The 127,817-nt window shown below is 43.4% G+C and overlaps 5 protein-coding genes across 15 annotated transcripts; 1 reads left to right on the forward strand and 4 right to left on the reverse strand.

Annotated features, from left to right (window-relative positions):
* Positions 1-9,685: 9,685 nt before the first annotated feature.
* sst6.1 (somatostatin family member 6.1) lies at positions 9,686-10,992 on the reverse strand. Its single transcript, XM_040194323.2, has 2 exons — positions 10,617-10,992; positions 9,686-10,145 (listed from the first exon to the last, which is right to left on the reverse strand). Exons 1-2 carry the CDS (start codon positions 10,719-10,721, stop codon positions 9,918-9,920), a joined length of 333 nt encoding a protein of 110 aa, XP_040050257.1. The 5' UTR covers positions 10,722-10,992; the 3' UTR covers positions 9,686-9,917.
* A 2,561-nt stretch (positions 10,993-13,553) lies between these two features.
* Positions 13,554-16,853, reverse strand: srm (spermidine synthase). The gene is made up of 8 exons (XM_040193687.2): positions 16,510-16,853; positions 15,873-15,993; positions 15,706-15,798; positions 15,438-15,591; positions 15,265-15,348; positions 14,882-15,027; positions 14,608-14,730; positions 13,554-14,501 (listed from the first exon to the last, which is right to left on the reverse strand). Exons 1-8 carry the CDS (start codon positions 16,638-16,640, stop codon positions 14,484-14,486), a joined length of 870 nt encoding a protein of 289 aa, XP_040049621.2. The 5' UTR covers positions 16,641-16,853; the 3' UTR covers positions 13,554-14,483.
* A 1,338-nt stretch (positions 16,854-18,191) lies between these two features.
* exosc10 (exosome component 10) lies at positions 18,192-27,257 on the reverse strand. Its single transcript, XM_040193686.2, has 25 exons — positions 26,768-27,257; positions 26,101-26,237; positions 25,716-25,839; positions 25,522-25,626; positions 25,221-25,380; positions 25,022-25,130; positions 24,862-24,937; positions 24,657-24,767; positions 24,402-24,545; positions 23,121-23,311; positions 22,859-23,015; positions 22,322-22,470; positions 22,116-22,166; positions 21,902-22,013; positions 21,744-21,791; positions 21,578-21,662; positions 21,384-21,493; positions 21,203-21,289; positions 21,040-21,108; positions 20,533-20,650; positions 20,384-20,457; positions 18,840-19,020; positions 18,681-18,745; positions 18,526-18,602; positions 18,192-18,425 (listed from the first exon to the last, which is right to left on the reverse strand). The coding sequence occupies exons 1-25, from the start codon at positions 26,915-26,917 to the stop codon at positions 18,395-18,397; spliced, it is 2,721 nt and encodes a 906-aa protein (XP_040049620.2). The 5' UTR covers positions 26,918-27,257; the 3' UTR covers positions 18,192-18,394.
* Positions 27,258-28,141: 884 nt separating this feature from the next.
* On the reverse strand, positions 28,142-60,837 carry cntn3a.2 (contactin 3a, tandem duplicate 2). 2 transcript variants are annotated; one of them, XM_078083567.1, is made up of 24 exons: positions 60,637-60,837; positions 60,363-60,447; positions 57,650-57,787; positions 56,958-57,093; positions 53,949-54,124; positions 52,428-52,523; positions 52,093-52,296; positions 51,186-51,288; positions 50,695-50,879; positions 46,904-47,040; positions 45,745-45,874; positions 45,082-45,232; positions 44,718-44,845; positions 43,275-43,444; positions 41,871-41,988; positions 37,747-37,905; positions 36,525-36,674; positions 36,331-36,401; positions 35,466-35,700; positions 34,915-35,024; positions 33,264-33,450; positions 32,999-33,111; positions 32,728-32,896; positions 28,142-31,740 (listed from the first exon to the last, which is right to left on the reverse strand). In XM_078083567.1, the coding sequence occupies exons 3-24, from the start codon at positions 57,702-57,704 to the stop codon at positions 31,643-31,645; spliced, it is 3,081 nt and encodes a 1,026-aa protein (XP_077939693.1). In that variant the 5' UTR covers positions 57,705-57,787; positions 60,363-60,447; positions 60,637-60,837; the 3' UTR covers positions 28,142-31,642. The 2 variants fall into 2 exon arrangements, with proteins under 2 accessions (XP_077939693.1, XP_077939701.1); XM_078083575.1 differs by lacking the exons at positions 56,958-57,093; positions 57,650-57,787; positions 60,363-60,447; positions 60,637-60,837 and adding an exon at positions 56,080-56,165.
* Positions 60,838-74,126: 13,289 nt separating this feature from the next.
* Positions 74,127-113,481, forward strand: chl1a (cell adhesion molecule L1-like a). Of its 10 annotated transcripts, none has more exons than XM_078083582.1 (30): positions 74,127-74,278; positions 88,367-88,543; positions 89,153-89,261; positions 89,363-89,541; positions 89,680-89,802; positions 90,983-91,153; positions 91,342-91,383; positions 91,595-91,706; positions 91,809-91,990; positions 92,093-92,227; positions 92,590-92,733; positions 93,835-93,946; positions 94,408-94,571; positions 94,806-94,971; positions 95,447-95,574; positions 95,723-95,827; positions 96,745-96,942; positions 97,319-97,389; positions 97,491-97,713; positions 98,604-98,719; positions 99,217-99,421; positions 99,935-100,057; positions 101,724-101,909; positions 106,751-106,789; positions 107,159-107,221; positions 107,636-107,749; positions 108,055-108,216; positions 108,569-108,754; positions 109,726-109,798; positions 112,973-113,481. In XM_078083582.1, the coding sequence occupies exons 2-30, from the start codon at positions 88,462-88,464 to the stop codon at positions 113,184-113,186; spliced, it is 3,927 nt and encodes a 1,308-aa protein (XP_077939708.1). In that variant the 5' UTR covers positions 74,127-74,278; positions 88,367-88,461; the 3' UTR covers positions 113,187-113,481. The 10 variants fall into 10 exon arrangements, with proteins under 10 accessions (XP_077939708.1, XP_077939733.1, XP_077939735.1 ...); XM_078083580.1 differs by lacking the exon at positions 74,127-74,278 and adding an exon at positions 86,265-86,448; XM_078083584.1 differs by lacking the exon at positions 74,127-74,278 and adding an exon at positions 86,265-86,448 and having other exon boundaries at positions 108,569-108,700.
* The last annotated feature ends 14,336 nt before the right edge of the window (positions 113,482-127,817 follow it).

The raw sequence follows: 127,817 nt of genomic DNA on the forward strand, positions 1-127,817 counted from the left end.
GAGACTTAAATCAAAATAGCATGACAAAGTTTATTTGCAATAAGAGTCTTCTGTCCTGCAGTTTGACGTGCACGGACCTATTTCAGGCAGTTTAACAACAACATGAAAAAAGGCGTTTAATACGAAATGCGCTCAAATTATATAGTCTCTAAGAACATGTTTTATTGGTTATTAAGATAGAGGCGGCTCCTGCTTAGAACCCTCGGAGAGCCCCATTGGAGCACAGGGACGTCCATCCCTCCAGGCTCTCGGATCATCACGCCTCCCGTTGTTCATGAGTTCTTCATATCAGGATGTTTGCAAGATGAGTGCATGATGATTTGCATATGAGTGATTGGCGCAGTTCTAGGTATGGACATGTTATTCTTAGAATGGGGAACAGGTGGTTCCTGTTGAATTGCATTGGACCCAAACAGTGGTGCATCTTTTTTCGACATGTTCGTGTGCTGGTGTTGTGACTTGAAATATATGTTGTTCGTGCAATCCGGCCTTTAAGCGGCCTTCTCCCATTATTACTATGCATTTATAGTTCAAGTGTAATTTCATTCTAGCGTGAGCGTGCATGTTTACTGTATATTTTAATACTCAACAGCTTCAAGTTGACTTTAGAATTTATGTTTGAGTTGCTTGAGGACATATACTGGTAGATGTTAAATAGATTACAAATAAAAGCAGGTGAGAAAATCAAGTGCAAGGAATAAAAAAATACTTTTAGAATAATATTGTGCTGTTCACTTTACCTTCTTCATTGGGAGACAATTAGGGGCAGCGACAGTGGCTGTTTGTCAACATTGCAACAGCCGCGGACAGCAGTTTACGGGATTTTAATGTGATTTGAGGCCATTTTCTGATTTGCAGCCGCGAGCCTCTCACTCAAATAAAACTCACTGCGGTAGATGAAATGCGTTGTACAAGATTGCTGTTCCATGGTCCACTTTCAAAGAACTGTCCCCAAAATCCCTCGCCTGACGGCCCTGTCACTTCAACCCTCAGTGCTCCTCTTCGCAGCTTTGGCGGATAAGGGCTGTTTTTTGTCGGTAGATATCTGCTTTTCTACTCAAAATCCGTAGAATAACGTGCTGATAAGTGTGCTGAATTTCCCTTTACAAGAGATTTCCCCCAAAGAATTCAATTGACTGAGTGTGTTTTTTGTTGTTTTATATTCTTTGTTATCTGAATGTGAATAGGTTTATGCAGCCATGTCCTGTGTTACTTCAAGAGCTTTTATGTGACCTGAGGCAATCCTGAATCCTGAATCCCCTCCTCAAAGCACAGAATTTATTACGAAAGGTTCCGGCTTGCATGTGAATATTGGCACGAATATTGTATGTGTGTGTCATGAACAAAGCTGATCTACAGGACTGAACTCAGTGGTGGGTTTGTGCATGTACCATAGATAATAAAACACGCACACACACACACACACACACACACACAAGGGCGAGCCCGTTTAATTTCAGCATGATCAAACCTTGAAGGTCCGTGTGCGCGAGACAGGCGCTGTCCTCACGGAGCTGTTTCACCAGCCTGCTGTACCGTGCAGTAATGAAGTACTTCCTCATGGAAGTCAGTCAGTCATCAAATGAAGAATAGGCCACCTGATATCAATTGAAAAGGAGAAAGGAAAGTGGTTGTTCGGTTATATGGAGAGTCAACAAAATATAAAGGTGCAGGAAGAGAGTGCGCTTCTGATAAAGGCAAATAAGATGCTGGAGGACGGTAAAATGTGAACGTGTCTCACATTTTGTTCCTTATCGCGCACGATTTATACATCCCTCCAACGCACTGTGATTAGAAAAAAAGACACTTTATGAGTGTTACTACATCCTTCTACCATCCTCATTCTCATCCTCTTCGTTCTTCCCATCGGCTGCAATCGCAGTAGTCTCAAACACCCACATGCTGTTAGCTGTAATTAAGGACTTGAATAACTGGGGATGTGTCACTTTAGCTGAACACCGAGAAACAATGTAGACTTAATCCACTGTAATTTGCTCTTCCGCTGTAGCTCTGCAGACGCGATAGGATTTAGGCTTCCACGGCACAAATAAACTGCAAATAAAAGACAGTTTAGAAGCACCACAGGACAAGATGTCTCTTATTATCAGATACTTATTCACCGATTGTCACTGTCTCAACATTCAATGCAGAAATGTAAAATGTTACTGGCAGGAGCGTAAACATTTAATTGGCAGAACAAGAGAAAAAGGGTTGTGAATGTTGCAGCTTCTTGCCGTTCCGGGGACTCACCGCGTTTATGCCTCCGGGCCAGATGTTCACGAGCCAAAGAAACAGAATTGATTGAATGCCGTCAATATATGTGAACCTTTCTCTTTGTTCTGTGGGGAGCAGCAGGTTCGGTCTAATGCTTCTATTAACACTGCCATTGTTATTGCTTATTGTGCGTGGGCACAGAGAATACATTGAATGGCAAAAAAACAACAAAAACACCTGGAAATGTCCGCCTAAAAACCTTAGTTTTCCCAAGGCAAAGTTTCAGAGAAAAGGATTAAAGTAAACATTTTAAATAAATGCAGAGAAAGGATGCTGTTGGTGTTGTGCTCACGTCTTGGTTGAGAGAGAAGAATTGGGCTGAGAATCATCCGACATTTTGAAAAAACGGTTGTAAAAATGGCCAATTTTAACAAACATAAAAAGGAATCCGGATTGAACAAATTTTACAACTATACTTGACTGTCAAACTCAATTGACTGAATGCAGTCAATGTATATTGTTATTTAAGTATAACTAAACAAAGTTAATTGTACTTATTAATAATAGCTGGTTAATGCCGCATATCTTAAAACAACGTATTAACTTTTCAGTAAATTAGATAATTTTGTTGTCATTCAAGTATTTGCCCTACGAAGTGTTTTCCCCACAGACCCAAACCCGAACCCTAACTCCTGCCCCAATACACCTGAATTTGTTCGGAAATATTGGGTGCAAAATGAATCACGTTTAATAGATACGTTTTTAAAGATTAATGCAATAATATATCACTGATATTTACAACACAGCTTCCCAAAAGCCCAAAAAGACGCACATGTTCAGAGTATGATTTACTGCGTATCCTGGTAACCAACATCCTCAGATGCTAATGAAAAGGATTCACGTCGAGCCTTTTTCTGCTGGATTACATTCCTGACGTCAGGCCTATTGCTCTTCAGATTCAGGCCTGCATGGCTCTTTTTCACAAATAACAAATACGGTCATTTACTTGCTAATTCAAACAGACCCCAGCTTTAGCAATTCTGTGGACCGCCATAAGGCGGTAAGGCATTCGGTGACGTCGGTGGGACCAAGCGATGATGAGAAATGGCACACAGGTGCTGCTCTCGCCCCTGAATCCTTTCCTTTATTAGAGTGCCTGATGGCTTTTTCCTAAACCATGTTTCAAACAGCTCTCTTTTACAAAACCACTGAATTATAATTTAAAGCTAGGACAGAATTTGTACCTCGCTCACCCACCATCATTTTTGCAAGTTAAAAATAAGCTTTCAAAAGAAACGCATCTACTCCATGTTTTGGGTAATAAGCAGTGAATATTTATTTTAATAACACATCCACTCATTGTTAACACACACGTGTCACTGATATGAAACTATAAACTAGTGCTGACAGGCCATGATTAAATAACTACAGTGCAGATCCCAATGGTGGGTTAATTCGTGTATAATTGATTAAACATTTTTGGGTCTGTTAGGCTCGAGAAAAATGATGCTCCGCCTGAACAACACACATGGATTTCCGATATGAGTAATTGCACGACTGTCGTTGGCAGCAGCGAGGTTTCACGCGCTATTAGTAACCCATCACTGTCACTCGTAATACTGTGGTAACATTTAAGATGTAAGGGTTTTTTTTTTGTGTAGGTGTGTGTCTGTATATCGACACACGGGAATGTCGTGTTGTTAGAGCATCTGCAATCAGGTGTATTGCCACCCCACAAGGGCCCAATTGTCCTGAAAACGGTCTTAAGCAGCGCTACTTGCTGAGAGAAAATAACATTACTTGAGATCCCCATCTGCTGCTGTGGCAACCGATCTCTAACAGGTGCAGAGGCTGGGCAAAACCAGTAGTGTTCTGGGAGCTAATCAAGGTATTGTTGCCCTTGTGATTAGAGACCTATAGTGAGCAGATCCTGCAGAATACTGGAGAGCTTAAACAAGACATCCAAAATCATCTTCTGGCACTTTTCTTTCTCTCGGCAGTCTAATGACACTATCGACACGAAACCCTGATAGAGGTTTACTGACTATAACACAGACGCCCTCGGTGAAAGAAAATGATAAGCAGAAGAAGCTATGTTACTTGAAAGTTGTTTGCTTCAAAGTACAACATCCACGCAGCTTCCTTCATCATAACATCAACACAGCCTCAGTCCCTGGGTAAGTTTGGCATGAAAACCTTGAAAAACCAATCATCTAGTTGGAAGACACATTGTTACGGCAGGAGTCACAACAGATGGATCAGAGGAGTGATGAGATTAGTCGTCAGTGTAGAGAGTCATTCTGCTGGTCAACCAAGCACAAAACAATTCATGTTTACATGTTTTGCGCCGCCGCCAGAAGTACAACCCCATCGCACCAGTGCCTCTGCTCCACCGCGCATTCAATAGTCTTCTCTCGCATTGCTCGACGTGACTCAAAATGAATGGCTTTTGGTGTGAAATATTTTGAGGAAATTATTAAAACGTGGAAACTACTGTTTCTGTGCATTATTGTACGTCTGGAATTGCAAATCCTACGGCGACAGTGTTCTAGAAACGGGCTCCTTTGTGGTATACGTGTGAAACTGGCCTTCCATGAAACGACTGAATACAGTATATCCCGCTAAGCAGTTTTAGGTGATGGCCCATCAACATGGTTATCGCACACTGGTCTAACAGGAGGTTGGAAAGTGTTCTCATGTTCAGTATGAAGCATTATGCTTCACAAATGAACACTTTTTCTTAGATTCATAAATTGGTAGATGCAATGTTAATATAGAATAGAATGGAATAGAAGTACTTTATTGATCCCCGGGGGGAAATTCAAGATCCAGGTAGCTCCTGACAATATACAAACATAATATACACATGCACATATTGTACAGTACTTGTGACCATTCACAAGATGTTTGGTGGGGGGTAGGAGGGGGGGGGGGGGCAGCTTCCCGGCTTTAGTGGTAAGTTAGAAAGGGTCAAATATACCATATAGTATGTTGATGAGTTTACATTAGCACAACTAAAACCGTAGAACTGTTGGAAACGACGTCCTGCTCAGGATTAATAGTAATGAATTGTATGATCCTCAGTTCTTTCACCCAGCATTATTATCAGGTCAAATATTTAATTTGCTTTGTGACCACAGGCCTGCCATAGCCATACCTAGAATAAGAAATGAACAATACACCTGCTTCTAAACATGTTTACTCAGAGTGTAGCGTGCTGACGTTTGCATTGAGCTCAAAACACCACTGTGGTGGTGAAGTGGAGCTCTAGACCCGACATGGTCATTGGGGATTATTTAGTCAAACGGCTAAACGTTTTTTTGTCTCATTTATTGTGTCAACTGATAGTCCTAATTAGACTGCAGAGGAGTAAAAACACCTCAGGAGGCCGTCGTCGTCATCGAGTCTGATAAATGGAACTTGCGGTTTGCATCCATACAGCACTTGAAGGTCTTCGGTGACCAAACCTTTGAAACCACGTCCTTTTTGTGTTTTCCGACCACAGGCCTGCCCCTGTCTTCCAAAGCAGTGGCATTCAGAATGAATAAGGTCACTTCAGTGGCCGGCGTGCTGCACCCCTTTCCCCCGTGCTGGTGACAGCTCATTTTCGGAGCCACGGCTTTAGCGCTGAAAGAGCAGAGGGCCCTGTAATGAGGAGCTTTTAGCGCTGGCACTGGGCGGCCGGGTAAAGCCATCAGGCATCATTAAACCCTGCTGGGAAAAAAAAACAATCTCTCTATTCCCGCCGGAGCTCCCAAACTCTCTTTGAGAGAGATACATGAGAGGACGCTTTGGCGTGTGTGTGTTTTGCGCGCTGGAATGCTTTGCTCGGACGCAGCGGGGCATCGTTAAGTGGCTACGGACTCCCTACTCACGATGATGATGATGTCGCTCTTTATGGTTTGAAAAAGGATAATTCATTTAATCCGAGACAGCTTGAATTTAAATGTGTCTGTTGACACCTACATGCTGTAATTTCTGATACAAAATAAAACAAGAGGGCAACTGATTAAAAACAGGTTTTATACTACTACCCGAAAAAGGTACTAACGATCCTTCAACAAGCAAAACAGCTCCATTATTCTCGCTCGGCATGTCCTCGCCCGAGAACGTTTTTTTAAAATGGGTAACTTATATATTTATTTTACATAACAATGCCCCAGCTAGTGCACAGTATTGTGTTCTGTGGATACAACATCTGAGATGTCATATCCAAACAAATGGAGCCCGGCAAACAGAGATGAATAAGCTGCTGCAGGCGTCACTGTGTCCGGAGTCACCGGCTTAATGAAGAACAAGTACGTGTTCGCAGACATAACAGAAGCAAAACATGCACGCTCACTCTACAACGTAGGAAATACGTTTTGTAATGGGCTGTAAGAATGCGGCTGTGTTGTTTTATTGAGTCAAAATGCCACACGGACACGGGACACGTGCTTTTAGCAACGCGTCAGATGCACCGAGCTCAATGTGTAAAACATTCTTTTGAAAATAGGATTAAAGTTCCTTTTTATGTAAATCCATTTATTTCAGCACAACTCTTTGTTGACAGATTATGCAGTGAAGTGAGCCGCCACACAAGCTGCCTGTTAGCGCCTTTCCCTCAGAAGCACGGGCGGCGCACTGGGTGCTAATTTGGCCTATCTTGCCGATTGAGGCCATCTTAGCGAGCCGTTTGATGTTAACCGTTGCTAAAGTCTCACCTGTGGGGGATGAAAACAAGTTCTGACACAGCGGTGAGACGCAGAGACAAACACCACCACGGTGCAGCATTCGGTTGAGGCCGGCGCAGCTCACAGTGAAGGTAAAACGTAACCGATTCTTTTCATACCACACCATATTGATTTGACAGTGTTGACATGAAAATGTTATTTCATGGAATCATTTTTCTTTACTTGTAAAGGTCCAGCAGTCTTTTTCTTTCTAAATTTGGGGTTGTATATATATTCATAGCTGGAATTACACCCAATCACACCACATACAGTCACATCCCCTACAGTTTGAAAGCCATTATGGAACCGTGCTGGGTCCCTTTGAAGTAGTTTTTTCCTCACATGAGTACCAGCAACAAAACTAAAAGTCTTTGTTATCCCTAAATGCCGGCACATATGAAGTCACATTCACGTTTGAATTACACAGTTAGGCCCGAGGACTCCGTTCCCTCCTCCTTCAGATCAAAAGGAAAGCCAATAAAATCCTTTACTCGCAGGCATCGGCTTTGATGTCGCTCGCCGCGCGCTCATTTGAGCCCGGGGTCATGGAGTCAGAAGTGGACAGCACCTCTACTGGCATCAAATTGTTTTTGTATCTCGAACCCCGAAACGACTGATTGGAATGGAAGGCCGCCTTTTTTAAGGAGAGGAACATGCATCTTTTTTTTTTCGTCCAATGATTGCGTATTTGTTCCAACACAGTCCAGTGAGTCTCCCACAAGCTGCAAGCCTGAATAGAGGTGCTTCTCACTGCATACAAGAATGAAAGATGCGGTGCGATGAACTGTAATCAAGTAAGCCCACAAGAGCCTTCGCCTATTCAGCCTCGTTGGATGGAGCCTTTGCCAAAACCATGTAATTACATTGCTTTGAAATTTTGTTGAACTGTAACTCAGCACCAAATGGGCCTTTCAGAGGATGATGCAGCCTTGTTCAACGAAAACACGACATCACGGTTCATTCAAGAGCTTTTTTTTTTCCCCACCGTCAAAACAAAATAAATCTTGCTTCGATGTTCCACTGGTAATTTAATCATTGCTGTGAACGTGTGTTAACACTTTGCTGTCTTTGCACCTGTGAGACGAGCATACCTATCAAACATTTTCACCCATTCATCCTGTTTCAATAAGCAAATGAGACACCGTGCTCGAGTTGAGCACAAAGTGACTGGAAAACGACCCCGAGCTTTGCCTCCACTCTGCCAGTGTGGGATTTGTAGCGACGGTGGAAGTTATTTAAGAATTCTTGCAATTTGACTATTGGCCAGTGCCAAACATCCATCTGCAGAGCGAGCAGCTGGCAGTAAACCTCAGCTGCTCGTTGACGTCTCCACCAGCACCAGTTACCTCTCAGGTATTACAACATCGAGCACAATGACAAGAATAATCTCTGAGCTGAGGTGACTATCTGCTGTTTGCACTGAGACACAATCTGGATTCAATTCTGTTTGTTAGTTGAAAGGGTTGTTGTAATCCAACAGTTCAAATTAATGCAAAGATTTGCTCTCTTGTCTTTTGCTCGGTGTGTTGTGACAGTATGTGGACATAAATTCACAACTATACAAATAACGGTACCTGTTTCATCTGACACAAACAGCCGGATATTTCACCTGCATGTAATTCCATTAATAAGGACCGTTGGCCCGGGCTTGAAAGTCAATTTTTGAGGACAGCACCTACGCGACTTCCTACCGCGGTGAGGTGAAAAAAGACGCACAAATCCAGGCGGTCGTAATTTTGAAAAGGGCTACGACACGGAAGCCTTTGTAATTACCGTGTGACTGATTGAGGGCAGAGCGACCTGCAGGTCTCTGCGTCTTGTTAGCAGCAAGAATCCAATACCGGGGTTGATCACACGTGAGGAACACTTGATCATCTCAAAATGCAACAGCCGCCGTTTCTCTGCTTTCACAGTCAAATTGTGAGGTCAGATTCTCATCAACGACGCTGAATGTTTCAAAGCTTTGAGCGAACAGACGGGAAGCTTGTGATTTATTTACCTTACCGTTTTATTGACATATATAACGACTGGTGATAAGTCACTGTAACGTCTCCCTCAACTTGTGACTAGGAATTAATAAGGACCATTGTTTGGACATGTGAGTTCTTTCCCATCGCAGACTCTCAACACTAAGTTTCTTTTTTTTTACATCTTTATTTATGTTTAAATAACGGCGGGGTTTTCTTATTAAGTAGGTCATTTTCTCATCGGATGTTTTCGTATTATTTGGGCTTTATATTTTGACGGGATAACACAGAGTTACAGAAGAAAAAAGTGTCAACATTCAGCGTATGTGGCCCACTCTACCTGCCTCAGTGAATCTATGGGTTTTATTTATAAATCATTTGTATGCTTTTAATTCTAGGATGTAATTGTAAAAAGTTTTATTGGACTTTTGGTTTCTAAATTGTGATTTTACCTTTTTTTCTTACCTCTTTTCCCTTTATTGGTTATATGGTTTGAATAGCATTTTCATCACATAAGAAAGATAGTTATGCCGGAACCAAGTAGCCTACAAAGCACAATAAGTAAGATTTCAATATTACGAGCAGCAGTAAAAACAATGTAAAATCGGGCTCCATTTAGGAGTGCACCTAGTTTCTTTTTACCAAATATATTCCACAATTTTAGTGTAGTAAAGGTTCTCGAACCTAAATAAAGATACAGCCACCATTTAGCAAGATTCAGACTTTGCATTTATATTGTTGAAGCAGGTGGAAAATATGACCTTTTCTTTTTTGAATAATTTACAAAAGTACTTACGTTATCCATGCTTTATTATTGACCCTTACATAAACGGCAACATACATAAATACATAGATTGTATACATAAAAAGATACATAAATAATTCATATTTAAACACGTCGTGTCACATTGTGCCACGTCGTGCCAGTGAAGTCCACCGATGTCGGACAGGCGCAGATGAGATGCACAGCTGAGGTTCTACTACAGTTCATGAGGAGCTGGCGGGGTCGGAGGGCAGAGAACTGTTAGCAAGAGGTGAAAGTTTTCCAGAAGAAGTTTTTACAGGGCGCTTTGCGGTCGCGCTGAGGCAGTGATAGCCGGTTGTACACCGCCCTCTCCTCCAGACGGGACTCCAGCGGCTCCTCGAAATCCACGGGTGCCGCTTCCCCCGGCAGCATGTTGGCGTCCGCGGCTCCGTCTAACAAGCCGGACACCAGCTTCAGGATCAGCTCCTTGCGCTCTTTGCTCAGCTCCTGTCCACAAATCAGACACGTGTGAGGATGTGAGTAAACATATTGTAATTAATAACGGGAAGATGTGACATCTTAATAACTCCGAAGGCACCGTATGATTTACTTTTCACATTTAGGACGGCAGGAATAAAAGTGGAGAATTAAAGACTATAATTGAGTTGAAATGTAATATACTTTTTAATGCAAATTAGGAATATCACGGGATATGCAGTACGAGTACAGGTTGTAAAGTCCTCTGAGACTAATTTGTGATTTTACATTTTTGCACAAAAAATAAATTGAATTGAAACATTTCACAAGCAATATTTAATTTAATATCATTCTTTTCAAAGTTCAAGTTCTTATAACAATATTACAATAACACTAATTATACAAATTCTACCCCAGGAAAAACAGAAAAAAAACCCGACACTGACAATCACAGGGAAAATCTCCCATGAACATATGACAGATAAAAAAAAATCAGCTCACCCTGTTCACGTTGATGGAGCTCCTATCCTCCATGGGAAGCACGGCGGCTGCTCGGACGCTGAACAGAACCCCCATGAGAGTTGCCAACACCACCAGGAGCTGCATGCTGTGACAGGAGTCAGGAGTCAGGAGACAGTTACAGCCACAGGAGCAGGAGGTTGACGGAGATCGGAGTGTGTGAGGGAGAGAGGGTGGCTGAGTTGCTGCTCTGGAGGAAGAGAGAGTTGAAGAGTCTGAGCAGCTCAGGGATCCTCGAGGAGGCTGGTGGAGAAAAGGGCAGTTGGTCTCGAAATTTGGAATCCACTGATGTTTCTTCCGCTCCTTACCTCCAAAGTCCCTCACCCTTTTATATGCCTCTACCACCGCGTGCCACTGACGTACAGGCTGGTGGGTGTATGATGGAGGGGGGGGGGGTGGAGGGCGCTCGAGGGGGGCCGGGGGAGGGGGGTGTTTGTGAGGGTGTAAGAGGAGGGGAGATGAAGTGTTCAGGACAGAATAAATGGAACCGTTGAGCACTTAACCTTTTTGACAAATTGAGAACATCTGCTCAGGGGCGAAGACGTCACCGGGGCTGGAGACACGTTTTAACACCAACACGTAACTAATGTAGTGGCCATCGTGATGGACAATCCCAAGGAAGACCTTTTTTTTCGGACAGGCAGGCAGACAAGTCCTCAATTTATAAACTGCGTGATGCACTATGAGCGTCTTTAACACTCGAGAACACATTGGTCACATTTCCCTGAAGCGGCAATCAAAATGTCAAACACAAACTGACCACAGCGCTGACTCCTCTTCGCCGTGCCGGTGTTTCGCTCGGAACTTCTGCCAGCGTCTGATTGCTGTCACAGGGCCTCTCTGTGCCTCTCTGACAGCTTCAGATTACAATCGAGCGGTCGGACGCTGAGCGCGGCTGCAGGAAGTGCCTTCAGGAGATGCTCACCACCCGTCTAATGGAGGAAACACAGCTGTTGAAAGGAAGAAGACATTCTAACTCTGGCTATTTAGTGCGACGGTTGATCTTGGTCTCTACATGAACATGGTGGATGAAATGTGATTGGCTTTTAGTTGGTGTCTAAAGAATAAACACTAAACGTGGCCTTTGAGGGTCAGGGTGCTACAGGCAGATTTTGGGGAAAAGACTGATGAGTGATTTTTACCAAAATACAAAGTATTTCATGACTAGTAATACAAAAACTCTCATTCTGTAAGTAACTATGACTGTGAGGAAACTGCACTTCCGAGTCGAATGTGTGATAGAGTTGAGTTTAATTGTGACAAATTGCTTCAGGCTACCCGTGCGTAATTAAAATCAGTAAATTACCTCTTTTCTAGGCAAAGTTAATATTCTTTGGACCTGATGCGATTTATATAAAATTAGCTATAATCTTAATGGATGACAAGTTGCAGTGTGGCAACAAATGATTACGTTTAATACACATTTGTCTGACACGTAAGTTGCAGCTTACATAGAGACTCATTTATTTTTAAATATTGTATGTAGTTAAATTTAATCTAATAATTAGGTTTAGTTCACATCTACGAAGGGAAACAATTTGTGTAAGCTACTCCAATACTACTTGGAAACCCAATTATACTGTAGTATACGAGCTCAACTCACCAAAACTGATTATGGAGAGTTGATTACAGCATAAAACATCTCGTCGAGAGAAAAAAAATAGTTTAATGTGTTTGAGAAGCTCTTCTCCAGGATATATTGTTGAAATAGCAAAAATAACTAGATTTGCTGTTGTGATGTCTTCAGATGTTGCTACCGGCAGGCAGCGTACGTACAACACACACATTCCAGAAGGCCTTGGTTGATGTGTTCAAATGGATTTGTCTTGCATTCAAAACAGTGTTGGAGGCATTTTCTTCATACACTGCGGATTCTGAAAAAAATGCCCCGCAGCCGATCCAAAGATTAACGGATTGTAGAAACGGCTACATTGGCAATCCGGTGCGTTTGAAGAATCTGCAACAAATTGGCTCCTTAAAAATATGAGAGTCTTCACACAGTGAAACGTGTCAGCGGGACAACAGGTTCGGGTGTTCCCAGGTCTCATTGTGCACGGAAGCTTCTATCTGCTGCACGTTTGGCCTCCCGCAACACCTCAACAGCTCTCTGAGAGGCATCACAAAGGAAGGCTGACTCAAAATGCATTTGAGGATTATGTGTTGCGGTTTCTATCAAACATGTAAATCTGGTTATGTGCTTTTGTGTCTTAACTGCACTGAGAGTTTAAAAAGACGGGTGGAACATGGAGTCTGAAAAGTTCTGTTACTGCAGTGCAGATATTATCATTAAAAAAATGGACGTTGAGTTAAATATTTATGGGCACTAACTTGATTGTGTTAATGGAAGACAGTGGATAACTGTTTAATTTCCTATATTACAGGAGAAGACTGGAGAACACAAACCTCCTTCACTACGTCCCCGCAACGCACTACAAAGGCAGTATGATGATAATATACTGTACTGAGGCAGGTTGGTCACTTTTTAATAGAAAACCAGTGAGGCCGGATGTATTACACAATCACTGCAGTTGATGCAACTGAAAGCAACAGCTGCATCTCACAGCCAAGGAAACGACTGATGTGAGTAGAAGAGGACTCAGGGTTTTCCTTTAATATTCAGAGGAAACCTCACCTACAATGTTGGATTCGCTCAATCTGCATTTGATAAATCCGAACAACATAATATCAACCCACTCCATTATCCTTCTAGAATGTGAACCAACTTACAGATACGATTAAAGGACGACATCTAGTGTTTGAATACTGGTATTGCATTTAGACATCAATGGCGCTAAAACTCCTGAAGCCAAACTGAAACAAGTACAGAATAATTGTCATGTATTGCTTTTAAGATATTGCACGCAGAAAAGAATGAACATGGCTGATCAAACTAGATGGTGGACAAATACACGAGTCGAATAACCTTCCTATGTTACCAATTTATTACCGTATTACAAAAAATAAATCAGAAATTCATTGCCTGGATATTTCTCAAGCGATTCCATGTGGACTTCATTAATACGGGAACGTGAAAGTGTTAGACTATCATTTCAGCACACAGGCTTACACTACAAGCCTTCCTTATACTGCAAATACACACATGCATAACGAATTCACCTCAAGATTAACTTCTTCGCATTGCAAAACTCAAATGCTGTATCAAATCCCGCCCAAATTTTTTATTTTTGATGGTCAGAGCTAAGCAAATTCATTCACTCTTAACATTGATAAAAGGGACATTTTTCTCTACTGACAGCGTTCTTCTAGGCCACTATGTGCATGGCACGCTTTACAAGACCCCCCCAACCAACCAACAAAACAATTTTAGGCACTATAGGGTTTTAGTGTGGAGGACACATTAATGCGAGTATGTGCTTACAGCATTTGGCGACTGTGTTTTCCTATGACCATAAACTGATATTTAACATCACAAATAAAAGTACAACAATGTACTTTGTGGTAAGCAAATTCATTACATAATGTGTGGATGCAGTGAACCCGATACAGTGCAGTTTCATATTACAACGCTCTTCTCACTCAGCCCAGTCCATTAAATTGCCTTTCACATAATGCAGATAGCGACATAACGACAGGAGAAAAATCTTCATCAGTAAAATAATAAAAACACCAAGAGCGTGTGAGATGAAAGGAAACAAACAAACACTTCTCACTGTATAACTCAGGAAGTTTCCACACACTGATGATTGTTGTTGTTGTTGTTGTTGTTGTTATGCGCCCTCAGCTGTACGGAGGCTTCTCTCTTCAGTGGTGTTGAACTGTGTTGAGCAGGTGAAGAGGAATCTGGTCTGAGGGCCAGGTGAAGGATTAACAGGGTCCGTTTTTTGCTGGTTATGCTTCATTGAGTACCTGCCAATGGTCGAGAAGACACTTAGCACAAGGAAGCTTTTTTTATTTTATTTTTTTTAAATAAATTGCAGATATTGATCATGTAAATTATTGCAACAACATTTACCTTCTTTGCAAACTCAGGTAGGATGAATGATGCTTTGTGAATTTCTGGGTTGTAATATTTAAGGTTCATAGATTTCCTTTCTTCTTTTGACAGCTCTCTCATTGGCTCCAAGAAATTTGTTTCCTAAATCAAAAAAAAGTGAGGGGCATCTCAGGTCACAGACATCAACTATCATCAAGAAACGGCAGACAAGCACATTTGAAAAGGCAGTGACATCCACAGGCAATCTGACAACAAGCATGGAAGAGGTGGATGGCAAATGATTGGCACTTACAGGATTTTTACTACAGAGCATGAATCCAATTTGGCCACTGGGATAAGTGGGGATGGTGCTGTAGGCATAGTCTACCACAGGGAATAGGGTCTTGCAGAAGGTTCGCATCTCCTTTATCAGCTCCAAATGGAGCCATTGACACTCTCCTGTGAAATTGACACAAGAGCAGAAGAAAGGGCATGTTCATTTCCTGGCTGCCTTTTTTAAACATTGTTCCATCTACAGGTAGTTGCAGGTCAGACGATATAAATGGGCAGCATAACAGCTCCAAGTTAACAGCCACAGGTAATAACCAGGTTTATTTTTGTGGACTTGAAACTGGGATGTAGCATGACTCAGCCTGTCCTAAACAAAACATGAAAAAGTATGAAGTATAGAGTTACCCTGGGAACATAGAATTCCACCGTTTCTCAACGCGGTCTTCATCAGCTGATAGTAAGACTCCTTGAACAAACTCTCAGCAGGTCCTGAAACAAAATTCAGAACTCAGAAATTGACTCCCTCCTATAAGGGTTGGCAAAGGAAGGTGTTGAAACACTTCCAAAGCAGCGCTTACCAACAGGGTCTGAGGAATCGGTTATAATGATGTCAAAGGCATCCTGATTCTTCTTCATGAATTCAAAGCCGTCTCCAATGTGGAGGATGAGCTTGGGACTGTAAAACCCACTGGCCATCCCTGGGAGGAACTTCTTTGATGCATTAATGACTTCCTGCACAGAAGACAGCATCACTACGGATACGATACGGAAATCGCAATAAAACGCATGCACCCGCCCCCCCGCTAGAGAGAAGCAAAGGATCCTTGTCAGTGTCGTTGCGCCTACCTCGTCTATCTCACACAGAACAACCGACTCCACCAGGGAACTCTTCACGACTTCCCTCAGCACGCCGCCATCTCCACCGCCAATGATCAGCACCTGCGAACGAGGGGAAACAAGCAGGATGAGCAGCAATCCTACAACAATCCCGAACAATAACTCAAGGGCTATACCTTCTTGGGGGATGGGTGGCTGCACAGGGGGAGGTTTGCGATCATCTCCTGGTAGGCGAACTCGTCTCTCTCGGTGCACTGGATCACCCCATCCAGCACCAGGACGTTCCCGTAGGTTTTACTGGAGAAGACGTCACAGTGAAGCACGAGATGCACATTTGAACGTTGAAATTAGACTGAGCCGAATACACAACGCTTTAATAAATTAAACAAGATGAAGCATGTTACGCTATTTGAATATTCAGTGTATATATTTTTTTAATAGTTGTAATATTAAATGCGAATAAAGTTTGATTGAACCGCAGCGCGTGACTGCGGGCGTTCTTGTGAGCGGGTTGCTGCCGAGACTAGCCGGTCAGTGACGGGAATGCTTAAGGTGTTCTCCGTTGAATTAAACTGTTATCCCAACGCCGTGGCCTCTTTCTCGGGTTTAATTCCGGGCACCGCTGTTTTATTGGTTTTGTGAGCGAAACCGTGTTGAGAGACAAAAAGGGGCAACAACTCACGGGGTAAGCTAACGTCACCGGCGGAGGAAACTTCTCAAGAGAGTCCCACGAGCGTCAGGTCGCTCATTCATTGCCGGTGGGGCGCTAGGAGCTAGCAACGTTAGCCAAGTTTAGTAGCTCAAAGTACCCACCTCTTGAAGACCATGATGTCTTGAAAATCGGATTTCTTCTGGTAGAGAACCTCCTCCACCTGGAGGCTCAGCGCCTGCCCTGGCCACAGCGCGCACGACTCCGTAAACCACCCGTCCTTTATGTGCTCCATGGCTGTTCTCTAAGGGCCACGATTTACAGTTAACACTACAGTGTTTGAAAGAGTGGCAATGTGATCAAGTGTCACTTCATTGTCGTCTGACTAAAGATGACGCGTCGTTCAATGGCGAATGGGGTGACGCCGACGTCAGTGACGTACCGTTATGTGAGCCAATGGCTGTGCGAGGACGAGACGGTTCGCGCAATGTTCGTTTGACTTCTCATCATTGGCAACGCCCATCGTAGGCCTTTATATATATATCCATGACCGTAGATATGACGCCCATAGGCTGAACCATTGCGCATGCGCGCAGCCGAAAACAAGGTAGGTCGAACATTTTAAAGCGAGGCCGCCTGCAAAGTTTTTCATACTTTTTACACCCTCCAAGGTTAAGAGGCCTTAGTTTTTTTATGTTACTGTAAAATCTAAGTAATCTAATCGTGTCCAAGCAAATAAGTAAATCTAATAGGCCTACTGTAATTTTTGGACCATTTTGTAATAAAATAATTGAATGTTGTTCCCTGAATCTTTGTGTGTGGTATCACATTTAGTGGTGTCAACTTTTCAAGTCTGAGATTCAGAAGCTACAGCTTTGTCAACCAACAACTTATGCTTTTCAGTTGCACAGCAACAACTTTTCTTTAAATCGTTAATTATCTTCAGAGGCACTGCATAAACATGTATGCAAGTCATGTATTACAGCCCTATTTGCAAATCTGGATGAGCTACTGTAGATTAAATAAATTGGTTCAATGTATGAAGACATTCAGAGATTCATGAAAAGGATAAGTAAACAAAAGTGTACAATTGTTTTACCCTGCAACTGTATGCTCCCAAAACATCTGCATAATAATTACATGCAATACATCACACATACATCATCTCTGCCTTTTAATGAGTCTGGATTAGCGCTGCTTAAAGCCCTGCATTTCAAGCCTCAGCTAACGTTTGTTTGCCGAGTGGTTGACATCAGCCGTGTGGTGCTCGCCACGTTTCCCAGAGTGAAGGTCTCGGTGCTGAATTACTGCCAGCGGGTGTCCAGTTACCCTCAGCGGCGTGAAGGGATGTCTCAGCAGCACATGAGACCACTTCCTTTGCTACCAACTGTAACCGACCCTCCACAAGTTATTACAGGGAAAGTCGTTTTGAAGCTTGAGATGTAGTTATGCACAATGGAATTAATAGGCCAATATGAACATTCAAGTCTGACAGGAACATTTTAACCTCATTATTGATACTAATGTATAAGGAATTGTGGAATGCAAAAACGATATGAAATAGACATTTCTTTGGAAAATGTTTTTTGTTGTTGTGGGATAATAGACTAACTGCACATGACTCCTTTGACAGGTCTGGGCCACTTGTAAATAGGGGCTCTACCTAAAATGAGGCATGTTCTCCTAAATCAATTTGTAAGAGTGGCTCTTCTACAATGTACAAACATAGTTCTGGACCAGACCAGAATAAACCAGAGGACATATTGCTCTGGTGTTGAAAGACCATGCATATGGTGACATTGATGATGATACTTTGACACGGATACCAATAATGTAGACAATTACCTTTCCATCTAAAATCACCTTTATGAAGAAGTCTGCGTTTCCACATATTTACAGGTTAAACCGCTCCACAGAAGAAAATACTCTTTGAAATTCATAAAATACAGAAATACTGAATTACTTAAAGAGGAAAAAAAATGGAACATTGTTTCTGCAGGATGGAAAAACACTTAAAAAAAAAAAAAAAAAGACAAAAATAACAGGAGTTTATCTTTTGGGCCATTTATTCCGGGATCCTCTGTAGAGAAGAAAAAGAGGAAATGATCAACAAACAGAGACTTCTGAATTGTTGAAGTTTCTCTTAGTCAAAGAAGCTACCGTATATTGGACACAATTACCTGTTGGATTTTCCTTCGAGGTACGACATACTTCGGTTTCCAGCTCCAGAATTGGATTTTTGTCCTTTGGCGGTTTTCTGGTGAAAGATTTAAACTCGTCAAGCATTATTAAAATACATATTGTTTGATGAACAGATATTATTACATTTAATTACCTTTTTTTTAGAACCATGGCCTTGCCGATTGGGATCAAAGTGTGTGTTGTCCTTTGGTTTGGTACCTGTAACAACAAAGCAGGTGCAGAGTCAAACTCATTTCATAATAGAAAACTTGCCACACTTTACTAAATGTAAAGTAAGGAACATGATTCATACCAGCAAAGACTTTGAAGTTTGACTGGCTGTAGTCGAAGGGAGTGAAGCTGGCTTCAGGAGACGGTTCCTCCTCCTCTGGGTCCTTTGCAGATTTTGTCAGCTTCTTACTCGGTTTGGGAGTTGACTCTCCAATCTCACTGGCAACCCGCTCTCTTTTCTTTACGCTGCCTTTGGCAGATTCCTAGTCAAATGGAATTGCATTATATTCTGCACAATACTTACAATGACCATTCAAATACTCTGTACTCTTAAAAAAGGTTTGCATTTACTTAAATAAGATATGACTACTGTATAATTGTTTCCAGCAGCAAGACGCTTGGTAGGTTGGTTTTCGTTGTGCCAAAACTTTAACAACTTTCTCTTTTTGATGTTTCAGGATTCTGGGGTTTATGATTCAATCAAGAACCACTCAACTGGAATATTAACATGGATTTATAAAGATAAACATTGAAATCTTTTGCCACTTTCTTTAACATACGTGGCAAAATATAGGTTTTTGTAACCCACGCAAAAAATATCATATTCTAAAGGCCTATTCTAAACATCATAATGACTCCTTGGGATCATTTCTGATTTATTTATCTAAAAGGCTTTTTAACTTTTATTTGATGCAACTGCTCATAAACACAACTGGCAAAAGAGAAAACCGGTTATATTTGAACCAGATGTCCTCTTTGGACACGTTTCTTTCCACTGAAATTAGACAACAACACCGCTAACAAAGCATCGTCTGTGAGCCGACCGAGCCAACATTTGTCCGCGGTTGGCAGGTTAAGACGTGTTATCTCAAATCCCGCTGCCACCCGCTCACCGTAACGCACCCCACCGACATTTTTCATTTGAAGCCGCCATTTCAGCCCAAAAACCAACGTTTCACTCAATAGATTGCCGTAATGCATGTGGTTACTGTGGGGTTCCATCGCCATGGGTCTGAGAGGAGACATTTCTCTTCACTCCTCCTTTACAACTGGGAGGTGAAGAACCAAGCATTTTGTTTGACTGAGCGTTAAAAAAAATAAAATAAAAAAAAACACACTGTGGCAAGAGCACATAGAAGCACCCAAACAGCAGGGTGCAGAGCAATAGCTCCGGCAGGAAGTAGGCTTTTGAGCACAAAAAGGCTAATGTTGTTTCCCAGGAGAGAAGAAAAGCGTTAGAGGAGTGCGGGGCGTGTCTCTAATGCTGCAATCCCACGCTTTTCTTTCTCCCTCCCCCAGGCACTTAATGTGACAGATATAAATATTAAAAAGCCACCGACGTGAGCTGCAGACTAGACTGGCAGCAGCGGTTCACTCGCTCGTGAGTCACCGTATTGCTGTGAGGAAATATCAGCCACATCTTCCGAAAATGGGGGGCACTGCAGAAGGTTAGACCGCCTGTTGAAGCACCATCTCCAGTATGCCGTGCCGGGCTCCTGGGTGTATATAACACTCGTTTTTCACGGACGTGTTCTTGCTCAACAGGGACATCGACAGTGAAGTTGACAGAGTGCAAAGTAGTGGGACGGAGGAAATGGGAGATACAGAAAGGGGCAAATGACTTACCGCCGCTTGCTGGCGAACGGTGGCAACGTTCTGGAGAGATTCCTGGTAGCTCTCCTTAGTCGCTTTTCTTTTCTCTGGGGAAAACAACAATACAATGAGGGACGCAGCACACAAACAGCATACATTTAGAGCAAGTTTGACTTCCTAACCTTTCACTTTCTTTGCGTGTTCCTTTGCTTCTTCCCTGGCTTTCCTCTTGGCCTCCTGCTTGGTCTCCAGCTCCTTCTGTTGCTGTTCCATACTCTGCAGTTTCCATCTTTTACTGATCTGTTACCGTGAGATTGGTGGTTATTGTATCATAGCAGTCGCCCTGTTCCATAGTTACCAACCATGTTTATGAACAACAAATGCAAACGCTCTTTAAACATTTAAAAACCAAGACTAAAAGTGGCCTCTGGGGATGGTTCACATGGTAGCACATTGTATCACGCTCCTCATTCGTGGCCCAGCGCTAATACTGCTCTCAAGATTGTTTGTTGTTGAAAGAAACTGTGAAATTGTGTCAAGACATTAAAATTTGCCTGAAATAAAACAGATAGGTAAACCCCAAATGATGTATTCACTACTACTTTATACTACTTTAAACCAACACGTTTGCCAAAAGTCCTGAACAATCAAACATAGTGGTTAAGTAGCTGCATGGAGCCTTTGATTACCTCAAATATTTTCGAAGATGGGTCGAACTTCGCAGCCTTGCTGATGTGAAAACCTCTTGAGGGCAAGTACTGAAATTACATGGAAAAAAGTTGAACGCTGCCTGTCCGGTGAAATAAAGAGGCCATGCAAACATTGCGGCAGATGAATCACGTAATATCTTACCATCCTGAAAGGGTTTTCAAAAGACTCAACGATACGTCTTGCTTTCATTTGCGCCACAGACACGGACTCCTGCTCCTCCTTTGTCTCCTGCTCGTGTGAAAAGAACGCAGAGTTCTCACATTTGATACAAAGCACTACAAAACGAGCGTCTGAATAAAGTAAACCAGAAGTTGTTCTTTACCTCAAACTGTGTGATTTTAGCCTTGGCAACGAGACCACTTATATTCTGTTCACCAATGTCCATTCTGTCTTCATCCTCAGAGAACAGCATCCCTTGTTTGACTGGCATTTCTGGAAATATATGCGGTCGTTTGCTTCCAGGCCTAATGGGCTTTCATATTGAAATCAAAAACACAACGTGCGTATGAAGCCTACCATCGGTAGAACCGGGGTGTAGATCACTCTCTGAGACCTCGGAGACCCTGGATGTATCATGAGGACCAAACAACGTGACCTCTGTCTGAAAAGTTATACAAAATCTCATGAATTAAATATCGGTCATGGTTCCTTCAAACGTTTCATTTATCGGTTTATAACCAACCTTTTTTAAGGGTGCAAGTCCTTTAGTCTTCGGAGCCATAACCTCTGCCTGTATGATGTTTAGAAGACATTGAAAAGTTTGATCGATGCAGGTTCCATCCGTTGCTCAACATTGAAAGTACGCCACAAGAAACGTCGCTGCCTCTCGTGTTTACTTACCTTCAGGAGAGGCATTTCCCTGGCTTGCTGCACCAGCAAATGGAGCTCATTGACACACTGCCTCACCAGGGGGGGTACAGGGTTACAGCAGGCAATGATGCCCTGAGGCTCCCTGAGTTCATAAAAACAAAAGGCTGTGTTGTACGTTGAATGATAACAGTAAACACACCTCTTAAGTGAGAAAACAAAACCACAAATGAATCAACATTTCTACCTCGGCAGCTCCTCGGATATCTTGATCATCATATGCGTGGGCATGGTGAATCTAAACACACAAACAACGGGTCAAGACGGACGTCTAGAAATTCTTAAAAGACGGGATATTGTCTCAAAAAAACTGGCTGGGCACAAACTATAAATAGGAAAACAGCTCGAGCGGATTTCCAGAAGAGCGAGTCGGTCCATTTGCAAAGAGCCTACCCGGTACTTTCATCCTCCTGCCTGGCCAGCTTGTCCCTCCAGGCAAACAGCAGTCTGAAGGCCGTGAGCTGCTGGGTGTTGAGAGACCGTTTCTGCCTTCTCTGCAGCTCAAAATAGGAATCCTCTGTGAATATAGGTTTCACATATTTCTGGAAGGGGAGGGAAGGCACAATGACAAATGTTAGATATGACGGGAATACAGAAACCATGACACTAACAACACCAGCAGTCTTGAGGGCAAATCACTGGCGAATTATCGCCACCTAAACCAGATTGTTGTCGTTATTTAAAATAAGGAGTCGTTTCCGTCTTGGATCACATTTGTTTGGTCTGCGGAGTGTTAACGCATCCTCTCACAGACGCGCCAACACAGCCAATCAGATATCAGTCAATATCACAGCCACCGAGGAGTTTATTGTTTTCAATGGACCACATTCACCATCTGCACTGATTGGACATCCATTCAATCAGGTGCAGAATGTTTCCACTAAGTGTTGATTTAATACTGATGCTTTTTAAAGTGAGACGTGTGCTCACCTTCAGAGAAATGTCTCTGCTCTTGTTCCAGACGCTCTGCAGCAGACCCGGCTTCCCGTAGTTTGAGTCCAACAGCTGCGCCCTCACACAGTCGTAGATGTAGGGAAGGTAGTGGGTGTCCGTCCGGGCGTACTGCACCATCTCATCTGGCAAGGGACTACAAGGCCAAGTGATAAGACAATAACAAGATCTTCCCGATTCCAGATCAAAAGGAACTCCTGTGTTAAACCTAAACCATGACCAAGATGAAGCATCTTCGTACCGAATCCTCCAGTCAGCCAGCTGGTAGCGTTTGTCCGACTCCACACCGCAGTAGTGTTTGAGCAGATGGTCCAGGGAATGTCTGCCCAGGTTCAGGGCTCGACTGGCCTGATGCGTATCAAAGAGGTTGACGACATACAGGCCCAAGTCCTTCTGGAGCCACTCAATGTCCGAGTCGGCGCCGTGAAAGATCTGAAAACAGGAGAGAGAGCGCACACATACTCAGCGGAAACTTCTCTGGAGACGTACCAACTTATTGAGAAAGAACCAAAAGCTGTGGGGGTGGGAAGACGCCAATGGGACATTTTTCCGTTTGGATTATTTTCAAGGATCTCTCTGCGATTCAAGCCCACGCAACACACTTTTCACAGGTATCCTACAGCGTGTGTCACAGTGGCTCCCAAACACACACACGCACGCCACATGACACCAACCACCAACCTCATCAAACTTTGGGCTTCACGAACAAAATATTCCAACACTGACAGAGTTTCTTCCCCAGGTAGAAGATTCGACAGTTCATACGGTGAGCTGGGGCATTATTCATTTCATCTGCTTGGTGAGAAACATTCCCCCCAGGCCATTTTAAGGCTAGTAACAACCAGAAATATGTCTCACATCTCCACTACATTGTGAAACTAGGGTGTGCAAAGGCTCTGGCGCGGAGAATACAGTTCAACACAATATTGTCTGAACACAGAAATGATCCTCTGTTGGGAACGTTTGACCGTAGTCAATATTAGTCAGGCGACAGGAAGCCGGTGCTCTCACACAGCGGCACGGTGGGTTCTGGGGCCTCTGATAATCAAGATGTTTGTGCGTGAATGTTTATAATCTTGTGGTGCCAAAGATAATTGTCTAAATCAAGGTCAAAGTCAAGGTTGCTTTCCATCACTTCCCCTCCGTTAGTTTATGATTATCTTCCAACTATATATTCCCGCTCCGAAGAGGTAGTCATCCATGGCTGTGTTAATTCTTTCTCCTGCTTGCAAGTATTATTTAATAAATGTCCTGTTAAAGGATTCTACAGTGGTGTTGTACAGTTCCAACATCCTTATACATCCACATAGTCCAGAGTAACAGATATTCAACGGCCAAACTCTTTCTCTTGCTTTCGCCATACTTCACTTTGTTGTTGTGGAATATTGACATATAAAATTCCATTAAAAAACAAAAACAAATGCACAGCGGTTTCCCATTGTGGAAACCTAATAGAGTTGTAATATCGTTCTTCCTTTCCCATTCTGGTGATAGACCGGGACACTGGAATAAATTCCATTACCTTGACAATTGCCGGGTCAGTAAATGCCTCGTTGAAGATGTACAGCTCGCTGCGGAGCTCCAGGGTGTCGATGATGAAGTCCTCCTCTCTGGTGGAGATCTGCATCAGGGAGGTGAGGCCGAGGAAGCTCCTGTAGGAGTGGTGCTGCAACGGAGTAAATAAACGGAATAAAACGCCTACATAAAAGAACCTCCATGCTTTTTGTAATCTATTAACCGCATAATTTAATCCAAGCCACCTTTTCTAATCTCTTACCTCAAGGTCCACTGCAAATTCTGACTCTTTGCAGAGCTTCTCATTCAGAGCCACCAGATCCTCCAGTGTTTCCACAAAGGAGCACTTGGTCTCAGCTATCGGCTTGTACTTCTAAAAGAGTCCACGAGCAACGGATTTAGTAGATGATGAAACAGCATTGAGAGGATCACGTGGTTCAAAGGGTAAAAGTAGCACCATTACTAACCTGCGGTTCTGGCTTGGACAGAAGATGTTCTGCTACAGTAAAATGATCCAGTTCGTATTGGTAGGGGTGTGCAAACCTACGTGGATCAGTCACGAGTTAAGACGGACACAAAATAGAGAAAACGGCCAAATGTTATTGTGACAGGAGAGACTAGTCTCACATGTCTTCAACGTGTTCCTGGGTTCTCTGCTGGTGAATGAAGTCAGCCAGCGCAGCGGGGACATCGAGGTCCTCCGGTCTCTCTTTACGGATTTGTTTGTCTGTGAAGTCTTAAGATTGGAGAGCAGGTGAACAGATATTTTACAAATGGGACATGAGCTCATGGAAACCGTGGACGTGAGGAAGAGCCTTCGACTTACAAGAAGGAAGAGGTTTTATCGCATTGGGCTTGATGAAGATTTTGGGAATAAATGGTGTGTTGCTGTTGTCGACTTTCTCCTTGAATTTCAGCTGAGGCCTCGCGACGTTCTTGGCATGGAGCAGTCGGAACGTCTCAGAGCGACTTCCGGCTCTTGAACCCTGCTCAATAAAAGCACACAAATGGTGCGTTCAGCCGGAGTGAATATTCATCTTCGGGGCTTTAACGCCAGGACCGAGTAGTGCGGCTTAAACCGCGATACAGAATCTGCAGCATAAGAGCGGAGAGGTTCATTTTCAAACCTTGCGATTCCAGCTGGAAACTACAATCTTGGGAGCCTGGAAGCCCGCAGGCAGGACGGGCTGCTGGGTCCTGTTGACCCCGTCGGCTTCATCAAGGAGAATCCCCTGGAAACCAGAAACGGGAGCGCGGTTGTTTTGAAAAGAGACCCGTTCGATGTGCACGTTTGTGAAAGACCGAAGCCGCGTGGCCATACCACTCTTTCGAGGATGACGTCGTTCGAGTCCACGACCAAGTCAAGCCTCTCCTCCAGGTCCGTCAGCTTGTTGCGGTCTTTCAGGTCGGATCTGCAGCCGTGGTGCTGCATTATCTGACTCATGCTGAAACAGGGACACAGTTGAGAGAACTTGAATGGGTTTGCACATGTAAAAGGCTCAGTCGGGCTTATTGTCAGTGCGGACAAAGTGTCTCCCAGCTGGTACGGCAAAAAGGATTTGATGTCATTGGTTTGACAAAGGTGATCAATAAGTGACAGCCCTAGACAGTGCGCAGTCACGTAAGTGTGCAGCAATCCAGGGCCATTTAACAGCAATAGATCACAACTACCAACTTCAGAGACGGGTAAAAACTTCTGTACTCACCAACGCAGGAGCTTGTCCCCTTGACTTTCACAGAACTCCCGGAATCCCGGGAAGCTGCAGTAGAAGTCGTAGTCGTCTCCAGCCTGAGGCAAGCTGGCAGATGCTTTGGTGGCAGATAACACGGCGCCCAGTCCATACTGCAGGGGAGAGACGGGAGGTTAGACAGCAGTCACGTGACAGGACAAGGAAACACGCCATGTCCGTTTTAACGGCTCATTTAAAGGGATTCGAGAAGTAACGTTAGCTTGTTCCTAAGCACTGAACCGTGGCAGATTTATTTGACATTAATAGTATTTTTTGAGATGGCAAAAGTTGTTATTTTACTAGAATGACAGAAAATAACTTATTATGGCCTTTTGCATTTGTTTGTCTTCGTTATTTTTAAATAAAAGCAACGTTAGCTAGCTAAAGTTAAGTGAAATAGAGCCCTGCACTCAGATCAGTCCGCAGCGTCTTTCAACTTTCACTTTTGGACAAGACATATCTAAACGAGACTCCGCTTTTACTATAAACCCAGTAAACCACAAATCCCATCTTTCATCAACAAATAGCGGTGCACGTCCTCCACCACCGTAGATAATATCACGTATGTGACGTCAGCCTCCAGCCAGCACGCACACGCACGTTGCCCCCCTGAAAGCTGCGGTCGGGGTTTTAATTCACTTACTTTGACGAAAGCATCCGCGTCTCTAAAGCCGGGAAACAGCTCTTCTTTCTCCTCCTCGCCGTCGGGATTAGAGTTTGAGTCCTTCGGGCCACTGTCGGTGGCCTCATCAGCCTTAGGAGAGTCCATCGTGTTTGCTCGCGCTGTGTACATGCGTGCCGCAGGAAGCAGCTCCGGCCCTTATTGGTTTTAATAAAGGAGAAAGAGGCGTCGCCCCCTGGCGGCGCGGAGGGGACGGGCCGCTAGGGGGCGACGCACTATTTGTTCTGCAATTCGGTGCGAAAAAACAACAACAGACAAAAACGTCTGCGTGTGTAGCTGAAACCATGTGTGATGTTCACGACGTTAATTTTAACACGTGTGCAACGTTTTAGGTTGCCTTTGTTTCGATGTTGTGTTAATTAGTACCACTCAGATTGAGATCCATCTTGTCCTGTCTCGACCTGCATGGCCAGCCTGTAGTCCTCCATGCTCTGGTACTCTTCTTCAGTCCAGTGTCAGTGCGTTGCCTCCTTTATATTACCGTATCCCACCCCAGTGCTGCACCAGGATGCTCGCACCACGAGGGGGCAGTGTTGACATTTGCGCTGCATTTGTGTGCTTCAGTACACTAATCATGCCTGAGCCAATATCTCAACGGGAGCTGTCTAACTCATATCAGAATATCTGCACTTTGCAGTTCAACCATGAATAGCATCTCCTCCGCGTCTTTACCCTGGTGTTGTTATTCAGCGGTCAATAGCATGTGAAGAGCCATTGCCTTGGTATTGACACCGCAGCTCATTATGGATGGTTTGTGGTGTGTGGGGAAAACCTCGCTTTTCTTCGCTTCCTCTTCCTATTGATCTTTTTGCAGGGTCCTCTCTTTCATATTATTTTAAAAGCATACGTGCTACAGGCTTAATCAATATTTCAGAGTAGCCTCCACGTCGCTCCCTTCTTTTAGAGGAAGGAGTCTTAACTTGAGCAGAGAAATCGTTTAAAGAAAAAGAGAAAAAATGAAGCAGAGTTCTTTGCAGAAGCTACTTAACGAATCCAGCTTCTTTCACATAGTGTTCTTTTTTTAATAGATGGATTCAAAACCTTGATTTCCTTTATTTAAGCCTTAATTCTCTGTAATGCTATTTCTTGCTATACATTAAACAATACGTATATGCGGCACAAACCTTTTCAAATGTGTTCTTTATCCACTGTCTAAGGCATTGCTGCAGCCATTCACTCTCATTTAAATGCCTTTTCATAATATTATGCATTTTATAGCTTTGATGGTGCCTCAAGGCGCCACTCAAATTCGTCCTGCAGTTAAAGACACTAAAACTGCTGATGCTGAAAATGACACCGTGCCACACATAATTCAAAGAAATCCAAGCGAAGATCCTCAGTGGATTGTTTTTATTAACTCCCTTCGTTTAGAAAACACAAATGCACCAAACAATATCGTACATGCACAGCTTCAGCATATCGAGATCAGCTGATGTCTTTTCAATGTGAAAACGTTACGGCCACGATCTCACGGAGATCACCCAGACATCAAAATACTGAGGAGTCGCGACAGACAGGCCAAGCGTCACCCAGAGCTCTAATTGTGTTTCTTCATCCGTCTTTATGGAAGTACGTGGGGTTTTTTTTGGAGGGGGGTAACTAATTTGTTTCCTTTTGTGATACTGGGAGTAGCAAGAATATTGCAAAGTTGTATTGGTATAACAAGCACAAGCAGATTGTTATACTGATGTCTCCCACTGTGCACTGGTATACTACCTTGTAACAGGTAGTGGTTGTGTCATTGCAACAAAAGGCTGTGTGTGATAGCAACTTGCTCTGCTGGTGGATTGTTCAGATTCTGGGTTTAACAGAGAATTTGCAATTGGAAGTAGGACACCACAGTTTGGTCTCCCGGTTGGGAGCATTGTTTCTAATCAATACAACAAAGCACATACAGTACAGTTCACTGTCTGAAGTCAAGAGAGATCTCTTTGCACCGGCTCGGATTCGTTATTTTAAAGCAACACTTGACCTTTGTGCAGAATGTTTTGTTGAAACAAAATACATTTAAAAATGAAGAACCATTCAAATAAGAGAAATAAAAGTCAAACTGAAACCTCTCCACGGTACCGATACGCCACAAAAACAAAGAGGTTGCCGATGCTTCCATGTACCCCAGACACAAGTTCAAAAACGGAGTACTGTTGACCTTTTTTCAGTTCATGTCATCAATAATTCAGCCAGAAAGATGCATTTCCTGTGCAAACATGTGTTGAGCTTAACAATAACATTCTGTGATGAATGGACGAACACGGATAAACCCCCACATAAGACCACCAAAACAACCAACACTGAAGTGAATGAAGCCTTTTGTCTTGTGACACATGTAACACAAACTTGTACCAGACATGTCCTTGGATTCTGCAACGTTGCTTCTAACTTGTTTCTTTACACCTGCCGTCCACGATAATTTGACAGAGACACAGGCATTTCCGCTCCTCCCCTGGGTGAAACTCTTCCTCCATACTGACCTTGTGTTCTGCGATTTGAATGTCCACCATTCTTCAGCTGCCCGAAGCGCTGAACCACGGTCAAATACATTAAATTAGTTTAAACTATTTTCTTCCCCTAAACAGAAAAATGGTCATCTGGAAAAGACACCGTAGGGTAATTTAATAACCCTGGACACACACACACACCTTGAATCTTCCGGGTGTCATCTTGATGGGATTGTCCTGATTTAGTTCTCCCTAAATCTTGATACATTAGACTTGTGTGGGTGTCATTAGTACCATTACTCCTATGCCCTTTTCCCACAGAAGACCTTCAGGCCTGCTCTAATTCATTAAAATGTTTTAATGTCTGCTAAATCACGGCAAATATCAGGCTCTCCATTCTTCAAGTCAGACCATTAAATAGCCCCTCGTGTAGTGTGCTGACAGATTAGTGGTATATCTGCTCCTGCCACTCAGGGGCTATCAAAACGTAAGGGGAAGCAGGTCTGAATACCTGAGCAGCGGGGTTTGGCCGTAATATATAACTGAACAATGACAACACATACCACATTGAAAAAGCCAATACGACTGACAAGAAAGGACAGATTCACGAAGTATGACCATACATGGTGCCAAATGATGTCTAAGCTGGTGACTAGATTTCAATTATCAGACTGGCACAATTGGCAGAACTTTAAACCCCCTTCGCCTCGACGGCAATGGCTGATTATGCACGTTATGCACTGGCATGACGACTTGTGTGTCGTCCAGATGGATGAAGAATAGGGCTCCTAAAAAAAACGATTATTTATCATTTTAGTCAGTCTACAAAATGTGAGAAAATGAACAAAAATGCACATCACAATGAATATTCTGAATTCCTGATAAGCTGTCAGATGTCCATTTAAGTCTGGAAACAGGACTGTATGACCCTTCAGACATGGGTGTTTGTTTGCTGGTATGAATGAATGCACCGGTATTCAATTAATTTGACAAAATAATACTTACTTGAGTTTAATTTAACATTCTCAAATCCCTCTAACCAGATCTCAGTTTTCATCAGCACTTAGCGTTTACTCAGTTGTGTGCTGAGATTATTTTGCGAACCTATAGTTCCAGGGTTCAAGAGTGCTCAGGTATGATTGACGTTTGATTCTATTGATTCAAGATGTGAGTGCAATCAGTGAAAGTATTCTTTAAAGTACTGGTTAAAGGATATGCATTATGCCATAAGGCAAAAGTGTCAGAAATCCAGCTGTTATAGCCGGGGGTAAAATGCAATAACTGTTGCAATATGGGGATGTTTTCGTTAAAAAACACAGAAATCCGTTATACAAGTAACTGAATTTACATTTTGATGACATACAACAGTTTGTTGGCATGTGGCCCTGGTATAAAGTGGCATAACACCCAGCGAGTTGGATACGCCGGAGCCAAATGGATTGCAATCAAACACGCAGTCATTGGTTTGTTGGGCATTTTGTTCCTTGACAAATGACCAAAATGACTTGTTGTTGATTATTTTCCCTTGAATGATTGATTGTTTCAGCATTAGTGTTGCAGGAAATACACTGGCATTTGAATACCTATCCCAATACTGCTGTATACAGTCAGATGTAATGTTTGCCGATCCCATCCATCAATCAGCGGGGGGGGGGGGGGGGGGGGGGGCAGCGAGCTGCTCTGAGCCATTGAAAACCTCTCGGTACGCGCGCGGCTCTCCACAAACCAACGGCCAACACTGGCCCTGTGAGCTGTTTTAATGAGTTGCATCTAGGACAACTTGAATGGAGCGGGTTAATAAGAAGAAGACGGCGGCAGAACATTCTGGAGCGCAGACTGACCGGTGTGTCGACGAGTGGCGGCGTTACAAGAATCTCCAAAGGCACGGGGCTAATAAACATGCTCCTTCTCACCAATGCAGACGTGGAGAGCAAAAGTGAAGATATTCAAAAATACAAAATACACCTTCCCATCACGGCCCTCCGCAAAGTTAGTGAGACCTTCGACGAAAAGAAACTGTGAAGAATAAGATGTCGAGGGAACCAGCTGTCTCTAGCAACAACAAGAAGGCTGATGGATGGAAGTAAGGCATCTGTATCAATCTAGAGTCAAACACAAAAACAGAATGAAATGGAGCATTGTTGCGACCTGCAAAAATGTCAGACCTGTGTAAAGAAAAAGCTCAAGCGTTTACTGTTAATCAAGTGCCTGACCTCGCGCTTCGCTCTTGTGCCACCTCACACACCGCAATCTAACACTGCAAAATAGTATAAAGCCCCCCCCTCCCAAAAAAAAACAATATAGAGGAAAAAAACAACAACTCAGCAACGTTCACAAATTTGAGAGAAAAAACGAAACAATAAGAAGGCTGAAAAACGGAGCAGAGTTCGTCGCGGTGTCACGACGTTGACCTGAACGTTGACATTACGAGGGAAAAGAGCAGGGAGAAGGAGGAGATGTGCGCGCTGTGGGCTCTGGACCCGCGGGCGCTCATACCTGCAACACAGAAAAACAAAAGAACACTGATGAGAAACCTGCTGGAGGAAGCGAATGGTATTTCCTATTCGAGGTTTGAACTCTGGGCCATGTAGCAGCCACAGCTGAAAACAGACATGCATTAAATTTGGTCATTTGATACTTGCTACTCAAATGGCCAAATCGTAAATCATACATACTGATGTTTCACTGGGGAAGTTAAAATGGGGTAAAACGCTTCCATGTCCTGGCTTTAAAGACGTAGTTTGCTCTAATCACTACTTTCCCGTGTATAACTTAAGTGATTCAATTAGCTCCCATGTTTCACGGAATATTTGCCCGCAATGACATCTATATCAAAACCTTTCCTGGATAAAATATATTATTCATGCAAAAGAAATCTCCCGAACCACTTCTAATGTTCCAGAGCTACTGGATTTTATAAGCATAGCACTCGGTTTTTGCTCGCTAATGCATTTTGCCCACACCTTCTTCTTTGCAGTACACAAAGAGTCTCTGGGTAAAAAAAGTAAGCCTATTTTTCAAATTAAATTTAAAAGAAAAGCCAGTGGGAATTCAACCTCTCTCAACTGCTATTTTCAGAGATTCAACACAGAATATCAACAATGCAAATTAGCATTTAGAGCTGAAGAGAAGCCCCCCCTGGAGTCCCGCAGGACAGTAATAGCATCTAGTAAATGAGGAAGTCAACCTTTGAGAGGGAGATGGATTGTGCTGCATATTTTGGCAAAATATGAGCCTGGACGAGCCCAGCGAGGGAGGCCGGGGACACGAGTAATGGGGAGTCAACAGAGAACAAACTGTCCATGTCGGGTTCAAAAAGTGATAAGTGAATTAATTTACAGCGGGTAAAAAAAATATATATATATATATATATATTTATACACTGTTGTAAGTTTTGAGCGACTGAGGTCCCGGTCAAGCCGTACGTCGAAAGTGACGCCGTGCTGCTGTGATTCTCACCACGACTGTGAACAACAAGCTTACTTAGCTGGTGGATCCGTATGGGGTCCGAGGCCGGGCCGAGCCCCCCTTCGCTCAGCGTCTGGATGTGGATGATGTAGTCGTCATCTTCCTCGCCGAGGGTCAGCTCGGCAGTGGAATTGGCTGTTGTGAGTTTGTTTACCTCTTTGTGCCTCTGTCTCCTGTATGACAGCTGAACAGGGAGAGGAGGGTGGGGGGGGGGGGGCACAAGTGAGGTCCATGCTTTCACTCATAACGGGAAAAAACATGTTACTTATGTGTGAGTAGAACTCACTTGGTAGCCTGTAACCTCCGATTCTGATTCCGTTGCCACCACAGGTTCCCAGTAGAGGGACAGCTCAGAGCCGATTAGGGTCCATTCGACGTTCAGCGGCGGTTGGGATGGCGCTGCGGGATTTAGAAATAGCTTTTGTTGTCTACGCGTCAGCGAAAAAACACACGACTGTCACTTTGTAGCACAATAGCATATTTCTCTCGCGACATCAGAGGACATGGTTTCCACCATCCCACCGTGTGAAGTCTTGGCTGCTGCAACTCACGTGGCTTTTTGCTGGTGACGTTGATGGCGGGGAGGAAGGGGCCGGTGCCCGCGGTGTTGAAGGCGCTGACCGTTAGGAAATACTGCGTGTTCCCCGCCAGGCCGCTCACCGTGACTGAGGTTTGGTTCCAAGGCACCCTCACCTTCCCCATGGTCTCTGGTTTAGTGTCGTCCTCCCAGTACGCCACCTGTTGAAGACAGAGAGGGCCGTCCGGGATTTTAACTCGCTGCGTTGTTTCGGGTTGTGGAAAGAAGCCGCATCTGATGACTTGGGAGGAGGGTGGTGTTGTTAAAGGTTTGACTACATCCTCTTTGGAGTTTCCAGCAGGACATTTAATTTGACATTACAAAAGCCTTTGTGAATGGACTTTTGTAACACCTTGTTGAATGTCTCACTATGATCAGAGACGACTGAGAGAAAGTGACAAGAGCGAGCAAATTGTCTTTCTGTAGATTCTATAGAGTGAAGAAATTATTTAATACAAGGAAATACAAAAATAGATTCTATTTTAACTTACAATATTGATCGTATTTTGTCCAATCAGCACATTATATCATATAAGGCGCCACTCAAAAGCTTCATTTACTCGAGATGTAGGGCTAGTTTGGCATGTTTTGCTTTATGACTGCAACAATTAATCAACTATTAATATTAACAGTTTGATTTCTTTGTCACTCCACTGATGGATCTATTGCGTAATTGTTGCCGTGCTACATTAATCAGTTTTCCGTAATACAGAATTGATTCATATATATTTTTAATTATTTAATATTATTATTATAATATTATTATAATTATTATAATTATTATAATTATTTAATTTTATGTTATGTTTTATATCATGAAATAATTGAATCTGAATTTAAATAATACACATCAGATACCAACTAAAGTTACCTTCTAATAAATAAAGTGTTTTTTATAACCTCGAAATGGAAGATATATCCTCCATCTCCCGACTCGTCCTGCTTTTAGCCATCAATATTCATTCAATTCATATCAGTATGTTAGCTCACCGGAGTAGCTCAGATGTGAAATGAAAAAAAAGAAAAGAATAAAAACAACATCTTAAAATAAAGCCCTTTCATCACCCTGATGATTCAAGGATGCAGGTGAGGCAATCAGGCTGTCCCAGTTTTTGAAGATACAATTGAATGGAATTGTTTTGGGTTTAAAATGTAATTTATTATTCCTATTCTATTTAGTGAACAATGAAAAGACTCCACTCCCCGGGTGGTGCTTTGTTAGACTCTGAAAAGCAAACAAAAGAAGGTAGCTTTTTGTATAATTATACAGCTTTTGGGTGTGAGGGCTTTTCTTACAGCGGGTATATTCTGTGACAAGGTCTGATATTTCAGCCCAGACTCAGATCTTAAGCTCTGTATCGCGATAGCCGTAACCCATAACTGATAGACACTTGAAAAGCAATGCGGATAGGACAATTCCTTTTGCTCTTTCCGTTCTTTTCTGTCAGGCTGTTACAAAGAACTGTGTCATTTTGGCTTCAACGGCCAATTGAAAAATCCATTTCCATGGCAACGCAGAGTTTGGAAGCGATGGCATAAAGGTAAAACAGAGGTGATGACAAGCAATGTAATTATGTTGTATGTGTGTGATTTATATTTCCATTTAAAAAAGGGGTAAAATGTACCTCATAGCCCAGAACCCTTTCCGGGGAGAAGGAGAGAGGCTGCCAATTCACCTCAATCTCAGAGGCTGAGACACTTCTGGCCCAAACTCCCGCTGGCATCCCGCTCGGCTCTGAAAACCGACAACAAGAGACTGAGCATCGCTGCCTTCTTCCAACAGAAACAAGCAGGACGAATCTCTCGAAACGATGCCTGTGCCGCATTCCAGTTGATCTCTACTTAGATGATTCACAACACGCACACAGGTGACGCTGGTAAACGGCGCGGCGGCACACCAGCACGACTGACCCTCCTCTCAGAGGGTGCTCAGATCTAAATGCCAACCGGGGGTTCGGTTCAGAATAGGCATTGAAAAGAGCGGTAATATTTGAGGACTGTTTGCCTGGAAACGGGTTGGCCGCTTCCTCTCTCCTTTCTTACGTGTAGCAGGATTTGGTTTCCCACAAAGTCTCTTCATCTATTTGGAACTTTCAGGCCAGTCAATGCAAAGAAAAGCCATCGTCGTGCTCTTTGTCCTCTTCAAAAACCCAGCAAGCTTTTTAGCTTAACTCACCCGTCTCTGCAGAGTAGATGGTGACCACGGGGCTGAACGGGCCCTGTCCTTTGCTGTTGTAAGTGCCAACCTTGACGTGAAACGGAGAGAAGGGCGCGATGCTGTCGTTGCGGTACACGTAACGCGACGCACCGGGGGCGGAGGTGGCCACGTGAGTCCAGCTAACTTCTCCGAAGGCGCGGAAAGCAATGATGTAGCCGAAGCTCTCGCCATTCTGTAGTTCTTCGGGGACAGGCTGAGAGTGAAACACAAAACTATAGTGATATTAAAACATATACAAGCCACTCACGTTCGTACCGCCGCTGGGCCGACACTATCAGCGCCCACTCTCACCGTGCCAAAAGAACCGCGTGACCCGCAAATTGCTTTTGTGACCCACCTGACGAAAGGAAATGAGCATTAAAATGCCATTTGAAAAAAATCTAATCTCATTACAGAATGTCTGTGCAGCTTTCAGAACTCCAAGTTATTTCTGCACTTAATAAATGAGAAAACTCCAATAATGAGATAGCTTTAGCCAACAAATGACTTGCTTATTATCCACACTATTGTATTATTTTACTAGTAGTCTACTAGATTTGAGCATTGCAGATGTTGCTGAACAGTGATTCACCACAAGACCCGTTAATGACAATAATAGTCAGATTAAATGTTCTGCTTGTGTATACATTGTTTCTGCCTTACATGCAGACACTTTAACTATGATATTACAACCACCGCGGAGCGAGACTTCGATTGCTATCGAAATTTATGACACCCGCAAGCCGAAGAGAGCAGGAAATATTAAGCACCTCACTCAAGGATAGAAAAAGATTAATTGCAGGCACTTTGTGTAACAGACTAGAGCATAAGACTGATGGCTTACCTCCCATGTGATGACCAGTTCCGCTCTGCTCCCGCCTCCTCCACCCGTGTCACCCGGTGCTGCATCGGGAACTACACAACACAGACCTCCATGTGAGACATACTTGAGGTGGTATTTCGCTCCTCAGACCTTTTCTGATTTGATAAGGATTCAATTATTTGATGGTAAAGATAACGTAATTGTAGTTAGTGTACCTGCATCCTCCGTCCTGGTCTTGACCGACACGGGGCTTGGTTCTCCAACCCCGACACTGTTTTTGGCCAAAACCCTAAACTCATACTCCACCCAGGCGTTAAGGTCCACTACAGTGGCTGTCAGCGTGTTCCCATCGATTAACTCTGGGACTGAAATAAAAGGGAAACGATAAGCGTAGAAATAGCTGAATGTGTGAAACCAAACAAGAGTTCCACAAAATCTATATACAATTACAAAATCTATAAACAAATAGGTGACAAAGGTATTGTATTGGCCAACTCCTGAGAGAAATGCCTTACTCTTTATGTGCTGAATCCCCCCCTCTGCTAGTTTCTACATTCTCTGCTGATATAACCTGACGCTGAAAGTGAAGTAAAAACGTGCTTATTTAGCCGGGGTTGTAGTTCAGTCTGCAGAAGGTCAGTCAGGAAGACACTCCTTATAGTCTCTTTTCATTCAGAATCTCTCAGTTTGTCCGTCTTCCCTAAGCCAATGACATCGTTGCAGTCAGACTTGAGAAATGTTCCGCCCTCAGCTGCTGTCAGCTGTCACTGCAGCTAAAATCCTGTGTGATTCTGCTCCACCCCGAAACTCAATCACAGCCTTTCTCCTCATTCATCCTCGGACTGCAACGACTCTATTCACCGTCACCACCACTGCCTGGAAACCAGGGGGGGGGGTTCTACCTTATCGGACCTCAGCATCACCACCCCTCCATCATCCTACCTCGGGACGGGGTCCAATCAGCAAAGACTTTGTACTGATCAAATTGGATGCAAATGTAATAAAATATTGTTAAATTGTTGGCTGTTTACTGAAGTCTATCAAACATTGTTAATGGTTTGGATATGAACGTTATAAGACATAAAGATATATGTGTTGTTTCATGCTGTTTCATGGGGGAGGGAGCTTTTCAACACTACGCAAAGGACAACGAATGAAAGCAAACCGTTTAAGTTACAGTATTTTGTTTCATCCCTTTCGTTTGGTAGACGCTTTTGCAACGTGTGCATTCAACCTCCATAGCAACCAGAGGTCAAGAAGGCATCCACACAGACTCGGCTTGAGCAGATAAAAGGATTTTGGTCCCCTGAGCCTTTGTCCAGCCTCGCCTCTGAGGGCGGAAGAGAAGTAGGGGAACGGCTCCGTCGGGGGCTCTGAATTATCTGAGCAGCATCACGTGTGGGGTAACAGGAAAGCTCACATACAAGCGTTGCCCACCTGTATTAACCCTCTGCCAGCCCACGGTGAAGGGGGTCCTAGTCTGGATGAGGTAATGTGTGATCGGGCTGCCGTTGTCTCTGCCGGGACTCCAGGCCAGCTGGGCCGTGCTGTCCGTCACCTCCTCCACCGTCACGGAGTCTGGAGGACTCGGGGGGCCTGGTTCAATCGCAGGAAGAGACACGGTGAGGCACTTGCACATGCAGAGGCACACACAGGGCTGCAGAATGCGGACGCAAACGTGTGCACTCACAGACACTATGAGGGAAACATAAACAGAAAATACATTTGCATAAAATATCTTTATATTGTGAAATCAACACAAACCAGAGATAACCGTTATTTTGAAGTTATGAGTAGTAGTTTATGACCTTCATATGGAATTAAAAGTTAATTTTGAGATTAATCCTCCAGTATGCAACAAGCCCGTGTTCCTTGCCTTTCGTGATCCTTGATCAATGAAACAGCAGATGTAAGTAGATGCAAAGAGTCAAATTAAAAGTTAAAAGATGAAAAAGGCCTCATAGCCCTGAAGCACCAGAGTTTTATCATTTATTTTCATTATCCCACCAATTAAGCGGCGTGATGTTTTACTTTGGCCTCATCTTGTGTTTTCTCTTCTAATGAACGTGTCAGCTCATCAGGAATAATAGACCACTAGAGAGCTTTGAGACCGACCGCAGAATAATAACGCCCCTAGCTCTGCTCACCCTCCTCACCGCTTCCGAAGTGCTTTCCGATCTGAGGCAAAATATTCAAATTATCAAAGCGTTAAATGATTATTTTAATAGAATCAATGGATTATGCCGCATGTACTTGCCAAATCTATAAATGCATGTATGCTAAACAAGTAACTGCTGAACCACATTTGATTTTTGTTCACAGAAGCGTTGAACATGCAGCATACATTTGGCCTTACAGCCCCGGCTGTGGAGATATTGATCTTTGTAAAAACTCATTAGAAGCTCCTGATTAAAAAAAAAACCTTTAATACGGTGGCTTCAATGATACATATAAATGGGGCACACAATCAAGGATCAATTTCCTATCCTCTTAATTATATTTCTTTGGCTAAAGGCAAGAGGGTGCTGCCAGTGTCTTGAGGGTGTTCAAATAATCTGTTATTAATATGGACAGACTGTCTCAGCTTTTGTTATGAACTTGGCACACGGCAAATAAACAATTGGTTTTATTGTGAATACTTACAGACACGGTGCATCAATTCAAACCTGGACTGAATAATAACCATATTGGTAATATACAACTTCAGAATCGCCAGATGTGAATCGGAATAATAGCACATGTTATGAAAGTGATGAAAGAAAACGTCGAAACGCGACTAAATGACACACATTACCGACTGTCTTCCAGGAAGACAATGATGATGCAACTGTCAAACAAGCACAAGTGCTCAACAAGTGGTCAGAATGCTAATGAATCTGTACAACATGACCTTCTCCTTAACCACCACCACCCGGCGGAGTGTTTGTGAGGCCTCGTTGAGTGGCATCTAAAGCATTTTCCACTGCCAACATGAAATACAAGCATCCAGATGATCACTCAAGAGTCGCCGTGTCAGGAGCGATTATCATTGACCTTCACTGATGCGAGACGAGTGGAGCGAGACAGGATCGCAGAGAGCACCGGGCAACTAAACTACTGAGCTGCTTCCACCGGCGGATATATGACATGATTGCAATAATTCATCTATTGCCAAGAAAAGCAATAGTCAGCATTTGGCATTCAATTCTATATATGTTACTCGCTTTAATTTAAAGTGCTATCACATTGACATTCTCATTACGAGCATCAAGTGAGTCCGTTATTATTAACATTGGTGTTTAAACATTCAAATTGCATTTTTTTTTAGGCCACGGAGCGAGTAGTGTTTTCTCCAAATGTGGAAAGTTTTGGTTCAATGTGTCATGGTTTTGAGCTATCTGTCTCTGAGATGTCTGCCGCCAGCACAAAATAGATGAGGGATAATGGATTTTTTAAAATGTGGCCACCAGCTTTGAGAAAAAAAAAAGAAATCATCAGCAAACATCTTTGTTTCATTGCCCATATTGCTTTGCAGAATCCACACAAAACAGGACTATTTTCTGGAAGAAAGTAGTTGCAATTGGGTAATTCTAATCCACTACATGTAAAATGGAATTTGGGTGCTTTTCCCCTCGACTGCATTTATAGTTATTACTCCTTCCCGGAATAAGAGATGATGTAAGAAATATAAAGACAAATACATTTCTCATCTGTCCGTGAGGTTTATCAGTTCCTAAAGTACGAGCCCGATGTTCAGTAAAAAGCAAAAATGTAACGACAAATTAATAACAAAACATAATACAGTAAATATCTACTAGATATTTTTTTAATTCTTTTCCAGTCCTTCAATAATTTCATGAATTTTGTTTTCTGCATGAATCCTTTTACTTTTGATAAATACATACACATACATAAAATATCTTTACTTAGGTTAGACATTTTGTGCATGACTCTCACTTGTGACGGATTATTTATACGTTGTTATCTTTGTAAACTGAGTGAACAAAGCTTGTATCTTCTGCTCGTCCACACACCGCAAGAACTTAATTGGCGTTGAACGTTATTTGAAAGCGTTATTTGCGTCGTGATCATATGGGTAGTGATGGTTTTTCCAGCGGGATACTTGACATACGACCACTGTCGGCTTGTTAGAAGTCAGCCGCTGTGATCAAGCAACTCCACCCGTCGCCCTCCGTGACTGGTTTTCTATCCAGCTTCACGCTTTGTCGCCCAACATTTGGAGAAGCTCGATCCAAACAATGAGACATCCATGACAGCTGCCGGGAGCAGGAAGTGTAAATAATGCACAATCTGAATCACAGACAAGTTTCTCAAGAAAACATACAAGGCCAATCCATTTCCTTTTTGATATTGCTTCTGCTTGAAAAACAGCCTTATTTCCACTTAGTCCTCAAAGAATTGCAAAAGAGTGCTTATTAATGGCATTTGCCTTGGAGATCGTTAACAAGCCAAGCTGAATCACTGGTGGGTATTCTTACAAGATAAAAATATGGATCCAACAATTTCAAATCCTGACACCAATATCATCCTTCACCTCATTTGACATTTAACGCATTTGCGTTATGTCAATTTGTTGGCCCACTTGACGTATTGATGAAGGCCAGATACCTGCCTTCCCTGCACACCACGTAAACGTGTCTCCCCCAGAAACACAAAACAAAAGTTGTTCCATTTTGTTCTGCCCAATGTAGCTTTTGACACGGTGTCTCTGGGGAGGTATACATACTGCATGAGTGAGCTCAGACACGCATAAACATCCCCCTGTCTAGTACATTGCCACAATATTGAACAATTGGTTATTAGAAAGAGAGCAAATACACTGTTGTCAAGTTATCTTCCACAAACGTCCGCGAATGCATTATAGAAGAAAAGCAAGCCTCTTCTGTTTGATGTAATAAAGTGACTGTTAGTAGAAGGAAGCAGGACATAAAAACTGGAACGACATCCGCAACACAATCATTTTCACGAGTACATGGCCGTACTGCATTAACTGACAGGGACAAAACCCATTAGACTAGTCACTATTATATAACAGCATTCTTTATAGTGTTATTAAGGCATATTCATATAACATCCCCCCCCAAATATATATATATACACATATATATAAGGCCAAGCATCTCTGTTTATCATATATATATATATATATATATATATGATAAACTGAGCTGTTTGTTAACCCTCACAGCGGACAGCCAATCAATGTTGTTATTGAGGGGTTGTTTGCCACTTCCACTTCATAGCTATTACATGTCTAGTGTCCTTGAGCAAGACACTGAACCCCAAGTTGCTCCCGAAGGACAAGCCAGCGCCTCGCATAGCAGCTCTGTCCCTCAAGTGAGGAAAGCGTTTTTTGTCCGTTAAGGTGGACAAGCGGAAAGTAAGTGCGCTCACATTACCATCTACTGTTTATAGTTGAGTGTAGATTTTATAATTTCCCCCTTTTGGTACGCTTTACCTGCCATTTGCTCTTTTTTTCTAAAGAGAGAAACCCTCAAACAATCCTGGCGGTTTGCCGTGTTTTAATTAGTGCCCGCGGAGCCGAGAGGAGGTTTTCTTACCTTTGACAATCAATACAGCCACGGCTGACAGGCTCTCCACGTCCGTGTCCACCACACAGATATATTTGCCGGCATGGTAAAGCTGAATGTTCCTGATCATCAGATCTCCTGCTGTTCTCTAACGAAAAGCAAATAAAGCTTTACGCAGCATGAAAGATAACAGACGTTTTGACAGCTTATTAAAGAAAGTATAGGGGGCTTATATAAGGAGCAGCAAATAGCGGGGCCAAAACAGCGATCGCGGATCCTGCAGATATTTAACGACTTAGCAGAAGAAAAAGGGAATTTTTAACAAAAAAGATACTTTTGCATTTCTCGTCAGTTCTTTAAGTCAAAGCCATAAAGGTAAAGCTAACGATAAAATCCTGATTTTGCCACAACATTTCAGTCACATACTCACATTCTTGTGATAAGCTTGAATGAAAAGGACCAAGGCCAAAATGTGATGCAGAAAATGTTTGACGAGGCCATTGCCATTTATCTTGAATTTTACAAAGGTCGTCATCATGCCCTTCAATAGCTGTTGTGAGAAACTACACAAATAAGCCATTACTGTTTAGTTCAACTGGGTTTTGCTCGACTGCAGAGGAAAAAAAAACGACCCTCTGGATTCTCATCTGCGAGGACCCCCGTAAGCAGCAAATGGTGAGTTAGTGGTGAAATCATTCCCTGGGTGTTGGCAGGAAAATGTGGCACGAGAGCCAACGTGGTTTAATTATGGAAATTACATTTCCTTGAAGCAGAAAAGTTAAGTTGATAATCTCTTTGGACTGGGGACATTTGTGGGGAAGTCTCCTTTCAGATAGGAACATTGTCAGTCAAACACACCCATGAAGAATGCTTAATCTAAAGGGTGAGAGGGTGTTCCCAAAGTGTTTTGTCATTTGAGGCTCTGCCAAGACACCGCTGATGATGTGTATCTGTGTGTCTGTTATGAGGAGCTGTGAGGCAAGTAGGATTTAAGAATAATTCATGAATCAGATTTTAAAAAATAGATTATTTCCAACGGCTGAGAGGTGAACTCAGAAAGATGACGTATAGTCACAATGCTTGAGGAGCGAGTGCATTACCTACATGACGGAGTCTACGTGGGAAGTGTACTTTCTAACGGCATAGCTGTGTTTCTATTCACTAAAGTAGAATGGAAAGCTTAGAGGGCGCTAAATGATCTAATAGTCGAAGAGCTTTTCACATTTGCACAGCTTAATATGGCTCCGTGTACACTTTGGCATTGGGAAAAAAGTGGCATCACACCTCTTGCTGCAAAACTAGCCACCGTAAATCTGATCATGATATCAAACCACAAGCTGTCCCCTTTTATCTAACGGCAGGGATGAAGTGAAGCGAGATGGGGAGAGGTGCCAACTGCCCATTCACACGTTCTGAAGAAGTACGACCGCTTACCCCGCCCACTAGCTCAAAGTGACCGTCTCCCTTGGCGATGAGCTGTCCGTTGAAGGCCCAGGAGAAAGAAATGTCAAGGACGGGGTCACTGGTGACCTGACAGGGTAGCACGATGCTCTCGCCCACGATGATCTCCATATCCACCGGCCCCTGGGTGATTCCGGTTGGATCTGCCCCAGAGAAGAAGAAAAAAACATGGTGAGAGGGAGTGATTTCTGCCTGCCAATTCCTCACACAGAACGTGAGACAGTTCTCCGCACGATGAAACAAGATGAGCAGTGTGTTGTTGATTTTCTGAAATAGAGGCTCAATAGTGAGACACTTAGGAGAACATGCTCTATAATACACTAAGTCACAGGCAGGGTATTATCTATATAAAGGAAGGTCTCATGAAAGTCTTAGTTTAATAATGTGATAACAAGCAGCCTGCCACTGCTAAAATGGCCCTAATACTCCAGGCTGACACAGCTTGAATAATCTTCTGAAATCCTGATAGCAATTACAATACACGGCAGATCAGATAAACCTCATGTAATGGGCTGCTCTGTGCATCCACGAACCAAAATGAAGGGGGCGCCGCCACGGAGTCTACAATGGCAACCGTTGAACTAAGTCTGTCGTGCTTCAAAAGTCAAGATAATGAATCCGCTAGAATCAAATAAAGAAGGTGCCGCACAAAGGAAGAGGATTTGCACGTCTAACCTCACATGGAATGCAGAGGGATTTGAGAATCACATGTGAAAAGAGTTCTTAGGCGGGTGGTTATCAATGTCTGGGTCTCACCGCATGATGCTGACAACATTATGGCCGCGACAAAATATCACAGCCTTTAAAAAAAAAAAAAAAATAACGGGCCTCGTCAGTTACAGTGGCGGACAATAGCGTCCTGCACATTAATAAAACCAATAAGAAAACACTCTGCTATCACTCTCCTGGAAACGCGCGCTTGACAATAACAGCATCTCCGTAACAACTGCTCACTGGCGCTTTCATTGCCTCCACTCAAGGCACTTTCATTTGTTGCACTAAATTGGTTGTTTCAAATGCTTTGAGGAAAACAATGATAGAGTGTTTTCTCCAACACCGTCCGAGTGCATTACGGACGCCGCAGCAGAATGCGGCCACACAAAACAACTCAAAAGATTTTTACTGAAAGACAATGAACAAATGAATGAATGAAACAAAATTGTTACAGGAAAAAAAAAAAGATCATCTAGGACTCCCACTGAATTATGCAGTCTCTCAAGGACAGATAATTCCGCACTTTTGACATGCTCCTCCGAGCAAAACCTGAAGTTTGTTTATGTTTCGAGCCACCGGTTATTGACTGGAGTTCTCATGGTACAGTGGCTCCCTGCTGCATTAATCCATACCGAGCATCACGTTCTCCTCATTCAGTGGGAAGCACAAGCATTTATTCTGCTGTTGCACAGCCGAGCTTACCGGTAACGAGGAGCCTTCCAGTTGTACTCGACATGCCAAATCTGTTCCTAGCGAAGCACGTATAGCTGCCTGCATCCGACTTGCTCACATTGGCAAGTCTCAATGTTCCATCTGGGGAAAGTGTGATCCTGTAGGAGCGCACAAACAGAGAGAGCAGCTTGCAACACTACTTCCAACAACAATTTTATTTTGTATTATTAAAATACTCACTCTTGAGCAGTTTGTGTAAGTGAATACAAATCAATTAGACCAATACCAAAAGGGCGCAGGTGGGAAAAAAACACTGAACGGGACACATTGGTGTACTTTAAAACAGCGTCACTGAAGTGTGCTCACAAACACATGCAGCAACTTCGGTCCTCACCTGTCACTTGTTTGGATGGGCAGGTTTCCTTTCTTCCATAGAATGCTGGCGGTCGGGTAGGCCTGGGGTTTACACTCCAAAGTCACGGTAGTTCCTGCCTTGGCTTTGAGCAAAGCTCTGAGGACGTTCCCTGTGAAGTCTGGAGGAGAGGCTGTGTGGAAACAGTAAACTGTCTTTACAGGGCTGCAGCAATAATCACAAGGCCTTTGATGGAGGCTTCAGTTGGATCTGCGGATATCATCAAATCGTGGAGTAATGGAGAGAGGTTTTTTAAACATGGGTGATGGGAGAAACAAGTAAATACAGAAATCGAATCACCACGGGGGGGATGTTCAATGTAGTAAAGGGATTAATGTGGACAGTTTATTTGTACAAAAAAATATTGTATCTTTTAATTTGTATTACTAGTGGGTTTTACAGTTTAACTGGGAATTCTGTATCAACCCCCCCCCATCCTCCCCATCCCCACCATAACTGAAAGGTAAATCAGGATATCATGAAGGGAAAAATAATGTATAAATGTGTTTGGCCTTACAAAACCATCTTTGCTGACCCCATTATCCGCAAATCCAGATAACCTTTCAGAATGACAGTAAAATGACCTTTAAGATTCTTTGACAACAATGATTGGGGAATTTGAGGGAGAGATAAATGCCATCCTACCTAAAACCATTAGTTCAGCAGCAAAGTATATGACGCCGTGTTTATTCTCAGCCACGCACTGGTACATGCCGGCGTCGGAGAGGGTCAGCGCCGACACTGACAGGACTCCGTCCTCTACACGGATTCTGTCCTGTGAAGAAAAGGATGAAAGAAAGCAATTATTGCGCAAGACTCACGGGTAGCTTTCCCCTCTGGAAATTCAATAAGCGGTGAATTGGGTTAGAGGCAATGTCAATGGGCGCAGATCAAATAAGGGTTTTGTCGCAGCGAATGAAGCGTCTTTGTTTTTGTTTGGTTAGCGTGTTCCCTCCATCCTGTAAACCAGTACCTACAGTTTGTAATGATATTCTTTAGTGACAACCGAGCATGTAAGATTTGTGTTTGTGTGGCTAAATGAAGGGACCTGCTACAAAAGCAATTTATTTTCCCATATGCATGCATCATTAGACATTATTGATGGAATAGATGTTGTTTTAGGTGCTGCGTGTAAGGTTCTTGGTAAACAAATCACAGTCCAATCCTGTTTTATTTCTGTTTTGCGTGTGAGGATTAATCTCTCCCTTTGAATGAAAGAATATGCGTTGACACAACACTATGCTTATCATAGGACACATGCTGTAAATGTGAATCTGAAACCATGAAAACTAAACCGCTTTTGGACCTGCAAAAGTAAGCGGATCATAGTCTAAATCCTGAAAACTGTATTCTTAAAATCAAATGAAACATTTAAGAAAAAAATGAAACCAATCAAGTCCTGCCAAACGTTATGTATTCCCCTGGTGGTCGGGGGTAACTTCACAGCAGACTGAAACCCATCGTCCATAAATCTGGAAGAGCTAAAACATGCACCATGAATAATGAAAAATAACCACCGACTCCATTTAGTCGAAATGGAGCAATCTCCCAGGGACTACACTGATCCACTGCCTAAGACTGTGTAATCTGCCAAGGTAGAGCACAATAATAGACCGTCACAGCCACGTCTCATCACCGGCACACCTCACACCCCCCCCGCTCCTCTCAAGCTGCACTGCATTTGGAAAAAAACGGCCTCGTGTTTGACGCCAGGCTCTTTAAAGCGAAAAGGACGAGCCGAGGCTGACGATTGAGTCATTAACACGAAACACTGATAGGTGGCGGAAGACGAGCAGTAATTCACCTCCGAGAGCAGCTGCTGGCCGTTCTTCAGCCATGTGTAGGAGGGTTTGGGCTTGCCGTTGGCTCGGCATTCCCAGTACAGTCTCTCCTCTATGGCCAGGGCTGTGTCCTTCATGGCCTGCATCCACTGAGGCTTGGCTGAGGGAACACAAGACATACTCCAGTGAAATATCCGACGACAACCAGGGGAAAGAATTTGAATGAGCAGAATTAGCTCGCCGAAATATTCCTCCCATCCCAAACTGTTCAAAAGGACAGCGTGCGTGGATTGACAGCTCAAATAGGTGGAAATCACAAAGCTCGGGAAGAGCGCGGTTTGTCTTTAAGAGGAGAGAGGAGTGATTGTGGGGTATCACTCAGTTTCATCACTTGAAGGTGCCGGCAGCCTGTGGCAGCTGCGGATCAGCACGAAACACTGCGCCACAGAGCATAAAAGCGCCCACTCACCCCGACCTGTCACCTCGGCTCTGTGTGTAAAAGAGATCACCGCGGTCGGTTTCCCCGTCCCGGGCGTGTGCGCGCTCCCTTGCTTCTTACCTCTTACATATTTACAGCTTTTCAGGAATTTCCATGGGGAGAGTGTGTTGTGCTCATAATAAGCACAGTTCACTTCACAGGCATTTTACGTACTGTCAATTCCAATTTTCACAGGTGTCATTTTCCCTGAAAGCTGAAAGTAAGCCTGTCAAGGTTGCGGGTGGGAGGCAGGACTCAGACGCAGAGTTCAACAGGAACACAGAGGACTTTAATAGTCAATGGTCCAAAATCCAAGGGGCAAAAACACTCAGGCATGAAACTATGGGCATCCAAGACAAAGACAGGACATGCGTGGCTAAAGACAATGACGCGACAAGTGACACAGGAGACACATGGCTTAAATACACAAGGGAGGTGCAGGTGATTGGACACAGGTGGAAACTATTAGACGATCACAGGGGATGACGGGACAAGGCAGGAAGTGAAGTTACCCGGGGACACGAGTGGCAGAAAACTACAAAATACAACAGGAAGTGAAACCACACCGTGACAGTACCCCCCCCTCAAGGACCGACTTCCAGGCGGCTCACACTAGAGCAAAACAAGGGGTGGGGGGGCAGGGAAACCAGAGACGTTGGTCGGACCACCCGGGAAACTCTGGCGGGCGGCCCGGCGGGTGGCCAGACGAGCGGGGGGCCTCTGGGGGTCGGCCCGGCGGGCGGTCAAGCCGGCTCCGGAGCGGCGACTGCAGGGCATGGAACGTCTCTAGAATGGCAGGCTCGGGGACACGGGAAACCTCAGGGGTCGGCGGCGGCAGCTCGGGGACACGGAACACCTCCGCGGTTGTCGCCGTCGGCTCGGGGACACGGAACACCTCCGCGGTTGTCGCCGTCGGCTCGGGGACACGGAACACCTCCGCGGTTGTCGCCGTCGGCTCGGGGACACGGAACACCTCCGCGGTTGTAGTCGGCTCCAGGACACGGAACACCTCCGTAGTCGGCTCCAGCTCGGGGACACGGAACACCTCCGTAGTCGGCTCCAGCTCGGGGACACGGAACACCTCCGTAGTCGGCTCCAGCTCGGGGACACGGAACACCTCCGTAGTCGGCTCCAGCTCGGGGACACGGAACACCTCCGTAGTCGGCTCCAGCTCGGGGACACGGAACACCTCCGTAGTCGGCTCCAGCTCGGGGACACGGAACACCTCCGCAGTCGGCGGCGGCTCAGCCCCCCCCATAACCCACCCCATAGCCCCCCCCTCAAGGGCCGGATCCCAGACGGCCCTCAAATCACCAACGGGAGGGTGGGAGAGGACCATGGGATGGGAGGGAGGGAGCCTGAGTCTCGGAGCGGGGACTGGGGGCGTCGGGGTCATGAGTCTCTGAGCGGGGACTGGGGGCGTCGGGGTCATGAGTCTCTGAGCGGGGACTGGGGGCGTCGGGGCCATGAGTCTCGGAGCGGGGACTGGGGGCGTCGGGGCCATGAGTCTCGGAGCGGGGACTGGGGGCGTCGGGGCCATGAGTCTCGGAGCGGGGACTGGGGGCGTCGGGGCCATGAGTCTCGGAGCGGGGACTGGGGGCGTCGGGGCCATGAGTCTCGGAGCGGGGACTGGGGGCGTCGGGGCCATGAGTCTCGGAGCGGGGACTGGGGGCGTCGGGGCCATGAGTCTCGGAGCGGGGACTGGGGGCGTCGGGGCCATGAGTCTCGGAGCGGGGACTGGGGGCGTCGGGGCCATGAGTCTCGGAGCGGGGACTGGGGGCGTCGGGGCCATGAGTCTCGGAGCGGGGACTGGGGGCGTCGGGGCCATGAGTCTCGGAGCGGGGACTGGGGGCGTCGGGGTCATGGCTGAGAGTCTCGGAGCGGGGACTGGCCGAGTCGGGGGCATGGAACGTGGGGCCGGTACTGGTCGGGTCGGGGGCATGGAACGTGGCGCCGGAACTGGTCGGGGGCATGGAACGTGGCGCCGGAACTGGTCGGGTCGGGGGCATGGAACGTGGCGCCGGAACTGGTCGGGTCGGGGGCATGGAACGTGGCGCCGGAACTGGTCGGGTCGGGGGCATGGAACGTGGCGCCGGAACTGGTCGGGTTGGGGGCATGGAACGTGGTGCTGGTACCGGGGGCATGGATCGTGGCGCTGGCTCGGGGGTCGGGGGCATGAATCGTGGCACTGGCTCGGGGGTCGGGGGCATGGATCGTGGCACTGGCTCGGGGGTCGGGGGCATGGATCGTGGCACTGGCTCGGGGGTCGGGGGCATGGATCGTGGCACTGGCTCGGGGGTCATGGGCTTGGGTCGGGAGGCCGGGACGGGAATCTGCTGCGGCCCAGCGCGGGACATCTTGCGCTGCGACCGAGCGGGGTCGGAACGTCGCTGCGGCCCAGCGCTGGACATTGTGCGCTGCGACCGAGCGGGGTCGGGAAGTCGCTGCGGCCCAGCGCTGGACATTGTGCGCTGCGGCCGAGCGTGGGGAGCATAGGTGGCCTGTAGTCGGACCGCAAGGTCCATTACCCGCTCCCAGTGCGAATCGCCGCCAGACGACCACGAAATGGCCGCCTCCTCTGGGGACCATGTGGTGGGCGGCGGATGGTGACCCAGATGCCTACTGAGGGCTCCAGATGGGGAGACGGAGTAGTACAAGTACCCAGCTGGAACCCCCGGGAGGACCGTTCCCCCACTACGGGCAGCCCGCTGGAGACTCCGTGGACCGCCCATTGCCAGACGGGTTCCCCTGAACTCGTCCAAGGGAAAAAACTCTGCTGAGTCCTTTCTTGGTCGCGTCATTCTGTCAAGGTTGCGGGTGGGAGGCAGGACTCAGACGCAGAGTTCAACAGGAACACAGAGGACTTTAATAGTCAATGGTCCAAAATCCAAGGGGCAAAAACACTCAGGCATGAAACTATGGGCATCCAAGACAAAGACAGGACATGCGTGGCTAAAGACAATGACGCGACAAGTGACACAGGAGACACATGGCTTAAATACACAAGGGAGGTGCAGGTGATTGGACACAGGTGGAAACTATTAGACGATCACAGGGGATGACGGGACAAGGCAGGAAGTGAAGTTACCCGGGGACACGAGTGGCAGAAAACTACAAAATACAACAGGAAGTGAAACCACACCGTGACAAAGCCAAGAAATAAAACTACTGCCGTAAAAATTAAAAGCAACACCGCGTATTATCCGCGACAAATTGCTGTTATCATGTTAACGAATAACAGCTTCAACCTCTTCAACCAATTCCTAAATGTCACAAACGCACAAGTGGATGGAACATAATTTGTCTTAGCGAGCCAAACCCCAAAAGTCCCAGTACCGTAGAATGCCAGTCGACCAGTGGCTATGTTCTTGCCCATCTTGTTCTCAGCCACACACTCGTATCCTCCGGTGTCCTCCTGCTGGAAGCTGGGGATCTCTAGCACCGCGTTCGAGTACTTCATTTTGACTTTGCTGGGGAAGGGAACGCCGTTAGCCCTCTTCCAGGTGATTTCTGGGACGGGGCTGGAGGAGACACGAGGAGAGAAACCTCAGCAGAGGCTCTGATTCAAGTTCCTTTCAAGCTCAGATTGTAGGTGTCTGTGATAATTCGGCTGTAACAAAATTGAATGAGCTCAACAGCATTCCTCTCCCCGTATTTTCGCCTGGTGATAAATGGTTTGGAATTAACCCGACAGAAGAAAACACGATTTTCTGACCAATCATGTCTTGTCCAGTTTCTCAGAAATATAATTGCCATGGAAACCTTACTCCACCCAAACCCAGAGGTTTGCAGAAGATTGAAAACATGCTTTAAGGAATTCATCTTACTTCCCGAGGGCGAAACACTCCAGCGTAACTGTTGATCCTTTTGCAGCGGGCACATTGTCTGGGAAATTAACTTCTATTTTCGGCTCGTATTCACCCATCACACCTATGAAGAGCAAGCACAAGAACTTGCTCAGTTTTCCATTATTCATGACTTACAAACAATATGGCTTGCATTACGGCCAAACAACAGCAGTGTAAAAAACAACAGGGGGGAAATAAAAGGCACACGAGCAAACATGCTCTCATGGGTGTGCTCAAAGTAGTACATCACTTAAATGTGCACTCACGAGAGTGCGTGAAATACCAACACGGAATAATTTAAATCCCTTCTCGGTGGAATAGATAGAGTGGAATTTGAAAATTCCGTTTTTTACTTGGCTGTTTATCTTTTAATTCAAACCTTGAGTGGGCCGGTGTTTTATAGTTTGCATCAGTGTTGAAGACGGCCAGGGCCGGCATCCGGAAACCGAGCAATGAGATTTAAATCTATTCAGGAACATGTACAGTACACTGAGTGAAAACTAACCGCTTGAGCCACCAGAACACTCAATGTAATGGTCCAGTGACGTACGGCTCATGTTTAATTCACTCAAAGGCAATCTTTATTCACTCCTTCTATGAAGGCGTAACAGAGAACAGAACAACAGAGCGCAGACGGGCCGGCTTGAGAATTCAAGTGAAAGCAAAGGGGAAAAGCTTTTAAAGGAAATGCGAATCATAGGAAAGCTAAGTCAGCAAAGAAGAGATTTGGGTGCTTTGTTTGCTGGCCTACATGCAGAAGCAACTATTTACTTTCACGCGTGACTCAACGGCAGCGAGGGCGCTCGCGCAAAGTGCGTCGATGAAGGAAAGGTCCTCCGTACACGGTCGGAAAAGGCACAGGTGTCGCATCGGAGCTGTGTCTCACCGTCTGTCCTGAGGATCAGAGACGTGGGCGAACTCTGAACTTTGCCCTTTGTCACGCTGTTCATCACGACGCAGGTGTAGTTGCCCACGTCGGAGGCCTCCACCTTGGCGATGTACAGGTTTCCCGTCTGCTGGGAGACGAAACGCCGATTGTCTTGTTGAACAAAGTAGGGGTACTCGTTGAAGACCCATGCATACGTAAGGTCTGGGAGACAAAACGGGGACACAAGGGAATAGAATACGACGCAACGTTCAGATATGATTATAAAGATTACAATTTAATCTGCACCAGAATTGCAAAGAACAGCTCGGATGGAGATTAAGATGGATGTTTACCTCCCGAGGAAGTGGGCGTTCCACAAAGAAGCACCACTCCTTGTCCCTCGCGGACTGACACTGCGCTTCTGGTGTGGACTTTGAAGTGATCCAAGTCTTAGGGGAAACAAAAATGAAAAAAAGAAGATCACCGCAGGATCTCACATGTCAAGAGTGGAAGCAGAGCTGAGCAAAAGCTTTCAGCAAGACACTGGCACGAGCCCACGAGGAGATTGTCATGAGAATTGCACTTTGGCAAATGCCTGGGAGAGAGGGAGAGACGCACAGGGAGAACGATGGAAATCTGCTTGTTTTATGTGGCCGGAAAAATAGTGCAGTGCGGAAATGTTAGCTGAGGACCTGAATGAGACATTGTGCACTTTTATTTTTAACATGAGAAGTAGACTGATAAGAAAGGGTTATAGCTTCAGTTGTGTACAGGTCTATGAAGGAGTGAAAAAACACTTAAAAATGTCTAAAATGAATACTTAAATACCAACCTAGTTTGCTAACTAAAGCCGTAGTACGTTGAAGTAACAGTTTCTAAGTTGAATTATATACAGTAAAATAAAAAAACAGATAACAGCTTTGTTATCATAGATGTTGTTCGGGGCATGCAAACAGAGTATTTTCGCACACGCATTTTCCTTCTTACCCCCGGCGGTATTTAGCCATGCAGGTAGATCACTCAGTGACTATTCCAAAGACTAATCAGATTCAAAGCTTTCAGCCCGACCATGTTCACTTGAAGGTGAAAATAGATAAAACCCATCTGCGAGGGGTGTGGATAATATAGTGTAACCAAGAAATTATTTTCTGCAAACACTCGTTGGGGGTGAGTTTTTAAAAAGTTATTATGTCTCAGCGTTGCCAATCTTAAAAACGTATTAAATACAACCAGAAATATCTGCGTGCCTGGATCCTGCCAGGGGAAGGTGTGAAATGTTATTTAGTTGAAACGTGCATGAATAGAAGGTGCCTTCATGGAAAGAACATTGATATTAAGGATTAATTTCTTAATTCATTTGAGAGCTTTGCTGGTTTCACCACTAGAGAGATACGATGTGAGAGAAATCACAGTTTGTATGCGTTAGTACGCGTCTTATTTTTGTGCCGACACAGTTGTTTTATAATACATTCATTTAAATTCCTTAATTTGCATTACTCTTCTTTGTTATGTTGGTAGAAAGAAGCATATTATAAATCAGTAAGAGATTCATGCACTACATGTAAGAATCCCGTTGACTATTTCAGAGTAGACTTCTGACTGGTGCTCTATATCCAATACAACACCACAGGCAGAGCTCGGCAAGGGAAAGTGAAGTATTCACTCTTAGTTTTTGCATGTACAGTCATAAGTAAAGAACAGTCGTCCGACTCAAGCTGCCCAAATGGTACCTTAGCATTCAAAGTGGCAGCACCCATAAATATTGCAGATACCTGCCACCTCGCGCGGCGTGTGTGTCGGCATTATTTGCTAAGTGCAGTTACACCTTCATCCCGTTTCTTGATAAAAAGCGACAAACACTGACTTCCACTTACAAGCAAACTGCAGACTTGCCCTCCTGCTGAGGACAGCTCCTGCCGCGTTGAACGCCATACACTGGTACATTCCTACGTCCTGGTAGCGGTCCAGGCTGCTTATAATGAGGTTGCCCCCAGACAGACGCCGCCGGCGATCCAGGCCCAGATTTATGAGAGTCCCATTCAATGACCATCTGTGAGGGCAAAGACACCATCAGTCGCTGGCAAAACACAATGTCCAATTCTTTCTACCAACCAAGGTGGTCTGACAGGGGGCGTGAGTGGAGAACACAACTTACTCGAGTAACTCTCCGGAGGCAAGAATAATATACCGCACTTTTGTGGAGAGAGTTTGTGGGCTCGCAGGTTGAAGCAAGAAGAGAATGATGTTTAGGGTTCAACTTTCCAAATAAACCCCCCCCCCCAGAAAAGTATTTCCTACGATTATAAAGTCAAACTCATAGTGAGCTGGATAAGACGGTTAGTAAACGTGAGTGGATCCGTGGAAAGTAAATACAGCGCAATGCGTGGGAATGGTGGCCTGTAGGTTTCAGTTGTAAATTGTTGTTTACTCATTTTTATAAACGGTTCTTAATGATTTCACGCTTCAACCTTTCAACATCCTGCACATGTTCCATGATCGCTGCATAATGATTTCAGTTATGTACTTATGTACGGTAATGTACTCTAGTGCTATTGGTTACATGTACACTCTTAGACTGCACATTTCTTAGTCGTATTGTATTTTTCTGGTTCTTTTTTTTGCTCTACCACTATTTGCTGCTCCAGCAAGCCCGTTTTCCCCGCAGGGATCATTAAAGTTTAATCTTAGAGTATCACACACAAAGCTGTCTTCGGCTATTTAAGGGAAGCAAGAGATAAAGGTTTTAGAAGCCATTCTAGATATTATCATCAGTCTTAACCATAATCACCTCTTCTCTGTCACATTATATTTACATAATGAGACATTATTCCAACTTTGACTTCTCATTATGACAAAACATTAACACTTGGCAAGAGGTATCACCGTGCACATGTAACAAATCATTCCTTTTATGCTCTCTTTCACCTTCCATCACATCCATCCTTTAAAATAAAAGACAAGCAGGTTAAGATTACGATATCAAATGAATGAAGCACTTAAAAGAACTCTTAAAAACAGATGAATAAATTGAGTTAAGCAAGCGCCATTATTCAGCAAGAAAAACATTTCTTCAACCACAACACTCATCTCTTTGTAAAGGCTCTTCAAAAGAGGGAGAGCGGATGAGTTCAAGGACACAGCACTTTTCAAGAATGTTCTATCATGCCTCTCAAAGCATATACAATAACAAGTCATTCCTTCAGCCACCTTCTGCTATTCTACTTGACTTAAGTGGAAATGAAAGACTCGCAGGCCACAATGACCAACTTTCAAAAAGCTTTCAAGTCCAACCATGGAAAGTTGATGAGTGCTTACTGCCATATTCAGACACTTGCAGTTGTTAGCAGTTTTGCTGTATTTATTGGGGTTAACCCCATTTGTTACGGCTATACAGTTGGAGAGACCCGTCCGTACGATAAATCTTGAATGGGGTTGGCTCTGCTAATGATGCATCCATACGTGTGTTTAGATGCCTGCGTCCACTTAACGGCATTCAGCTCTTTATCCAAGAGTCGCCACGTTTATTTTTCCCTTGTCTCCCGCATTGGACGGGTGATTGAATAGAGACCTGTTTGGTGAACACGCGTCGTCTGAACCACTGAGCGCATAGAAACTCAGGCGTTCTGGATCATCCTGTTGCTCAGGGCCCTCAGGCTTCTAATCTCCAGTCAAGCAAAGGTGAGCATGACACCCTCTGTTTGGATTTAAAACAATAAATAAAATGCATCTTTTTTTTTTTTTATTACCCGCCGAGGAGAAGATGCTTGTCCATAACATGTGGTTGTCTCCCGTGAGTTATTATCCCGCCACGCTGTGCATACAATGACAGTTTCATCTCTTTGTGAGTGACAGGATTGGCAGAGAGAAGGGAGAAAAGAGAGGAAGGGGGAGGCAGACGTGTGAGCCTATTTACACTTCAAGAGAAGAGCCAGAGAGGTGTTGAGGACGCGCAGAGCCCAGCGCAGCCGGCTTGTCAAGACGACACGTTAAACACGCTCATCTCACCTTTAATCGCTGCGTGGAAATACATGGTCTTAGGGAGGGAACGGGAAAATCCTGAAATAATGAGCGCACGTACTACACGCCGCGGCCGCCCGGCTCGTCTGTGCCGCAGTAAACTCCACTGTTGAACGCCAGAGAGACACTTGTGTTCAGCGCCAGCGAGGGCAAACTGCCGTCTAGCACACCTGCAATAATCTCACAGCGTCTTATGGGAAGAGATTTAAAGATGCATTAAGATGCTGCGAGTTAGTAGAGCCATATTGGCGCCGCTGCTAGTGTCTATGTGCTTCCCAGTCTTATTGGGAGAAGAGGAAAAGGAGAGCAAGCGTCTGCCTATTCCACGTGAACATAAATCTTTATATATGAATTCGTATTCACAGCCGTTTCCAAGAGCCTTTCATCATTCAACTCAAAGCATAAAAAAATCTCTTCTTCAACCACACTATTCACATTTCTTCTGGAGGGATTATGAATAAAATCATATATCACAATGTTTTTTACCAAATACCTTAGTATCAATATTGTAAGACTGACCATTGGTTGAAGGGAATTATGCAAATAACTGAACAGTTAGATCAGCATGCTTTAAAAACAGGAGAGGATCAACCCTCATGCCATATTACGATCACACGACCTATTAGTCATAGGTGTTGTGAGTAGGTTGTAATGTCCCCTCACACCCCAAAGTTATGTTTCCTGCACTCAGTTTGCATTAAACACGGTCTTCTTAAGACACTTTATGTTAATGCCAACTGCGTTTCTGTAATCCAGTTTTATGACGGACACTACAATTATTGACTTCCACTTGGTTTATTACTAATAAATAATAAATAAAATGGAAGTCTTACTGCTTTAACGAACTTCTTTGAAAGCGGTCTTACCTGTACTGAGGAGGTGGCGTTCCCTTTGCGTCACAGGTCAGAGTGGCTTCTTCTTCTATGGAGTCGATAGGAATGAACAAGTCCCCCGGCTCCATCCTCCATCTTGGACCATGGTAGGATCCGCTGTCCAGACAATCTGTCAGAGAAACAGCAACCGCCAGAGTGTAACAATACAAAAAAAGGGTCTCTTTGATAAAGTTTGGCCGACATAACTCGCTGTTCTTCCGAAGCAAATAGGCTATTTGTGTCTAACAGTCTCTCACATTGGGAGATTAGGCATAACTGAAAATGGGAAGTGACTAAATAGTGTACGTTTCATATTATGTGCGGGCAAAGAATCTATCCAGATAACCGATATTGACAGGATGTCATTCTTATAAATTAAAACAACAACTCTTTTTGAATACAATATTTTGAAGATCAACCACCCATCGGTAAAATGCAATGTAATGTAAATTCTTTCGATACGTTTTAATCCTATTCTTTGACCTGTGCTTTGTGTTAATTAAGGGAAGAAGACAGTTGAGTGTATTGTTTCTGTGTTTTGAATGGAAGTCAATACTAAGGAGTGGCCCTTTAAACCTGGGCCCTCCTATCATCGCTGACGTGATTTTCGCCTTTTCAGCTTTCATTCCGCAACTGTAAATGTCCAAACGGGAAAGAATCATTACTCATATAAAAAGGTGGTTTACCTGCCAGACAGTCGATGATTGATAACAGTAGAAGCTGTTTCCATGGCAACGTCATCTTTGGCCACCAAGGGCAAATGAGACTTTCATCCAATAAGCTTTGAAATGGCACTCGTATTCCCTGAGACAGGGGAGCTTGACCTGTTGGAACAACGACTCTCTTGTAAAAGACAAAACACCAATATTTTGGGTCCCACTCAACACTCTGTCTCGCAATCGTCCATCAGCAGAAGACAGGGGACGCGAGCGTTTTCAGTAGTGTAAATATAGCTACGACAGATCGGATGCGGGGGTTCGGTGCAGGACGTGTCTAATTATTTCTGTCCATTCTCAAAACTCGGATCAGCGGAGATCCAGGAAGTGTCACGTTGTGCCGGGCTTTGGCCGTACTTGCAGTCAGAGATGTCTGAGGGTGATACCGGAGGCATGTGGGAAGAAGCCCTCGCCAATCTATTAGAGGGGGGGCGACCAACGCATAAGCTCATCCTTCACTTTGCACGGATTTGCTCTGGCTGCCTGAGGAGGCTTGGACCTGGGAATTGGGTGCCATCCAATCAATTAGATTTCACCCACCGCAGCATGTGGGGAGACACATGCTGCGGTGAATCAAGACAGCCTGATGAGGAAGCCACGGCGTCCGGGGCCATAATCAAGGGCAAGGGTCTGTCTGCTTCTAACATGTGCCGCAGATTGCGATGCACTAACTTCTTGTGTGCGACTGAGCGAGAAATGACGCAATTATGAAATGTCGTATACCTACGGACAGGGAAGTGGCTATAACACAGCAGTTACGCACGCATTCACGTGTGCAGGCCGGGTGTATGCAGATCAATGTACTATAGTGTTACACTGCATAAAAGCATGCGCAAAAACAAGCCGGGTCTGCACACACACACACACACACACTATTCTTCAAGAGGTGTTCAAGTTGTATTAAGGGCAGAGACAGATAATAACGCCAATCTGCTAAATGTCACACAGCCCCCATACACCTACACACCAAACTCACTTTCTCACCTCGTGAACGAAGCTTACAACACCCTTCCTCCACACACACACACACACACACAGACACACACACACTGGCTTTCCATTTGGAAGACATAAGCCGTGATGTGCGGCTCATTTGTGGCCTAATCCTGGGGCCAGTCTAGTTCAGAGCGCTACTTATTGAGGGTCTAATTGTTTGTCAGCTGCTTGGATGTCAAATCGGACACGTAGGGTCTCAACCAGAATTTTCCTCCCTACCTTTCATGTGTGCTCGACCCTTTCTTCTTCCACCCAGAGTCTGCTAAATTGGATTGGTACGCTTCCTCTCAAGACGAGTCCTGCATGCCAAACCTCAGTGATAGGCTAAGAGTGTGCAAACTGCTGCCACCTCGGGACTGAGGATTGGCGCGTGGAAGAAGGTACAGTGGGTTTTACACTACCGTCGACTAGGCAGTTGTAACGGTGTTTCGGCCACCGTCTAACAGCTGATGCGATAAGTCCTTTTTTTCTTTTTTTACTTAGATTTAATAAATCATTCACAGTCGCAACATTAGAAAGAGTTATGTCAGTGATACATGAGGAAGAGCGGGTCGCTCAGTGCTTTGCATGGACACACCGCATTCGATTTTATACACACGTGCACACGCAAAGTACACAAGCCATCATGGACACACACTCACAGTTTGCTCGAATGGATAATGGTGTTAACGATGATACTGATAGGAGGAGGTGAGAAAGCATTACATGGTGAATCAATCTCAATCACAGAGGGATCCTTTCCCTTCCAAGATACCACTGGGTTAAATAATGTATAATCACGATATCTACCCCCTCCATCTCACTCCGCCTGCATCCAAATAACACGCTGGTTGAACAAATAGCCCAGCTGGCAGAGTGGGAGTGTACTTAGTTCGAAGGCCTGAGCTGCATTCATCACAGATATTCCAACTGACATTGTGGCATACCAGTATGCAATTACCTGGTGAATGTTGCAGGGAAGGAATGGTGTGTGTGTGTGTGTGTGTGTGTGTGTGTGTGTGTGCACCTTCTACACTTACTGTATCTCAGTAGGCGTATACAGCCAAATCATTAATGTGACACTTCTCGAGGCTTGCTGGGTGTCTTTTTTTTCTCCTTCTTCTCTCTGATGCATTTGAAATAAGGTCCTCTGGTGCACTTGTACATTGAAGCTTTTTGAGCATAAAGCACCACATCGCACCAATGCGTTGTGTTTTTTTTTTGCCTGATATCCTGTAGCAACACATTTCCGAGGGTGAGGTGAAGCGAAGCCAAGGCTGCACCAGCAGGGAGCAGTTCAGGGGATACACATGTGTGTAATGTAACACCATCTATTCACCAGTTTGACAAAGAAAGGCACGGATGAGCCAGAAAGGATCCGCTCCTTATTATAAAAAAATATATATATATCAACGCGCCCACGTCTGAAAGCGTGCCTCTCCAAAATCACACTACCCTCGTGTGGAGGAATTGGCTGCAGTTGGGAGGGCACGTCACGTTACTCCAAATAATTATTATCAAAGGGATTAATGGTCCAATTCGGGACAGCGGGAGCAAACAGGCCGACACGTGAGCCCGCCGCTGTCAAATCATATTGTAAGCAAATAATAGTCACTGTGGAAATAATTCAGCGTTCTGTATTTGGGCACGTTCGCAGTAGCCAAGCGCGCTCACACATCGGTGTTTGTTGGTATCTGCGCCGTCTTACCTCTTATCTTGAAATATCTTGAGACCAGCAGAAATCAAATCCAGCCCCGGCAGAAAAAGCGACAGAGTGATCCTCCATGGAAAACCTTTATTAGGAGAAGAAGAGAGAGAGAAAAAAAATCAGTCACAATCGCAAGGTCGTTCATACAGGTGAAGAATCGAGCCGGTGGTCAGTCATGAACACGCGCGTTTCATATTCTCCTCCACTCCCTAGCAACACAAAAAAAGCCAAACATGCAAACACACACGCACGCACGCACGCACACGACACCCACGTTGTTTGCCGCGTTGAATCACATTTGAAACATCCCCAGTTTGAGGCTCGAGCCTCGCCGGTGTTTTAACGCTCTCAAATCCAACGCGCGTTGGTCGGAAAGGAAGATCATGCAAAGGGTGGATTTATTATGCGCATCAAGTCAGCTCCTCCTGCTCCTGAGAAGGAGAAGTGGGCATGCACGGCGGAGCAGCCAGAAAGCAGCAGCGCGCCGGGGATGGGAAGGTTGCGGGAGGAAGGTGGGGGGGACGCACCTGGCGGGGGGAAACTGCGCACCCTTCCGTCAGACCGCAGCGCGGCAGCTGGAACTGTGAGTCCCGGTGATTCGCCGGTTGTTAATTGGGTCCGCGGGCTCGTTCGTATCTCACGTTCCATTGCTTGTCTGCGGGGTTTAGACAACAGGGGTCTGCAAAAAAAAAAAGAAAAAGATAATTTCTTTAGATTATGTTTGGCTCCTCCAGGCCAACGTCCGAGATGTAATTAGAATACAAAGGCAAGGTGCACAGACGGATACTGTGAGTATATATGGCCGAACCCAGTGGCCCTTTATTGGACTTCTAGTCCAAATCATCCAGTGTATAAAACTGAAACACAGTGATATTGTAGTGAAATATTAAAATCCCTATAAGCTATTCTTCAGACCAAACTGGCAGCAGTGGAGGTGATAACTGGGGCTATTTCAGGCGTCTGGGCCTCCTGGAGTAAAAGTCACATTAATTAAGCAGTTGGAGCGTTTCCATGGATTAGATGAGTTGAAACATCGGCTTATTTTGGTTAAAAAGACAAGTTTACGTCTTATTGTGCTGTGGATTTCATCTGACAATAGACAGGAACCCGTTTCAGCTTTTCAGAAAGACAGATAGGAGAAGGTAAACAGATGGGACAGCTAGGACATGAACACTTGGTGGTTTTACAGTAAAAGAGACCTTTTTCTGCATGAGAGAGCTTATTGTTTCTAAAACTAACTCCTAAAAAACTTGGCTCTTGATTGCTTTTCTCACCACTCACTATTATTATTACTCACCAGGCTGTTCATACTAGGCCACATAATATCGGCATGTGTGAGCTCATGAGCTTGGAGGGTTGCCAGTTATAATATATCGGGTCAGTGGATAAAAAAATTGTGACTGAAGCGCACATGTACCAAGACGTGAGCTGCAAGTGTCTAAATACATACAGCTGCAGAGTGGGGTGTTAGAATGGCTCAAAATGCACGAGTGGGCCTTTTCTTTTGGTTGCTAGAGGGTGTACGGTTGTGGGCTTGTGAGTGACATTGCTCCGACTAGTTATATTATTGGAAGAGACTGACTGGGAACAACGTAACCTGTTTCTCACTGTGCCGCCCACTGCACAAAAAACCCACACTTGTTCTCACTGAAATGTAATGGAAATGGAGCATGTACCTGCGGTTAGAACACAGATTTAAAAAAGGATGGTGACATGTTGACATTTCTCCCTTTCTGTCCCTTTTTGCTGAAATGTCTAACTGGTCACAGCAGGAAAAACATCGCTGGCTGAATTTAACTTTGCTGCTTCAGTTGCAGGATGCTGGTATTTAACAGAGCCATTGTTTTTTTATATTGTGCAATAGGAGGGGAATGTTTCATCTGAGATTTTGCAATAGTGCATTGTTGATCCACAGTATTCCAAACATTCTACATTTTGTCTGAAATTCTTTCAATATATTGAATATTTTTCTTTATTTCAGTATCCACTAATTATCATTTTTTTCTTTATATTGTAATGCTGAAACTGCCACTTCTGTATTCTCTGTCTACCCCTCAAATAATACATGTCAGTTGATCACGGAAGAGGGTTTTGTCAACTATTGTTCTTCCTGAGGGGGTTTTCTTTTTTCCTTCCTGTTAAAGTTTCTTCCCTACTCTTATCTGATTGGATAAATAAGAAGTGTATATTGTGCAGATTACGCCGAAACAAACGTGTGATTCTGGGATTCTGGCAAAGAATATTGACTTTGCTGGGCTTGACAAAAAGCAGAAACTGCATTCGCCAACTGAAAGAAATTGGGTTGCTACCGAGTTGCAAAAGCTGACGTTTCACTGTGTTTGATAAGCATCCGCTGACAGCTTTACTTCATGGTGAAAGGATGTATTTCCCATGACACAACTGGAAAAGAAAAATGCTCTTTCTACCAACTCGCTTCCCCACTTTATCAATCAGACAACTGTTACACTTAGTCTCACTCTTTATGTCTATTTTTCTCTTACTCACAAAGGCTGAATCCCTCTTCTTTACTACTACAGCCAAGTTTTCATTGTGAACATCTAAGTCAGTTCAATATGTGTACTGAGCCTCGGTGAAGAACTGCATTGTGGTAGGTCCTGCAGTCCCTTCGTCTACAAGGAGCCCCATTAAACCTACATTCATCACCCTTATTTCAGACCGAGGTTCCTTCACATGGCCAGGGCATCGTTAATAATGCTCCATACAGCAGCCATTTGACATTTCCTTTAATTATGCCTGTAATTTATTCATGCACTTGATCCTAGGAGCTTGTTGTGAAAAGCTTCCTCCAGGAATATTTTATCCTGCACCTCCTGAGGCCCGCGGATTAACCATCTTAATAGCATCCCCCCGAAGGTATTACTTCCTTCATTGTGTGCGTATGTGTATGATTGCAATAAGCATTGTGCCTCCAATGCCCGTGTTAAGCTGCAAAAGTCATTAGGTCTTATTTTAAACCATTCAGAGGTCTCAATATAAATTCCCCTGTACTACTAGCTTGCCTAATTTGGGGAAAGCACAAAGAAAAGTGCAAATGGTTGCAAGATCTGTGCTTATCGCACAATGCAGCGACCCCCATGTTTAACCCAGTTTTTCAGAGGAAAACATCACGGCATAATTTGCTCACTCTGCAGGTCGGTAAACAGACAGCGAAACCCAGCAATTTTCAACCAAGTAGCGGAGGAAATCTCAAATGTGCACACTTCAAATGGGATTTAAGATGTTAATTATGATGTTTCTTCATCACAGAACATTGCTCAACTCTTGACTGCACACCTGACAGAAATTCCTGCAGGCTTTGTGGGCAAAACTGTGTGGATTTGAAGAAAGTGGAGGCTCTTATATAAATAGGACACACACACACACACACACACACTTTGGCACACACATAAATGGAAGGCAATTTGTGAATTTGTCAGGACTGGAGGAAACACGATAGCCTACTTTATTATTTCATGAAAAATGTAACAGCCATTGCTTCACATACATAAAGTTATATCTCTCTCACTTTTGCTGTGATATATATATATTTTTTTAGATGACAATTTCTCTTCCTTCTTTCCATTGATTCTAGTTGACTTAAATGTATCGCACAGACACTCACAAGGATGTCCGCTCCTCCTTATCTTCCCAGTATGTTTCCCTTGTTGATTTCATTATTTTAAAGTTTCTGGTATTGTTCATTAGCCAGGCGGTTTACAGCAGGCTTGCATAGAAGACTAATGAGCAGGAATACCTTTTATTGCATAATGCAATTCCAGGGCTGTGGAGGTCCATTACTGGGGGATCAAGAATTAACTCTTTACTGTTGCTGACAGGGGGGGATCCGCTTTGAGATAAATCCTCCTTGTAGGTCAATCAAGTAACATTTGCTTGGGTGCAGAAGAGACCTGCAATAAGAAACCATCTTGAGAGGTGTGACCCAGCGGAACTCCAGTGAATTCAGCACCATCCATCCATCCATCTATCAATTAATACATCCATCAATCCATCAATCAATCCAGCTATTCGTCTATCCATCTATCTATCTGCCTGTCTGTCTGTCCAGCCATCCATCTTCATAGGTCATATTTAAGAAATCAGGTTGATGTACCGATGAATTGAATTAACACTCTACACACTAACGGTCACAGTGAGTATTCCACGCAGTCTTCAATTAGTTTAGCTCGTTGTCTTTTTACATTTAGTAAACTATAAGTGCAGTTTACTCTACTGAATCAAGGGCGTAACCACCCACCCTTCGCGGGGGTAGTGTCCCCCCCCCAATATTGAGAAAATACCAATCTGCCCCCCCCCCCAATATACTACAGAAAATAGGTAAAATTTATGTTTCCTTCCTTTTATGAACCGGCTGTTAAGCGAAACGCCCCGGGACTCTCTGAGTGCCCGCTCGTAGTGGCCCCCTCCCCGTCGACCGTAGCGCCCAGCGGACCCCCCCCCCCAATGTCTAAACCATGGTTACACCCTTGGAATTACATGTCTGCAAAAGGCAATAACTAACCCAAACATTGTATCCATGTCTCATGTTTTCTCACAATGGCAGTGAGATCTGGTAATATTTCTCACATACACATCATGTCTTGTTGACTCTGACTACTTATTGTACAAGAATGTCAGTTTTGTCGAGCTGAAAGCTTTTGCGTTTCCCGCAGAGCTGTTTAGATTCAAATTTCAACAGTCGGTCAATGTTAGCCGGGACAAGTCATAGACACTGAACACTACATTTGAAACATCCATGTCCCAAAAAGCCAGATGGATGAACAAACAAGGAATTGGAAACCTCGTAGCTTTGAACTGGATTTACATTGCGAGTCACTGTGCACTGGAATCCTATTTTACACTACATTTACGCCACAAAGAGGACGGCCATGGCTCGAGGATGGACAGGACGGTATTCATTCAGCCAAAGGTTCCTGCTCCAACAGATGGTGGTGTGAGTAAAAGACTGATGAAACACCTACTCCATCCATTATCAGCTTTAGCTCTCCCGAACAAACTAATCCAGGGTAATGCCTGGGGGAGTGAACAGCAGCCATCTCCTTTGCAACAGGAAGCAATGTGGTTTATTGGAAATGCGGTGATAGCCTAAACTGGATCATAATGTCCCTGCACTTACAACACCTCTGCTGCACAACAGAGGCTACAATCATGTCCAGTACATTTTTATTACGTGATATCAAGTAATTGACTGCATTTACTTTTGATTGCTTTAAATGAATACATGTTCATGCAACAAAATACAGTCAAATTTGGTAAAACCCCCGATGGTCAGCTGTGATAAATGATGTTAAAACCTGTTTATTCAACTCCATGGCCGCACCGTGGCTGTGGTTTGTGTGTGTTATAAAGCCAATGTCCCGTTAAGTGTCTTTTAGTCGGCGTAAGTGAGGGTCTACTTGTGACCGCTGCTTCTCTTTGCCCGAGCAGCTTTCCTGTGTGTGGAATATATATTTTTTTTGGAGAAGTGCCCTTTCGAATTCTAGCATTTTGTGATGCACAGAATGTTAAAACAAAAACGCAGCTTCACACAAGTGAGTCATTGAGAAGTTGAATATCAACCAGAAGTACGTGCAAGCTAAACTATTTCTACCAGAGATATGAAAATATACAGTTCTTACCATTAATTTTCCAGCCAGCGCGAGGCAGCTGAAAGAGGCACAAAGAGGCCAAACAGTCTCTTACGCTTACTCTTGTTAGGTTTACATCACCCTCTCAGTAATTTGCGTTTTACAGTTTTACTCAAGGGCTCTCAAGCAGGGTTTGTAGTCGGTAACAGCAACCTCCTTGCAGTTGATGGGGTGCAAAACGCTTCTTACCCAGTGCCAGGAATCAACCGTACAGTAGTTTTGTTGATTGTCTGCATCTCTACCTCTGGGCCAACCTTACTGCCCAGGTAACAGGTCCCTATATCTTGAATTCGCAGCGCAGACAGAATTAGACTCGCTGCCTGTGGCCTTGACACTGCCGAGCAGGAAACATTGGGAAAGGAGCAGGTGGCAGCACATTACTGCCCACGTCCTCATGTCACTCTGAGCAGGCATTTTCAGTGCAGCTCATTTGGTTATAAATTCTGCCAATGGCAACATAAGGGAATCCAAATTGCTTTAATGCTTTCGTTTCAGTCGGGGGGCAGAGGAGAGGTGTTCAGTGTGGTAAAGGCTGGGAAGAGGTGATGGTTAAATGGCACATGTGTTATGAATCCTCTGACAGGACGTCTTCCCCGCTCTCGTATTCACTGATTTGACAGCACGAAGAAGAGATAAATATGTATATCATGCTTTTACATAACGGAAACTCTCTGTATCAGAAGAGACCGAGAAGGGAGGTTTCCCCAATGTGTCGGTTTTGCGGCTCCTCCATTTATTTAAGCAGCTATAACTGTTTTAACTGTAAAACTGTTGTGGGGGATGATACAAAACTACTCTCAGCAGAATATTCATTTTCTATAAATATTTTAGTTCTCATTACACCAGCGTTCCACAGACTCATCTTGTGTGTATGTGTGTATGAAGTAGATGTGAGTAAAGTTGTTTGCAGTGTTACATTTTGCTGCACAATATTACGTTGTCCGACACATGCAATCAATAAAGCTATTGAACCTTCAAGGTCGGCCTACTTCTCACGAGATTGGCAATTTTTATTCTCACTTGAAGCTGCATGAATCTACACAATCACGCATGGTCTTTGATCGGCTGCAGGCTCACATTTTATTCTATTTCTGGAGAACAGATATATCTTGTCACCAGTTCTACACTGCTGTGTTTAGTCTAAGAGACTTTAATGATACAGCCTGGGTTTGAGTTTTTGAAGATTGCAAATTGCAATTTACATATATATTCCAATATGCTTTATATGAAGTATAGTGGAATTACAACATTTCAAAATCTATCTTCATTTTTGTGTGTTCAAGTACTGATTTCTAATGGATCTAATTGGTTACAGGTGTTTTCACATTGCATTCCAGGTGCAGATTATTGGATCATTGATTGGGTGAGTGTTTTTTTGCTTCCAATCCTCAGACAGAACCGCACAAATCTGTCAGCCAGAGACACAAACAGAGTCAAACTTAACATTGAATTATAACACAGTTTTTCAATAGCAGAATGAATCAAAAAACACACTGGTTTTTAGTTCTGAAAGGTGTGTCTAACAACTGTTTTAGAATTACAAAAGTCAAACGGGCAACGTGTGGTTGAGCATTCCTGGTCAAATGATGAGTTACAAGACTCAGTGGGGTGAGTAACTTTGTTGCAAAAATTGCTTATTTGTTTTGATTGCAGTGTTTTATTTTGACATATAAGTGAGCTGTAACATTTTCTTTTAATTCCCAACACTCTAAAATGAGTGACAGCATAAAACAAAACACATTTACTGCTTAACACCCACTTTGCAATTCATGGCTCTTTTTGCTGCAACACTGCAAAACACCTTCCTTGAAAATGCAACCTTCATGGGTCAGTTGGCTAATCTATAAAATATTGCTAAAAAAATCGAACAATATGGAAACGATATTAAAAGAATAAATGTTAAACTGAGCACAGCTGTGTTAAACAGGTTGAAAAAGAATCAGATGTTGTGCGTGCGGCATACAGGGAAAACATTGTTTAAAAGAAAATGATTTTTCTATTTTGAAAATTACCTGAGATGCTCTCTAGCTGTGCTTGGCTGTGTGAAGGAATCGTTAAAAAAGCGGCCATCTCCAAAAGTTGTGTCTCACTGGGCTTAAATTTCCGTAAAGCTGCTCAAACAATTTTAACAAACATTATTTGAGTAAACTGCACGCAGACATCTTTCGTACAACTTGCAAAGAGACATTGCTATTGTAATTCAACACATGGCTCCAGGAACTGTGAGAAAACCTCTATGACTGTGAAAATCTTTTATTGATAAAGATAAATCCCCCAAAAATATTCTCCAGCTTCACCAAACCTGTTCAACCCAACAATTGCCGCCTGGCTCTTTAGGGTGCCACTTTGAATTAAATGTTTGCCTCCTTCATGAAAAAGGAGGAAGTTGGAAGTTGTGTTTACTTTTATTTTGAGAGCATTAGAGGCTTAAATATATGTGAACCCAGCAACAAACAACGACCTGTTGTCTCTCGTACTTGTCCTCCTCTCCGCAGAGGCCTCCTGAAAACCAAAGCCCACCTGATGGATATGCAGCCAGGCTGCATCTGTGCTGCTGGCCTTTGGTTCAACATATTGTTCTCAAGTGTTCAATAAAAAAAAGATCTATGCTGTTATTGGGATATAGATGTGTATTGGTCCAAGGTTCACAGCACAGTATGGATTTTCCTCTTGTAGGTTAGTCTCTTCTTAATGAATGTTTGCATTGCCTACTTGTCGATGACACAACGACCCCCTGCACTCAGCATACATTAAAAGCTACAGGCGTAATTGGCTTGTGTACAGAAACACAAATGATCAGGGCTGATTGTTAAAGGTGTATATTAGTGGCATTAGATCCTAATATCCACACACAACATGCGGCACACAACTGAAAATGGTCTCGTCTGTCAAACCAATAAAGTGCAAAAAACACAATGAACCAACAGCTGGCAACTAGTGATTACTCTGCAGTTTTCAAGTGTTAACTTACACATTTCTTGGTGACACGTGACATTGTTTTGTTAGTATGGCCCCGATGAACAGCAACGGATCTGCTTGGCTGTTATTTTCCTGGATGATCATTAGCTGGTTAAAAGCGAACACATCTGTCAAACACATGAATTATTCAAACATGTTAATTAACATAAAGGATCCCTCGATGGTCAACATGCTGACTTATGAGTGTACATTAAACAGAAAATCTATATAACAAGTGCATGAAGGTAAAATGTTGTTTCAGTAGCAAAGCTAAAGGTGGGTTGTTATTGTCATTTAGTTCGCTAATGTAAAATGTAGAAAACTAAAATGAAGTCCTACGTCTATTAAGCTTCATTACATACATGTTACTTTGAATGTGCTTTCAATAGTTTCTAAAACTTTTATGTAAATCTTTTCGCAGGTTTTTAGAAATAACGAATCACGAGTCTTTCACAGCTATTATTGAACAAAGACGTGCACAAGGCCTAGATTCTGCAACAATCTGCAAAAAACGAGAATGGATCTTTTCCTATGAACCGACATATTGCACCTTTTCAAAAACTGTGAATCTGAACCGCTCAGCAGAAAAAAGCTTCATGTACCTGTTTGTACGAACCAGTTTCTTGAGTCACGTAACACAGGTTGATGTTGTAGAATAACTTGTTATATATATATATATATATATATATATATATCACAGCTAGGGATGTTGATATGCACACACACATACGGTAAATCATGTTATCTCTATTCCTCTGTCTCTCTCTCTCTCACACACATACACATATCCAACGCAGAGTCCAGAATAGCAGCATTAAGCATAAATCCAACCCGTAGTCACATATTCCCAATTTTCACATGCATTTACTTTATTGAACAGACCTTGGGCACCAACAGTCTCGCGAGCTTCATTTAAAACTGACAGAACATTGAGCACTGATATTCCACACACTCTCACAGATGCCCCACTGGGTTTTGAATCAATAAATGACACCAGCTGTATTTGATTGCACTTATCATTCACCACTTCTTCCCAGTTCATGTCTATATAGCACCCATTGCAATGCTTTCCTCTTGTTGGGCACTAAATGTGAGATTATCCATTGGCCTTACAACTGAAATGTATCATGAGGCTTTTGATTTTGGCAGCGCAGTGTACACAATACGATCAGTCATAAAAAATGCATGCAGTAGCATTCTCCACCGGTACCAGACACATGTTTTGTATTCTCTGAAGCATTCTTCTTCTTCAGGAGGAAGATTGCTCTGCACATCACATCTCCTTTCTGTCCACACCCCTTTATTCCATTCTGGCACTCTCGTGAAAGCGACACTGCAAGGTAAGGTTGGTCGGAAGAGAAGCTGCAAAGAACACCTGTGTTGTGCGAGGCAGGCAGATGTTGAGAATTCTGCTGAAAGTAATGCGTGCAGGGAAAGATCCCTGACATCTTTCAGTTCAACGTGCCCACATGCGAGCCCTCCGTTCAAAGGAACTAAAAATGGATTATTTCTAGAGGGAGCAGTGGTTCAGCCTTGAGCTCTCTTTAATCCTTCAAGTGCTGCTGGTCACCATCTCAATGCTAGTCGGTCAAAAGAAGATGCAGTTTAATAAATACAAGCTTACACTTTACTCACTGTAACATATTTTGCACCAAAAGTGATTTACATCTGCCATTCACAAAAGAAAGCCACTCATCAAAATAATTTTCTAATTATATTTTTCAGTATTGACCTTAATGTGTCCTAGTCCCTTGAAATTAAAAAGTTATCTTCTTCATTTTATCCACTTTACACATTGTCGTCTTTGCATTCAGCGTCACCTACCTTCCTTCAACTATCTGAAGGTCACTACAACAGTTGGGATTTTTTTAAATTGAGTACTTAGATGTTTTCTGGTTAGCCCTGAACACGACACAGAAAGAAAGGTAGTTAATAGAAGGTCACTAGGGATGTCACAAGGTTGATGAGATGAGTAATCAGTGGTTCTTAGAGCACTGAGCCACCAGGGAGTCCCCCTGTCCTTTATTCAATCTGCAAGGCTACGGTTAAGACTTGTTTTGGGTGAACTGCAAGGTCAGTAGATTAGTTGACTAAGTAGAATATCTTATTGCATGTCAAATCAATTGGTGGATGACAAATATCTTAACAGAGAGCATTAGGGAAATCTCAAATTTACCCAAAAGCTCCCTCTAGTGTTTAGCTCCGATAGATAAAATATACACACAACGGAAGCAGTAGAAACACTAGAATAAAACTACAACCAAGAACAAACATCACGAGAAGGAGTTGAGGTGCAGCTGGTTGGCCATTACTTCATCTACTGCACGAGGTAGACGCTGTAATACAGGTTTGGTATAACGTGCATATCATCTGCTGTTATATAAATGAACGTCTCATTTTCTTCAATTCTTTGTCAGGTTCTATAACATCCAATAATGTTTGAATGTGCATAATAACTTCCAAAATTATATTTAAAGCCTTGTTTAATTATTTCAAACAGCTTTTTGTTGCGGCTTCGCCGGAGAGTAGAGCCAGCAGAGATGTCACTAGGGGGCATTGTTATACCACAGGAGGGGTAAAATATACATCCATTACCATGGCAACTGGGATTTTTTTCCGCACTGTGTGCATGCATGTATTCCGTGTAGCTCAAAAACATAGGGCGTCACCATGAACCACCACTGGGGCTGTTTACATTGATATAAATACATTGCAGTGTGTTGGCGTAAGACCCTTAAAATATTTGGGTAAATGGTTTTTCTTTTTGGCCGCATTGTTTTTCTATATGCCATAGAATCGCTTGTATTAAAAAAAAATACACTTAAATGTAGAGAGGACTCTGCAGATCTCACTTCTCGGCGGTGAAGTGCTTTGAGCCAGAACGTAAACACATCTTGAGGTCAGGACTACTGGTCATTGCGGCACAATGGCCTTATAATGGGTGAAAATGTGTGATCTCAAAGCTGTGCTTGGATGTCTCTCTCAATGGAGAGTAATGTCAGGGTTCAGCACACAGTATTCACTGCTGGTTCAAGTGGTAATTGGAATGTAAGCCTCTTGTCTATAGCCACACAATTAAGTTTGGACCTTGTGGGAACGGGACATGGCGTGGACAGCTTGAGAGTGAAGAGCTTCAAGGTGAATACGTGTCGATGGAAGTAAGTTTAGTTTTCTGGTGTTTTTTACAATCGTTAAAGAGTCTCATCAAGACTGAATTTAAAACGTTAATATCCACAGAACGCGACCATTTGTGCCGATAACGTAAGCGCATTGTGTTCATTGATCCCAACCATCAGCTTTGGGCCAATATAAACTCCGATTCAGAAAATGGAAAATATGCTTAATCGGTGTTACCGTTAAGAAGTGGTCCTTGAACAATGTTCTCCCCTGTAGAAGGTCCTGCTCAGAAGCATCAAACAACCATTTGCTGTGGTAGAGTAATGTCTACCTGAGCAGAGAATTGAGCCACAGACTGTGTTGTAATCTGAGTCGGTCTGAGCTGTGTTGACACCATGTTGACACAGCTCAGACCGGCCGCTCAGCCTTTTAGTGCAGATGAGCACGCGCGGGTGTCCCGCCTCTCGTATGGCGGTTACAGTTGATAAAGGTGCATCCTCAAGTCTTTGGTTCCTCTTCTGTTTGGTGCTTCAGCACTGATGCTGTTGTTTGCAATTGTTTGGGTGCGATCGCAACTTCACTGCTAGATGCCACTAACTCTTATGCAGTCCTCTACTTTTGTATATTGAAGGGCTCTGCCACGAGACCATTTTTAAAGGCCTAACATTAACCTTGATTGCCTAGTTATGCCTGAAAATTAAACAAAAACATAGTCCAACTACGACAACACAAGTCTATTTTTACATAGGAGTTTATGTGAGGAGCCAAAGAGCGTGAAATGAAATGCTTATTCTGTGTGTACACAGTTGACATGAAAGAAAAGGTAAATGCAGTCCAGTGAATAAAGCAAAGATGCATCTGCATCACGGGTGTCACGTGTGTGACCGTCACTGAAATATTTTTTGGCTGAACCTGTGTACTTTTTAATGTTACTGTTAAACCAAAGACAGAGAGAGATACTGGAGGTACTATTATATACGGATATACTATCAGTGAAGTCAACTCAAGATTAGAAATGGCAATGATCATTGTCATTAATTGGTTGATCTGACAGTAAACGTCTGGATTAATCAAGGACTCGTCTATAAATAGCAGTAAATAGTGGGAAGAAAATCCAAACTGAATACAAGTAAATGCACCAGTAGTTGAGTGAATGATAATATTCAGATTGTGAGACTGGACTCAGTTGACATAGTTAAAGCTGCAGTTGTGCTCAAATGTTCTGGATCCGTACCATTCCATTTAGGTGGTATATTTACTAGAGCATTCGACTGTTACAGCTACAGGATGGGAATCTGAACACGCACCTTGAGCATCACGTTGCTCGTTCTTCAGTGTTCCGGCAATACCTGCAAGTCTGTGTTTACCTCCAGGAATGCACTCCCGCCACATTCCTGCACTTCGTCAAGGATGTCAGAACGTTTCAACTCCGGAACTGTGAAATACACAACGCTTTGTCCTCCTCAGTGGGTGTTGACTGCGTTAGACTCACAGAGCTGATATTGAACTTTTGAATGGGTGTGTCGCTTTGAACAAACACCGGCATGACGTTGCGCTGTGTGTCTTTCACTGACTCTTTAAAAGAGGGCATGCAAGCCACCCTGTTGTAAAGTGTTACGCGTGTATTGAAATGAGAAGTTAGACTTCAGCGGTATCACCTTCCTTTTGTGCAGACGGCAGGGTAAGAAGAAGAGACCACTCAGCAGAAATCCATCCTTTTGAGATATTTGAAAATGGCAATTTAGTGCATGAGCGAGCAGTGACTGACCTTTAACAACTGTAAGTGACTTTAATGAGGAGGCTGACTCTGTGTTTCCTCCAGTGGCCAATCAGAAGTAGAGCCTTTATGGTATCTGACAGCAGTCATTCCTCTGTCCCTTTTAAAATAGAGGATCGACCTCGTGGAGACTTTAGTCATAGCCGCAGTTGTTGACACAACAGTTTTGGGCGTTATTCAGAGAGTTTCCCGCGCTCAACTTAAAGCCAATCTCTCAAAAAGTGTCCCTCTAAGAATTGCAATGTTTGTCATAATGCAACACTACAGATTGTCATCGCTAATGAACTGTGTACGCATGACGAGCTTCTCACCAGGGATCTGAAGACGAGACACCAACTACATTCTTGTTGTCATCACTCCAGCTGGGGAAGCTGCACAACTAAATGGACTCCCAGACAACTTTGTGATGTTTTATTCAGGTATGTGACACTGTTTTATAATAATCCGTAATCTGGGTTTTCTGGGTTTTACAGTCACTACTGTTCTAGTTGCTGCCCAAAGAAAATGATGTTCACAGTTATACAAAATTACACCCACCCCCCCCCCCCCCCCCGTACTTATCGTATTGTGCGTCTGTTAAGGGGTCAAAAAGTGTAGAACATTATAGAGTTTGTACCACTTTTTGTTCACACGGGTTGTGGCTGATTGCAGTCGTTTTAAACACGCTTGCCTCCTACCTCCTTCAAAAGTAAGACACCCTTATGAATGCAGATGGTTCTTAGTGAGATCTCGTCCCTCTGTGCCCTCTGGCCACTTAGAGAGTGTAGGGAATTGGCAACGGGTGAGTCCCGGAGCATTTGCCACGCTGAGCCCCCTGCCAAGGCGACCCATTCGAGCCCAAGCAGCTTTGTCGTAGTGCAATAGGTCAAGTATTTTCTCTTTGTGCGACCCAACTTGACTGAAACTGGATAATTGGGGAATCCTGGGGTATTTGCTCCCTGTGGTGGTGTTCGGGCCAAGTTTCAATAAATTGATTTACAGTACAACACACAAGTTATCAGAAACGGGGCAGCTTTTAAATCTGAATTTGACTGTTTATTCAGCTAACTCACATTATCTTCCCTTCACATGTGCACGGTCATCTAGTCTGTAGGACACCTTTACTACTTTACTACTAACAAGCTGCACTTTGAGAATCATTTTAAACTTTAGGAATGTGACTTAACTGTATACATGAAAGCAATCCACAACATCAAGCGTAGCTGAGGATTTTTTATTTATTTTAGGCTGTATTACTAGTAGTACCGCTACTAAAAAAACAGTTAGTCGATTCATTGATTAGTTGATTGAAAGAAAAGTAATCAAAGAATTAATCCTTACAGTTTTTATGATAGATACTTCTTTTATGAGGAAAGCAGCAGCAGAAAGGAAAAAAATAAGTAGTATAATAGTAGTATTTCATCAAAATTTTCTCAAACTTTCGATTGACCAATTATCAAGAAAATAGTCAGCAGATTATTAAACAAAAGAACTGATTGTTAGTTGGAACAATGACAATTTTTGCCTGCAAATCAGAAAACAGTGAAAAATACCAAAAACAGTTATTCTTAGCGTGAGTACATGTATTCAAATGTCCGACTTTCCAATTTCAAACATATACATCACTTCTCATATTTGGTGAACAAGAACCAGCTAATATGTTGGCGGGACTTACAGTATGTGTTTCTGGCTCACTGCTTTCTGCAGTGTGAAGCTTTTTTTCTCAAAGAAGAAGAAACGGTGTATCATGCTGGTTGTTTTGAGCAAAGAGCTCTTCTCAAATAAGAATTGAGCCCTGTGAATTCACGGCTCACTGGCCTTTTCTGGTTTAGAGGCAGAGAGAGGACGATAAATTCTAAATGTCAGATGGTGAGTGGTTTGTCTGAGTGCACTTCTTCCGAAGCAAGCGACTGAAAGCAAACTGATGAGAGATTCACGCTGGAAATGTTAAAACGCTTTGACAACGTGAAATGGAAATCAAAACGTCCCAAGGCAAACTGCTCACAGGGGGCAGCAATGAGAGAACACATTACTGTAAAGGTGTCCCTCCCTGTAAATCCTCCCTCCCACTGCTTTTCCAGAGGTTGTACACTCAGTCACCCTGGGACAGGCGTGTCCAACATGTGTTGCAGCATGCCAGGCATGCGGCCGCCACCTCTGTGCTTTGCGTTCTAAAGAAGAGGAGGGAAAATTGCCCTCAGCCACATCTGTAATTGTACAATACGAGTGATTTATTCAGTGCTGCAGTTTGACCGGAGGTGAAAAAAAAACTGGTTTTACAGTAGCGGGAAACTGACATGAAACATCTAAAAACTTTTATCTCATTACTGTGTAATCATTATATATTTTAAATGTAGCAGATTTAGGAAACCTTCTCTTAGTGCATAATGCACTGAATGGATTTGACATGCAGCCAAATGGTTCTTGATAGAAGCAGGTATATTTAGCTGCTGTCAGCATGTGAGCAGCTCATTGTTTTCCATCAGGAGCAGTTCAGTGTAAGTGCCTTAGCAGGCAGGGGGCGAGCTCCTCAGACACTTAATCAGTGACGCGTATGGAAAGAGTAAAACTCTGCGCCAGTCCCTTACAATAAACACCAAACTATGTCATTTATTGTATAAATAAGCTGAATAGGTCATAAATAACTTCCAGAGGAATTTCAGATGGTTGAGTGGGTGCATCTGAGTGCCACTCGGAATCAATCTGTGTGTTGGAACTTTGTTGTTGTTGGCCTTGTTGACAAGGCCAACAACAGTTGTGGATTCCCTCAATTTGAAATCATAGGAAGGCATTCAAACCTGTGTGTCTATCATTTAGTGTAAAGCATTTAAACCATTCTCACCCCTGAAAAATACAATAAATAAAGTTGCCGTAGGAACAACAACAACGTGTAAATAAACATATTCTGAATCCAACTGTACAATTTACCCATCAAATATTTTATCGTTACTGTAATCAATTCAACTAAATTGTCCGTGGGAAACTAAATGCAAAGACTGCTTTAAAGTAGGTTACAAAAGCCTGAATATAGCTCATATTCCCAAAGCAAAGAATGAATATGAAAAAAAAAAGTGATTGTGTTTGCTTTTTTATAGAAGCACAACAATCACACATTTTACATATCAATGGCCAAAGGGAAAGCATTCCAGTGGATTAACTGTTTAAGGACTGTTTAAGAAGATAATCTGAGAGAACTGCATACATGAATAAATTTAGCAGCCTGTGTGTCTACTCGAGAATGTAAGATAGCAGGTGCCAGAAACACACTGTCACAATGGATCCTTGAATGTTTAAGTGACATTAAAACTGAAATTTGCTTGACTTTTTTTTCTTGCATATGGTCCAACACAACAACGCGATCCGTCATCTTCCAGTACAGAAGTCCAATCTAAAGGGAGATTTTATGTGTGATGAAGGGGGGCAGGTGGCTCTGCTCCGTGGTTCATGATGTGATTATTAGTTTGTGTAATAACTCCCTGCTTTTGGGCCATAAAAGGACATGCAGGATTGGAATCCCGTCCGCAATTCTCACCGGATAATTTAATGATGGTGTGTTGGCGTGATGAGAAGACGACCCTGAAAGAGAAACTGAACGGGTTGAGAGCTCTGAAGTGTGTATTTGGTGAGTTGATTCATTGCTCTCCTCCGAGGACGGCCAGTCCACACTTGGAATGCTTGTGAAATGGAGTCAGTGACACGGGACCTCACCACCATCAACACTGTGCTTTAAAAACGCTTGCATCCTGTGGAAGAGTCTTTCGAATTCCCAGTAAATAGTTCCAGCACAGATACCAGCGGCCCTGTATCCATGGTGTCTGGCTTTCTGCCTCGCAGCTCTGGCAGTTCCTAACAACCTGGGGCAAAGGTCATGACCGCTCCAGCCGACCACTGTTTGGTGAAGTCAGCGCCTCACACAGGGGGAACAAATAACATTGCACCCCGTCTGAATTGGAGCTGAAGTCTCTCCAACGAGCACAAGAGGATCCGGATGATCTGGCTTTGAGGGCGGTCACGTATGCTTCCCTCAGCCTCCTGTACCCCCCGTGCTGCGCCTTTCAGGAGCTTTTATCCAAGTTCTATTGATAATAGGCTGCATTCCTCCTAGCAAGTGAAGAACATGGTTTGCTGACACTTGAAAGGCTCTTCACAGCATTCATACAGACGCTTTTGAACAGTGCTCACACTGTTGAGATCCTTCTATCAAGACAAACGCTCACTTGGAGATAGAAATACAGGAAAGGAGTTGGGACTTATACAGCACATTGTGTTGTATAGCGACAGCGCATCCCGGTTGCCAGACTATGAAGTAAACATCCTCTGTGCGTGTGGCCCCCCTCCTGCTGATTCCTGAGTGGATCATTGCAAACTTTGTGTTGTTTTGGTCCTGGAACCCGTAGGGAGGAAGCAACTTTAGAGAGGCTCATTCAAAACCATGGCATGTCTCACAATCAACACTGCTTCTGACTTCACAGCAGGTTGCAGGCACACGTGTGTTGAAACGTATCAATACAAGTTCTTCTGGCTTCCATAGGTGTAAAGAATTTGTGACGTACGTAGAGTTGTCATGTTCGTACACGTTAGTCTGCTTCAAGGCTGGAATGAACAACACAAGGCTCCACCAATGAGGAACGTATACTCGGTTTGACAGGTCTATTTGTTCCATTTCCAGTGTTGCCCTCGATTTTCAGTAACTTGTAAAGTGAACTGTTCTGGTTAGAGCAGGGGGGTCAAACGTGCGGCCGGCAAGTCCAGTGTGGCCTGCTGGAGGACTTTGCTAAGGGTAAAAATGACAGAAAGCCCCCTACCTAAAATGAGTTTGACACCCCTGGGTTAGAGTATTAACCTTTACCTAAATAAAAGTTCTATCATGAATTAAAAGTCTATTAGTCATACCATTTAAACCTAGGGCGAAAGCACGGTAATGCATTTAGTGAACACACGTTGAGAAAAATATCTTGTGAGATTTTTTGATAACCATCGGAACCAGCTGCCTTTTTAATGCTCCGAGTTTGACCCCTATGGGGAGTGTTGTACCTGCTTGCTTGAATTCCAACAACGGTGATGTTCTTTTTCCTATCAGATTTTCCTTAGGCCATTGAAACCCTAAATTCTACTCCAGTAGCACACCACGGGAGAATTACCTTTGTCCCTTGTTCTCAGCCCAATGATTTTGCTCATCGACAGACTGATTTTCTAACAAGGCCTTTCAACTGAAAGTCTCTTTTCCTGCTGCTGGAATTGAATTCGTATGCTAATGAGATAAATTCCCATGGATGTCTCTCGCCTGTTCCATAGATATGACCGCCAAAACTGCCTCCCGATTCCCGCCTCCCGCCTCTCGTTTTCTGTCTATTGTCCTGCTCACTCAGTCTTACTTTCGTGCATTCGATGGGTCATAATCTTGCACAAAACACTTAGTTGATAGGAATCTTCACCATGCTGCATCAGGCCTCGCAGAGGTTCAGGCGTACATCTCCTTGCGTTTCTTGAATAGAAAATAGAAAACTCCCTTCGACAGACATTTGTTTTTAAGTGACTTGAATTTCTGACTTTCTTGTGGATAGAATCTGCAAGATAGCCAGAAACAAAAATCCAGAATTCTTTTTAGGGGTTTGTTTGAATTACATTTTGGAACATTCTGAACTTAATTCTGGTTCAACTTTATCCTTTGTCCATTCTCTTGACTTTGTGCTGGAAGCGTCTGAAAGGCCCTTGTTAAGTTTTACCTTTTTGTGTGAGAATATGAGGAATTTGTTAATTGTCAGTCTGCAGAGTTGCCAGGGGGGATGTTGCAATCTCTGACACACCGGTTTCTGTTGATACTTGGCGCTGAAGGCGTGACCAGCCTCCTTGAGTTTAATCACAACCTGCCAACAATTCTATGTGTATATTAAAACATTTTGTGACTCACGTCGTCACACGCTGAAAGATGTCAAACAGCATGTCATCTGCAGACGGTTTGATCGGCGCCACCATCTCCTTCACATGTATGTTTTTTCTCTGCTCTGACCCTCTGTACACAAGCTCCAAAACTTCTGATTCAACATAGTGGAAAACCTAAAACACTCTTTAATAGACCCTTTCAATTGGGTGCGCGGACCAGAACAAACACTTTCATTCACAGTGTTCCAGAAATGCTAATGAAGAATGGCCCTAACACTTTCACAGGGGTACCCCAGTCACACAGCAGTGAGGCTTTCCCTCACTCAGGGCGATTCAAGGTACACTACTTTGTCTCCCGTTTCAAGAGTAATTTACACCATACAATTGGATGGATCTCCTCAAATGTCATTGGCTCTGAGCTATAGTATTGATATAGAAGTATTCACGTAAGGATCAGTGGTTATTTTTTCTTCATGATATTTAAATTTCAGAAACGGTTATATTCTTATAGGTTTGGTTATGTATTAAGCTTCTGTTGGAGTTTGCTTCCCATGTAATGATGTTTAAGGATGATGTTTAAGGCCCCACAGACCTGCTGCCTTGTCCACACCTGTGGCGTTTTCAAAAAAAGTCCAGATGGAAGATAGTCTTCCTGTAGTGGATAAGAGTGTTGTAAAGTGTTGACTTTGGCAACTCTGTGTTAACGCCCACTTTGACTGCCAGGAACCTTTGCGTGACACTTGACAGCCAACTCTCCCTGACTCCCAACATTACAGGAACAACACGATCTTGTAGATACACGCTCGACAACATCAGGGGAATACGTCCTCTTCTCACTCAGGAGGCGGCTCAGGTGCTGATTCAGGCTCTTGTCGCCATTTGTCCTCTGCAGCTCATTCAGAATGCAGCAGCTCGACTGGTCTTCGCATTCTCCCACACAACTCACACACTGGTGCTCACGTACCATGCTGTGAATCAATCGGGTCCAGTCTACCGTGACTAAAAACACTAACACATTGTAGCAACTAAATTTTACTTAATAATATAAAATAATAAAATAATGGCTCTTATCTATAGCAAGTTGTAGATCGGCTTATTTAATGAAATTGCACTTTCTTGTTTCTTGTTCTTTTGTTTCTGTATCCTTATGGTTGAAATGCACTTATTATAAGAATTATAAGCTTATTATTATACGCTTTGGATAAAAGCCTCAGCTAAATGACATGTAATGTAAAAAGTGCCGTCTTCAGCTTTTAAAATCTGTAAATTTAGTGTGTTGTCCAAACAATGTCCTAGTGTGACCTATTTTAATGCTAAAGTCAAAGATAAGCGCTCAATGTTTTGAAAAGATCCCAGCTGATTTTCTTCTCAGATTTTCTTTAGCTATATTTCTGGTAGAGCTACGGCCAATAGGAAGTCACAGCATATCTCAGGGAGGAGTCAGCAGCCATATTCATATCTATTGGAAATCTTTTGGCGAGGCTTATGTAATTTGTAATTCTACTGAAAAGGTTAACATAAAATTACCCGTCATTATGTAGAAAGTAAAAAAACGGATGTGTATTTTAGTTTTTATCCACCAGATTCTTAGTTACATTTGTAGTAGAGATTAGAGGAACATCCTCTGTTATCCATAGGATTCATGGCTTATTATGGTGATATTGACTTGGCATTGAAATTTAGATTAAATACTAAGCGGGCATCAAAATCATAATTTACTGTGGAATGGCAGTAGGAAGAGCTTTATCTGACTCCCAATTCCTTGACCTCTTATCTTTCAAAAGGCAACCAGAAGCAAGCATACAATTTATGGATGAGGAGCTGTTCCTCATTTACTCTGAGCAGGTTGTTTCCTGGGGCTAAGGCTTGGCCTTGATCCTTCTCGTCTTCTGACATGTTGCAGCAGATGCTTAATAATAACGTATTGATTTCCAGAGCGCCATGAGTTAGCAGAGAAGAGAACAAAATATTTATTTTTTGTAGAATGCTATCAAGCATTTAAATGTGTATTGTTTATGCCTCAATAATCTTCCCAGATTATGTGGGATTCTTCCTAATACCACACACACAGATGTGATTGTAACCTTGTCTCCGACGCTCTTCATCCAAACTAGCAGATGTTGAGGGATAAAAAGTATTCCACATCATTTTCTGTCGTGTTGCAGAAGAACCTAAACCTGCAGGTATCAGTCATTTAAAGACATTCATTTTTTCCCCCTTTTCTTTTAGACTGAATCTTGAGTAGTCACATCCACAAACAGGTGTTTCTTGGTGTTTAAAGAGTTTGGTGGGAAAGGACACGGGTGAGAGCGAGGGTGTTCACAACTGTTTCTGTGTGTTACAAGACCAGGCAGGTCTTGCCTTTGCGTGAGGCTTCACTACTTTGTGTGTCTGAGCCCTTTGGAGCTGAAGGCTAATCCACAGGATTAAGAAACAGCTGTCATTTCTAACCCTCATAAAATGGCAGTCATCACAGCGGAGATCATTGATGTCCGGGTCGCTGATGTTGTTGGTTCTTTCTTTCCGGAGGAATAATGAGAATAGAATAGCGCGTCAACAGGTGCACTCACTGTCCTTTGTCTCGCACAGACGCAGCCAGTGCGTATGGACACAATCATTTGTTTTGGGTAGATATGTGCTTTTGTGTGATGTCCGTCACACACCCGACCTTTCTTGAAACATGAACCCTGTCTCTGTCACTGTGCTTTGTGGGTGTGACTTTTTAGGCCTTGTCATCACTATTTATATCTATAGAACTCAGTTTTATAGATCCAGTGTCTTCATTTTTTAAATTATTTAAAAAATAAAGTGCACCGGATTGATGCACTTCATTTTAACATTAAAATTGTAAATCCAATCCATGCACCACAAAATCCTGTGGGATTTCACACACTTTTAATGTTAACTATGGCCATGTACGTACTCACACACAGGCGGACATATGTATGCCTCATCAATACCCACTTCATCCACTAAACAAAAAGATGGATAACTTAAGAATGAACACAACATATAAAAGACTTTGCCCACATTTCAAGTTGTCTTGCGGCAATGTTTTGTGTCCTGTGTTAAAAAGCTACATTTTCACGTAGTGTCTTGTGCCAATTCAGCACATCCTGCACATGAGTAACTTAAAATACATAAATCATTATTAAGTAAATTAAAAAAACATTCCTTTATGTCTATATGAACATAAAATGGTCTCCCCACCATCAAAATTCAAAACACAGGACTGGAGACAATTATGCCAACTGGTAATAATGGCCTTAAAAAACACTCAAATTGAATATTAAATTGAATATTTACTTCATCACGTTTGTAAACACAGACTGAAATCCCATACGAAATTTGGCCGAAATATTGAACACATTCACAGTTTCAAGCTAAATCTCTTCTGTTAATTTATGGGGCTTCTTCAAAACAACTTCCCCGACCCACTTCAGGCCTCCGAGATTATCCCGTCGACTAATTACCAGCTTAGTTCAGGCCGTAGAGCACAGCACTGCTCTCTTATTCGCCTCTCTGCAACAGTGATGAACATTGTGCCGGCGTGGAGGACGGTGCGAGGAGGTCTTCTCGAGGCCTTGGCGTTTGAAGGGAGGAAGCTGGGTGTGACTGTTTGTCGCCGCGCTGTCTCTCCCTGCGCGGCTAGCTGTGGAAAACTGATTAAGCTCCTGAATGCCACTCTTTGTCGCTCTGCTCTTCTGCAATGGACGTGTTTCTATGGTGACTCTTGTTGATGTCCTCGCTTTTGGCACTCAAACAGACTACATAAGAATTAATAGAAATTCTGGTTTTGATGTCATTTATTATAATATCTGCATGATTTCTGAGAGTGGGACGTATTTGGGGAAAAAAAAAGGCTAAGTGAGCGGAGTTGTTTTGAGGAAATATGTAGTCTCATGATCTGTGTTATGATATCTGGAACTTTTTGTTATAGCGTGACAACTGTCTGCGTGCCAGGCCAGCTCTGTTTTGTAGTTGAGGCTTCGCATGTCATTTGATAATTATCTGTGTGCCAGCAAACAAAATAAAGCTTAGCGGCACTTAAACGGGAGGCACGCCTCGAGAAAATTCCACACTAGAAAAGGTAACTGTTATTAAAAGATGGACGAGCCGTGACGTTAGTGGTGAAGCGCTGAAGGAGCATAATTTAATGACCTCAAACACCTGTTTACATTTTTTAACAAAATGGATCACAGGCAAAACCAGTCTGTGTTTGTATTTAAATGAATGGCACACGGCAGTGGATTATGATATTGAGAGTTAAAGCTACATGCATTGCAATGTTTTGGTTGTTTATGTTCTGAGGGGAAATCTGAGCTGCTTCACACTTTGACCTTAAACTTTAAACCTGTACAGAGTAAAAGTGCGGCGCTCCTGCGTAATACTGGAAGCACAGGTTTGATGTGCATGCGTCTGATGTACATCACACAGCTGAAAGAGACGCTGTACTGCATCATTAATTAATTACTGTTAATACATTACTAATTCAAACACACCACGTTTTTTTTATATTGAAGAAGCTATTGTTATAGGAGTACCAACGACGAGTAAAACGTTCCGAAAGCAGCTTCAAAGCAAACATGTTGCTGAAAATCCACATTCTTGTTGTTTGGCTTCGTAGATCAATGCAATAGTTTTGAGGACATCCCTCAGCAGTGTAGTTGCACGCTTGAGCGCTTTGGTGAGACAGCCAGTAAATTTGCATAATTACACAGTCTCACATTTGATTGACATCTTCAATTTTAAGAACGAGTTGCCCAAGAACCTATGTCGCCCAACCCAGTCTGTTTAAGTTGTGTACTTTGGTAAACCAAAGTTTGCGTATAGAATTTGTCTCAAGGCCGGCGCTCTCTCGCTTAGTCCCAGCGGACTAACAGCACCAACACCATCCATCACTGCCGGCATCGTCTGCATGACAGCGAAGCTCGTCTCTCTGCTCTGCAGTGGTGTGTCAGCCTGTGTGAAGTTTGTGCACATAGTGTTGTGTGGCTCCCTCGCTGAAATCTTTCCATTTGTGATTTCCAACATTGTTTGAGAATGTAATTGAATCTTGAATGTGGCCCAACCTAAGTTATTGTTGTGATTTACAGTGCATACTTTGGTGTGTCCTGCTGTCTGTACGTCCACACTTTGATTTATCTCATTCCACACACACACACACACACACACACACACTACATATTTGTACAGACATTTTACCCAGTCATTGTTGGAATATGCTAAGCATTTCTTGGGTTTCTTTGAAAGTTCTTTGTAATAGAAATGTATTTGTGAGCTGTGCAGAAAGACAGAAGAAAAATAATCTAAGGGATCTGTTTGGGGAGGAAATGCGTCATGACAAAGGCTCGGGGCAGGGACACCTTTGCTGTTACTCACCACAGGAGGGTGAGACGTCGATGGAGACGTGAAGTCGGAACCCACAAATTATGCTGGCTTTTGGTTTGTTTAACATTCATGGCAATTTAACAACCACAATGCTAAAGTCAAGAGTACAGGCCCCTGAAAATGTATGTATTTTATGTTTATATTTTAATGCATGTTAATGCATTGCATATTCTCGTTGTCTTATTTGAAACGCAGAGAAGGGAAAAATTGTCATTGAATAAGAAAGCCGCAAACACTTTTTACATTTTTTTTTCTGGATTCAAGGGGGCCTTTTCAAATGTTTTGTTTTGTCTAAACAAACCCTAAGATGTTCAGTTTTAAAATAGAAACTGTAAGAGAAAACCGACTGAGGCTTTGAAACACATGTTTCCATAAGATATTTTGTAATTATTGATCGGTTACATTATATTTTCAGCCTTCTTTTCTTTTGGCTTCAACACTGAAGACACGTGACTGTTTTACTGGTTGGAATATAAATTATGCCTATTGAGAGATTACAGATGGATAACATCCAGACCTCTGCAAGGATTGTTTATTTAATTCAAATAGCTTCAGGGGAAACACCAATTTAACAAAATCATTTCTGTGGCTATATTCAGATAACAAACTGGGCTTGAACAATGAAAATCTGCACGCAAAAAAAGAAAAAAGGAAGAACCAAATTCTTAAAGCCCTACTAGCCTGCTATCAACAGCGCAGTCTATTTCAGACATGTTCTCCCATGTCCTCCATCTATCAATACCCCGGAGCACAGCATGGAAATGAAAGTGCACAAAAGCTCTGGTCCTCTGAGAGAAGATGCCTCCCTCCTCTTTACAATGGAGACACACTGCATTAAAATCATAGGGACGGAGCTGGGTGTAAATGGGCGCACGTGGTTTGTGCGAGGCAGGATGGAGGGATCCAAAAAGAGAGAGAGGGAGAAGGAGAAGGAGAGAAAGAGAGGGAGAGACACGCACAGACTTCCCCTCGGCCCGTTCTTTAGAGCTCACTGGGTCGCCCCGCAGTGGCGGCTGTGCCCCGAGTCATTGTCGCAGGCTTAGAGGGTCTGTTTGCAAAGTGAGAGGCTTTCGTGTGACATATGTCATTTGAGTGAGTTTCCCGTCGCTCCTTTAGCCGCATGAGTAGAGGGGCGGGCAGGGAGGCGTGTCTGTGCACCACAAGAGGAACAACGTGAGGTTCAGGAGGAAGGACATGTCAGAGATGTTAGTTCAGAGAGAGTTGTCGGAATGATCCCTTGTTGGTCCTTTCCTGAACTTTTTTTATGGACTTGTAGTGCAGCAGACTTTGGCCTCTGCCTGAGGTGGATTTGTAATGTAGAATGACTCAAAAGCCAGTAAGTATTGGTTACTTAAAGAGTATGCTGCCATTAGTCACTTTGTGTATTTACTGTATATGCGTTTGAATAGAATAAAGCGTAATTTCTGCAGCTAGAACTTTGATTCGGTCTGTAGGGGTTCTGGTTGGTCTGAGGATATTTCAACTTAGCTGTAGTTTAGAGAAAGGGAGGGGGTTGTTGTACACAGTGTGTGTTGGCAAGGATTAGGCCTCGTCATGTAGTAGTCACACTCTTAGCGCCTTGGCCAACTGTTGGTTTAGGAAATGCAATCCCTGCGGATTTGTGGCCATGATCTGCCATGTGTTCAGGTAATAGATCCCTCGGCTCCCAAAACAAATGCTTTACGGTCTGTTTGCATAGGAACTCCACCCCATTTCACGCTCTACAGATTTTACCTTTTAAGTGGACTCTGACGGGTTTGTTAGGTTGACATTAAAGTGGCAGGTTTGCAGATTGCCACGTGCCCAATAAAATGCATTAATCTGCCTCACTTACAAGGTTCTGTGGGCGTGCATCAGGCGGTGGATTTGCTCCGCATGAATAAAAGTTGCCTCTTTGGTCGCGCTCATGTCACCGGTGGACTGCGGGCCTCACATCTAACAAGGACTCCACATACTCGCTCATGTAGTTTCTTATCTTTTCTTTACTCATGCTTCTATAATAGTAGTGCAGGTGGTCTCTAATGCAAGGCTGCATGTGCATGTGTGGCAGTGCACATTTGGGCATGTGTGTGTGTGTGTATCTCCATGTGAATTGTATTATACAATAGCACCAGTGAGATGAGAGAAGCTTACAGCTTTATTACAACATGAGAATGAAACAAACATCTCACCGGCTTTGTTAACCATTCAATCCGGTAGAAGATAATCGCAAAAAAGTCCTCACTGCAAAAAATACTCAATCGCCACAATCTCTCAATTTGTTTAATTGATTCTAAATTCCAGGAGCTTAATCCTGCATCTACTACATAAACCTACATTAACCCTTCTCACTAAGAACCCATGCAGCTTTGCGTCCTTAGAAGAACCCTGAGTAGCCCTCAGTCATTGTTATGCAGCGGACAGTGTGACTGCCGGAGCTCCCTGCCTTCGTTCTCCTGATAGCAGGATTAGTAGGAGGGTGAACCCATTTGGCATCGCCAGTGCTGCCACCACAGTTTCAGCACTGTGAGAACTGAGCCGTGAAACACTGACAGGCTTAGACCAATTTAAAGTCTGCCATCTTGGATCTAGCGATTGTGAAAAGGCAACAGCTTTGTGCCGGTCGGGTGTAATGCAAGCATGCCGTGCAATGCCACCGGCCAGGCCTCACAGTTCAAAAGGGTAATCTCCAGGGCGCTGACTCCACAACCATGAGGGACAACTCATTTTAGTCTCCTCAGACATTTTACATGCAGGTTTCATTACAGGTTCTTTAAATTAACCTTGAGCCAGAACTTTTTTATACATGACAAAATATACATGATATTTAATGTGCATTAATGTGTAATGGGCTGAGACTTGATTGTTCTGACTAGTGAAATATGATGATGATTTTTTTGCATCATTTGCAAGCGGTTGCTGTGCTAAGCCTTTTGTATAAATTCAATAAATTCCTCTTAAGCAATCTACATTTACTTACAAAACATCATGAAGAACATTGTTCTTAGCCTGAGTCAAAGCATGGGACAAGAAACCATCAAAACACAACAGAAAGAATCATTAATGCATTTTAATTGAGCGAAAAGAGAAACACTGCAAAGTGCACGGTTTTGACAGATTTTGGTGTGAAATTTTGGTCGAGCACTTTAATCCCTATTGTGTTTACTTCCACTTGGATGTCAGCAACATTAAGACGTGGCCAGTTTTCTTCAAGTGTGATTATATGCACCAAATAAAAATATATTCATGTTTTAATAGTTACCTTACTCTTTTAGGTCCTCCGTGCCTTACAAATCTAAAGTCTCAAGTCTCAAGCCAATTGATCATCATCAACACTTTCTGATCCCCACCGTCTCCACCGGGGAGGGACATGGGGTTGGTGGGGAGCCTGCAGCTTGTTCTGCTTTTGGCCTCGACCTCCACGGCCGCAGGCCTCAACATCCCCCTAGAAGGTACGAGTGTTTATGGTTGAAAAGCATTATTGTAAGTCGCTTTGGATAAAAGCGTCAGCCAAATGACAATGTAATGAGTGTCGCGATAACGAACATGCTTACTTAATCAAACTTAATCTCGAGTGAATATGAAGTCAAATTTCAAGTTTTGATTGAAACGGAAAGCAAAATCTGTTTGGTCCTATATTTATAAGTTGAACTGGTAGCTTAATTTGTAATGGTTCATTTCATCCCGCTCTCTATTTTGACATTTGTCTGAAGTGCGGTCCATTTTTTTAGCCGCCCACTCTGCTTGAATATTAAGGTTAACAGCCTTTTCAACAAATACCAACGCAATTGTTTTGTACTGAATTGTTAATGTCACAAGCGTTGCAGCGGAGGTGTTTTGTTTAGGGCCATGAAGGCATTGCACTCAAGTGCCGGTGAGCTGTTTTAGTTCAGGCACCTTTATTTGTCCGGATTATAGTGCTTCTCAACAGCTTATAGGGCAATGGGAGAAGAATAGCAAAATGCAGGGAATATCTTTTTTTTTTTTGCCGTGTGATCTTATCACAGAAACATTGTCACTAATGGTAACATTTAACACTTTTATGTCCCTTCACATTGCAGTGGAGCAGCCTCCAACCATAATAACTCACACATCTGGCCCCATTGTGGCCCTTCCCTTTGACAACACAATTACTATCAGGTGTGAGGCCAGGGGCAACCCGCCACCGGAGTAAGTGAAACAAACGTTTTGAATGCAGGACGAACAAAATGCAAAACATTCTGAATATTTCATCGCCTGATGGAAACCTGCTGTACATTGTGCCCCGACAGATACAGATGGACGAAAGACGGTGAAGACTTTGTCCCCCCCTACGTGACGACGGACCACCCAGGTGGCACCTTCGAGCTCCACAACAAGGGTCTGCAAGCGTTTCAGGGAAAGTACCGATGCTACGCTTCCAACGAGCTGGGAACTGCCATGACGGAGGAGATTGAACTTCGAGTTCCCAGTAAGTCATCTTTTAGATATAAAAACAATGTATTCAAGGCAAATGCTGGTGGTTGCTTTTCTAGGTCAACATATAAGTGAATGTCCTTTCAACGTTTTCTTGATGTGATTTTCCTTTTGTGTGACGTCGTTTTATTAGGTATGCCGAAGTTTCCTAAGGAGTTCAATTTCCCCGTTGTTGTTAAAGAGGGAGAGCCAATTGTCCTCGAGTGCAACCCTCCAGAAGGCATGGCCCCACGGCAGATTTACTGGATGTCGTCCGGTAAGCCAACTATTCATGCTCGTAATGTAAATGTTGGATTAGCATGTTGGCTGGTGAAGTTTTATTAAAAATCGAAAGGCCAGTCAAGCCGTTTGGTCCCTCTCAGTGGTGCTTTAACTTTTGTGACGTTGATGGGGAACGAGTACAGGTACGGGGAGGGAAACACTTGCAAACCGCTAAGGGATTGTGCGTATTATGGATAGCGTCAAGGACAACCTGAAGTTTCCCCCAGGTGAAAAGAAGGAGCAGGTGCCACGTCGTGCTTTCTCGAAGGCATGCGGCCGTCTTCTAGCCCTTCTACTGGCCATCAGGGAAGTGGCAGTGGCAATAAAAACACGGTCACGGGGAAAGATACACACTTGAGGCCCACAAGTTTCGTCCCGACTCTGCCAAAGAAAAGTAATTTACTGTGTACAAAGTCACCTCGGTTGCGGTTGAAGTGCTTTGTCAAAAAGGGGCTGAGTTTTCTGTCCAAACGCCCTCAAGAGCTCCTCAGCTACATCCAACAAATCTGACTGATGTCAGAGAGAAAAAACAGTCTTTTAGGTGTTTGGGCGGACGGGGCCGAGGAGCAGAGTGAATGAAAACAACTTGAAAAGCATCCCCGTATTAAATGAAGTTTGATGTCTTTGTCTCGGCTTCACGCATTTATTTTTTAGGGATTGTTACACAAGTTTAAAAAATGCTACAAGATACTTTGATCTTGTAGCACGCACCACACAAGCACTAGCAGGAAAAGGTTTCTGTCACCTCGCATCAGTGCCATGTAATAAGAATCAGAGCATTGACTAAACAACCAAAGACTTACGGCGGCGTGTCAAAGGAAACCCTTAAGGACTGTGTACGGGATGACCCAGGAGTGACACACAGCGCCGCTGACCCGTTGCTTAAATAATGGCTCCATGTAAACCAAACACAGTGCACTCTTAAGTTCACTGGCTCTATACAAGGAAACCCTTCTGGGCATTTCCATTAACGTCTAGTGAACACTGCACTCCAGTCTGTTGTCATAGGACCTCTAGTATAGTTTATTGGTCAAATACTTTTTTACTCTTGCTGCTGACCCTCTGGTGGGCATTTAAGACGTTCTGTCCAATTTATGATTTCTTACCAGGCAAAATGAATCTACTGTCCCCATTGACAACATGTTATTGATACCTTTTAATATTCTCTTTTCCAGATCTCAAGCACATTGAGCAGGATGAGAGGGTTTCCATGGGCATCGATGGCAACCTGTACTTCTCCAATGCCTTACAGAACGACAGTCGTGCGGACTACTGCTGCTTCGCGCACTTCTCCAAAATACGCACCATCGTCCAGAAAACCCAAATGGCCGTCGTGGTGAAGAGCTGTAGGTTTACAAAAAACAGTCTGTGTGGCCGTAACCACTTGTTACTCGCGATATCAAGTAAATATCTCTGAGAGGTGAAAAGAAAACGTTATTGAGACCGAGAATCGTTGCTTGTCTGGTCATGTTTAAGCTCCAGGAAAATCTACCAATACCAATATCACTCACACATTATTTTGTCTTTCTTCCAGTGAAACCTGGCAACGAGTCCACTGACGCCGCCGACAATGCCAGTGAGTGATTCACACATCAATGCCTTCACAGAATGAATCAAACTGCATCCTATGTGAACAGGCAGCATGGGTGGTTTCCATGTTGCAAAGAGCTGCAGGTAGCAGATGGTTCAAGACGAGAGCTGGTTATAATCGTTAGTATTGTTTATCTAAACGTTGATTAAAATGTCCACGTTTGACTGAAGAAGACTGTGCTCTGTGTTCATCACAGCTCAAGCCCGCCCAGCGCGAAGACCCAGCCTGTTGCTGCCCTCTGGTGTTCAGACGGAGAAGGTGCTGTTGAAGGGGGAGAACCTGCAGCTTGAGTGCATTCCTCAGGGATAGTATGTACGCGTGCTGTATCAGCACAGTGACTGTACATATGAGCAATGTGTTGTCGTATGCACCTGCTACTGCGTGTCATAACATGTCGTTTCATGTCGTAGTCCCACTCCAACAGTAAAATGGATGAAAATGGGAGACAAGCTGCCTCTTCGGACACAATTGAACAACTTTGGAAAGCTGTTGTTCATATCTTCTGTAGATGAGTCGGATGGCGGGAAATACATGTGTAAAGGCCAAAACCCGGCTGGAGAGGTTGTCCACTACTTTGATGTAATAGTGGAAGGTAGGAACTGACATCTATTGCTTTTTGTTTCAAAGAGACCAGCTGTTGACAGAGGAATGGCAGTTTGGTCTTAAGCCAATCTTCTTAACATCCGCTCATCAGATCCGCCAAAGTGGGAGACGGAGCCTCCTCAAAGCCAGCTGACTGTGATTGGGACTGATGTTCACATCAAGTGCTCGGTCAGCGGAAAACCACCGCCGGACATAACGTGGAGGAGGAACGGGGATTTATTCAGAGGTGAGGGGGAATAAATCAAGCTGTGGTTTTAAGGAGGACAGTGCAGCGAGCAGTCACACACACACACACACACACACACACACACCTCCCACAACTTGAACCGCACAACGGAAACCTGACGCCTTCAAAGCTCATCGGTGGACTTGATTCCTTGAAAGGGAATGTTATCAACAGTTTCCCAATCTAACCTGAACACACTGGCACCAGTTGTAGTTACAGTCCTTTAATAAACCCAAGAAGCAAACACTGTTTTGTCTCTTACGGTATTCGTATGAGATGGTTGGTTGTGCTTTAGTCGAGTCGTTGTGAAAGAACTCTGATGACATGTTGTTGTGTGTGTGTGGTGTTGTTGTTGTTGTCAGATGACCTTGGGAGCAACAACAAGCAAGTATTTGATGACACTTTGGTGTTCCTTAACGCCGGAGCACAGGACAGTGCTGTCTACCAGTGTGAAGCCTCCAACACTCACGGCAGTATCCTGGCCAACGTTAACGTCATGGTCATGAGTGAGTATTGCAGCAGGACTTGAACCGTGCACGGCCAGCGACAACATGAATACAATGGCTACTTTATCAGGCGGGAAATGCTGTGTTGTTAGCTTAATGGCATTTCACAGTTCCTTCAGATTTAGAGGTGCTTTAAGAGCGCTGTGATGTAAAATAGGTCCTGAAGCTTAGAGGGCAAGCGCACATTCTTGATCGTAACGGTTCTTTACACATCTGTGATATCCAACAGCAGTTTCTCTTGTTTTTCTCACCTTTAATTGTAAACCCAGCGGAGTTAAACAAAGTGTTCAACCTATCAGGTTGTTGCCAGTTTGGAGATATAATCTCTCCATCTATTCCTGGGTCGTTCCCAGGGCCTCTTCCCAGCTGTCTTTACCAGACACTCAAACCACCTCAACTGGCTCCGTTCCACACAGAGCACTTTTTCTGAGCTCCTCACCCTGTCTCTCAGGGAGACGCCGGCTACGCTTATGTGGAAGCCCATTTCGACGGCATGTACCCGCGACCTTTAGTTCTTTCGGCCTTGACCCGTCCTCCATGGCCATAGGTGAGGGTAGGAACGGGGATGGGCCGGTAGATCGAGAGCTTTGCCTTCCGGCCCGGCTCTCTTTTTGTCATCCGGAACCGGCTTCACACACGGTTGCAAACCGCCCCACTTAGAGCTGGAGGTCACCGACCCAAGATGTCATCAGGGCCGCATCATCTGCAACAAACAACGACGAGATCCGCAGCACCCCGGGCTGTAAACCTTCCACCCACAGACTACAACAAAACAATATGAAAGTTAAAAAAAAAAGAATTGTCCGTTTTATTGACTGATTTGGTTTATAGTTTGATCACTTTAGCTCCGCAGCCTTGTTTGACACAGCCAAGGCCACTTGGCATTGAGAATGTAAATGGGATCATGAATCAGGTTGTATCACTTCATCACTTCTGCTTCAATAAGACGTCTTATATCTCTTGAAATGTTACAAGAGGTGTGTTGCCTGCATCTGAACGATATCGGTTTTGTAAGTCATCTGCTCTTCTGTCCCTGTTTCTTGTGGGGGGAAAAGAATCCTCACAATAGCTTGACATTTGAAATCTCCCTTCCCCTCTTAGACATGGCTCCGCGAATACTGACAAGGGACTTTCAAGAGTATGCTGTGGTACGAGGAAAGGACGTAGTCATGAACTGCAGTGTTTTCAGCTCTCCACCACCCAACATCTCCTGGTGAGTGTTTATCAGCAACATCAGTTTTACGGGTCTTTCAGATGCTGTCAGCTCACTGCCACATGTGCGTTAAGACAGATGAACCTCAGGACTTTTTTTCAGGGTTCTTCTTTCAGCTTACATTTCTGTATCAGTACGTTCTGTGCAGTTTACAGATGTGAGCACTGACAGTAATGAATCACAGCAGTGAGTCATGTTGTTCATCCACACTGCTCCAGATTTTGACACCTATGTCTATTTAATTAGAAAAACGTCTCCTGTTCCTTCAAATAAGTGCAGCTTTGCTACAGTTCTACTAAAGGGAAACAGGATCTCTGGCAGTCATGACATTTTTTTAAACAACCATACGTCTTTGAGATGATATTTCACATTTTTTTAATGAACATTTTATCAAATCAAGTAAACCTCGAATGAAAATAACTATGCTTCATTTATCACGGTTAATTGGCTTTCTCTCCAAGGGTCAAAGATGAGACTCTAGAGATCGTCAAGGGGGAACGATTCTCGGATTTCGGCGGATCTTTAAAAATCTTCAGTGCCGAAAAAAGCGACAGCGGGAAATATTTTTGTGTTGCCTCTAACACGGAGGGAAATTCATCCGTCGCCGCTATCCTGGATGTGAAAGGTATTTCGCAACATCATTTGTGCTTTCTTAAAGCAAGTACCAGTGAAAAGGACACATTGTCTTTGTTTTGAAATGTTTCTACCTGCATCTATTCTACGCTTTTTTTTGGCACATAACAAAAAACGGTTAGACTCAAATAGTCAAAGTATGCAAGAGTTATTATTTATAATATTATTATCTTATCTGTAAACTTCTGTTTGTTGTTCTTTTGCCCCTTGCTTTTTTTGTCTTTAGACTCCACAAAAATAGTCCACCCGCCTCAGGATATGCGGATCATTAGTGGGACCACAGCCCAGTTGACGTGCCAGGCAGAGGTTGATAAAAGCCTCCGTGATGCCTTTGAAGTGGTTTGGAGGAAGGATGGTGAGGAGATCCCACTTTCCTCTGAGGAAAATCCCAGGTAGGTTGCTATGGGCTGATAGTGTTTCCATTAGTTTTCAGGTGTATTTCTGCTTTAGATGCCTTTGTTCTGTCTTTATCTTTATGCTAATGCTCGTGAAAGGAAAAAAAGCATGAAAAATCCCCAAAGCTTTGCCTTATCCTGCTCAGTAGAGGGTCAACAACAGGGGATTCTGGTAGTCTTTGGTCTGCTTAATGAATGTACTGATTGCCTCTGCCAAGGATGTTATGTATTTCATGCCCGGTTATGGTCCGCTATCAAAAAGAAAAGCCACAGTTTTAGTAACAGCTGTTGGAAAGTTCATTCAGGTCATCAAGTTCAGGTCATTGCACACATTTGATGATGATCCTGATTAAGAAGAAGGAAATCAACAAGAGAATTGTGCAGCTTTGGCACATGGACTGTCTATGCCCACTGAGAACCTGATTTGATTGATATCACAGTTGTGTACTGACGATTGCTCTTACATGAACAGATTCTTTCATGTAAGCGATGGCATGCTACAGATCATGAGTGTGAACCTGGACGATCAGGGAAGCTACATGTGCATTGCCAGGACCATCCTAGACGAGGACAATGCCACTGCACTACTCACTGTACTGGGTAAGATGGTTTAGTACATAATATAGCAGACGGTGTAATTCATTAGTCATTATGGATTCTTTGAATTAAAAATGATGGATGTTTTGTCTGGATGTCATTTTGTGTGTTAATTTGACACTTAATTTTGTACATGTATACTGTGTTGCAGACGTTCCTGATGCTCCAAAAAACTTAGAGATTTTGGAACTAAAGAGTCAGAGAAATGTTTGCCTGTCTTGGGTACCTGGAAGTGACCACAACAGCTCTGTAACAGGTAGGAAGTTAATGCAGAAGAAGAAGGTCTGAGGTCTGAAAGAGGTGACAAATAAACAAATATACCACATTTTCAAGGAGTGACTGTACATCACAAATCACAATAACAGACTCTGCTGCTGCGCTAACTAAAGTTCTTTAGCAAGGGGTGGCTGTAAATAGTAGCAACGTCCTCAGGATCCTGGCATGGAAGCTTGTGTCTCATTTATGCTTCAAAAAGGGACTCATTTCACTTTTGGAAGTTAGGATGATAGGAATTAACATCAAACGATAAATGTGTCCTTGTAGTGTCTTTTAGCTTGGAAGTTATCTACAATCACAAATTAGAATGGACGTGCCTTAAGAAGATCTTGGTATGATGAAATATGCATTAATGTGATTTTTTAAAATTAAATATCTTCTCAGTTTTAAGGCTAGCTCTTTTTTAAGGAATGCATCAGTTTGGCTCAGCACCAGTTGTATGTGTGTTATAATATTTGTTTAATGTAATTGAACATCGACACAGCGTTACTAGAAGTAGAAGTTGACCTGGAGAATGTATTAAACAATGGCTGCTCCTTTACAGATTCAGAAGTTGGGCAGTAACAGTATTACATATTTTAATCATGTTTCTGGCAACCTGTCCAATATCCCCATAACTCAGCTTTTAGCTCTGTTTTTGGTCTCCACCATCTCCTGATTAAAAGCCAGCATGTCTGCTATTTGTTGCGGAACGTGTTACGTAGAACAAGGAGCCTAGCTTAACAGAAAGGCTGGAAGCAATTAAGCCAACTAGTAAAACAACAAAAAACAACAAACATTACGCTAAAAACTTAGCTAACGTAATCAAGTAAGTAAGTGAAACACATGGTGGTGTAATGCATGCTTTCTCGTCAGTGATGACTGAACGTTTCTGTCTTGTCTCCTCCATGAGCACAGAATTCATAGTAGAGTATGAGGAAAGCCAATGGGAGCCCGGCAGGTGGAAGGAGCTAAAGAAAGTTGCCGGTAACCAGGCAACAGCCGAGGTTGCCCTGCAAGGAGACCTTAACTACCAGTTCAGAGTGTATGCTGTTAACGTTGTTGGACCCGGACCCCCCAGTGAGCCCACTGAAAGATACAAAACACCTCCTGCTGGTGAGGCTCGCTCCCTTTAATTAACATTGTTCTGCTGTGGAGATTTGTTGACTGGGAAAGCATAAAAAGTTTTAACAAATCTTTTTCAAGCATGCAGAGCGTTTGTGTGTGAAGAGGTAGGCCTTTAGACACGACACAGGATTTTGTAGCAGTAAGGAGTGCAGCTATTTTTTGGGTCTGAGATGTATTCGCTCCAGCACACGCTTCATCTTGGCTCTCATATGAACATACTAAAAGTATTAAATGAGAACTTGCATTATTACAATTGCAAATAGTTGTAGTTGTAGCAGATCCACCTGTACACATTATTCATATTACATGTTTCCATTTTTCAAAAATATTACATACAGTATAATTATACACCTTTTCTTCAAAGCTCCTGAAAAAAATCCTGAAAACATCAAAATTCAAGGCCCTCTCCCTCACCAATTGGACATTAGCTGGGAGGTAAGAGATAAAGCACATTGGTCTGTGAGATTGCACTCTGCAAACTATTACAGTATGGAAGCCGGATTTTGAAGTCATCAATACTTCCATTCTTGTTGTAGCCGCTGTTGCCTATGGAGCATAATGGCCCAGGCCTTGAGTACAAGGTGAGCTACAGGAAGCTGGGCGTGGAAGATGTCTGGAAGGAGCATCTGGTCAAAAGGCACTCCTTTGTCGTGAGGAACACGTCCACCTTTATCCCCTTCGAGATCAAAATTCAGAGCAGGAACAGCCACGGCTGGGGACCGGATCCTAAAGTCGTTACCGGTTACTCTGGAGAGGACGGTGAGTTACAGACTTAATACTTGCTCCACTGCATGTGTTCACGTCGTAAATACACTTTCAACACGTGTTTATTTGCTTCAGCTCTGCTGTTTCATTAAAACTCCCCAGGCGGTACTGGCACATGGTACTGTTGTTTCACTTGTGACTTACTGTGTTATCATATCTTACTGTCTTCAGCCATCTTTTGGCACTGTCTGCGGAAGAATGTGTCAGGTTAAGTTATTTCCTTTCTCCCCCTTTTTGCTCGTGGTTTTTTAACCCCGTGTGGTTGTGCTGTAGTGACTTTTCCTCCCCTATGAAAAGGAAAGAAAGAAATATCTTTTTTCTAAACCCAGCAGGTAGCAGATAACCTATTGTAGAGCAGATGGTAAGTCAAATTTCCACTTCTGTCTCAGAAGCCTCGGGAGATTTGACACATCACGACACACTTCTCGGTGTAGACCTTTTGAAGCCCAGTGACCGTTTTCCCTCTTGCCGTCCTTCTCTTACCTCCACTTTACTTTTCAGTAGCACGTAGAGCAGAAAATATCGAGAGCTTTTTCGTCCCATAATTGGTGTTGTATTTGTCCCTACTGAAAATAAGAAAAAAAGACTTCCTCATTTGGAGTTTGTGATCGTGCCTGTATGTGCTGATCTACCAGCACCACTGTTTTCATCTACTGCTGAACCAAGCAGCGACCACGACCCTTTCCTCCTAAAACAGCTCCGACTATCAAATTAGGCTGTTTTTTTCTTAAAGGATACTTCCCTTACCGTGCCCGCAAGCATTTTTTTCATTTTGTTTCCTTTCTTTATAAATTTTTTGCTGTAGTGTTAAAAAGTTTTGGCAAAGGTAACCTGTTGTTTGCAATTTGTTCTTTACTCCTGACCTTCCTCGACGTGTGGTTTAGTCCCGACTGCAGCACCACGGGACGTAGCAGTGGAGGTGATCAACACCACCGTCCTCAGAGTTAGCTGGACCCCGGCTCCACCTGCCACAGTGAGAGGTCATCTAGGAGGATACGATGTAAGTTTTAATATGGTCTTAGAAAAAACAGGTTTCTTCCAGACTTTGTTGAAGTCTCTGAATGACATGAACACCCTAAACAGCACGTTTTCTTGACATGATCATTATTCTGGAGCTCATTTTAATAGATGCTTGCAGACTTCACCTCCTTTCACGGATCTGTCTTCAGTGTTACACAACCTCAACAATGAGATTTCTGCATGTACACACGGAGGCGTCTCCGTTTTGGGAGTAAGACGGTGACAACGTGATTGAAATGAGTTGGTACTTTTGTTTGAAGTGATTGGTAAAAAAAAAAAAGAGCCATGTCTCAGATTCACAGTTCAAATACGATGCTTTATTTCTCACATCTGCCTCATTAAAAAGGAATGCCAGGAATGAATTGCCGCTCCTCAACGTTTTCTGTCTGTCTCTGTCTTTCTCTTCCTTCCATCCGCTGTGTGCAATCTGTTCAAATGTGTCCTTCATCCCCGTTTGCCATCATTTCCCTCTCACAGGTTCACTGGTTGAGGAAACGAAGTTGGTTGGAGCCCAACAAGATTTTGGATGACCGCAAAACACTTTCTTTCCCTGGGAAGAGGACTCTTGCCATCGTGCCGGGCCTTGAACCGTTCTCAGAGTACATGCTCACTGTCAATGTTTTCAACAAGAAGGGCAATGGGCCCAACAGTGATCCTGTCACCTTCAACACTCCAGAGGGAGGTGAGCCTTCATAATAACGCACACGCTGGACTATAACAAAAAATCCTCAAGCAGAAGGATAGAGCTGTAATGTGGTGGACATTGGAATTGACTCGGGAAATGAGAAGAACGAGAAAAGGAATTTACATGGGAGCACAAGAGACGAAATAAATAAAGACGAAAAACACATCATTTAACATCATCATTTAGTAATTTAACAAGAATCAAATCAAAATGTTGTAGGAAAAACAATACAATACAAAATACAACACAATTCAAAAGTATTTTTAAAGAAAGGAGTCATCAAAGGTGCATTTTCATGTTAATACCTCCAATGTGTTTTTCATCTGTGAAAAGAACACGGAATGAATATCCAGCTCGAAAAGACACTTTTATAAATCCTCAGTTATTTGGATATGACCGGAAAACAAACTGGCGCTTGGATACAATGTGTAATCACCCCAACATGAATAAGTTGCTCGAGAAAAACATGTGTATGCGGTGGAAACATTAACATCACGGCCTTTTTCACAGCTCCAGAGCAGGTGCCCATTCTGACTGCCTCCAACGCGCAGAAGGACTCCGTTTTGCTGGTGTGGGCCCCACCGCGGGAGACGAACGGCATCCTCACTGGTTATCTCCTGCAGCACCACCTCGGTACGTACACACACACACACACACACACACACACACACGAGCGCGCTGGTGTTCGGCTAATTAGTCATTGACTTACACAGTGCAGACCTCTGGCCCTGTGTGAGGTTCTACATTAATGCACGTCTCCGTGCTGTAGCTCAGTGCGTGGGTGAAGTGTGAGTGTGTGAGAATAGATAGATGTAGAGAGGGAGGAAGGGTGGAGCTGGTGCATCTGGGATGTGACAGCTTATCGTTGAGTCTTCGTGTTCTATGGATAAACCTGAAAAGCACACGACACACACAATGATCTGCCCTTTTGCTGTCCTCTTTTGTGTTACCGTGCCAGACACTAGGTTGCACTGTTTAACACTGAAAGCTTCACAATGGTCTGCAACAGTCCAACTGGGCAATTCAGATTCCTTCCTCTGCGTTTCTTATCTGGTACCCTCCTGGACCGCATTTTCTCTGCCAAAAGGATCATTTGAGTCAGTGCGGTTTGTGCCTCTTATTCTCATTTATTTGGCATTCATCACTAAGAAGGATTTCATCTTGCAATGGAAAACACTCTTTATACTTGAGAACATTTAGAGTGAACAAGTGAGTGAGGGGCTTTTCATTGCGCACTGTTTTCAAAGCCTACACTCTCGTTGGCTGACATTTATGAAATCTTTTGTGTAAAATGTGAAAGCAGAGACCGCCCTTTGCCGCCTCCGCCAGCAACCCACGGAGTCTGGCCAGCACTTCGATACACTCTGTCCACCTTTTCCTTTTTTCCTCCCGTATCAGATCAGACTTTACCATCATATTTCCACACAATGCAGCCTGTAGGTGTTGGAGGATTTGGGGTTTGAATTGATTCACCTTGTAATTCAGGCAGATCTCTGATTTTATTTTCATTTCAACTCTATTACGTGCTATTTGCTATACACATCCAGTTGAGTCATTGCAACCACTCTGTAATAACTCTGTTGATATTTAGCAGAAATACGCGACATCTATGAAATATTCCGACGCGGCATCACAGGCTCGGCACATATTCGGTTGTGTCCTGCGTTGGCACAGTAATGGCATAAACGTGGGGGGCGTTTCAGGATAAGTGTGACGCTTTCTACAGTCTGCACAAGCTATCTTGATCTACGATGCAAATCTGGTGACACACTATCACGCTGCGTGTGATTCCTGCTCCTCTGTTTTCCATCTCCGTGTCGCCCATGTTTATTGCTTGCTTTTGTTTTCTTTTTTCCCCCTGTGATTTTTCCCTTCCTTTTACACAAAGTCCTTTGAGCTTTTCCTTCATTATGTACACTAAGGTCTTTCTTCCTCCACCTTCCTCTTCTCCCTGATTGCCACTTGTTAACCCCCCCCCCCCCACACACACACACACACTCTCTTGAGCTCTCTATCTGCGCCTTTCATCTCCCCTTCCCGTTTCCTCGTAATGTATTCCTCCCCGGCTCACCTGTCAAGACACGTATCAGCTACACTCACTTCCCGCCTGAGCTAGCATGACATCTCCTCATCTCCCCCTCCCTCAACCATTGACCCTCATTACAGTTGTGCACCATTAACATACAACGTGCGCCAGCGGTGAGGACCTCCACTGCACGTGTGTGTGTGCGTGTGTCCGCCGTAGGCTCACTCATGCCTGGTGAACTGACCTGACATCTTTCCCCCCCTTCCTCTATAGTTAATGAGACCACACTGGAGGTGGTTGTCTCCCAGGAGACAAACATCACTGGGGCTGACACCACCCAGTGGCAGCTCTGGGGTCTCGAGGAGGGAAGCCTCTACCGCTTCCATCTCCAAGCCTGCACCCGAGCCGGCTGTGGGCCTCCACTGGCGCAGGAGAGCAGAACTCCACCTACTGCAGCATGTGAGTGTTTTTTTTTACAGGAAACTAGATGGTAGTTGACTGGACAATGTAATTATTCATAGAAAGTGGGAGTAATAGTGATTTAGAGTAGTTGTGCTGAGGGTGTCATCTGGGTGAGCTTGCCCTTTGTTTTTTACGTAAAGGTGGTGAAACAAACTTGTGCCGTATGGACAAATCTCTTTATTGGTAAAGAGTCTTTGTAGAACTTGTGCTTTTGGAGCTACGCCCACACTGTGTAAAAGACAGTTTCATTCATCAACATATATAGAATAAGATGCTGGTCTTTCCATCAGTCTCTTTGCTACACATTCTTTTCTTTTTTTTTTCTCAAAATGGTAATAGGATGTTTAAATTGTGCCCTTCTCACAAAGGAAGATGACAATGTAGCGATGGAACGAGCACAGCATAACATCAGGCTTGATTATTACAAGATAAGATACTAAGGCATCTAAGTGAAAAAGGTTCATGAGTCATGTTTCAAGCTGATGCTTTAAAAGGCTCAGTGTGATTGCTTCCCAAACTCCTTTGTGAATGCTTTCCAATAGTTTGCATATAAAAAGGTGCCTCTCCAGGATAAATGTAACCGTGGTTGAGAACATCTAAGGATTCAAGTGAACCTGAAGTCACATAAAACCACAGGGGGTCTGCAGTAGAGGCTGGTCCTAAAGCATTTAGAGCTTTCTATGCAAACTAGAGGACTTTCTCTTGGGCAGTTCTTAACCAATAGCGGGAGCTTTGTAGCCCGTCTAGAACTGGAGTGCTGTGCTTCCTCTTTATAGTTTTGTTTTGATGTTTAGCAGCAGAATTACGGATATTTTTATTGCCCCCTTAATGTCCTTTTTGAAGACATTTTAAATGTTAAAAATGTTCTACTTGAGATAAAATAATGAATCACAATTTGTGGCATCTTGCTAGTATTGGAGTGCTTGTACCCTGGCAGTATTTATCACATTGTCTGAGATGTTGGCTTACGCACACGGTTGACTAGATGAGAGAATACTGTTTTGGCCACTGCTGATATAAAGGTTAGTTCATATTCAAAGACAAAGGACACTGATGTGGGGAACCAGACAGTCAAGACTCCTAAAGAGAGTGTCGCTTTAGTCACGAGGAGCCTTGTTTTCAGCCATAGATAGTTTTTGATTGCAGAAAAGCAGGATGTGAGTGGGATTAAGGCAGTTTGTTAATTTGGCTCTTCTGAAATCTATAATCATGTGCCATCTGCATAGCTGTGAAAATTGAAAAAAAAGATTACCACAACATGAATAGCTGTCATGATGTAAACATGCACAAAATGCATTTAAAACATTGCCAGAAAGACAATGACGTGAGCGTAGTTGTTAGTTGTTGTTAAATTTGTCATTTGGTGATCTTGATTTTATTTCTCCTCCACAACATTGATTCATCTCAGAAAGCTGTTGATTTTAAGATAATATTGTCAAAAACGTTTAAGAGAGAGGGTACGCCTGTCATTACCGATAACCTTCATGTTTCACAGAACATCTGCAGTTTAATAAAAGCACAAAGGAAACCTCCATCTCGTGAATGCAGCTGAATTAAGAAAACTAATTATGTATTAATTAAGTATTATGATCAAGTTATAAAGAATATTTCATCAAGACTTGCCGGAGTTGTTAAACCTGCACACTAATTATTTAATTAATTGTTTTTTTATATGCATTCAGGAAAAAGTTGAGTAATTGATTTGTAAAAGACATTTTGCGGGTGAAATTCCTCCTTAAAGATCTTTTAGGCAACATTTTACAAAAGAAGTGAATGCAAGGATTGTCATATTTCACTGCAACCCCTGCTTTGAATGGTTTGCACATTTTTCACTTATTGCAATCCATGGAAAGTGAATGTCAGAGGTTGGGACTCGTTTTAACAACTGATTCATCATACAAAACATCATGGTGCAACGTCCAGTCTTTTCTCTGATAATGTATACAGCTTTATTGTAAGTAGTTCCGGTCTTGTTATAAATTAAACATGGACCTCCAGTTCAGCTCCTCTGTATTTCCTGTCAGCGGCTCCACATGATTTCTTATGCAGTCGAATAGAGTTGATAAATCATGGGGATGTTCTGTCACACGGTCCTCTAATGACCTTGAGTCTTCATCAGGTTGTTGTTTAGGGTGTCATCCATTTCCGCCACAGGCCCGGTCTCACTGAGCAAATTAATGAGCTGATGAAATTCAGAGAATACAACCTCTGCTTTGGCATCTCTGATTATATTCAGAAAGTTAAAAAGTTCTAGTTAGCTGTACTCTATAGTTAGCTATAGTTTTGAACCACTACATGCTAAATCTTTTTTAGAAGCTTAAGTAGGTAAGACTAAAATCTATAGTGTCCATTGTATACGATCATAACATCATTTACGTTTTTTTTCATTGAATATTTGCTTTTGTTTTCAGAACAAAGCAAATGTGCTTATTTATGTGTATATATAGATATATATGTACACATATACAATATACATAGGACAACCTTTTTTAAAGAAAATTGGTACTTTTCTTAAATGTCTACATATGAATTAATAACAAAAAACATCTTTAGTGTTATTGCTCACATTTCACATGATTACATAATTTACAGAAAAGTGCAAACAGATCAGGTTCATATCTGGTAAATAGTGTTTGCGCTTTTCTACTAGGGGGTGCCAAAGCCAAAAATTCAGTTTTTTGAATACATGCCTTTAGTGTGTGCTTTCTGTATCTTCCATTAAACAGAGAAATGCAGTGTTTTAGTTAAGTTCTTTGTTCGAACTTAATTCCCCCCTCAATTTAGCCAATACATTGCATTTTTAGCCCGAGGAGCAATTAGGGGTTAGGCGTGTTGCTCAGGGGCCCTTCGACACAGGGCAGCCAGGGCTCGTGCCACCGACCTTGTGGTTCCCAGAGCACCTGCTCTACCCCTGCGCCACGACGACCCTTGCATCATAAAAAGTGACAGAGGGTTCTAGAATTCACCAGATGTTTAAAGTTCCATTACTTATCGAGCCCCAAGAAATATGAGAAAATCTCTGCTTTGCTGTAATAAAAGTTATTAATTCCTCTCTGACTCTGATATTGCCTGTGAGGCTTGTTGTAGGCGGACGTCCAGCCTGAGAGCCATTAGAGGCATTGTTTGTGAATGTGGGTGAGTGGAGGCTCGGTGGGGAGAGGAAACGGTCCTCTTTTGGGGGGGAGGAGGGGGGGGGGGGGGCTGTCCTCCGGGCCTGTTAGTCACAATGCAGCAGTGCAGATGTGTGGATGTCAATAGCACAGCGCAGGGGCACCATGCATTTAGACTTTTGATGGGGAGTAATGGAGTAACAGTGAAAGAAATGAATGCATTTGAGTTAGTGCGCCTTTTTGTATTTCATATTTGTGACCAAGTGAGCTTTTAATGCTCATCCGCGTGGGATGAACACTAGCTTAAAAGAGGACAGAGACACAGGACACAGAGGTATCAGCCGACGTTTCTTTGTTTTAGAAGGCTTGTCATGAAAGGAGGGGCTGAGGTGAGTGACATACACTAATCCTAAAAGAAAGGGTGAAAAGAGGGAGCAAGGAAGACTGAGAGAGAACAGCTAATAGCCACAGCAAAAAATAAATCTATTTTTCTCCATCAGGTCTCTTGAGATAACAAGGCAGCAGAGCTAAAGCGGACTGCGGACAGGACAAAAGCACAGAGAAGAATGTACCTCTTAAGTCAGATGGAAATAGCCAGCTCCTTCAGAGATAATATTGTTTGCTTCATGGCGCAGAATTTGAAACCCATGTTGTCATCGCAGATACATCTGCTGATAGTTAGAACGTAATGTTTGAAAAGGTGGAGAGACATTTTGATCAAAGGCCGATTCATCTTCACTGAAATCCCTTTAGGATCCAGCGATCGGAGTGGAATGGTCTGCAGCAGTGCGTGGTGACCCGCACAGTTTGTCACACGCATTATATACGTCTGCAGTAACTCCGTATTCTCTGAGTTCAGGTTAATCGGATCCAAAAAGTGTTTTTCTTGCTGTCATGTTAAACTATAAACCATTCAAGTTTGAATTGTATTGTACTGTTTTCCAGTCAGTACGCAAAATAACTTGTTGCATTTTGCAACCTCACTGCTGGATGACACCTAATCCTGATGTAATCTCAAGGGTTAAAAGGGCATTTCATCCAAATTTTTAATGCAAACCACTATAACCATATATTTTATGATAACAACTGACACTGTGAGGTCAGGGTAATTATCATCTAAATCTTAAGCTTCAGTTTTAGTTAAACTATCTGGACTCTACTTTTTTTGCTTAAAAGTAAAACTTAACTTAAAACTGAAATTTTACTGTCTGCCATCATCATTTGTACAGGTAACCGGGGATTCATGTAGAACCTGTTTTCTGGGCATCTTAAAAAAAACACACTGTACCAAAATCAGACACATTAGCTGAACTCAAGCGGTAATTTAATCTGTTAATCAGTTGACGCATGTTTAAAAAGTGATCATTTCAATTACACATTCGGAAACTATAGGAAACATGGGGAAATCCCCGCACAGCATTTTTAAGCGATAGCAATACTAGTAGTAAGCAATTGGAAAGAAGAGTGTGGCTTTCTGGTGGTGTAGCTACAAGCTACCAAATCTAAAACACCACTAGAAAAGCAGATCACTCTTGCAGGCATCCACCTGTGTGGGAATTTTTGCAGGGATGCAGCACCAAAATATTTGTGTGGGTGGATGTTCATGCATCTGTCTGTGTGTGTGTGTGTGTGTTTGCTGTTGTGCCTGGTCTATAAACCTTAAAGCTGGCTTTCCATATATGTCTATAATATTCTGCTGTATTTCATTTTCTTTTTATCCCTCTGAAGATTTGTCACCGACTCCAGCTGTGGCCCCTGTTCAGAGCAGTATGTATCCAGCAGCTGCAGGACTTGCTAGCATAGAAGTAGTGGAGATAGACATGGTTGTAGGTGTTGTTCTTTTTATAGTTGTACAGATTTAGTTTCCTAACTAGCAGTTCAGGATCAAAGTCCCAAATGTGACAATTGTAGTTTAAATGTGCAATTTCCTTTTATTTTTTATGTGCACCCAAACCCAACTGCAGTAACGGTGTGTTTACTATCAGTCACAATTAACTTGTGCTGTTCCATTAATCCAGTTTTTCTGGTTGCTTCCACTTCCCTGCCTTTGTGTAGTCTGTAGAGCCTTCCTGTTTCGCAATATAGAGCATTAAACCTGACAGGAATCTAACATCTGAGGCTTCTCTCTCATTTCAGGCTACAATTGCTCTCTCTCCATTCCCATCTCTATCCCAGACAATTCCACTCATCCTTCTTTAGGTATAAAGCTCACACTTGCACATGTTGAGCAAACCTGTGATCTCATCTTCATGTACCTTCAACTTTCTGCTAACAATGGGACTCGAGACAATAGAGTTTCAATCTATTCTGATATTTGCGCAGGCCGGGGAGGCTTCGGGAAAATGCCAGTTTTGCTTAAGAGTGAGTGAAGACTAGATGTCACTCCCACCCACGATCTCTATATCTACCCTTTTATGAGTCAAAATCCAGCTCGACTCAATTACCTGGGCCCAGTGCAGCCTTTTGAACTGTCTTCTTGAAGGGTTTCTCTCATGCAACAGGGAAACCTATTCACTTCTGCTAACCTCTTTTCCTGCATTATTTCTCCCTTTCTCCGTGTCTCCGTATTCCTTTCCTCCTTATTTTCCACCTCCTATTTCTTCTCTTCACCAGTGCCGGCGCTGTTGAACATAAGCTCGTATGTGAGTGACACCTTTGCCAAAATCAGCTGGATTGCCGAGACAGAGCAGCAGGACTCTGAGCTTTATGTGGCTTATATGAATAACCGTAAGCTATAATCTTCTGTCCCCGCCCCGCTAAACAATGATAGCAATTGTAAGTGGCATCATGTCGTAGTTGCAACTGGGAAGATTTCATGTAAACATATGTAATAAGCCTTGCGTCTGCATGGCTACTTCCACGTTTTCATTGATTGCCTGAAAATATGTTCGTGTCTAATCATGTTTAAAATAACAAATACGTTTCATGGCTTAAAATAACTTATTGCCGAGCTTTTCCTATCTTGATTTTTCTATAGCATGCATACTCATACAGACTTGCTGCTTGTGCACTTCTTGTGCTTGGCTGTGTAGGTGAAGGTAACTGGCTGGTATCGGAGGCTGTAAATGCTTCTCGAAGGTTCCACGTTATTGACGGGCTCAAACCTGGGACGGTGTACACCGTGCGCCTCATGGCCAAGCGGCTGGTCGATAACGCTAGCATTTTTGAAGATGTTATCCAGACCCGAGTCAAAGGTGAGCGGAGAATAGAATAGAGTTTTAGTGATTTGAGCTCTAACCTGCCATAAGAACACAAGCACAGCGTCGGGCGGTTGATATCGACCGTGGTCAAATGTGTGAGCTTATCTACTTTTCTCCCATCTTTTGCACGTGCATTTGTTCTTTCTTATCTGATATTATGTCATAAGAGACGGAATGTCATAGCCGAAGGGAATGTGTGTCAAATACGACGTGAGAACATCCTACTAGAATCCATCACTTTTCTTTTGGTTGTTGTTTTCAGTCAAAGATAAAGGTGTGTGTGGAGCGCTGAAGGGGACCAGCATACTCAAATAGACTTTCTGACTTCCTGTTCTTTTGTCCACAGCCACAGGAGCTCAACGGAGCAACTTTTTGACCCATGGCTGGTTCATTGGGACCATGTGTGCCGTGGCGCTCCTCACCCTCGTCGCACTCATGGCCTGCTTTGTGCGGCGAAACCAAGGTGGCAAGTATGCAGGTACGCCGCCGCCTTCGTCGACCCAGAGACAAGACATGTTCTCCATGGAAAAAGGTCAGTTACTGTTTGACCAGGTTTGCGTCCCCCTCCCCCCCTTGGACACCTCGCTTTGGGAATTGAACCAAAATGTTTGGAAAGGCGTCACGGACCACTCATGCTGCAGCTGCCGTGTCAAATATCATCAAAGTCCCAAATGCGCCGTCCACAAGAAGCCTCCTGCATTGTTAAATATTTCTTGTGGCCCCCGTTAGCTCCGCCCGCTACGTCTGATTATACACCATGTCAAGCCAGACGAGTGGGAGCCAGCTGGCTTTGTTTCACACCTTTCCAACCTGTGCAGAACCTCCTTGCTCTTCCCCTGCACCTTCCGTGCTGTCATGTATCAGAGCCAAATGCAATCTCACTATGGTTCCTACAGAACCTGCAAAGTGTCTCCTCCCTCACTCTTTCCTCTCAACCCACTTTGCCACCTTCTCCCCACCGCTCCGCCTTTTTGCCTGCAGTCGATTTTGACATGAAGCACTGAATATTTCATCAGCTCCTTTGGACCCCCCTCCCCCCCTTTGCCCATCCAGCTCTTTTCATGAAACCCCTCTTTTGTCTCTCTTGAAAGCGAGCATTTTTTAAAGCATATTTACACAAAGAGCAGCTGTGTAGCAGTTTGAGGCCGATGAACAGAAGAGAGGCTTCCAGTGTGCAGGCTTGATATAATGTTTACACAGTCATATTTAGTCTATAAAAGCTTTTCCCATTTATACTCAAGTGATGAAAAAGTTTGTAGCGTTTTTTCTTGGACTGAAAATCACTGTGGTTGATTAAAACTAACAAAAGGCGGATGCTGCTGTTTGAGTTATTTCCCTTTGGGAAATGTTAAAGACACAAGCCTTTAAAGTTATTTGAAGCAATACAAACGAGATTACCTGTATGTGCGCACGGTAAAAGTAATAAGAAATCACTTCTATGGAATGAAAGTGCTGTTTTTTTGACATTGGTGCTGAAACGTCTGTCCCGCCCTTCCTCCGCAGTGAAAGAGAGGGAGGACCGACACTGTGATGTGGAGTCACAAGGAATGAACGATGACACCTTCTGTGAATACAGGTGAGCTGTGCTCGTGCTCTGCAGGGGAGAGCTGCAGCGCCAAAGTGTGAAATTTTCATGTTTCATTTCCTGCAAACACATTGTGCTGCAGTAATTAATCCAACAACCGTACCTGAAATGCTTTCTAGCTGAGAAAGGAATTCATCATGTGTCAAAGTAATGTTTTCTCCCCCATCCCAAAAGCAAACCACACGTTCACGATCTTTCTCTGGATCAGCCAAGAAGCCATTGCTCTCATCATTTAATTGGCTAGGTAATTATATGGTGTAGTTAAGGGTTGCAGGTAAAAAAAAAACACTTGAGCTTTGCCCCCCTTTAGTTAGAATGATGTCCTTTTAGGTGTGATTCGGCTTAGTCCAGTAGGTGTAAATATATGTAGATGTATATTTGTACATTGGTGAGTGTTTTTGTCTGTGTGTGTGTGTGTGTGTGTGTGTGTGTGTGTGTGTGTGTGTATATATATATACAGCTCTTTAAACCCCTGATTCCCTGTGTGACCTCAACCTGTATGCCTTGTGAGATCTGATGGGCACATTTTTCATTTTCACTGGAGACATGCAGATTGATCGTAAGGGTCTAGTCAATCCTGACCAATATGAAAAGTATCTTGCACTTGTTGAAACAGGCATAAACCATGCATGGTAAATGAGCTATAAAACAGAGCCTTTAAGCCCAAAGTAGTCGGCTGTTGTACTTTTGTAAAGCTGTTGAATTTTACATTGTTTGCATTGTTCAGCCGGTGACAGTTTAGGGAAATTGACTGAATCCCATCTTGTCTGACAGCATTGCAACTGTGTGACAATGGCGTGTGTTTGTACACACCCAGCAGGAAACTCCTAAAATAGCCTCTTCTGTCTGCTTTGATTATGCCCGTCATCATATTATTTAGGACATGATCACTCACAACTGTGTGAATGCCGCCAAATGCATTTTTATGATTCTATTCCAGAATTCTGTTGAAGACGCAATGCACTGTTGACACAGTCCTGTTCATAGATTATGTGGCTTAAATACGTAATTACGCATTTTTTACTTCCCCATGCCTTCAAATGACTTTATATAATATATAATAGTACATCATATGATATATGATCAATATCATTGGCCTAAGTATAGTTTTCTACGAGGTTTAACACTGTTGGGAAAAGTACCAAGTAATGCCGGCGTGAATCAAAATGATCACACATCAACTCGCAGTCAAGTTGGTCCATAATTGTGTGATTATTCTGTCTTATAGTGATACAAAACTGCATTGCCAAAAAATGAATAGATATTGTGTTGTTGGCCTAAGCTCCGGGTCTCATGAGGCAGAAGATGCAAATGTTTGGCTGGTTGGTTTCATGAGGCCTTCCAAACGACTGCCCCCTCAAAACCCCCCAGAGCCCCCCAGAGCGCCCTTGCTGTGTCGTTGTTGTCCCAGTTCTCTTGGCCCGTTGAATCTTTAACGGCAATAGGCCGCCCACCGGTATGCCACGTGTCTCGAGGGCTGACAAGTGGTAATTATGCTTCAGGCAATCTCTCTTTGGAGACGGCCCTCTGCTGTCTTGCCTCTGTGTCCACTGGTAGAGCTGGAGCAGCCTGTGATCCATCTTATTTTTTTGCAGAGCTATTTTCATCGGGTTTTTTTTTTTTTCATTTTGCAACTCTTTTCTCATCCTAGCTCTCACCCCCCCTCCATTTGCATATGTGCTGTTGGGGAGAAAGGAGCAGATGTGGAGAAGTTTTACTTCACACTTTTAACACAAGATAAATACAGCTGCAGGTGCAACGGGAGAAGAAAGATCCTCTTTGCACCTGAGGATTCTCTGCTACCCTGAAACTCAAGTCAGCATGGGTCAACGGCAAGACAAATTTGATTACGCTCTGCACAGGTGATGCGCCCCCCTCAATCCCCGTCCCTCACCTGTTTGCGAGGCTCAAGAAAAGGAACAACTGAGGCTGAACGGGATCCAGACCGGCTATCTGAGTGAGAGCCGGGGCTCAATAGCACTCAGCCCCGTTTCGTCACTTCATTCACTGTGGGCGGGTGGCGGCGGGGGGGCACGCGGCATTCCAATGCAGCCACTTATCTCTCGACGCTTTCGGAGTCGTCGGAGAAAGAACGTTTGATAAGAGTTGAAATGCAGAACCGATAAGGCCTGCATGGTAAACGGCATCGCGGAACAGTGTAGATACGATTGGTTATTAAAAGTCCCCGTGAAGGAGACTCCATATTGCTCAATATGTCGAGGTTGTATTTGACAAAGGTGTATGCTACAGTGTGCCCAAATGAAATCATATAATCACATACCAGCCAGCGCGCGGCCGCCGGTGAATGCAGACATGAATATGTTATGAATACCAAGCTGAAGGAGAGAGAGAGAGAGAGAGAGAGAGAGAGAGAGAGAGAGAGAGAGAGAGAGAGAGAGAGAGAGAGAGAGAGAGAGAGAGAGAGAGAGAGAGAGAGAGAGAGAGGCGCGTTACCAAACATTGGACGGTTTGGGAATTAGAAAAGCGGACGGGGAGGAAAAATATCCTCAATGTTTTGAGGTGACCCTGCGTCTCGCAGTGAGACACCTGCGAGTTGGCCGGCTGCCCGGGCCTTAAATTGGCATCTAATCTCCGCGGCCTGCGTGTGGGCCTCTGAGAATACCAGGAATGACAGGCTGTTTGTCTGGGATTGCATACGCCCCACCCCTGCCCCCTTTTTCCCTTTCTCAATCTCACCGCCACACCACCTCCTCCACGGAACACACATGCGCACAAACACACACACACACACACACACACACACACAACTCCCACTCTTCTTCTTTCTCTCTGCACTCTGGCAATTTCCATTGCTGCTTCTAAAGAGATTTGAAATTGCCTTTGGTCTTGAAGCCCTGGCAATTAGCAATTAGTGGAGTGATTGTAGCGAGCCCTCCCCGCCTGCCTTGTGCTGCCTTCTCTGCTGTGCAGCCGTGTAGAGATGTACAAGAACCCTGAGAAGCATTCGCTTAGTGACTTGGAACATGTTTGTGTGTTAGTGCAGCCAAGCACATAGTAATCTATATGTACTGCACAGGCTCTGTATGGTTGCTTGTGCTGCTGTATGCTGGTGCGTTAGCCTCTCGGTGCCACGGCTGTTGCTTTTGAACATATGCACGTATGCACAGCTGACCCTGATCATTCCTCTTTGTTGGTCGGTTGCAGTGACGGCGAGGAGAAGCCGCTAAAGGGCGGTAGCTTGCTATCCCTGACCGGAGATGAAGCGCTGGGGGACAGCGTCAGCAGAGACAGCATGGCTGACTACGGCAACGTCGGGCGAGAATTCAACGAGGACGGTTCATTTATCGGAGAGTATTCTGGATTCACGCACAGAGGCTCTGTCAGCGAGCCCAGCGGACCCCAACCAGTCACTGCATGAAGCCAGGCGCCGGTCCAAGCGGTCGACTACAAATATTTTCAAGATACTTTTTAAAATGTAGCTTCCGTGGGATTAAATACAGCACAAATGGCCATATATGGGGGGGCTGAAAATGACTCAATGGGCAGACGTTCTGTCCAGGGATCGGAGAGAAAGGAATACATCCAGTACACAAATCCTGTTGGAAAAACAATTCCAAGTCTTTGTACATATTGTAAGAGAATGACCTGTATCATTTGAGTTTTTCAAGATTTCTTTTAATTATAATAAAGTTTTGTACCTTTTTATGCCACAATCTTCAGCCGTGTATGTTGATTACCATCTTGCATCTACAGCGGGTCTTAAAGCACATTAGAACCAATGTATAGTCACAAATGATTAAGTGTTATGGGTTATTCATGTATGTGTGTCTAACTTTTTTTTTATTATGCAAATATGTGGATTATATTCAAAATATTGACAATAAATCACATATATTTTAGTTTAGAATTTCTTTTTACAAACCTGAAATCTATTTCAGGTTTGCTGCTCGTTTTCTGTAATTAAAAAAGCATCCTCATGGGTTCATTTCAAAATTGAGATGTCCTTTCACTAAACATGAAATGTGAAACAAATTCATTCAGAGGTACTTAGCTATTTACACAATTATACATCAAAATTGTATTATAAAACAAGCACAACGCATTATATTAATGATACAAATGTGGCTGAATTAAACTTTATGTTCTCAAAGGTCAAACACATTTGGAATTTCCTAACTATATTTCCAGTATCTCCGCAATGCATTCATTAAATCCCGATATGCATAATGAATGCAGCTTAAATATTCATCAAGGATGTAAGTAAAGTTGAGATTTGGTCAATTCAACCATTACTTAACAAAGGTCACATGGAAGAAAGTTCAGCTATGAAATATAGTCAACATTTGTGGTCAATCTCTTTCCTATTACTTAGTTTGGATGATTGGTTCCAGGTCCCATGGCTCCAATTATCTGAAACAAAGCGGTGTTCTCTCCCCTCTTCTTTTTTTCTGAGGGTAAAACATATCACCTTTGATGAGACGAAAGCCCCACTTAAAAAGATGGTAGATGATCGACACATCCATCATTTGGTGAGAGCCTCTATAGCAGCCCAACTTCCCCTCGGATACGCTTCATTACTTTTGTGCCTTTCAATAAAAAAACGAATCAGTTTGTCTCAAAAATTACAAAACAAACCATAAACTGAACAACTGAAACAAAACATTTCAATTAATCATACATATTCAAAGGCACAGAAAGACACAGTTACGGAATGTCCTCGGGCACAGTCTTAAAGGACATATTGCTAAATCCAACATTGCTCTTTTAATTTGATTCCAGCTTCCCCTCGGTCAAATCCTCTCACTTCGGTCACTTTTTGCATATCTCTGAAATACCTTGGAGGCCCTTATTTCTCGTTTTCAATAGACAGCCTCTTGCAGCTGTACAGTGTGTCTACAGCCTGGCGATTATAAAATGGGTATTGTTTCTGTAATCAAAAGGGAATTGGGATAGTGAAGCTGAAAAGCACTCCATGCCTCATGGCAAGATAAAGGTCATTTTAAGAGATAATCCTGATATTGTCGGGGATTATGCCCTCATCCGTTTTAAAATTGCTTCCTCCGTGAAACGCTAAAACCTCTAAACAACAACAAAGATTACTTTGGTCAGAACCCCCTTGAGTGTCCCACATGCAGCTTTTTTTTGCTCTGATAAATCTGTTTGGAGGACATGCAGGTGACTGCTTCATAAAACTCGTTGTAGCCCTGTTTTGGAGCAAGCAAAGGTCGCGACGCTCACGTCACTTGGGCTCGCGTTTGACGCCTGTTGTGTGGTGTTTTGCTCGACTTATTGCTGCACACTCGCACGCAAACTCTCAATCAAGCACAAAGCGGCTCAGTCCCTTTCAGTCAGTTTGATCATAGCTGATATTTAGGCTAAGTACCCTGGAAATTGCCTGGCGGGGAAAAAAATCAATAGACAACTGACAAAAGCTGTGAGTTCAGCAGCCACTCAGCATTGCATCGAGCCAACTGACGACGCGGCGAGGACGGGACGCGGCCAAAAGCTGCAGCACGCAGACAGACTGGAACCACCCGACAGAGAACGGCATGAAGATCTCATTCATAATGAAAGCCGTCGGGTTCACAGAAAGGGGAACTGTGACAAGTGTTTTTTAAGGACATTTCTGTTGAAGACCTGGCTTTTCTTGGGGGGGGGGGTTGGAGTTAAAGCATTTACAGTGACATCCGCATCAGGAGGGAAACCAACGTCATGGTTCCCGCTTTCTTAACGGGACAAACTGCCCATTCAGAGCAACACAAGCCAACCTTTTTAGCAATGAGCTTTGAGCACTTTACACGAGAAAAGGGGTTAAGGGTGGTTGGAGGAACGAGGAGTCGACTGCAGGCTCCTCATTGAAACGTGTTTCGGCAACATTTTAGAATAAGAAAAGAAACTCGGAAAGACGACCCGCGACCTTGTCTCACTTTCAGATATTTTATAATTCCTCCAACAGCCTTCACTCTTTGTCTGTCATTTTTAAAGGGTTTGTGGGTTCATTGGTGGATCGCCTTTTTATTAAAGGCCAAGGCAGACAAATAAGAAAAAGACAAAGCCATTGAGCGAGACATCAAAGACACATATTCAAGAGGCTGCTACAAGGAAAAGTTTAAAATGCATTTAGCCTCTTTCACTAAATCTTCCAAAACTTTGTATTTGGTTCAAATCTAGAATAATTCTGATTGCGCGAGTACATGAAATCAAAGTTCCACGAGGGACAGAAACACCCAGAATCCCTCCCTTCCTATTTCAGGTCCCAGCATGCACTGGATCCTGCTCATTCTTTTGTCATCCCAATCCGGTGTGGCGCTCACCTTCTGTTAAAATTGAATTTGTCTCCCTCGGATGGAAATGGAATGGGATGCTTTCGCATACAGAGAACCCTCACAGAGGGTAAACTGCTTTAGATGCAAGCCCAGGCGCTCTGTAATGCCAGCCAGCACTTGGGCGGACGTTGTGCACGTGTGTGTGTGTGTGTGTGTGTCTGTCTGTCCGACAGAGAGAGAGAAAGAGAGAGAGAGAGAGAGAGAGAGAGAGGGTGCCGGGCGAGCAGGAGGAGGCGCGGACACTCAGCCATGGCAGAAACTAATGAGACATGCATCGGTAATATGATTACAAAGTCAGCCCGACTGTGTCAGGGATCAGGGGGACGCTTTGGAGACGCCGGCACAGGACAAAGTGGACACTGGGATGTTCCGTTGCACTGCGTTTGCATTACATTACTCGGCCCGTAAGTGAACGGCAGCCTCTGCCGATGGTGGAATGGATGCTTATGCTGTTATGACAACACTTACATCAACAAAATGGAGTTTCAATGGAATGCTGATTTGAAACGTGTGCGTATCATTAAGAAACGCAGTCTGGTCCCCTTTAGGTGACATATCCTTAGTTTGAGCCCGCAAAGCATTTCATGAGGCTAGAGGATTAGATTAGAGACTTGTAAGTGTTGTGTGGGTGGAAATAATTCTCACCTTCCTTTTTTAGCACAGGCTGACAAAAGCAACAACTTGGCACAAACAACGTTTGTACGCGAGTCGGCCCCCAGGTCCCTGCGACAGAGGCACGGGAATCCGTTGACATCCTTAACTTGCACATGGGTAAGGGAACACAAGCAGAAATGAATTTCCTACTTGTTCATACGCTGTGATTTGTAGTGCATCAAAAACCTTTGTTGATTAACATTTCAATTTTCAATAAGTGCCGCAGAATTTGTTGCTTTTGTTCTTGTTCTTTGTAGTCAGTAATCAGACTCCGGTATTGTACAGGCAACCTATTACCGCCCCCCCCCCTCCGAAAAAGACAAAGTGAGTTTGAAAAATGACCCTCATATCCATTTTTTGTCTTATTAAAGTACAAAAGGCTGGCGGCAGCAAGAGGGAAGTGGACACACAGACTAAATGCATCTCCTGTGCCTCCCCAACTAATACGATGGCTTGTTTCAGTTTGCGGATGTTTTTTAATGAGCCAGTGATGAGCAGCCTTGGATATCAAACAGGGGAGAGACACCACAGTGTCAAATTTTATTTTTCCAAAGCAATTCCTTTTCAATGAATTTGTTTGAATTTGTTCCTGTGCTGCGTTTCTTGTGGAGCACAACTGCTGAATTATTCATGCGCCTTTATTAAAACACCCCCCCATTTGCATTACACACGGGGCCCCAAAAGATGCATTAGGGTGTTGTATCCTAGTGTACATGTCAAATAATTTAACACAGAACCGGACCACCCGTTAGCCCAAAGGCCACAAAGTCGATCAAGTGAGGTAAAGCTTTGGTGTTGTGATTCATCACAATAAATATTTTTGATGGAGACAATGAGTGTGGTTTGTTAAATGCGGGTTTCCAGATGTTTCCACAGAGCGATTTTTAGTTACATTTGTATTTCTGTCACACCACTCCTACACCGATTCTATTTTAAATGCTTTCTCAGTTGCGGCAATCAGACTAATGAGCCCAGATTGATTGATAAAAGCCGTATTGGAAAGACAGATGTGAGCACACACACACACACACACACACACACACACACACACACACACACACAAAGAACCAGTTTTTGAGAAAAAGCAAAAGTCACCTGTTTGTAGCTGTATCGTACACTCATTCCATACGTATCTTTTAAAAGTTTTAAGGGTTAACGCGGTTTTACGCGGCAGGCTGTGAAACTTCATGTCTGTGTAGTTGAGATGCGCTTAGCGCGGCACCCAAATGTAACAGGTTTACATCAGCATATGTGTGAACACGTTTTGGACTGTAACGCTGAGAGGCACAATGTGTTGATGTAGTGTTATGCTGGTCATACGCAGTCGCGTGAAGTAGTGCACTCGAAAAAACAAGACAACGGACTAGAATAACTTATTTCAAATTGTGTGTGTTTTTCTGTTTTAGCTGACCTTGTAAATCTCCTCATTCTGGCTGTCATGGGTTTTTGTACCACATTTCATGGAAATCCATTCAATAGTGACAAAGTTGCTCAAAGTTGTCAGACTGGTCGTTCTCTGACTTCTGAGGAAAACTTTCCCCTGCAGTGTGACCGCATCCATGTTTCTTCTCTTTCTTCTTCTTCTTCCCCGAGCATTCTTTCTTTGACTGTTTTTAAAGCAGACATTTTACAGCCATGGGCAACACTAAATGTGCTTTTCTGAGGTTTTAATGATCTCCCTCAATTTTGTAGTCCTTTCTACGTCCCATTGTGTTGCAAAGGGGTGAGCGGGAGTAATGGATGAAAATGGTAAGTACAACCGGTGCAATAGGCGTCATTTGGCCAGACGTAATGACACAATCAACTCTTAAATCCCGCTGGAACACTAACATTAAAGCCTGCATATCTGGTTCTTTCAATTCCACTCAAAACGGACTAATTACTGTAATGGCTTTGTCCCGCTCTACACCATGAACATACTTGATCTCTTCGCATGGTGTCTGCCATTACTGCTGAGGAATCAGACACACAAGCACGCGCACATACTAGAGCAGTAAGCACAGACGGGCATTATGTGTTCAGCGGGGGTTTCTATCTCTCACTGTCTTTCTTTATGACTATCTTTATTATGATCATGACGTCCCCCGAAGGCGCAGTTCAAACACTACTTAATAGCTCGAGCCGATAAGGTCATCACAAGCCTTGCAGTTCGACAGCATGGATGTTATTGCATACATAAACATGGCTGTTAGGTTAGGCTGCGACAGTGTGTGGCTGGTGTTGTTTCTACCGTCCATGTGTGCGTATGTGTGCGTATCATGGCTAAAAGTGCTCCTTGAGACACAATAATAGAGGCCGTTTTGAGTACTCCGCCAGACAGATTCCGGTCTTGAAACTTGTGTTGTTGAGATCAAAATGGTGATTGAGTTTGAAGACGGGCGTGGTGTTAGTCAGTGGGGTTGGGAGGTAGGAGAGGGGCAATTACTCCCCCCTCCCCCTCCTCCCACACTACCACTTAAAGCTCGATATGATTGTGTCGCTAAGATAGTGTCACTAAATTACCTCTCAAATATGGGAGCAACAGTTATTGCAATTGAGTTTGGATTGAAATATGGGATCTTGGAGATCCGAGACGGGGGGCAAAGTGTTCTGTTACAGTTGTAGATTATCTAAATGATTAATATCATTATGTTTGAAATAACCAATTAGCAAAAACTTTCACAATGTCCATGTGCTTTAATCATCAACGTGGAGAGAAGTAGAACCCGGAGCAGATTGAGGTCGACAATGCAGTGCATCCGCCTTGAAGTGTCCATCGTTTTGTCCATCGGTCTGATGTTTTTGCTGCTGTCTTTGTTTGTGTCCACAGCACCTTTTGTTTTTGCCAATTTTTATTTTTTTATTTGATCATTTATTTTCCTACGGCTTCTTAATTTTTCCTGATTGTGATTTCGTATCGGGATCTGTTGCCATTTGAACCCATAAAGCCCAGAGATACACTTTGGTGTTAGAGAACCTCACACACTCAATGACACATTAATGGCCCATCCAGCACTGTTGACATTGCACTTGATGAAACTGGCTTTGTTATCAAACTTTACCTGTTCTGTTGGGTCCGACACCTCTACAATCCATGGTAACAAGTTAGATACACAGAGTTTGACTTATCTGGGCTCATAATGCCCAAGTTCTTGCTACTTTTCACACTCCAGTGGTTGCAAGCGTCGCTAAGGAGCTGCGTCCTCTGCATCCCTCAGTCCAAATCACCTCATTTCATTTGCCTCCATTATACTCCATCACACCTTATATCACCCGTATGACTTCAAGACACCTAATTTGCCCTCCGTTGTCTCGGCGACACATAGTCAGACGAGGCAGGGGCGCCTTTTCCTCAATTAGCGGTCAGTCATCCTCCTCTGGAATCCATCAAGTCCTGCCTACCTCGTTCATTCGCACATCACCTTTCTTTTTAAGTCACGCACATTTTCAGCCTGAGAGAAATCTCTCCTGACATGCACGATTACTAGAAACCCTTTCCCCGTCCTTTCCCATCATACTTATTCAGCTGTGATGGGGCCTAATTCTGCTCTGTAGAAGGCGGGGTGTGAAATCCTGTCTTTTCTATATGTCACTTGCTGTACGTGGATGGCCATATTTGCATGCCCGCAGGACGGCAACATTCAATCATTTGCTCTTCCCTTTTCCTTCATTGACACACACCAAAAACGGCCCTGAAGAAGACAGATGAGTGTGTATAAACAGCACACAATTGGGTGACACATAGATTTTCATCCTGAGCAAACACACCCTCCCATAACAGGAATTATATGAAGTACAGTATGATTGATTGACTAGTGGGATTGTTGATGATTCCTAGAAAGCTCCAGGAGAAGGAAGGCTCTTGTTGGCATTTATGTGTCCGATGCACCTCCACACGGTCCTGTCTTTGGAAAGAAACTTCACTGTGCTCTACATTTTCTTTTTTTGTTACAATGCATTAATGCTGCATTTTGCCCTCCGAGACCAGTCTCCTCCGTCTCCTGCTGAAGGAAACGAGAGGTGGCTTTGCCCACTAAGCGCTGAGACAGAGAAATAAGCCCAGTTTGCAAAATATATTGAAGTACCAATTTTGTTTTATTGTGCAGTATATTTGATGTATTGTACAACAGTAATGTTTGTTATACAGTATCTTCTTTTCAGGGGAGCTCTTGAGAGATTTTGCTGTGTAACACTCCCAGTCAAATTCACGGGGAGTATGTTTTATCAGAGAAGTACAACTGCAATGTACTATCCTATTAAACCTAATGAATTACCAGCTGCCTGTACTCCACAAAACCTGGTGGGCTGGTGAGGCTTGTTGGTTTGCTTATTCCCAGTATATTGAGGATGGTAATGAAGAATGTGAATGAAAATAGTGAATCTTATTGTCATTTCTATTAACTGTTATTTAAAAAGATGTGTTTCTCTTTCCCCAGACAGCAGGTAGCTCAACGTACTCAACGTTCTTGGAAAGCCTCCCACTACTGAGTGAAGTATAATCAGAAAAGAACACAGCGGGTCATAAAAGCCAGACGCTATCACAGAGAAATGTGCTGTGGTGCCGTCTTTTCTGTTATTCAGAGTAGAGAGCAAACTTTCCGGGGGCCATCGGCAACGTTATATTGTCATCACTGCTTTCGATACAATGGGCATGAAGTCCTGCACACACAGTGACAACAAACTATTTAGTGCAGTCATTATAAACATTTAGAATTGACACATTATTCAGAAGTTAAAGGCTTTCTAAATCTGATGATTGTACTAAAGATATAAAAGTGAAACTCTATGTGGAAGACTACTTAATAAGATTTGTTTGATGTATGTGTATGTTTGCTAATATCAAAGGGAAGAGAAGCAATCCATTATAAATAAGAGAAATTGTACTGAAGATGAAAGTAGAATGTTGTTATTCATCCATAAGTAAGTATACTCTTTTTCACTTCTAAAGACAAAGCAATAAGAGGAATCCCTCCTACAAGCTGTAATGTAATCTTTTTCCGTTGCTCTATTTACAATTTACAAATTATGGACTACAACTAAAGTAGGCTGCCGACCTCCCATTCTTTCTATTGGCTCTTAGTCCCCCCTCAGTAGTAAATTATATGTATGGAAAATATCCTGCGGGAAGTCGTGGAATTACCTGGAGAAAAGTCTCTGGATGATCGATCTTTTGTAAACATGGCAAAGAGGTTGGTTGAATAGGCAGGAAATGACCTGCAGGAGCAGTCTGTATTTATTCTGAGGTGTTATTTCAGCCTTTTCAAAAGGCATTATTTCTAAACCTTGCATTCTGGGATTGCTGGAGTGTGCAATTTCTGCAGCGCAACCACAGATATTGGGGACCTTTCTCAAAGGGTGACAAAGCAGAAATCTATTATCGACGTCCTCTCTTGACATCCCACTTTTTAGACAGAGGAACTATGAGAGGATACCTTATACAACAGAGGCCGCTATCAGAGCAACTGTAATTTCAAGCATGCATTAATGTGATGGATCCGTGATTATTTATTATTTTTTCATCTTGAATAAAGCATTGGCAGGGCAATTGGGGGCCTGTCCTGTGGAGCCCAGATTTAATATCTCAGCATCTGAGAGGAGATACAAGTTATGTATCCACAATATATATGTATATATATATGAATACGTACTATTGAGGAGGGATATTTTGTATGCCAAATACACAAACCTGACTTTATTTCGTGAAGACAGCCGTCCGTGTGAACGATTGCGGGCTATTTTTTGCGGTGGCCTGTGTGTCCAGGCCCTTACACTCATTACGGTAACCAACCATGGCAGCCAGCGATGACTCCTGCATGCTGTGTCCACTGAGATGGCTTCACGAGAGAGCATGGCCCCAAAAAACTGTGGTTTACCTTAACAGGCACTTGGTTGTCTCCGCGTGTTTGCGCCCGTGTTTATTTGTGTCAATGTGCCCCTGCTACGAGGCATTGCTTACAAATATAACTCAAGCCTTCCGTCCTTGTACTTCTAAGTCTTCCTCTCGCTCTCTTTGTCCTCTGTGCCTCTGTCTGTGTGAGGGGGGGGCTGGGTGTGATGCTCCGGCTCCGTAGCTGTAAGCGTAAACATGTCTCCGTCTCCACATAAAGACAAACAGGGCGGCATTATCGGGCAGAGGGACAGACCCCGCATTCAATCTTCAACGGTAAAATAACCTCCTACCCCCCGACCCCCCGCCTCATTGAAATTCACGAGGGGAGATGCGGCTTGGACAAGAACAGGCGGTCTGTTTGCAGTCTTATTCGCCTCATTTGTTTAATCAAACATCACTGCAGAGAATTCATCACACTTTGTCACTCTTCTTCCCCCCCTACCTCATATCAGCCTATTCAGACTGCACCTGTTGACTTCACATCTCCACATGCTTTTCCAATATGCACCACATGAAGACGCAGAGGCAGTCTGACATTTTGTTCTTATCTATATGGTGTATATGAAGCGAAAAAGCCTGTTAGCTGAACTCGACAACTGGAAGCAAATCGCCTGCATCTGTCCAAAGGCACTGAACCCTCCAGCATTTATTCATGATGACAGTTTCTGCCAATCACACCGCACATATATTTGTGCTGTGGAAACAAAAGAGTGGCCGCTCGGGAAAGGACATATGGCGAGCCTGATCTGTGTTTGTTAGATGGCAGATTCGTCCCCGACTCGCAATGCACACGTTTTGAAGATAAGAAATGTGATGCCGAGCACAAAGGAAACACAGCGTCGACTGTTGAACAAGTCACACTTAATGATACGAGGTTTGTTAATTGGTTTAATTGATTGTGGGGCATCACTATCTTTGGTCTTTTGAAAGTTTGAAAGTCCAAGTCCCACTGAATAGGAATCCCAATGACGATCTCAATCATGCACAAACCAATTTGGGTTTGGCAATGGCCAGACAAGTGGAAAATATGTTACTAAGCCAGCAGCGCAAATTGACTAATAAAGCAGAATGAAGTGTTTATTATCATATTATAGCTGAATGTTTTTTTCCCTTTTTTGTATTAGTTTTTAAAATTGATTCGACAGTCATTTCCTTTTTTATATTTTTGTCCTTTTCGGTTTACAAGGTACAGCACTTTTCTGGTTCCGAAAGGCTACTTTGATTTTATCGCCCCCCTGCTCCAATAAAAAATGATATTTTTGTCACAAACTACAAAGATGTGTTGCTGTGGAAACGGTGGATGTCAGCGCGTGTGTGTGACTCAAAGTCTGTCTGTTTTTGCACGCGTGACGGCTCAAACATCATTCTGAAGATGCATCTTATCACACTCGCTAGTTAAAAGTTTGTGTCTGATGGTCTCTGTTATTTTTCTCACTTCCAATCAACGTGCTTTGACATTTCTTTTTAGACTTTTTAGACAGTGCAGGACTCATAGACACAAATGATTTTTAAAGGCGTTGGGCAAAAATCTGTCAATTAACAATTAATCACTTTAATTGATGATCCCGTGTAAACAAATTGAGTTATTTTACCGTTTTACCGCACTCGCAGAAATTCCAAAAAATGTCTGTCTGAATTCTGATTGGATGTATATGTGAGGTCATGTTATGGAGAATAGCCATGCATCTGATCCATAGCTGCATCCACTGCTCACGTGATGCTGCTGCACACGCTCTCGTTGGGTTGTGACCCTCAGCAGCAATCTAAATATTCCAAATAATGTTTGCACTTCACAGATACAGCTTGTCATCTTGATGCGGTGTAGGATGACACTAAGTTAATTAGCTGTGATAATAGCAGCCATGTATATATAATCTCATTGGCATACGCAGTGCTGTAACACGTTTACTGCTCTCCTCAGCAAGGGAACCTTGACTGCCTGAGATTTGTCTGACAGTGAGTCGAGCCAGCTGCATCATGAGCCTCAGAGTGAGAAATCACGTAGAGGTCTGATAGATAACATCCCAGGATGTTGCAGCAATTTGTTTTCCTGTATCAGCACACAGTCCTCAGTATTGGCTGTTCACCCGCATAGATCAATCAATTTTCATCTGGCTCATGAATCTGTTTAGCGGATCCTCACCACATTAGGAACACAGAGTCTGACCCTCAGACACAAGAAAGCCACAGCATTTTATCTTTATTAACCTCAGTTTACCCCAGAGGAGATCACATATCTTCAGGGCTATTGTGTTTCCTGCTAACTCCGGCTTGAAACACAATCTTTAGAATGATAAGCTGTGAAATGTGCTACCTGTGAATCCCTGGCCATGCAAAATTAATAGGAGATAGTATTGACCTACGTAGCATCTGACTTTGGAGCGTGAAGAAATCCTACAGTAGGATGCGATTGTGTGTTTTTCCTTACTCTTCTTTTTGACACCCTTATTCTCAATGTTGCTTTGGATTAGTGGGGGTGTGTGTGGGATTGGGGAGGCTTCTTTTGTCTTTTTTTCCATCACAAAAATAGCATGAATAACACAGTTCTCATGAATAACACAAAAACATATTTTTCTTGAATACATTCTATTTATTACGAGTACCCCATTTTGCTACGCAGCAATTACTAACACAAGAGAGCTAACAGCGGAAAACAGAAACAGAACTAAAAACAAACAAAACTTGTATTGTGATATGAGCAAGACGCCCGGGTCTGCTTATAAATCCAAGCCACTTTATGCATTTGTATTTTTGTCAGGTCTTTGAGAGTGGATGACTAACGACACAGAAGGATCGACAAGCCGCAGCCCCCAAGCTGTGAGAAAGATATGATTTATCCCTGTTATTAGCCTGTGCCATTTCCCTCCACACTTATTCAAATTCACGACTAAATCCATCTCTTTTCCCGTTTTTTCATCAGTGTGCGTTTGCATTCTCCCTGTTTTGATCTATATTCCGGGATAAAGATTTGCTGTTTATACAAAGGAGCCATTTAGATAGCACCTGGTGGAGTGAGAAGGGAATGGATGTGAATTTCAAACGACAATGTATTCGATTAAAAGCAGCATGGGTTGTGAGCTCGAGAAACGCATGCACGAAGGCAAGTCCACTGTAGCTGGAAAGCTTACTTCTGCCAAGCAGCAAACCATACACATATGGAATAGGCCCTTTTCACAGCAGCCATTCTGACATGTCATTGCAGGATAAACACCAGTGTAATTAATAACCTCTCTAATGGCCTTGTTCCATTTGTGTGGGCCAACGCTGGTATTGGTGCACGCAGGCTTTCTGGAATGACTGAGACACACTGAATAGAATGGGACCATAATACAGTTGGTCATTTACGCTTGTGTTTACTCTGCAAAATGCCAGATTGTAAATGGCTGCTGTGAACAGGGCTCGCACAATCCAATTCATCTTATTGTGTATTGCGCAAAATCACAAAATCCAAATATGCCTCAGAGGGCATTACAGTCTGTGCACATGCAACATCCTCTGCATTCACACATGCAGAGCTGCCCTCTTGTGATTGGATTACATAACATGCCTGTTTATGTCCGGTCTGAGCGGGGCCTAAGCGATGAACTATGTAAACAACATGGGAAGGAAAGTTATATTGGTGGAGCACCTTCGAGGAAATTAAAAGTCCTTTACATGAGGAGAACAATCAAAAAATCAAACCCGGAGAATACAACCAATTGAAACTAAGGACAGAATGTCTAAAATGATATAAGGTTATAATGCAGTTACAATACACTCAATATTGGCTCAGATTCAATTAAGGAGAATGGAAGTACAGTAGACAAATTAATGTATTCAAATTATTTAAGAAGCAAAGTATAGGATGTTGCTTGGTATTTCTACAATTTAGAAAAAAATTATATTTAGATTTAACAAACCTGATAAAAAAGAGACCATTAAAGGACGTGTTCACATTCTTTCCATAAACAACATTAGTATATCGTAATGTAAAAATAGTGCAATGAAAACAGCCTGTCAAGATAATAAGGAAAAGGCCCTTTGTATTAAATGTAAAAGCACTCGATGCAGAAAAATTCTGTAATAATAAAGTGATCAGCAATTGCATAGATTGTATTATTTGGTTTGTAAAACTTATGAATATAGAGAGATGCTCATCAGAATTAAATATTGCACAAAGGGACACCTCCACATTGCACGTGACCTAATTTACATACAAGTAAACCAAAACTATAAACAATATTTACACAGAAAAAGAGCAACCCCTCACATTTGAGAAGGAGGAACAGCACAATGTTTGGCATGTTTGCATTTTCTGTCAAGGGACTAATATATCAAGTAACTGTAATATTATTCATTTTGCTTATTTCTTGGTTTCATTCCGCACTAAAAGAGAAAAATACTGAAAGACTGAGAGTCAACATTTTTACTATTGACATTAAGATATACTAAAATAATGATGATTTTACTGACAATATAACTGATAATGAACGCATTCAAGTTGCATTCCCAAAAGATTATTCACCAATAAGTGTACGATAAAGTTGCTGTAGAGTATTACAGTAAATATACTTTTTTACGTGTGTTCATCCCCAACTTTAGAGAATCTGACAGGAGTATAATGTGTTTTTACACTGTCTGGGCTTTAGACAGCACAGCCTTTTGGAGAGGCAGGTTAAAAGAATCATAAATCCAGCTGTGAAAGCCTGATATAATAAATAGTTGTTTTATGCTGTTCTAGGTGAAACAGCTCCATTCCTCATCCAGCTCTTTGCAGTCGAGGCGTGTTCTCACTGACTGTAACGGCCAGAACAATTCATTGCAAGCATGACTTGAAACGCAGTCCTTCAGTGCCCCTAAAAGATCCCCAAGAAACTATATCGGATTGAGACTTTATTATTGGAGTTCCACCTGTCTGTGTGTGTTTTTTTTCTCCTCCACAGGTGTACTCCTGCCTTGTATTCCCCGGCACTGCAGACTTCTCAGCTGTTGTATTGTGAAACACCAAAGAGATTTTTTTTTAACTGATCGCTAATTACTTACAAGGTCAAGGTTAAAGTGCACAGAAGTCCACTGATTATACTGACTTTAACTCGGGGCCCAGTTGGCTTAGATGAATACGTCCACATTTGGGATGAATAACAATGTGGGATAAAATAATTAACCACAAAGGAAACATCTCCTTGACACAGTTATATTTCTAAATATTGCTGTTTCCCAC

Source organism: Gasterosteus aculeatus, chromosome 2 (genome assembly GCF_964276395.1).
Source record: "Gasterosteus aculeatus chromosome 2, fGasAcu3.hap1.1, whole genome shotgun sequence".
NCBI lineage: Eukaryota > Metazoa > Chordata > Actinopteri > Perciformes > Gasterosteidae > Gasterosteus > Gasterosteus aculeatus.

Excerpts from the sequence above, each read along its gene's own strand:
- sst6.1 (XM_040194323.2), bottom strand. The coding sequence starts at position 10,721 with ATGCAGCTCCTGGTGGTGTTGGCAACTCTCATGGGGGTTCTGTTCAGC. Across the intron at positions 10,146-10,616 it reads GCTCCATCAACGTGAACAGG|GAGCTGAGCAAAGAGCGCAA; the intron begins GTGAGCTGATTT and ends ATTTGTGGACAG.
- exosc10 (XM_040193686.2), bottom strand. The coding sequence starts at position 26,917 with ATGTACACAGCGCGAGCAAACACGATGGACTCTCCTAAGGCTGATGAG. Across the intron at positions 26,238-26,767 it reads ACGCGGATGCTTTCGTCAAA|TATGGACTGGGCGCCGTGTT; the intron begins GTAAGTGAATTA and ends TCTCCCCTGCAG. Across the intron at positions 25,840-26,100 it reads GGGGACAAGCTCCTGCGTTG|CATGAGTCAGATAATGCAGC; the intron begins GTGAGTACAGAA and ends TCCCTGTTTCAG.
- srm (XM_040193687.2), bottom strand. The coding sequence starts at position 16,640 with ATGGAGCACATAAAGGACGGGTGGTTTACGGAGTCGTGCGCGCTGTGG. Across the intron at positions 15,994-16,509 it reads GACATCATGGTCTTCAAGAG|TAAAACCTACGGGAACGTCC; the intron begins GTGGGTACTTTG and ends CGTCTTCTCCAG. Across the intron at positions 14,731-14,881 it reads TGCTCTGTAGTAAAAATCCT|GAAACAAATTTCTTGGAGCC; the intron begins GTAAGTGCCAAT and ends TTTTTGATTTAG.
- chl1a (XM_078083582.1), top strand. The coding sequence starts at position 88,462 with ATGGGGTTGGTGGGGAGCCTGCAGCTTGTTCTGCTTTTGGCCTCGACC. Across the intron at positions 106,790-107,158 it reads TGTGGCCCCTGTTCAGAGCA|GCTACAATTGCTCTCTCTCC; the intron begins GTATGTATCCAG and ends CTCTCATTTCAG. Across the intron at positions 107,222-107,635 it reads TTCCACTCATCCTTCTTTAG|TGCCGGCGCTGTTGAACATA; the intron begins GTATAAAGCTCA and ends TCTCTTCACCAG.
- cntn3a.2 (XM_078083567.1), bottom strand. The coding sequence starts at position 57,704 with ATGACGTTGCCATGGAAACAGCTTCTACTGTTATCAATCATCGACTGT. Across the intron at positions 54,125-56,957 it reads ACGCCACCTCCTCAGTACAG|ATGGTCATTGAATGGGACTC; the intron begins GTAAGACCGCTT and ends TTGCCCTCACAG. Across the intron at positions 51,289-52,092 it reads TCTGATCCTCAGGACAGACG|GTGTGATGGGTGAATACGAG; the intron begins GTGAGACACAGC and ends TGCTCTTCATAG.